The sequence below is a fragment of the Helianthus annuus genome, chromosome 9 (genome assembly GCF_002127325.2).
Source record: "Helianthus annuus cultivar XRQ/B chromosome 9, HanXRQr2.0-SUNRISE, whole genome shotgun sequence".
NCBI classification, from domain to species: domain Eukaryota; kingdom Viridiplantae; phylum Streptophyta; class Magnoliopsida; order Asterales; family Asteraceae; genus Helianthus; species Helianthus annuus.
The window spans coordinates 3,023,875-3,168,053 of NC_035441.2; the positions used below are offsets into that span (position 1 = coordinate 3,023,875).

Below are 144,179 nucleotides of genomic sequence, written 5' to 3' on the forward strand. Positions count from 1 at the left end.
TCTGCTTACTGTTTCGCTTGAATGACCCCATTTATAAGGTTGGGGTTTCACTTCAATGTACATGACATACAAGCGAAACCTTCAAGTGACATTCAAGCGGAACCTTTCATGACCATACAAGCGAAACCTATGACTTACAAGCGAAACCTATATACTAAACACCTACAATCTCCTGTTTTCTCGTACAATGAGCCCTAATATAATATTCTAAGACTAAGACTTGATCCAAGACGAAATCAACAGATGAAGTGCACCAACAGAAAGGTCACTTATAGATACTGCTAGACTAGTGATACATGGAGAAGCCCCCACTACTCTTCGCACACATGCCTGTAATGGCCGCGATACTGATACTGATCTTCGCACATATGCCTGGCCGCGATACTGATACTAAACTTCGCACACATTCCTGGAGGGTCGCGATACAAATAAAACTAGTCTACAATACATGGGAAACCCCCACTAATCTTCGCAAACATGCCTGGAGGGCCGCGATGTAATTATAAACGATACATGGGTTACTAAACAAACAAACGTTTTACGAAATGAACACTATTACTAAACAACCCACTGTGAACTCGCTCAACTAGTTGTTGACTCTCTGTTACATGCCTTGTAGGTTGTTAGGTATACATGGAGCTTGCACTGGGAGGCGTGATCGTTGTGGACAAGGATCGTGAATTGTAACAACCGTTAATAAAATTCGTAATTAGAATAATAATTATCCAATAAGAAAACCCTAATTAAGACACCCAAGTAATTTGGCGTAAACCCTGAAATTTCCGGAACAATCGGAATCAGGATCAGGGCCCCTAAAACTCGAGGGGGCAAACCCTAATCAATAATTATCTTAATTTAAACGGTGCAATAATCTGATTGGTTGGAATTTTTGATTCAGCAAAGCTACAACCGAACTCAGCTAGGCTAGGAAATAGGTTGCGTCCTTTACGGACCGTAAAAGTTGGTCCTTACGGACCGTAAGCAGACCAGGTTCCCTTACGGACTGTAAGAGGTTAGGCATACGTTCCGTAAGCGAGTCGAAATTTCTATTATAAATAGCCGACCTTGGCACTTAAACTGTGAACTTAAAACGACGTAAAACTTCTGTGTGTACGTCGAGTTACATGCAATACAGTCCACAACACACACACGATCACGAGGTGCTGCCGCAATCAGGGTAATAACTCGATCGCTATTACGATTCAACGTCCGATCGATTATAACTATCCAACGATAGTCCGGGTGCTGCTCAATTGAGCTTGTACTTTAATTATTCGTCGTGATTTCAACTTGAATATTAGAGTGCTGTTCGAATTCGGACTATGCTCTGTTATTCGTTGTGAATCCGATTGAATTATCGAGTATTGCACTGATTAATCGTTGTGAGGGTTTAATCTCGTGAATTGACGTAACTGTTGTATTAGTTACTAACCTGCCTGTGTGTGCATTGTGTTAAACTAGGTTTAACCAAGGCTAATCAGTAGGCTTATATCTATTGCTCATTAATCTGCAATGTGAGTCATTCTTCTTTTTAACTGTTTTCTCACAGTTTGTGAGTAAGTATTACAAAACTTCAAGTTATTTTCAAAGGTTATAATTACAGGGATTAAGTCTTTGTAATCACCAAATTACAGCTGGTATGTGGGGTATTGTGCACATTACTATTTTTATCACTCTAGGTGAGTGAGTAACACTCTAGGTGAGTGAACCGTCACGATTGGGGCGACGGGACCCAATAGTGGTATGACCACAGTCACAGATCCGGTCGAGTGACAAATACCCATTCTTGATAATTGGTTGATAAAAACATTGTAATTCCCCTTAATACTGTAATTTATAACTAACGGGTCGTTTTAGAAAAACCGAATGATTCACTCAGTATTTCCCCGCTGACAAAACCTTTTTCAAACATGTTTCAGGTAATCTGTGTGATCCAGGAAAAGTGCAGTAAAGCACTACAAGCTCAAGGAAGTGGCTCAGTATGAATAAATCAATAAAATATGTTTTGAAAAATAAAGATTTCTGTGTGAAATCAACTTATTGTAAATTATGGGATTTATCCCTTAAACTTTGTGTAATATATTAAACGAGCTTTTTACGGTGAAAAGATCCTGTAATAAAAGACTTCCGCTGTCACATAAATTAAATACCACGGGTACCACGGGAACTGCCTCGCGGCCCCCGACTCCGTCCAGGGTGGGTCGGGGAGCCGTGACAGTGAAGGTGGTATCAGAGCTAAGAATTAATGAATATTGAGCCACTGATCGAGCCACTGATTTAAGCCTATTACGGAATTAAGTATTTGACAAAATACTTAATTTTACTAATTATCATTCTGAGATTATTTGTTGTATTAACTGATTATTTGTTAATTACAGTATGGGTAAACAAAAGTTGTCTGCTATCTATCACAAATTAGATATTGCATCTTCTTCTAAAAACCCAGTAAACCTAGAAGAAGGAATCTTTGTACGCAAGGCAAACTATGAGAATCCTCTTTCCCCAGAGAAAAGGGATTCGATACTTAAAAAGAGTCAGGAGAAAAAGAAACCCCGAACCAAGAGAGTTAGGTTTAACCCAGAAGTCCAAGAGTTGGGTAATAGTACACCTTGGGAAGATAAAATAGACAAGAAATGGGCAAATCTCTATATGCTAGCTACTGTAGCAGAAAATGCTAACCTCTAAATATCCGATAAGTTGGGTCTAGTAAGAGAAATCACAATCCAGTAAATAAATAAAATCCTAGTGTGTTTATTTCTGTTGTCCTTTGTATAAATTAGTATGCAATAAAACTTCAGTGTTTGTTTGTTAAACTTTGTCCCAAAGTTTTAACATTACATTCTTGTATTTTGCATATATACTATGCAGCATGAATGAGATGTCGGAAGCATTCCAGAATCTCAACTTATATCCAGTGCCTATCGAAGTCTCTCACGACTTTACTGGTTATATTGCTGACATAGAAGAACCTGTGGAATTCAAAGCTCCACTGCTGGAAAAAGCCAAACCTAAAAAGAAAAGAAGATACGTAGGATGGAGGAAAGTACGCCGTAGGAAACCAGCCACTAGGAGACTCCCTAAAATAGAAAATCCTGTGATCATGAGCAAGGGAAAGGAAATAGAAACTGGAGAAAATTCGAAACCACCAGAAAAAGAAATAGGAATAGATCTTAAGCAAAAGGGAATAGAGATTGGCGAAAGCTCTAAACAACCAGAAAAAATTACGTTTCAAGACAAAATAGACCGTCTCTTAGAAAACTGTGAGGTCATAAGCCCAATCCGCACTAATTTGTACCCTTACCCGGCTACAGTTCAATTTCCCTTAAACATAGCACCAGCTATTCCTGAACCTTTAATCCACACCCGACCACTAGGCGAACTGGAGGAATGGTGGACAAACGACTGGCAATTCCAAAATATAGTTAATAGTCCCTATAGTTTTCTCCCACAGTTTGACCCAGAACCTATCCCGAATCCTCCCATGAGTAATGAAAACCTAGCTGAACTTCGTCAGTTCGGTGAAGAACTGATAGGTACAGGTAATAGGATCAGGGAAATGGGAGAGCATTTAACTTGGAAGTACGATGAGAGGGAACATCGTTACTAGAACTGTCAGTTAAACCACAAGAAGCCGTACTGTATAATAATGTAAATAACATAATAAAACTAATTCTGTAAAATGGGCAATAAAACTTTGTAAGATACGGTGTGTACGGAGGCATATACAATATACAATAACAAAATGAAAGTCGAGAAATCGACAATTTTGGTTATGTTTGTATGTTGTAGTAATTTATGTGTTTATCTGTGCTAAATTTGTTAGTAATAAATTAGACACTAATAAACTACTAATTAGCAGATGGAAAACGCTAACAATGAACCAATCAATGAAGTAAATCAATCTGAGAAAGAACCGGAAGATCAATATATAACTCGACAAGATATCGAGCACTTTATCGCCCAAGGGATAGCCCATGCTATTCCAGAAATTGTGGCTGCTGTTCAGAAACCTGCCGAACCACAATTAATTCCTAGTAAACGTATTCCAGAAGATAACGGCAGTAACAGCATAAATGGAGGCGGCAATCATGACGATCATGATCCGCAACAGGCCCCACTCCCTAAGAGGATAAAAGCTGCAACGCCTGGTTGCACTTATTAAGGAATTTCTTGCTTGCAAACCTATTGAATTTGCAGGTAACGAAGGGGCAACTGCAACACTGCGTTGGTTAGAGAAAACCGAAGCAGTGATTGCAATAAGCAAATGTGCCGAAGAGGATCAAGTGATGTATGCATCAAATCTGTTCAAAGAAGGAGCACTAGAATGGTGGAACACGATCCTCCAGGCAAAAGGAAGAAGGATAGCCTATGCCATGAATTGGGAAGAATTTAAGAATCTGGTAGAAAGAAAATTATGTCCCGAATATGAAAAAGATCAAATGGCAAACAAATTCCTAAGTCACCGCATGACAGGGGTAGATTGTCGGGGCTATACTTCTACATTCTTTGAATACGCAAGGGTGGTGCCAACACTGGCTTCGCCAGAACCGGTACTTATTTCCCGTTACATCTGGGGGTTAATTAGTGAAATCCGAAACATCGTTAAGGCTGCGAGACCTCGTACCATTGACGATGCGGTAGAATTAGCTAACACCCTAACAGATGATTTTGTGCGCACAAGAGAAGAAGACCGGAAGAAGGAAATAGCTCAAAAGATTACCCAAGGATTTCGTATGGGTAATATCAAGAAAAGAGGAACAGGGCAATCCTCATCATCTCCTTTCTGCAAAACTTGCAAAAAGAAGCATTATGGACAATGCAACATGGTTTGCAATTTTTGCAAGACAAAAGGACATCGGGAAGAAGACTGCAGGAAGAAAACAAGAATTTGTTATAATTGCAGAGAAAGGGGTCATTTCCAATTTGAATGTCCTAAATTAGCTAAACCTGTAGCCAACCAAGTCAAACCAGCTGAAGGAGCAAAAAAGAGAAATGCGCGGGCATTCCAGCTAACCAATCAAGAAGCCGAACTCATCCCAGATGTGATAGCTGGTACGTTCCTAGTACATGATGTGTTCGCAAAAGTATTATTTGACTCTGGTGCAAACCAAAGTTTTATCAATACTTCATTTTGCCAAGCTCTTAAGTTACCTTTAACCACTCTTAGGCAAATTTTCACAGTTGAAACCGCAGAAGGAAAATCTGTGAAAGTAGATAAAATCTGGCAAGAAGGAAAAATAGAACTATTAGGCCATAAATTTTCTGCAAACCTGTTACCAATGAATTTAGCCGGATTCGATGTAGTGTTAGGAATGGATTGGTTAATAGCCAACCATGCACGAATCCTATGTGATAAAAATGCTGTAGAAATTCAAACCCCTTCCGGAAAGGTAATTGTAATTACTGGAGATAAACCCCGAAAGCCACTGAAATTCATTTCAGTAATGAAATTGGCTAGTTATTCGAGAAAGCAGGAAATGGTGTATATGATTTCAGTAATCGTTAACACTAAGGATAAAGAACTTCAGGATATCCTGGTAGTGTCAGAATACCCAGACGTTTTTCCAGAAGAATTACCTGGGTTACCACCTGATAGAGAAGTAGAGTTTAGAATTCATTTAATTCCAGGTACTGCACCAATAGCTAAAGCACCTTATAGATTAGCACCTACCGAAATGCTAGAATTGAAAAAGCAATTAGATGAATTATTAAGCAAAGGATTCATACAACCTAGTTCATCCCCTTGGGGTGCACCAGTGTTGTTTGTGAAAAAGAAAGATGGATCGATGAGAATGTGTATCGATTATAGGGAGTTGAATAAAGTTACTATTAAGAATCGATACCCATTACCTAGGATTGATGATCTTTTTGATCAATTACAAGGAGCTAGGTACTTCCCAAAGATAGATTTAAGATCCGGATACCATCAGTTGAAAGTACAAGAAGAAGACATACCTAAAACTGCTTTCAGAACTAGGTATGGTCACTATGAGTTTACAGTCATACCCTTTGGGTTAACGAATGCCCCAGCAGCATTCATGGACATGATGAATTGCATCTGTAAACCATACTTGGATAAATTTGTAATCGTTTTCATCGACGATATACTTATTTACTCCAAAAGCCAAAAAGAACATTGTGAGCACTTACATGTTCTCTTAACTTTGTTAAGAAAAAGAAAGGCTTTATGCCAAATTCTCGAAATGTGAATTTTGGCTGCAAGAAGTACAATTCTTAGGACATGTGGTAAATCACGAAGGTATCCATGTAGATCCTGCTAAGATAGAAGCAATTACAAAATGGAAAGTTCCACAAACAGCAATGGAGATAAGAAGTTTTCTAGGCTTAGCTGGATACTATAGACGATTTATCCAAGATTTTTCTAAGATAGCCGTACCTTTAACCAAGTTAACCTGTAAAGCTGCTAAGTTTGAATGGGGACCGAGACAAGAAGAAGCTTTTAAGATTTTAAAGCATAGATTGACGAATGCACCAATCTTAGCTTTACCTGAAGGAACAGAAGACTTTGAAGTATATTGTGATGCTTCAAAATTAGGATACGGATGTGTGTTAATGCAACGCAATAAGGTAATTGTGTATGCTTCTAGACAATTAAAAAAGCACGAAGAAAGTTATACGACTCATGATCTAGAATTAGAAGCCATAATTTTTGCCCTTAAGATATGGAGACATTATCTGTATGGAAGTAAGTTTACTGTTTATACAGATCATAAGAGTTTAAGATATATATTTGGACAAAAAGAGTTAAACATGAGGCAAAGAAGATGGATGGAGATGCTGAGCGATTACGACTGTGATATTCAATATCACGAAGGAAAGGCAAATGTAGTTGTCGATGCCTTAAGTCGTAAGTACCATGAGAAACATAAACGATTCCGTGCTCTGAGGTTAAATCTACAAGTAGATTTAATGGCACAAATCAAAGAAGTTCAGAAAACAGCAATCAAAGATGATGCTGAAGGAATGAAAGGTTACCTAAAAGAACTAGAACAAGGAAACGATGGAATTTGGAGATTCCATAAGAAACGAATTTGGGTACCTAAGCAAGGAGAGTTAAGAGATAAGATCTTAGAAGAAGCTCATAAATCTAGGTATACCATGCACCCAGGAAACAATAAGATGTACCAAGATTTAAGAAATAATTTCTGGTGGATAGGAATGAAAAAGGATATAGCCGAATATGTATCCAAGTGTTTAACTTGTTCACAAGTTAAAGCCGAACACCAGAAACCTTCAGGACTACTCCAACAGTTAGAAATGCCTGTATGGAAATGGGAACTCATAACAATGGATTTTGTTACTAAGTTACCCAAAACCAAAAGAGGTAATGATGCAATTTGGGTAATTGTAGACCAATTAACCAAGTCAGCTCACTTCCTACCAATGAAAGAAACCTTTAGCATGGAAAGGTTAGCACAACTGTACGTGGACGAAGTAGTATCCCTACATGGAGTCCCACTCTCCGTTGTATCGGATAGAGATAGTCGATTTACTTCTCATTTCTAGAAAAGTTTTCAGAAAGCAATGGGAACTCGACTAAATCTAAGTACTGCTTATCATCCACAAACAGACGGACAGAGTGAAAGGACAATACAAACGTTAGAAGACATGCTCCGAGCATGTGTAATTGACTTTGGTAGTAATTGGGATAGCCATTTGCCATTAATAGAATTCTCCTATAATAATAGTTATCATTCAAGCATCGAAGCTGCACCATTCGAAGCACTGTATGGACGCAAATGCAGAACTCCAGTATGTTAGGCAGAAATCGGAGAAAGTCAATTATCAGGTCCTGAAATTGTACAAGAAACTACCGACAAGATAACCCAGATCAAAGAAAGACTGAAAACAGCTCGAGATCGTCAAAAGAGCTATGCAGATAATCGTCGCAAACCTTTAGAATTTCAAGTCGGAGACAAAGTACTTTTAAAAGTTTCTCCTTGGAAAGGAGTAGTACGATTCGGTAAGAAAGGAAAGCTAAGTCCAAGATACGTTGGACCATTCCCTGTGATTCAACGAATAGGACCAGTAGCTTATCGTTTACAACTACCAGAAGAATTGGCTGGAGTACATGATGTATTTCATGCATCCAATCTCAAGAAATGTTTATCAGATGAATCCCTGGTAGTCCCTCTTCAGGAAATAGAGGTAAACGAAAAATTAAAATTCGCAGAGAAACCATTAAAAATTGAAGATCGAAAAGTCAAATTCCTCAAGCATAAAAGACTGGTATTGGTCAAAGTCAAGTGGAATTCAAAGAGAGGACCAGAATACACTTGGGAGCTGGAATCAGAAATGAAGCAAAAATATCCTCATCTCTTCCAGTAAATCTCGAGGACGAGATTTTTCTTAAGATGGGGAGGATGTAACAACCGTCAATAAAATTCGTAATTAGAATAATAATTATCCAATAAGAAAACCCTAATTAAGACATCCAAGTAATTTGGCGTAAACCCTGAAATTTCCGGAACAATCGGAATCAGGATCAGGGCCCCTAAAACTCGAGGGGGCAAACCCTAATCGATAATTATCTTAATTTAAACGGTGCAATAATCTGATTGGTTGGAATTTTTGATTCAGCAAAGCTACAACCGAACTCAGCTAGGCTAGGAAATAGGTTGCGTCCTTTACGGACCGTAAAGGTTGGTCCTTACGGACCGTAAGCAGACCAGGTTCCCTTACGGACCGTAAGAGGTTAGGCATACGGTCCGTAAGCGAGTCGAAATTTCTGCTATAAATAGCCGACCTTGGCACTTAAACTGTGAACTTAAAACGACATAAAACTTCTGTGTGTACGTCGAGTTACATGCAATACAGTCCACAACACACACACGATCACGAGGTGCTGCCGCAATCAGGGTAATAACTCGATCGCTATTACGATTCAACGTCCGATCGATTATAACTATCCAACGATAGTCCGGGTGTTGCTCAATTGAGCTTGTACTTTGATTATTCGTCGTGATTTCAACTTGAATATTAGAGTGCTGTTCGAATTCGGACTATGCTCTGTTATTCGTTGTGAATCCGATTGAATTATCGAGTATTGGACTGATTAATCGTTGTGAGGGTTTAATCTCGTGAATTGACGTAACTGTTGTATTAGTTACTAACCTGCCTGTGTGTGCATTGTGTTAAACTAGGTTTAATCAAGGCTAATCAATAGGCTTATATCTATTGCTCGTTAATCTGCAATGTGAGTCATTCTTCTTTTTAACTGTTTTCTCACAGTTTGTGAGTAAGTATTACAAAACTTCAAGTTATTTTCAAAGGTTATAATTACAGGGATTAAGTCTTTGTAATCACCAAATTACAGCTGGTATGTGGGGTATTGTGCACATTACTATTTTTATCACTCTAGGTGAGTGAGTAACACTCTAGGTGAGTGAACCGTCACGATTGAGGCGACGGGGCCCAATAGTGGTATGACCACAGTCACAGATCCGGTCGAGTGACAAATACCCATTCTTGATAATTGGTTGATAAAAACATTGTAATTCCCCTTAATACTGTAATTTATAACTAACGGGTCGTTTTAGAAAAAACCGAATGATTCACTCAGTATTTCCCCGCTGACAAAACCTTTTTCAAACATGTTTCAGGTGATCTGTGTGATCCAGGAAAAGTGCAGAAAAGCACTACAAGCTCAAGGAAGTGGCTCAGTATGAATAAATCAATAAAATATGTTTTGAAAAATAAAGATTTCTGTGTGAAATCAACTTATTGTAAATTATGGGATTTATCCCTTAAACTTTGTGTAATATATTAAACGAGCTTTTTACGGTGAAAAGATCTTGTAATAAAAGACTTCCGTTGTCACATAAATTAAATACCACGGGTACCACGGGAACTGGCTCGCGGCCCCCGACTCCGTCCAGGGTGGGTCGGGGAGCCGTGACATGAATGCTTTGATTAAACAGTTTGACATTACATATTCATACTTATGATGGGATTATTTTTATGCTTCCGCTAAACATTGATATTGCACTTATGTTTTGAACACCTTTCATATTGGTTTGGTTGAATTACATTTACTTTTACTTATTACTTACATGTTCAATATGATTGGTGGCTTGATCCTGGTCAGTCACGCTCCCAAGCGGTGATACTCCGCGGGTGGAGTTTGGGGGTGTGACATTCCAGGTTGGTAAGTGCGAAGCAGGAATCGGCATCTTCAAGATTGGTAAAATGGTTAATGTAGATGTTTATTCCTACATGTGACTAAATGTTTTGGATATACTTACAAGTGGTACAGAGATTGCTTAATTGCAAATGGTAAATCAGGGACATTAAGTTGTACTTGATTTACTACATATGGGTAAAAGATGAACAAGATGATGAACCCAAACCTACAAGTGGTAAAAACAAATTCATTTTCCGGAAAAATCATTTTGATTAAAACAAACTTAAGTGTTTTGAAATCTAAATGAGAAAATGGTTTGTTGAAAGGGGGAGTTCCGATTGTTTATGCCAAGTGAATGGCGAATTGATGCGATTCGATGTCAGTTGTCAAGTTTTTGTATAGTTCTAGAATAGAGCTTAGTTTGTTTTTAATTTTCTTTAATGTGTTTGCATTTTAGGGGGAGTAGAAAATTTTCAGAAAATCCAAAAACATTAGAAAATTTTGATTTTCAGAAAATTCAAAAACATTAGAAAATTTGAAAAAGCCAAAAAACATGATAAAATCAAAAATGAGTTTTGTTGTGAAAAAGAGGAAATGATAGTACATCAGTGGACTGTCACAACAAGCTAAAGAATTGGAATGTAAAAATGTGATAAACAATCTCACTGTGGATGTGTCGGTAGGTTTTTGCACATTTCGTAGATTGTGACGAGATATAAATCTAAAAATTCAAACTAGCTTAGTTTGTGGGGAACAACTTCTTGAATATATAGGTAACCCCTGAAATCTTGTTTGAAAGGTCTCTTATTCTGAGATACTAGGTCTTTATGCTCAGTGATATCTGGGGTATTATCCCGGGACTTCTGTTGTATGGAAATACTGACCTAGTCCCCGGATAATACTTTCTGCAAATGCTTTGAAATATAAGCTCGCCCTCAGCAAAATGATGAAATAATAAAATTGATAGTCATTGCTGTTGTAATCAAAAGATCCTCTAAAGGGGAGACACCGAAAAGTCGAAGCCGTCATCTCTCTGCATATACGGAAGTATCGACCTGAGCTCTCACGGCCCTCGCAGTATAACCCCTATACAGATATCATCTGTGGTATACTCACCTGTAAGACTGAATATTGGGATCTGGATACGGGAGTATATTCAAGTAGTGGGAAACACGGATAAGTTCAAGTGCTTAAAACATTAATATCATATCTCGGATCAGTTGAAATTTGTGTGAAAATTTAAGTGGACAAATATACTAACAATCTAGGTGAATTGTTTAAAACTTAAAATGAAATCAAAGCTTAACGGTGTTGGTGACATGTCTCATAAACTGATATGATCCTGTTACACAAACTCACAAAAATATTGTCTGTAAATATTTCTTTACTGCTTTTTATTACTTTCTTTCAGAAAATCCAAAAAGATTTTGTGTGTTTTTAGCATAATTTTTTGAAAAAGTTAAAACAATTTTCGCCAACTGATATTGGAAAGCTGATTTTTAAAATTCCGAGTGTTAAACATGATGACTATGTGGTGAGGGGGAGTTTGTGTTTGAAACCAAATTGTTTAAATTCTATTTTTACAAGTGGTTCATCATGTAGGTTTTGATCTGGGGGAGAGTGAGTGTTGGTGCATGCCTCATATTTGAAATGTTGAAATATGTGAAATTTACTTTGAGGTAGAGGTTTTGCAGATAACCTGAGCTAGACGAAAGCCAGGTGACGATCTTGAAATCAAGGTTGTATGCGAGTCTGAGCCAGGTCAATCTATCCTGATGCCGGAAGAGAGCCAGATTACGATTTTGGAACAATCTCCTAAAGAGACAGGTTTTGATTCTGTAGACAAAGCTCAAGTCAGGCTGATTGATCCTGAGAAGCTTATGTGTTAGAGAGCCAGGTTACGATACCTGAGGACTCTGATTAAAGAAAGCCTGAACAAAGATCATGGTCTTATGAAAGCCAGACAACGATCCTGGAGCAGATGATGCTAAAGAACTATAGGAATGCCAGCTTATCGCAAGGGGAAGTCTGAAGTCAATCTGAAGATGAGAAGAGAAAGTGAAGCCCAGAGACTGATCAAGACTAAGGTTTGAAAAGACTCGACACTTACGACTCGTCAACATCTGAGGGGGGGTCTGTTGGTGCATACATCTGTCGACTTCGTCTTGTATCGAGTCTTAGAATAGATTGTATAGATCAGGGCACGTAGATCGAGAAAACCGAAAGTTTATGTGTTTTAGTAAATTGATTTCGCTCCTAGAGCTGATTCCGCCCCAAAGTGTCAGTGTGTGTTTTCGGGCGAAATCACAAGATTTAGATTTCGCTCCTGTTGACACCTGTATGTTTCGGGCGAAATCAGGTGACTATATATAGGTCACCTGGAGTGAAATCACATAACTGTACACGAATTTCCATGCCGAAGTGTTGCCGGTGTGAAGACTGAGTCTATTTGCATTTAAATCAATACAATCAGTAGTTAAAGTGAAGAATTAGCTGTTTCTAGATTTGTTTCTTGTTTTCCGCACCTGAAACAGAGTAAAACTCCTCTGAACGACTCATTCGGATCAGTCGAAAGATCCTACATGAACTACTTGATCAGGGAGATTCACGAAGGAATCTGCGGCATCCATGCAGGCCCACGCATGGTTGTCGCGAAGATTATGAATGTTGGATACTACTGGCCAGGGATGCATGTCGACGCTCTAAAGGAGTTACGCAAGTGTGACTCATGTCAAAGACACTCCCCAAAACCCTACGCCCGAAGAACGATCTCATCCCTGTGTCCACTGCTTGGCCTCCTTAACAGTGGGGAATTGATATGGTGAGACCTTTCCCTGATGCTCCGGGAGCTGTGAAGTTCATAATCGCTGTCGTAGATTATTTCACCAAGTGGGTGGAGGCCAAAGCACTCGCATCAACAACTACAATAATGGTGCGCAAGCTCATCTGGGAACACATTATTTGCAGGTTTGGCCTCCCACTCAAAATTGTAACTAACAACGACACCAACTTTGCTTCTGAAGACCTCCAAGAGTGGATGAAAGAAATGAACATCGAACACACTTTCTCATCCGTTGCGCACCCTCAGGGCAACGGACAAGTCAAAAGTGTGAACAAAAGCATTGTTGAATGGATAAAAACCCGTCTGGGCACTAAGAGAAGAGGCTGGGTAGATGAGCTCCCAAGCATCCCGTGGGCTCATCGAACCATGCCGAAAACAAGCACTGGTGAAACCCCCTTCAGCCTAGTCTATGGCTCGGAGGCGGTTACCCTAGCTGAAATCGGCCTGCCCTCGCTCATGATTGGCTATGCGCCTTTTTATTTTCCTATGTTGGCTAAACACCCTACTTGTACGCAATGTATGTCGGCCTAAGCGCCTGTTTTCTTAATCAATGAAAGCATATGCTTATGTTTTCTTTTATCATGATGACTTCTACGTTACAAATGCATGTTAAACTTTTGATTAGCATGAAAACACTTCAGTAAATTACGAGCTCTTGAGTTACGCCTCCAAGGTCCTCCGCGAACACAGCACGAGACCGGGCAGTTACACTCGCTCAAGAGCCATACTTACATTTATTCGCGCTAACTTAACCAAAGTTTCTAACAACAGTGCAATAATTGTAACTAGACAAAGGGAAAGCAAACATAAAGATTATATTAAACAAGCGCAACCGCGCAATGATTACATAAAAACAGAACCATCATCGATTCAATCCAAAATAAGCGCGATCGTGCGATAAGTTACATCTTGACACCTAAAAACAAATTACAAGGCACAAGGCATGTCAATACTACCTACTCGTAACCACCACCACCATCATCGTTGTCACCATCATGTTTATCATCATCACCATCGTTTCCACCATCGTTATCACCTGCTGGCTCTTCTTCATCGGATAGCTCGACAGTTTTTGGTGGGTCAAGGAGGGACTTTAGCCGGTGATACCAATCATCATGCTTCAGCGCATCTGCGACCAGATCCATCACAGGAAGTGATAGATGGTCATAAGCCTTTTCAGCCTGGGCTAACTCAACATCAGCCTGATCAGTCACTGAGCAGTGGCTAGTGTTAAACCCTTGTCTAAACACCTCTTCAGCATGTTGCACACACTCAAGATAGCCTCCACGATGACCTACCGCACGTGAAGCATCTATGAGAGTAGCAACAGCGCCATCCAGTTCTCCAGCATTTAAGATCGAGTTGGGGATTTGTAACAAAGGCAAGGGATCAGAAACAAGCTTTAGCAAACAAAAGTTTAAGAAAAGGGCGAACATACCAGAACTACGCCCCGGCCACGCATCCACTCAGTTTCTGCGGCAAGAGTATCAACGATGCCCTGAACCTCGGAGTAGTTATTCTGCGGTACGTTGCGGGCGCTGTGCTAACGTTGCGCGCTTCTTCAGTTTTTTGCCTGGCTTCCTCAGCAGAAGCAACTTTTCCCTTCTTGGCTTCAAGATCAATCTCCAAGGACTCACTTTTGTCAACCTGCTCTTGCAAGCGACGTTTTAACTCTCCAATTTCAACATCCTTGGCAGCCAGATCTTTATCCTTACCGGATATTTGCGCCTAAAACTCAGCTTGCAAAAGATAAAAGACTTAGATAGTTCTACAAGCAAAAAACACGGGAACAAGAAAGGATAACGCTCTACGCACCTCAGCTTGCTCCTTAGCAGCTTGTGCATCTTCAACCTTCCCTTTCAACTCCGTAACTTGACCTTCAAGATCGGTAATTTTAGCTCAAGCCGCGTACATGCGATCGTTGTCTTTCGCACAGATCTTCTTCCAATCAGCACGCTCCTTCGCTAAAAGGTCTTCAGCAGCGCGAAGCTTGCTCCTAAGGCCCTCGCGGCCCCATTCCTCTGACTTCCTATCAGCTTCGAACTTGGTTTTCTCCTCATCAAATTTAGTATTAGCTTTCTCAAACTCCTTCACCTGCCTCACAAGACGCTCACGATAATTCTCCCAGTCAGCCCGCTCCTTAATCATGGTGCGCTACTCACGAACAATTTGGTGATTGGCGGCGCGAGTATTTGCCTCTCCAACCACATACGCTTGATACAGCCCATCGTGAGTACGCGCCCTCTGCCGGTTAACCTCACCGGGAGGAAAAGAGTTTAAAAACCAATCACGACACGGGCCGAACTCCTTAAACGTATCCTTCTGCTTCAGACCCAAAGGAGCTTGGCGTGGAGCGTTGCCGCGCGACTCCTCGGTATAAGTGATGTGTGTAAAATGCAACATATAAAACACATCAATTAAGGCATAAAACTAACCCTTTTTAAGTACTAATGTTGGAAAAAGAGTGTTTTTGTCTTCCTTTTGTATTTTCAGGATGAAATGAGCTCAAAATAGCAAAAGAAGCAAAAAGACCACTAATTCTACCATAAATACAAGAAAAGGAACAAAAGTGAACTGCCCGGACCCTCAACGGCACCTCCCAAGACAAAGAGAAGAGAACAGAGTCTGAACACGCCCCGTGTCCAGCGAACACGGGGGCGTGCCCAGGAAGCAGCAGAAAAGACAAACCAGTAGAAGCTTCCATTGCTCACCACGGGGCCGTGCCCAGCGGGCACGGGGGCGTGTTGAAAGTACAGCAGGCGCATTAATTGTAATTCGCAATTACAATTAATGAAGAGAGAGAATGTCAGACGGGCACGGGGCCGTGTCTAGCGAACACGGGGCCGTGTCCAGCGTTCTGTTCAGCCTATAAATAGAGGAGCTTGGTTTCATTCTCTCTCATCCCTTGGCACACCACCTCTCTCACACTTCATCCACCACCCACCACCACCATAACACCATCATCCACCACCATCATCCATTGTCCATCATAGAGTGTGTGAGTCGTCTCGGGATCCAAGATTGATCGTAAGAGTTCTTGACAATCAAGGCCATGTTTGCCTAAGTCTCTTACATCACTTGGTGAAGACAAGTGTTTAGTATAATACTTTTTATTTTTAATCTTTTGCACTTTTTATTTGGTTTTGTATTAATGACTTTAATAACTAGTTACTTATGTTGAAGGTGATCCTTCCTTATCGTTTGTCCGTGGTGTCTTGGCATTATTTTACTGTCTATATAAAATAAAAGATTTTCACCATTCATATCTCCACGGTCTATATGGAGGTATGTTGGCTACCTGGTCGGGGGTTAAGGGAACGGTTTGGTAAGGGTCTTGCTCTTGTTCAGCGTTTAGAGGTCCTGCTTGGGACCTGGGTCAAATTTAGTAGGATCTCCTTCAATGCCCATAGGTATTGGATGGCGGGGATCCAAACTCTTTGACCCCCTCATAAGCTAACTACTATTAATACTATAACCCGGCTATTTAGGACTGTATCCCTGCTGACTCAGACTACTTAGCCGAGGGTAACGTCACCGCCAAAAGCGGGGCCTACCATAATTTGCATTAATAACTTAATTCATTATCTTTCAATAATCCGACCCTTTAGGATTGTATCCTTGCTGACTCAAACTACTGGGTTGAGGGTAACGTCACCTTCAAAAGAGGGGCCTACTACAATAACTAAGATAATCTCTTAAACAAGTGCAAAAGTGCGAAAATAATCAAAGGTTATACTAATACACGTGTCGGATCCAAGTGATTCATCTTGTCTATCTGTTTTATTTTATTTTATTTTTCAGCATTTAGTTAGTTTTTATTTTTCTTAGTTTAAAACATTTTTTCTAACTTTTTGATTTGATTAGACGTTGAGGATAAACCGGTATTAAAAGCTCTTGTGTCCTTGGACGACCTCGGTATCTTACCAACACTATACTACGTCCACGATGGGTGCACTTGCCCATATGTGTGTTTAGTGTTAGTGAATATCGTGTTTTATAAATTTAAAACTTGGCTAAAAGTGTAAAAAGGGCTTAATTATATATTAAAAATATATTACACCTAACACGCATCAAGTTTTTGGCGCCGCTGCCGGGGACACAAGGATTTTAAGAAAGTTAGGAATCAACGGCCTAATCATTTTTTTTATTTTTCTTTAATTTTTAGGATTTTTTTTTTTTTTGATTTTTCAGCTTCTGCAGAGCTCAGCACGGGGCCGTGCCCGCTGAACACGCCCCGTGCCCAATCATTGGAACTGGCAATCCTGTTTAATATCAGACAGTAGGCTGAACACGGGGCCGTGTCCACTCAACACGCCCCCGTGCCCAAGATTCAGTTGCTGAAAACAGAACCGTTTGATCCCGGCGGTTGGTAATTTCTGATACAAACATGAGTAATAGTGATTCTTTTTACTTTCGGCACTCTTATGGTTTGTGGTGTCAAATATGTGGAGGCGAACACGAGGAATTAAAATGTTTCTTCCTCACTTATAGGCCACACTATATAGACCCACCAATTCCTTGTAACCTTAAGAGGGGCGAAAGTAAAAATAAACACTATTTCTCCCTCGAATGCGCCCAACCGGATATTCTAGGAGATATGCTCCTTGACGAGCTATTTCAACTAGAAGAACTACTTCTAAATTGGTCAAAAGAACTTAGGAAGGATTTCTTAGATCCATCCCAAGATGATGACCATGAGGAAATGTTGGAACCGCATTCTGACAACCTCGTTGCTCCCAAAAATACCTTTCTTCCTAAACAAGACGTGGACGATAGTCGTCCCTGTGCCGATTGTGCCGTGAAGGACTCCCCATCGACCTCGTTCGGTGCATACATAGACCTGAGCGATTCGGCATACACCTTCTTTAACGAGAGCCCGGAAAAGGGTTGGACTTGTCCACCTAGAATGAAAATAGGAATTACCCTCACCGACAACCTCTTGCGTTCCCGCCTTAGTATAGGACAATTAAGGTATCTTAGGCATTTTGGGGTTGTTCCAACAAGTCAGGAGCCACCCGATAAAAATTAGCTCCTTAATAAAGACAAAACTCCATAAAACAGCCCTCCGACACGGGGCCGTGTCCAGTCACCACGACCCCGTGTTCGCTCAGAAGATTTTCTGCTGATTCTGTCAGAATACGGACAAAATGTGTCAGGATTTTCTCTGCACACGGGGCCGTGTCCAGCGGACACGGGGCCGTGTTCAGTGTGCTGTCGTTTTCTTTAAATGCAGCTTGAATCCTGCTCATTTTTGACCACTCCACCAAGCAGAGATCCCTGGAATCTTCACATATACCATCCTAGGTAAGTACCAAAAGAAGGTTCCTAAGGACCATCTTGTCTTTTCCACTTTTGTTCATTTCCTCTTCTTCCAAAGATTTTTCAAACCCTACCTCCATGGAAGCTTGGAAACCCATGATTCCATCCTTCTATGCAAAGTTTGTAGGAGTTTTAGCTATGGGTTCTTGTCTAAAGTTAGTCCTATAACTTTGTTTTTAAATTATCTGAGCTTATAACACAACATAAGTATATGGAAATAATTTAAAAACTAGAACCATTAGACAAAAATTCCTGCAGACAGTTGAACACGGGGCCGTGCTCACTGAACACGGGGCCGTGTTCAAGGTACTGTTTAGCAAAAATTTAGTTCCTCGGTTTATTTCGCAGAAAATGGCCAGCCGAAACAGCGGAGCGTCTTCAAGGAATAACCGAAATGGAAGGAGATCATCCACCGCAGAGGATTCCCTGGTAAACTACGTTTACGCTTTAAGGGAAGCCGTAGATGAAATGACAAGTGTAGAAGAAGCTTTGGTGGACCGCGTTAATCATCTGACGATAAGCTTGGAGGGCTGCTTGCAAGAAGTGAACCTTCTGCACCAAAGGTTAAACCTTCTTGCTTCCCCGCCTTTGGTTCCAGTGATAACACACAGGGCGTGGAATGTAGTACCCGAGGTTATCATCCCAGCAGAATGGCACGCCTTGCACCAAGTGCCTCAACCAAGAGTAGTGCAAGGAGTCCCGGTTAGCGCTCCTCCTCAAGAAACCGAAGAAAATGAGGCTACCTTCTACCTCCCAAGGGAAATAGAAGAATGGCTTTGAGTGAAAACCGAGGAGCCATGGGCTGAAAAATGTTTCTACATCGGGAAACTATTCCCGAAATTTTCCTAAATAAGTAGAACCTTTATGATAACCTTATGTTTCCCTTAGTTTAAAGTAGCTATGTAATTCCTCTATGGTTAGCAATGTTATGATGGTTTTTATGATTTATGGACTCATGGTGGTAATGGATGAAAAAGGGAACGAGAAAAAATGGAACCATGCAGAAGAACAGAACAAACCGACAAAAATCTCCATATCAGAAGGCTCCACACGGGCCGTGCCCAACCAACACGGCCCCGTGCTGAGCCCCCTGCAGGAAATCACCCAGTTCAGGTAACTGGACACGGGCCGTGTTCAGTGGACACGCCCCCGTGTCCAGGCTTCTGTTTCAATTCTATAATTTTTGTTACTGGCACTTGACCACGGGGCCGTGCCCGGTCAACACGGGGCCGTGTCCAGAGTGCCAGTAACACAAAACTTTGTTTTCAAACACACTTTTACATATTCTAATCAACCAAAAACTTTATTTTTGGACACATTGAGGACAATGTGTAATTTAAGTGTGGGGGGGATGCTAAGACCTTGGAATTTTGCAAAATCCTAAAACAAGCCTTACACAAAACTCTATTGGAACCGCTAAACACCCCAAATTTTTTTCAAAAACTTTTTCATTTTTTTTTATTTATTTACTTGTCTTAGTTTAAGTTGGGAATAACAAGTTATAAAAGGGTTATATTTTTACAAACTTACAACCGATAGCGTCATGATAAAAAGAACTAACATAAGAAAATTATGTAACGGTATAACAAGTCTAGCTAAAATTCGATTATATATGCTTGGTCACATTAAAAACCCATTCCCACAAAAAGTGAGTTTTGAGCCTTTATTGAGCATAAAAATACACATATTTAGATTAAATGCTCATTTTTCGTTTCTTGTGTGATTAGCCGCTCGGTCTTTACAAATCTAGAACTTGCCACGACGATACATTCCCGGTCCTTACCAACTTAAACCCAAGTAAGTAAATGATGGAGGCATTAGGACTAACTATTTTTCTTTCAAAACCATTATTTTTCAATTTTTTTTACCTACCCAAAATCCCCCTAGAAAACCCCTTTGAGCCTAAACCTTTCATTTCATTACCCCCAAAACAATTTTTTTTACCCACCAAAAAACCTTTTTCATTTTTTCACCTTTGTTTTAGTAACATACTCGGTTTTTCATAAACATACCCTTTACGTGACGTTAAAAAAAAAATAAAAAAAAAATAAAAAAAAAATAATTTGAAGTCAAAAACAAACATAAGCTACAAAAAGCTTGTTTGGAGAAATACTTCAAAAATAAATGTCACCAAAAATAAGGTATTTTACGAAAACCGACACTTGTTACAATTTTCGCCCTTTTTACTAACCACTAACCAACCACCCACCTTTAAACCCAAGCCTTCACCCCAAAAGACCTCTTGATATTTACAAAGGTAGAAAGTTAAAAAGGAGGAGGATTGATCGCTTAGCAAGCATATGGAGAATGTAAATCCGTGCCGCTCTCGAGCGATTCACTTAAATATACACCTTCGGCCGAGTGATTGAGTGATCTCCCGTGAGGTATGTGAACTTGTATATAAATGGAATTTTAGTAAGGCATGTTATGCCCAAATAAGTAGTTTATCTTATGAAAAGTTCAAAATAAATCGTGACGAATAAGATTGTAAATAAAATAAAAATAGAACCTATACAAACCTTGGATTCCCGACACTCTAGGACAAGTTAAAAAACTTCTCTTCTACCTATTCCATTTGGGAGTGTAAGCCACATTAAAAGAGTTTTGCTTGAGGACAAGCAAAAGTTCAAGTGTGGGGGTATTTGATGTGTGTAAAATGCAACATATAAAACACATCAATTAAGGCATAAAACTAACCCTTTTTAAGTACTAATGTTGGAAAAAGAGTGTTTTTGTCTTCCTTTTGTATTTTCAGGATGAAATGAGCTCAAAATAGCAAAAGAAGCAAAAAGAACACTAATTCTACCATAAATACAAGAAAAGGAACAAAAGTGAACTGCCCGGACCCTCAACGGCACCTCCCAAGACAAAGAGAAGAGAACAGAGTCTGAACACGCCCCGTGTCCAGCGAACACGGGGGCGTGCCCAGGAAGCAGCAGAAAAGACAAACCAGTAGAAGCTTCCATTGCTCACCACGGGGCCGTGCCCAGCGGGCACGGGGGCGTGTTGAAAGTACAGCAGGCGCATTAATTGTAATTCGCAATTACAATTAATGAAGAGAGAGAATGTCAGACGGGCACGGGGCCGTGTCTAGCGAACACGGGGCCGTGTCCAGCGTTCTGTTCAGCCTATAAATAGAGGAGCTTGGTTTCATTCTCTCTCATCCCTTGGCACACCACCTCTCTCACACTTCATCCACCACCCACCACCACCATAACACCATCATCCACCACCATCATCCATTGTCCATCATAGAGTGTGTGAGTCGTCTCGGGATCCAAGATTGATCGTAAGAGTTCTTGACAATCAAGGCCATGTTTGCCTAAGTCTCTTACATCACTTGGTGAAGACAAGTGTTTAGTATAATACTTTTTATTTTTAATCTTTTGCACTTTTTATTTGGTTTTGTATTAATGACTTTAATAACTAGTTACTTATGTTGAAGGTGATCCTTCCTTATCGTTTGTCCGTGGTGTCTTGGCATTATTTTACTGTCTATATAAAATAAAAGATTTTCACCATTCATATCTCCACGGTCTATATGGAGGTATGTTGGCTACCTGGTCGGGGGTTAAGGGAACGGTTTGGTAAGGGTCTTGCTCTTGTTCAGCGTTTAGAGGTCCTGCTTGGGACCTGGGTCAAATTTAGTAGGATCTCCTTCAATGCCCATAGGTATTGGATGGCGGGGATCCAAACTCTTTGACCCCCTCATAAGCTAACTACTATTAATACTATAACCCGGCTATTTAGGACTGTATCCCTGCTGACTCAGACTACTTAGCCGAGGGTAACGTCACCGCCAAAAGCGGGGCCTACCATAATTTGCATTAATAACTTAATTCATTATCTTTCAATAATCCGACCCTTTAGGATTGTATCCTTGCTGACTCAAACTACTGGGTTGAGGGTAACGTCACCTTCAAAAGAGGGGCCTACTACAATAACTAAGATAATCTCTTAAACAAGTGCAAAAGTGCGAAAATAATCAAAGGTTATACTAATACACGTGTCGGATCCAAGTGATTCATCTTGTCTATCTGTTTTATTTTATTTTATTTTTCAGCATTTAGTTAGTTTTTATTTTTCTTAGTTTAAAACATTTTTTCTAACTTTTTGATTTGATTAGACGTTGAGGATAAACCGGTATTAAAAGCTCTTGTGTCCTTGGACGACCTCGGTATCTTACCAACACTATACTACGTCCACGATGGGTGCACTTGCCCATATGTGTGTTTAGTGTTAGTGAATATCGTGTTTTATAAATTTAAAACTTGGCTAAAAGTGTAAAAAGGGCTTAATTATATATTAAAAATATATTACACCTAACACGCATCAAGTTTTTGGCGCCGCTGCCGGGGACACAAGGATTTTAAGAAAGTTAGGAATCAACGGCCTAATCATTTTTTTTATTTTTCTTTAATTTTTAGGATTTTTTTTTTTTTTTGATTTTTCAGCTTCTGCAGAGCTCAGCACGGGGCCGTGCCCGCTGAACACGCCCCGTGCCCAATCATTGGAACTGGCAATCCTGTTTAATATCAGACAGTAGGCTGAACACGGGGCCGTGTCCACTCAACACGCCCCCGTGCCCAAGATTCAGTTGCTGAAAACAGAACCGTTTGATCCCGGCGGTTGGTAATTTCTGATACAAACATGAGTAATAGTGATTCTTTTTACTTTCGGCACTCTTATGGTTTGTGGTGTCAAATATGTGGAGGCGAACACGAGGAATTAAAATGTTTCTTCCTCACTTATAGGCCACACTATATAGACCCACCAATTCCTTGTAACCTTAAGAGGGGCGAAAGTAAAAATAAACACTATTTCTCCCTCGAATGCGCCCAACCGGATATTCTAGGAGATATGCTCCTTGACGAGCTATTTCAACTAGAAGAACTACTTCTAAATTGGTCAAAAGAACTTAGGAAGGATTTCTTAGATCCATCCCAAGATGATGACCATGAGGAAATGTTGGAACCGCATTCTGACAACCTCGTTGCTCCCAAAAATACCTTTCTTCCTAAACAAGACGTGGACGATAGTCGTCCCTGTGCCGATTGTGCCGTGAAGGACTCCCCATCGACCTCGTTCGGTGCATACATAGACCTGAGCGATTCGGCATACACCTTCTTTAACGAGAGCCCGGAAAAGGGTTGGACTTGTCCACCTAGAATGAAAATAGGAATTACCCTCACCGACAACCTCTTGCGTTCCCGCCTTAGTATAGGACAATTAAGGTATCTTAGGCATTTTGGGGTTGTTCCAACAAGTCAGGAGCCACCCGATAAAAATTAGCTCCTTAATAAAGACAAAACTCCATAAAACAGCCCTCCGACACGGGGCCGTGTCCAGTCACCACGACCCCGTGTTCGCTCAGAAGATTTTCTGCTGATTCTGTCAGAATACGGACAAAATGTGTCAGGATTTTCTCTGCACACGGGGCCGTGTCCAGCGGACACGGGGCCGTGTTCAGTGTGCTGTCGTTTTCTTTAAATGCAGCCTGAATCCTGCTCATTTTTGACCACTCCACCAAGCAGAGATCCCTGGAATCTTCACATATACCATCCTAGGTAAGTACCAAAAGAAGGTTCCTAAGGACCATCTTGTCTTTTCCACTTTTGTTCATTTCCTCTTCTTCCAAAGATTTTTCAAACCCTACCTCCATGGAAGCTTGGAAACCCATGATTCCATCCTTCTATGCAAAGTTTGTAGGAGTTTTAGCTATGGGTTCTTGTCTAAAGTTAGTCCTATAACTTTGTTTTTAAATTATCTGAGCTTATAACACAACATAAGTATATGGAAATAATTTAAAAACTAGAACCATTAGACAAAAATTCCTGCAGACAGTTGAACACGGGGCCGTGCTCACTGAACACGGGGCCGTGTTCAAGGTACTGTTTAGCAAAAATTTAGTTCCTCGGTTTATTTCGCAGAAAATGGCCAGCCGAAACAGCGGAGCGTCTTCAAGGAATAACCGAAATGGAAGGAGATCATCCACCGCAGAGGATTCCCTGGTAAACTACGTTTACGCTTTAAGGGAAGCCGTAGATGAAATGACAAGTGTAGAAGAAGCTTTGGTGGACCGCGTTAATCATCTGACGATAAGCTTGGAGGGCTGCTTGCAAGAAGTGAACCTTCTGCACCAAAGGTTAAACCTTCTTGCTTCCCCGCCTTTGGTTCCAGTGATAACACACAGGGCGTGGAATGTAGTACCCGAGGTTATCATCCCAGCAGAATGGCACGCCTTGCACCAAGTGCCTCAACCAAGAGTAGTGCAAGGAGTCCCGGTTAGCGCTCCTCCTCAAGAAACCGAAGAAAATGAGGCTACCTTCTACCTCCCAAGGGAAATAGAAGAATGGCTTTGAGTGAAAACCGAGGAGCCATGGGCTGAAAAATGTTTCTACATCGGGAAACTATTCCCGAAATTTTCCTAAATAAGTAGAACCTTTATGATAACCTTATGTTTCCCTTAGTTTAAAGTAGCTATGTAATTCCTCTATGGTTAGCAATGTTATGATGGTTTTTATGATTTATGGACTCATGGTGGTAATGGATGAAAAAGGGAACGAGAAAAAATGGAACCATGCAGAAGAACAGAACAAACCGACAAAAATCTCCATATCAGAAGGCTCCACACGGGCCGTGCCCAACCAACACGGCCCCGTGCTGAGCCCCCTGCAGGAAATCACCCAGTTCAGGTAACTGGACACGGGCCGTGTTCAGTGGACACGCCCCCGTGTCCAGGCTTCTGTTTCAATTCTATAATTTTTGTTACTGGCACTTGACCACGGGGCCGTGCCCGGTCAACACGGGGCCGTGTCCAGAGTGCCAGTAACACAAAACTTTGTTTTCAAACACACTTTTACATATTCTAATCAACCAAAAACTTTATTTTTGGACACATTGAGGACAATGTGTAATTTAAGTGTGGGGGGGATGCTAAAACCTTGGAATTTTGCAAAATCCTAAAACAAGCCTTACACAAAACTCTATTGGAACCGCTAAACACCCCAAATTTTTTTCAAAAACTTTTTCATTTTTTTTATTTATTTACTTGTCTTAGTTTAAGTTGGGAATAACAAGTTATAAAAGGGTTATATTTTTACAAACTTACAACCGATAGCGTCATGATAAAAAGAACTAACATAAGAAAATTATGTAACGGTATAACAAGTCTAGCTAAAATTCGATTATATATGCTTGGTCACATTAAAAACCCATTCCCACAAAAAGTGAGTTTTGAGCCTTTATTGAGCATAAAAATACACATATTTAGATTAAATGCTCATTTTTCGTTTCTTGTGTGATTAGCCGCTCGGTCTTTACAAATCTAGAACTTGCCACGACGATACATTCCCGGTCCTTACCAACTTAAACCCAAGTAAGTAAATGATGGAGGCATTAGGACTAACTATTTTTCTTTCAAAACCATTATTTTTCAATTTTTTTTACCTACCCAAAATCCCCCTAGAAAACCCCTTTGAGCCTAAACCTTTCATTTCATTACCCCCAAAACAATTTTTTTTACCCACCAAAAAACCTTTTTCATTTTTTCACCTTTGTTTTAGTAACATACTCGGTTTTTCATAAACATACCCTTTACGTGACGTTAAAAAAAAATAAAAAAAAAAATAAAAAAAAAAATAATTTGAAGTCAAAAACAAACATAAGCTACAAAAAGCTTGTTTGGAGAAATACTTCAAAAATAAATGTCACCAAAAATAAGGTATTTTACGAAAACCGACACTTGTTACAATTTTCGCCCTTTTTACTAACCACTAACCAACCACCCACCTTTAAACCCAAGCCTTCACCCCAAAAGACCTCTTGATATTTACAAAGGTAGAAAGTTAAAAAGGAGGAGGATTGATCGCTTAGCAAGCATATGGAGAATGTAAATCCGTGCCGCTCTCGAGCGATTCACTTAAATATACACCTTCGGCCGAGTGATTGAGTGATCTCCCGTGAGGTATGTGAACTTGTATATAAATGGAATTTTAGTAAGGCATGTTATGCCCAAATAAGTAGTTTATCTTATGAAAAGTTCAAAATAAATCGTGACGAATAAGATTGTAAATAAAATAAAAATAGAACCTATACAAACCTTGGATTCCCGACACTCTAGGACAAGTTAAAAAACTTCTCTTCTACCTATTCCATTTGGGAGTGTAAGCCACATTAAAAGAGTTTTGCTTGAGGACAAGCAAAAGTTCAAGTGTGGGGGTATTTGATGTGTGTAAAATGCAACATATAAAACACATCAATTAAGGCATAAAACTAACCCTTTTTAAGTACTAATGTTGGAAAAAGAGTGTTTTTGTCTTCCTTTTGTATTTTCAGGATGAAATGAGCTCAAAATAGCAAAAGAAGCAAAAAGACCACTAATTCTACCATAAATACAAGAAAAGGAACAAAAGTGAACTGCCCGGACCCTCAACGGCACCTCCCAAGACAAAGAGAAGAGAACAGAGTCTGAACACGCCCCGTGTCCAGCGAACACGGGGGCGTGCCCAGGAAGCAGCAGAAAAGACAAACCAGTAGAAGCTTCCATTGCTCACCACGGGGCCGTGCCCAGCGGGCACGGGGGCGTGTTGAAAGTACAGCAGGCGCATTAATTGTAATTCGCAATTACAATTAATGAAGAGAGAGAATGTCAGACGGGCACGGGGCCGTGTCTAGCGAACACGGGGCCGTGTCCAGCGTTCTGTTCAGCCTATAAATAGAGGATCTTGGTTTCATTCTCTCTCATCCCTTGGCACACCACCTCTCTCACACTTCATCCACCACCCACCACCACCATAACACCATCATCCACCACCATCATCCATTGTCCATCATAGAGTGTGTGAGTCGTCTCGGGATCCAAGATTGATCGTAAGAGTTCTTGACAATCAAGGCCATGTTTGCCTAAGTCTCTTACATCACTTGGTGAAGACAAGTGTTTAGTATAATACTTTTTATTTTTAATCTTTTGCACTTTTTATTTGGTTTTGTATTAATGACTTTAATAACTAGTTACTTATGTTGAAGGTGATCCTTCCTTATCGTTTGTCCGTGGTGTCTTGGCATTATTTTACTGTCTATATAAAATAAAAGATTTTCACCATTCATATCTCCACGGTCTATATGGAGGTATGTTGGCTACCTGGTCGGGGGTTAAGGGAACGGTTTGGTAAGGGTCTTGCCCTTGTTCAGCGTTTAGAGGTCCTGCTTGGGACCTGGGTCAAATTTAGTAGGATCTCCTTCAATGCCCATAGGTATTGGATGGCGGGGATCCAAACTCTTTGACCCCCTCATAAGCTAACTACTATTAATACTATAACCCGGCTATTTAGGACTGTATCCCTGCTGACTCAGACTACTTAGCCGAGGGTAACGTCACCGCCAAAAGCGGGGCCTACCATAATTTGCATTAATAACTTAATTCATTATCTTTCAATAATCCGACCCTTTAGGATTGTATCCTTGCTGACTCAAACTACTGGGTTGAGGGTAACGTCACCTTCAAAAGAGGGGCCTACTACAATAACTAAGATAATCTCTTAAACAAGTGCAAAAGTGCGAAAATAATCAAAGGTTATACTAATACACGTGTCGGATCCAAGTGATTCATCTTGTCTATCTGTTTTATTTTATTTTATTTTTCAGCATTTAGTTAGTTTTTATTTTTCTTAGTTTAAAACATTTTTTCTAACTTTTTGATTTGATTAGACGTTGAGGATAAACCGGTATTAAAAGCTCTTGTGTCCTTGGACGACCTCGGTATCTTACCAACACTATACTACGTCCACGATGGGTGCACTTGCCCATATGTGTGTTTAGTGTTAGTGAATATCGTGTTTTATAAATTTAAAACTTGGCTAAAAGTGTAAAAAGGGCTTAATTATATATTAAAAATATATTACACCTAACACGCATCAATAAGTTTTGTAATAAATATCACCAAGGGTATCCTTTAGCCCAATGTTTTGTGGTATAAACCCTCCAGCACTGTGACAACTCGAATTTCCAAGATTTCTATTTCGTATTTATTGCACGTTCTTGTATTGTTTAGTTGATTATTTGCACAATTAATTGCTATGGAATTATATACGTTTTGATGCAATGAATTGTATTGTGTGATTGTGCATGGTTGTTTGTTAATTGTGAAAGACTTGGTAAATATATGAACTTGGTGGTGAAACTATGAAATGGTTATGAGATGGTGTACATGTGTAAAATATGATACTTAGGGAGGTAGAGGGTAATTAGTGAAATTCTAGAGATACTTAACCCTAATCCCTTTTCACTAATCATTTTACACACAAAACAAAGCACGTACTTTCACTTCTTGGGTTCTCTCTAGCAATCATCACCATCATCATTGGCAAGCTATTCATCACTTTCGATTTCACAATTTCTCTAGAATCAACACAAGGTAAATGATTACTGTTTATTGATTGTTTGATTGTATCAATTCTTGATTATTGGAATACTTGTAAACCCTAGCTTTCATGTGATGTTCTATGATTGTTGTTTTTGGATTCTGAGTATTATAATAATGATGTTGATTAGTGAATGATCATTTGCAGGATGTTAGGATTCAAGGCATGTTAGAATGATTGACTGGTGATTGATAATTGAATTAAAATGGTTGCCAGTGTATGAAACTAGGGTTATTAGATCGATGAATGAAACTGTTGAACATAAAACGTAACTGCTGCAATCGCAATGAACGCATGATTATTTGTTAGTCAGAGTTTTATTGAATGATTAGTTGTCTGAGTTTTATTATATCATGCTAGTCCGACTTTTAACATCATACAAAGGTCCGAGTTTCTGCCTTGTTAACCTTGTCCGAGTTCTTAAACATTTGTGAGGGCCCGAGTTTTAAACATTTGTGATGGCCCGACTTTTATTTGGACTTGGGGAGTCCGAGTTTGGTGTTTGTGATTGCTGTCCGACCTTTGTAACAAGACTCTTAGGTCCGACTTTTTGGCCTAAAACCCTTTGTCCGATCTTGTGAAATGAAACCCCCATGTCCGAGTTTCAGGGCAGCCCCCCCCCTCATACACATGGTCCGAGTTATAACTAGGGAGACCCTATCCGAATTTTAAACCCCCACTGTTGTCCGAGTTTCTTGATAAACTAACATGTCCGACCTTTGAGTGAAATGTATGGGTCCGACTTATTGAATTGGTGTGGTCCGAACTTCAATCATATACCATTGTCTGAGTTTTTGATCCCCACTATCCTTGGTCCGAGCTTTAACCCCAAGCCCATGTATCCGAGTTTTAACCCCACCCCTCTAGTCCGAGAATTTCATGTTTGTTTAGTCCGAGTTTAACTTCCAACTTGTTGACCGACCTTCATTAGCACCCACATGATCCGAGTATTTGGAAGACTTCCATAGTCCGAGTTGTTGTGACTTGTTTCTCATGATCCGACCTTTAAACAGGGGAAACCCCCCCCCCACACTTGTCTGAGTTAAGTTGTATGACAAATGTTGTTGAATCTGTTAAGGCTTGAATGATGTATATGTGCTCAAATTTCATACGCATGATGTGTTGTCCGAACTTTAAATATATGCTCTCATAATTCACTATGGTTAATGGTTGAAAAGACTGAGTTATGTTGATGCCAAGTTCAGAACTTCGTGTGAAGAACAACCTGCTACTGCATGCTACTGTTTACTACTGTATACGACTATGTGATACTGTCTGATTATGATGATACGTGTTACTGATTGATACTGCATGTTACTGTGCGATACGTTACCGTATGATACTGTTTGAACACCAAAGAGTTGTAAACGTAATTGAACGTAAAATACTTACATCGTATCATGTGCAATGTATCCTAGGTCGTGTGTAACGGACTTAGATATTTAATAAGCCTTAGAAGCAATAACATACCGAGCAAACCAAGGTGAGTTCACACAGCCAAGGCATGGGGTTCCCAGGGTGGGAATGGGATTGGATTACTTTATTGTACATACTTAGTTGATAGAACCTAACGATAAGAATAAGCCTTAGAAGCAATAACATACCGAGCAAACCAAGGTGAGTTCACACAGCCAAGGCATGGGGTTCCCATGGTGGGAATGGGATTGGATTACTTTATTGTACATACTTAGTTGATAGAACCTAACGATAAGAATACGACTAGACTAGTAACACTTATTGAACTGATCTTCGCACACCTGCCAAGGGTTGGCCGCGATATTATGACTGACTTCGCACACCTGCCTTTGGAAGGCCGCGAACTGAAATTTTCTAATCTTCGCACACCTGCCTGGTAGGCCGCGATACAGATAAACCTAGTCTAGAATACTCGGGATGAACATCCCCTAATATCTTTGCACACCTGCCTGGGAGGCCGCGATGGAAACTAATACGATACATGACATAACGAACGAACATACTACTACTCACACTATACTATTACTGAACTGTTAACTGTGAACTCGCTCAACTAGTTGTTGACTCGTTGCTGCATGCCTTGCAGGACCTTAGGTACTTATGGAGCTTGCACTGGAGGCGCGGTCGTTGTGGACAAGGATCGCGATTACTATGTTGAACTGATATATCAATTTAAACTATTAACTATGTTGGGTTACTTACATGCTTCCGCTACTTAAACTATGTTTTGTTGGAACATCAATTGTATTGAATGGGGTTTATGAATTTCTTTAATTATTTATATTGTTCAATATGATTGGTGGCTTGATTCTGGTCAGTCACGCTCCCAAGCGGTGATACTCCGCAGGTGGATTTTGGGGGTGTGACAAGCACCACCGGAACTCGCGCCACCAGCAACAACAGTTTTCTCCTTGCGAGGAGCATAACCGGACCCCCCAGTAGTAGAAGTCACTTGAGCAGTCTGAACGGGGGTATAAGCTAGCGAGGGTTCAGTTGGTTTCTCAACCTCAGTTTCCTTTCTCTTCTCATGATGGGGCTGGTCAAGCCCCGTGATTCGAGTAATTTTCGGACCCTGCGCCTTCTCGCTCGCAGTTGTAGCAGCGACCCCGGTATCCTTCGGATCAGCTCCGACAGGCTTTTCAACAAATTTTTCCTTGGTCTTCTCCTTCTCTTTCCCTTCCTCAGCAGTTTTCTTCTCCTTGAAGGGTGATGGTAACCTTGGGCCTTTTCTACGCCGGCTCCGAGGGTTCTGTGATGACGACACCCTTCTTTTCAGGGGTCTTCGTTTTGGTCTCTGCAAAAACGGAGTGTTAAATGGACGGAACAGCGAAGAAAGCAAGGTAACAAAGAAACTAACCAGGAGAAAATTTGTACACAGAGAGCGCAGGTTGCTCTGCTTCCCAATCAAGGGAACACCTCCAACCTTCGAAGCAATAGACACACCAGCTGTGGTCTCAGTTCTACTTCTTTTCCTGCTTACCAACTTGGCAGCAGGTTCCTCTTCATCTTCTTCCTCCTCTTCACCAGGCACGATGGAGGATGGAGTAGCGCCAGCATCTGGGTTGCGAGAACCCAAGCTGCCTGAGCTCTTGGAACCAGCATCTGGGTCACATCAGCATCGATGGTGATAACCTTCTTCTTTTTGGTCTTCTTTTTCTTCTCTCCGGGGTCAATACCCAAGTCGCGTAGCACACCTGCAAAGATGGTATACCAGGAACTTAACTCTCCATTGGAAGATCCGATAGACTCCTCGCTGGAAAGATAGACAATCTCTTTCCCAGCAGAAGTCAAAGCGCGCAGAGGTCGAGGGTTAGGTATATGCGCACCTTCGGTTGCAGTAGGTGGACGACGAAAGCATCAGCAACTGGATACATAAAATGACCTTTAATCTGGTCATACTAGTATTCTTCCCCTGCTCTAAGCGGGCGCACGCCCATGGACCCACCGAAAGTGGGGAAGGCAGCTTGCCACAGATGCGCCTCTACACGCGAAATTACATAGTTAAGCACAGGCTACAAAACAAGAAATCAAAGAAATTAAGGAAGTAACTAACCTCTATCTTCAAACTTCAAAATTGGAACGTCCTTGCTATCTGTCGGCCACTGGTCACTCATCCGCGCCGCTACCAGGACGTTCTCACCAAACACTCGGTTTGGGGTTGCAGTAAGCTTCAGATACCAACCTTCCGTCTTGGGAATCGCCAGATCCTCCTTCAAAATCGGCTCGGACCATGCGCGGAAGGTCATGGCGATCGGTATCACCTCCTCGCGAATAAAAAAGAACTTCGGTTTCCAGTCATGAAAACTCTTAGGAGGATTTAGAAGTATCTTCTTTCCAGCCCCCGAGTGGCAAATGAGTAGAAGCCTATGTTTCTGATCAGTTGATAGAAGACCCTGAACCTTTCCACAGTCGGCTCAACATCATGGGATCGGCATAGAAATTCGAAGTGTCAAACCCTAACCATTCCAGGTGGACTCATTTGCGAAATATAGAACCCATAGAACTGCATAATGTGGGCCATGAAGTCCGTCGCCGGCAACCGGAAGTTACCCTGATGAAAGAAGTCTTCAAAGAGGGTGATGTAAAACGGCAGTGCATCAGCGGTCGTCTGGTTTTGGTCGGGGTATCGAGCATCCCAATCCGGTGGAAACCGGAAACTCCGTGTGATCTGCTCAAATAACCCTAAGTCCCACTTAAGGACAGGAACGGGATCTTCCTCACCGGGATTCTCTTCCTGATGTTCTTCAGCCATAGTCACGAGTATAAACGTTGAATGTTTGGAAAAAACTTGAAGATGTGATGAAGAATCTTCAACAAACTGCTACAGACCACTTGAAGATTTGAAGATGAAAGAAGAAAAGAGAGAAGACAGCGGCAGTAGGAGAAGGGAACGTGACCTACCTTCACCCCTCATCAGATATATATACCCATCGCATTTAATGCGATGGGTAAACGTGCCGAGATCACCGTGTGCGTGCCCAATCACAGAACGCCATGTAAGGCGGGATTATCGGAGCGACAGTTACCACGCGCGCGTGGGCCTCACTCTCTTGACGGAAAGCTGAACCGTCAGGGACAACTTGATGACAGCCGTGTCAGCAGTCAACTCAAACGTCGCCATCAACGACATTTGCACCAACTCGTCAGAATTCAAATTTCGAGATTTTTCTCGCCCGAAGTTACTACAAACTTCATGCAAAAGCTACTAAGGCCGCGCATCAGCAACAATTAATCAATAACCCGGCGCGCTTCAACCTTACAGACAGTGAATCACCAAGAGCCAAACCTGGTAGCCACGCCGTAGTAACTGACAAGCAATTACACGCGCGCCGTCAACCAGGATCAAGCAAGCATTTCCAAGCATTAACACTTCTTTTTTCTAAGCCCAGAGCTCCAACCACTTACGTTGCGCATGGTGCAGCACTGGACTGGGGGACTTGAAGCGATATGGCTCTAAAAAGCCGCGCAGACCTTCTTCCAGGTCGCGCTCGCGCGCAGGACTATACTTCTCAATCAATAAGATGTTCAATCCAAACATCGCGCGGGTTACCTCAGTAAGGACTGACATCGCGCAAGGTCTAAACATGAAAGAGCATTGATTTCGACACTTAGCATTCTGAATAAGAGCCTCCAATCACCGGTATCATGCGCGGGCTAGTTCTGTGTTCAGCAAGGATCGCGCATAGATATAGCACAAGGCTACTTCAGAAGGCTCTCAAGGTACAAGTGGCAGAAGAAAAAGGCCAATCCGCGTCCTTCAGGCTTTGCTCAATCGTGTTCCAGGATCGTCTGGCATGCAGGAGACAGAAAGTACTAAAGGACGTTTACGTGGCACCAATTACAGGGCAGAGACACCTGCCCCACGATCTCCACTCACCTGCTGATGGCAGAGAAACAACAAGGCCGACAACAGTGACACGTGGCTCCAATCACGGTGCGCCAGCACCGAAGAACTTCTAGAAGCCATTACCGGTCGACACCAACGAGACAAGGAGCATATCCGCTATGTTATCGCCTTCCGGCCCAAGGCCTATCAGCCCACATCCTCTTACACCTCTCCGGCTATAAATAGGACCCTTCATTCACAGGTTAAACCATTGCATTCCCTCTACTCTCACTCTTTACACACTTAAATCTCCTCAAGGCAGATACTTATTCTCACGCCGGAGCCTGGTTAAGAGGGAAACCCCCATATTCCCCTCTTAACGAGCTAACGGTGTTCTGTTTTGCAGGATTAGCAAATCATCAAGGAGCTCAGAAAGTAATAAGAAGATTAACCTTTATGTAGAAACATAAACCAAACTAATCCACTCATAAATTAGTTCCGTGTTTCTTCACAGTCAGAACCTATAACATCAACTAATCTCCCTATTATTATGTTCTTCTTAGGGAGCATAAGATGCTTCGTGTACACTATTACGGGGGCGTCAAGGTCTTGGGCGTAAGTAGTATAACATACATGAAGTAGGGATGAGCAAATGGTTCCAAATACCGAAACCAACCAGGTACCAAATTTACATACTGAATTATTTTGTGGCACCAATTCAATACTTCACTTTTTGGCGTTTTCGGGATTGGTACTTTCGGTTCGGTACTTGTATTTTACCGATTTTAACATTCAAATACCCAGTGGCGTAACTTAGAGGAGGCCGGACCGGGCCTTGGCCCGTGCGGTTTTTTTGCCCAGTAGTGTTAAATTTCAGGTTTTCGAGATTTTTTTTAAATGTGTATTGGTTCGGCACAGACTGATTTTATCTCCAAAAAACATCGGCCCATGCTGAGTTTTAGGTCAAGATCCTCCACTGCAAATACCGTACCATATCGGTACCACCGTACCAAGTACTTTTGATACACATACCAGTACCCAATTTGGTGATTTTCGGGATCGATAATTTCAATAGGATGCTCATTCCTAACGTGAAGGGGTAAGCATGACATGTGTATTTAATTCTGGTTCCAGCCAATAAAAGTAATTTTCTTTTTATAAAGAAGAGTTTTAATTTAAATTAGTTAATGGTATAATTAAGTAGTCATATGGTAGGGTAAAGTGTTGTATTAATTAAAAAGATGTAACAAATTAGGTCCAAAGTCTCGAAAACTAGAAAAGGCATCATCAATTCATCAATCAAGAGAGAGAGAGTAGAGAGAGAGAGATGGTGTCGTACATGAACTTGGTGATCTACGGCATCGGCGGAATAGTGGTGGCCGGAATGGCGTTGCTGGTGGCGTTTCAGGAGAAGCTTGTTTACGTCCCCGTCTTACCCGGTCTCACCAAGTCCTATCCCATCACTCCCGCTCGTCTCCGCCTCCTTTTCGAGGACGTCTGGCTCACTTCCTCCGACGGCGTCCGCCTCCACTCCTGGCTCATCAAGTTCTCTCCCGATTGCAGAGGTACTTATATTCTAACTGTGTAAATGTAAATACCTAGGTATGTATGTGGTTCAATTAGGGTTTATTTGTATGGATGATACTGAATACACTTGATTAGTGGCTAGACCTAGATACTTATTGTGTTTTTGTTTCCCTAAATTGACGACTATGTAATACACAAATTCAAACCACTTCATCTCCAGAAGCTGAGAGCAATGTCCATAAATTATTAGTGTTTAACTGTTTATTTGCCATTTTAGAAAGGGTTTGCTAGCTTTTCACATCTGTGAGGACATATAGGAGCTCTTAGAGACGTGTCGGTTTTCGACTTTTAGCTTGCTATGAGAAGAATTTTACGCTACTATACATCTGTCATGACATTTGCTAGAGAGTATTGTTTGCTGATAATATTGTGTTTATCTGTTTGTTTACCTTGGTCTATTTTTGTAGCTGAATGGTAGAATGATTTGGTATGAGGGAGCTTCAAACTTAACAATTGGCTATAAGAGTTTATTTATGGATTTTATACAGTACTATACATTTATACATCAATGTCTATTATCTATTCATATGTGTGAATTTGCAAGTCGTTTTAGGTACCAGAAAATCTTAGTTGTGATTTGAGAATGTTTTATGTTATTTTCTTCTGGAATAATGGATTTTAATAATCCTAACTATTAGCCGTTGGCCGGCAACGGTCCCAACTTAAAAAATAACCAGTGGTGGTCCCACCTCTTCATATATTGTAAACCAATGGACCTTTACTAAACCGAAAAAGGATAAGGGGATTAAAAGAAATTAAGGTTCTTTAGTAAAAGTTCATTCGTTTACAATATGTGACAAGGTGGGACCATCACTGGTTATTTTTGAAGTTGGGACTGTTGCCGGCCAACGGCTAATAGTTTGGATTACTAAAATGCATTATTCCATTTCAATTTAGACTGAGTTCTATTGAAAGGTGGTTGGGTGATGGGGGATGAGTTTATAATCTCAGATTCAAATTTCAAATTAAAATCTACTTTATTTGGATAAAATTTAATAACTCATCTTACTCTTGTGAGCCGGAACTGTAGGTCCCAATGATTCAATAAGAGCTAGTGCTTACTTGACTAGTCTTCCTGCTTTCATAAGCCTTCATTGGAAGAATCTTTAATGTTTTGAGGTTGTGTTATTTTGGTATTATATATATTGAGAATCTAGCTGTACTGCTGTACAAGTTGCGTTATTATTTATGTATTTCACTAGCAACAGGTTTGTTGACCGAATGGATTGAAGCACATTATGATCGTGGTATAGAAGTGTAGCCTGTAGGGGTGCAAACGAGCTCGACCAGGCTCGAGGTCGAGCTTGCTAAACTTATGAAAGCTCGCACTCGAGTTTGGCTCAGTTCGAGCTCGGCTCGTTGGTAATTTCTCAAGCTCGAGCTCGGCTCGTTTAGTGTCTATTAAATAAAAAAAATATAAATAATAGACTCTTTTAGGCTCGCAAGCTCGATAAGTGAAGCTCGGGCTCGGGCTCATTTACTAAACAAGCTTATTTTTAGGTTTGGGCTCGGCTTGTCAACAAGCTTAAATAAGCTCAGCTCGGCTCGAGCTCAGGCTTGATAAATAAACAAGCTTTATTTTAGGCTCATGCTTGGCTCGGGCTCGATTAGGCTCGGCTTGTTTCGAGCTTTTTCTCGAGCTGCTCGCAAGCTGCTCGGCTCGTTTGCACTCCTACGTAGAAGCATGTCAGAGTCAGAGACAATTTTCTTTTGTAGTTAATCAGAAAAAATTAAGCAAAGTCAAGTAGTTTCATTTGCACAGACCCTGTGATCCATTTACCCATATCATGTTTTCAACTAAAATGAATTTTAATCATTTAATTAAGCTTTTTTCCAGTCTCAAATCTGTGATTGAAAGTATTAATTTTTTTTTTGCAGGCCCAACTATTCTGTTTTTCCAAGAAAATGCTGGAAGTATCCTTCTTGATGTTCATTGCAAATAATATGTTTCCCATTTTTATTTACATAATCTTTCAACTTTCTTTTCTTGTTATCACAAGGCTGATTAAATTGATTATTGGAGGCCTTGACTTACGATTTATAGATATTGCACATCGTCTTGAGATGGTGCGCATTATGTTACAAAAGTTGCATTGCAATGTTTTCATGCTTTCTTACAGAGGGTATGTTCTTGTTGCATACAATAATGAAACATACTTCATTCTATTTGTTTCTGTTTTTCTAATTAATATGTGTGTTTTGATAATGAATAGCTATGGTGCTAGTGATGGTTATCCTTCTCAACAAGGAATCACTATGGACGCGCAGGTTATCTTTTAGACAATTAATATCACATAATTTTCTTTTTTTTTTTAATTTTTTATTTATTTGAAATCTTTGGGGATGCATCTACATAGGCTGCACTAGACCATCTCAGTCAGAGAACGGATATAGACACTTCTCAGATAGTAGTATTTGGAAGGTCTCTTGGTGGGGCCGTTGGTGCTGTTGTTTCTAAAAATAATCCAGATAAGGTTAGTCTATTATCATTGAAGAACATTCTGTTTTATCGAGTAAAATGCCATTTCGTGCTTGAGGTTTGGTCAGTTTTGCGACTTGCGTCAAAAGGTTTGTTTTTCCGTATCTAGATCCAATAGGTTTGAAATCTTGCCATTTTTATCCGACTCGTTATCCCCATCTGTTTTTGTCGGTTAAGTCAGTGGTATTTTCATCTTTTTTATTTAGTAAGGGTATTTTGAATACTTGTACATAAAGTGAAAAAGACTGAATTGCCCTTTAAGTTAACAAAAAAGACGAAAATACCCCTGACTTAATGGAGAAGAATGGATGGAGTGGATGAACCGGATGAAAATGGAAAGATTTTAAACCTTTTGGATCCAGATGTGAAAATAAACCTTTGGACGAAAGTCGCAAAACAGGCCAAACCTCAAGGACGAAATTGGCATTTTACTAATTATACCCTTTTTTATTGGATATGTATATATATTTTCGTGGATGTGTTTTAATATTTTGTATCATGTGTCGACCATTGCAGGTGGCTGCATTAATATTGGAGAACACTTTTACTTCAATTCTAGACATGGCTGGAGTTTTATTACCGTTTTTAAAGTGGTTTATTGGAGGAAGCACTTCTAAAGGCCTTAAAGTTCTTAATTTTGTTGTTCGTTCTCCTTGGAGCACGATTGATGAGATCGGACAGGTAAACCTACTAGTAATTTGGGCCCACTATGTGATTGCACATGATACTTAATTATGCTTAATGCATTTCTTTATTAACTAGCCTATCAACAGCCTAGCGTAATAGTAATACTGTAATACAATAAGGATAATAGATATAATAATTGTTTCTATACCTATAGATAATATTTGTTAATAGGTGTAAATGATAATTAGTTGAAAATACAAGGGGTGTGTGTTAAGATTTATTTTAACAATAGATTTAAAAAGTGTTTAAACAAATATTTCATTTTTTGTTATGTGTTCTTAAAGAGTGAAGTACACGGATGGTCCCCCTGTGGTTTACTAAAATTTTGGATTTGGTCCCTAGCTTTTCAAAAGTACACATATGGTCCTTATGGTTTGCACTTTGTAATGCATTTAGTCCTCAACTTTTTCCAAAAGTACATGGATGGTCCTTATGGTTTGCGCTTTCTAACGCATTTAGTCCCTAACTGGTAGGGCTGCAAACGAACCGAACGTACACGAACAAGATTTTGTTCGTGTTCGTTTGTTAAGAAATATATGTGTTCGCGAACCGTTCGCGAACACTTATCGAACGAGATTTCATGTTTGTGTTCGTTTGTTAAGGAAATGAACTTGTTCGTGTTCGTTTGTGTTTGTTTGTTAAATTTTGGCAATGAACGTTGACGAACATAAATGAGTACAAACTAATATTCATTAACACAAATGGAAACAAACGAACACAAACAATCATTCATGAACAGAATATATAATACATTGACACTTATTAGATATTTAATTTGTCGGAATTTGGAAGTATTTAAATAAATATATAAACTAAAAACACTATTGAAGTATCGAACACAAACGAACACGTTACCGAACGTTCACGAACATAAACGAACGAACACGATCTCTGTTCATGTTTGTTCATTTAACTAACGAATGAAATTTCTTGTTCGTGTTCGTTTGTTTAATAAACGAACGAACACAAACGAACTTCCCGCCGAACGGTTCACGAACTGTTCGCCGAACGTTTGGTTCGTTTGCAGCCCTACTAACTGGACATGCTAAAACCTTTAGATTTGTTGGTTGGGGACTAAATGCGTTACAAAGTGCAAACCATAGGGACCATCCATGTACTTTTGAAAAGCAAGGGACCAAATCCAAAATTTGGGTAAACCACAGGGGCCACCCGTGTACTTTACTTATTCTTAAACATACAATTATTTATATAACTGATAGACCTGTCACGAGTTTGATCAAAGGATGTCATTATTTATATAATTTCCCTTCATACACAGGTTAAACAGCCAATTCTTTTCCTTTCTGGATTAAGAGACGAAATGGTTCCTCCATTTCACATGGAGATGTTATATGCAAAAGCAGCTGCACATAACAAAAAATGTGTTTTTGTTGATTTCCCAACTGGCATGCATATGGACACGTGGCTGGCTGGCGGTGAACATTATTGGAACACCGTTAGGACATTTATACAGCAAAATGTCTTGGAAAAAGGTGACGAATCGCAGAACAAAGAAAACGGTATGTCTTTGATCAATCTCCATACGTTTTGCTAGAAAACGTTGTAATAACTGTTAATATCATAGGCATAGTTGTCAATAGCAGCCGCTATAGTGAATACGTAGCGTATAGGTCAAAGGTCGCTATAGGGTATGTAGCCATAACTAGCGGAATTTCAGTTATTATTATTATTTTTTTTTATTTTTTGAATAAAAATAGTGTTTAAATATAGCTATAAAATAGCTGGATTTTAGGTTTTTGTTAAATATACATGTCAAATAGCGTATATACCAAAGGTATTTGGATATAATATACATATAAATTTTTTTCTAGTGTATCGTTATTTGTAAAATAGCGCCCGCTATTTATCGCTATTTGCCATGTATCATATAGGTACCTTATTACTGTTTGTCACTATTTGCAATTAACAACTATGATTATTACAAATTATGATAATCTTTTTTAAACTCTTCAGATTCTGAATCCAGTGATTGTGTGAGATAAAGACGACTGTATTTGTCTTCTTTCTTGACAAACGTTGTAATAACTGTTAATATCATAGGCATAGTTGTCAATAGCAGCCGCTATAGTGAATACGTAGCGTATAGGTCAAAGGTCGCTATAGGGTATGTAGCCATAACTAGCGGAATTTCAGTTATTATTATTATTTTTTTTTATTTTTTGAATAAAAATAGTGTTTAAATATAGCTATAAAATAGCTGGATTTTAGGTTTTTGTTAAATATACATGTCAAATAGCGTATATACCAAAGGTATTTGGATATAATATACATATAAATTTTTTTCTAGTGTATCGTTATTTGTAAAATAGCGCCCGCTATTTATCGCTATTTGCCATGTATCATATAGGTACCTTATTACTGTTTGTCACTATTTGCAATTAACAACTATGATTATTACAAATTATGATAATCTTTTTTAAACTCTTCAGATTCTGAATCCAGTGATTGTGTGAGATAAAGACGACTGTATTTGTCTTCTTTCTTGACATTTGCAGAGATGAAAAGCTCGTTGTGATGGTCACAAAGTGTCTTTGCTTTACGAACCCGGATGCTGCACAAATCAGAATATACATCAGATTTTTGTGCTCCTTTTTACATTACCAAACTGGGTCCTAATTTGTTTACATTTAAATTAAATAGTTTCTTTTTGTTTGTAGAATTACATTACAAATGTTATGATTTCTAAGTAGAAATCCAGTCACATATTAGTTTTTACATCCTTCTAAAACAGAAAGCAGCCTTTGAAAAGGCAGTAGTTTCTTATCGACGTTTATTGAATATTTTGTGAAGTGGGTCATGTTTGGGCTAATCATTTGATATTTGTTTATTCCCAACCAAAATTGTTTGTGACCTTCAAGTTTGAATATTTTAGTAACAATTGTTTTTTTTTTAATAAATCTATAAATAGTGTCATAATTGCCAAAGTAATAGTTGTTTTTGGGATCAAATTTGAATCAATGTTTTGTTAAAATCAAAACCTCATTCTTTTCTGTTTAAGGTATATCAATTATTGTTAATTTTAAGAACGTGGGGTATGGTGTGGCTTGTGTTGGGGGCATGAGTTGACACGTGGAGTTCGAGCCCCTCCACCAGTGAGTGACGTGTCCGTGGGGTATGGTGGGGCTTGGGTTGGGGCGTGGCTTGGCAGTTTATTAAAAAAAAGAGTAAACTTCCGTTTTGCTCCCTGTGGTTTAGTCCCTTTAACGGTTTTGCCCTAAACCTTTCAAAATAGTCATTTTACTCCCTGATCTTTGAAGGCGTTCATGATTTTGCTCCCCGCCCCTTAACGTCAACCATTTAAGCAGTTAAAGCATGTCGCATGCAAAACACCTGAGGGGCAATTATGTCTTTTCCCAACCCTAATAAATGAGTCACATTTAAAACCCAAACAACCCATTATCTGCTTCCCCATTTCATCTTCTTCCCCATCACATTCAAAACCCTAACTTCCATGAAATTAACACTGCAACATGAAATTAACAATCGCAGATATTATCCAGCTTAGTTCTCTTCTTCGTTTTTCGAAGTTCACAGCCAGATCAGAATGTGTTCAAGAACAATTTTGAATCAATTTCTAAAGATCTGAAACAACAAATTAGAAAATATATAATCACTCAAAACAAGCAATCTTCGATACAGATCTACAACTCATAATGTATGAAGAACACGAACAGTGATGCGTATGAGTGATTGATATGTGCGTATTAGAAGAACTGATGATGCATTTTTTATTCCAATTTTTCTGTTTCTGATGTTATTCAGTTGTAATTTTTTAACAGTTTTGAATGTATATGATGTTTATGAATAAAAAACTTTGTTTACATCTAACTTGATCTTGTTCAACCAAATCGAAATCAATGTAAATCTGTTCCAAGTTATCATCTTGATCCGAAATAAATCGATTCAGTTGGAAACTTGATCTTGCTCAAAAAAGTAGCTAATGGAAATTAGGGTTTTGAATGTGATGGGGAAGAAGATGAAATGGGGAAGCAGATAATGGGTTGTTAGGGTTTTAAATGTGACTCATTAATCAGGGTTGGGAAAAGACATAATTGCCTCTCAGGTGTTTTGCACGTGACATGCTTTAACTGCTTAAATGGATGAAGTTAAGGGGCGGGGAGCAAAATCATGAAGGCCTTCAAAGATCAGGGAGTAAAATGACTATTTTGAAAGGTTTGGGGCAAAACCGTTAAAGTGACCAAACCACAAGGAGCAAAACAGAAGTTTACTCTTAAAAAAAGCGAATAGGACATGGCCAATAAAGCGAATAGGTGTCGCGGCCCCCGACCCACCCTGGACGGAGTCGGGGCCCGCGATGCAGATTTCAGTGTGGTACCCGTGGTATTTAATTTATGCGACAGCGGAAGTCTTTTTACAACAGGATCTTTTCACCGGAAAATATGCTCGTTTAATATATTACACAAAGTTTAAGGGATAAGTCCCATAATTTACAATAAGTTAATTTCACACAGAAATCTTTATTTTCCAAAACATGTTTTATTCATTTATTTACATTGAGCCACTTCTCTGAGCTTGATAGTGCTTTACTGCACTTTTCCTGGATCACACAGATCACCTGAAACATGTTTGAAAAAGGTTTTGTCAGCGGGGAAATACTGAGTGAATCATTCCATTTTCTAAAACGACCCGTTAGTTATAAATTACAGTATTAAGAGCGATTACAATGTTTCTATCAACCAATTATCAAGAATAGGTATTTGTCACTCGACCGGATCTGTGACTGTGGTCATACCACTATTGGGTCCCGTTGCCCCAAATAGTGACGGTTAACTCACACAGAGTAATAATCACCCACATAGAGTAATATTCACTCACATAGAGTGATAATAATAGTAATGTGCACAATACCCCACATACCAGCTGTAATTTGGTGATTACAAAGACTTAATCCCTGTAATTATAACCTTGAAAATAATTTGAGGTATTGTAATACTTACTCACAAACTGTGAGAAAACAATTTAAAAAGAAGAATGACTCACAAACTGTGAGAAAAGAGTTGTAAAAGGGGAATGACTCACATTGCAGATTAACGAGCAATAGATATAAGCCTACTGATTATCCTTGATTACACCTAGTTTAACACAATGCACACACACAGGTTAGTAACTAATACAGCAATTACGTCAATTCACGAGATTAAACCTTCACAACGATTAATCAGTGCAATACTCGATAATTCAATCGGATTCACAACGAATAACAGAGCATAGTCCGAATTCGAACAGCACTCTAATATTCAAGTCGAAATCACGACGAATAATCAAAGTACAAGCTCAATTGAGCAGCACCTGGACTATCGTTGGATAGTTATAATCGATCGGACGTTGAATCGTAATAGCGATCGAGTTATTACCCTGATTGCGGCAGCGATTCGTGAATTGTGTGTGTTGTGAACGATTTCTGCTATAACTCAGCGTATACAGTGAGTTTTTTCGTCGTTTCAACTCTCAAATTCAAGTCCCAGACTCCTCTATTTATACCCGAATTTTGACACCGTCGCGTAGCGCGAGGGGTACCCCCATGGGCGTCGCGCTACGCGAGGGGTCACCCTACTTCATAGGGTAGCCCTTTGTGCATGTAGGCTGGATGAGTCGACCGTTTCCTAAAATTCAATTTTGACAGATAGTTATGAGGATAATCGTAACTAGGGTGTCACGGCCCCCGACCCGGTTTGACCCGTTTCCGGAGCCGCGGGACAGAAACCCCGTGATATTTGTTTAATTGAGTTATTGCAGCGGAAAATTTTGAACATCAGGATCGTTGTAAAGCTAAATTTTTCCCGATTATTTTTATTTCACAATTCGGGATAAAACCCCGATAATTTACAATACATAAGTTTAGTGCTAAATTCTTATTTTAAAACATCTTTATTCATTTTATATTGAGCCACTATTCTAAGCTTGAAATGCTCCTCAGCACTTTTCCTGATTTACAGCAGATCACCTGAAACATGTTTGAAAAAGATTTTGTCAGCGGGGAAATACTGAGTGAATCATTCATTTTACTGAAAATGACACATTTGTTATAATTCACAGTATTAAGAGTTTTTACATATGTTTATTATCAACCAACATTTCAAGAATAGGTATTTGTCACAGACCAGCTCTGTGACTGTGGTCATATCACCATTGGCTGGCCCAATGAGTGACGTATATCACTTTCTTTTAGGCTCGCCCGCCTAATGTGATTAAAACAATAATAATACTGTGCACAATACCCCACATACCGGCTGTAATTTGGTGATTACATAAACTTAATCACTGTAATTATAACTTTAAAAAAATTAGTTTGGAGTATTGTAAAACAATTGATAAAAAGAGAATGACTCACATTGCAGATTTAGTACTGACAGAATATGATTTTATCCCTGTTAACCTAATTTCACAATAATGCACACAAAACAGAGTTAGTGATCAATACAGCAGTTACGATAATTTCCCGAGATCAAATACTTGCAATGAATGACCAAGTGCAATACTTCAACTCATTTATCAAAATGACAAACGACAAAGTATAGTACTTCAACTCATTATCGAATTATCGACAACGACAAAGTACAATGCTTCAACTCATTTATCGGATTACCGACAAACGACAAAGCATAGCCCAATGTGGGCGGCACTTAGACATTCTTTGAAGTATTGATTCCGGAAACTGAATCGTAATAGCGATCGAGTAATTACCCTGTTCTGCGGCAGCGATTCGATATTAGTGTGTGTGTGTTGGACTGTTTCTGTGATAACTTGATCTACGTAACTCGGATTTACGTCGTTCCAAAGACAGAATTCAAGTCCCAACCCCCTCTATTTATACCCGAAATTTGACACCGTCGCGTAGCGCGAGGGGTACCCCCTATAGGTGTCGCGCTACGCGAGTGGTAACCTATGTTCATAGGGTAGCTACGTGTGTAACTAGGCTTGCTGTGTTGACAGTTTCGTTAATTTCGAATTTTACACAGAGTTATGAGGATAATCGTTGGCTAGGGTTTATCCCCCCCCCTGAGTTTTAGGGGCCCTGATCCTGATTCTGATTGTTCTGGAAATTTTAGGGTTAGTGCAGAATTACTTGGGTATCTCAATTAGGGTTTTCTTAATAGCTAATTACCATTCTAATTATTAATTTTAATGAGAGTTGTTACATCCTCCCCACCTTAGGAAAAATCTCGTCCTCGAGATTCACTGGAATAGATGAGGATACTTGCGCTTCATTTCTGATTCCAGCTCCCAAGTGTATTCTGGTCCTCTTTTTGAATTCCATTTGACTTTGACCAATACCAGTCGTTTGTGTTTGAGAAACTTGACTTTTCTATCTTCGATCTGTAGTGGTTTCTCTATAAACTTTGATTTTTCGTTCACCTCTATATCTTGAAGAGGTACTACCAGGGATTCGTCTGATAAACATTTCTTGAGATTGGATACATGAAATACATCATGTACTCCAGCTAGTTCTTCTGTTAGTTGTAAACGATAAGCAACTGGTCCGATTCGTTGAATCACTGGAAATGGTCCAACATATCGGGGACTCAGTTTCCCTTTCTTACCGAATCTTACAACACCTTTCCAAGGAGATACTTTTAAAAGTACCTTGTCTCCTATTTGGAATTCAAGCGGTTTGCGACGATTGTCTGCATAACTCTTCTGGCGATCTCTGGCTGTTTTCAATCTTTCCTTGATTTGTGTTATCTTGTCTGTGGTTTCTTGTACGATTTCTGGACCTGATAATTGACTTTCTCCTATTTCTGCCCAACATACGGGTGTTCTGCACTTACGTCCATATAGTGCCTCGAATGGGGCGGCTTCAATACTTGAATGATAACTATTGTTATAGGAGAATTCAATTAATGGTAAATGGTTATCCCAATTACCTCCAAAGTCAATTACACATGCTCGGAGCATGTCTTCCAGAGTTTGGATTGTCCTTTCACTTTGTCCGTCAGTCTGTGGATGATATGCGGTACTTAGATTAAGTCGGGTTCCCATTGATTCTTGGAAACTTGTCCAAAATCGGGAGGTAAAACGACTATCTCTATCCGATACAATGGAGAGCGGGACTCCATGTAAGGATACTATCTCATCCACATACAGCTTGGCTAATCTTTCCATGCTAAAGGTTTCTTTTATTGGTAGAAAATGAGCGGATTTGGTTAATCGGTCCACGATTACCCAAATAGCATCATTACTTTTTCTGGTTTTAGGCAACTTAGTAACAAAATCCATTGTTATGAGTTCCCATTTCCATACCGGCATTTCTAATTGTTGCAGTAAGCCTGAGGGTTTCTGGTGTTCTGCTTTAACTTGTGAACAAGTTAAACACTTAGATACATATTCAGCTATGTCCTTTTTCATTCCTATCCACCAGAAATTTTTCCTTAAATCTTGGTACATCTTATTGTTTCCTGGGTGTACAGTATACCTAGATTTATGAGCTTCTTCTAAGATTTTCGATCTTAAATTTCCTTGTTTAGGTACCCAAATTCTGCTTTGGTGAAATTTCCAAATTCCATCATTTCCTTGTTCTAATTCTTTTAGGTAACCTTTCATGGCATCGTCCTTAATTGCCGTTTTCTGGATTTCTTTCACTTGTTCCCGTAAATCTACTTGTAGATTTATTCTAAGAGCACGAACTCGCCTTTGTTTTTCATGATACTTACGACTTAAAGCATCTGCTACTACGTTGGCTTTTCCTTCGTGATATTGAATATCACAGTCGTAATCACTCAGGACTTCCATCCATCTTCTTTGTCTCATGTTTAACTCTTTTTGCCCGAATATATACCTTAAACTCTTATGATCCGTATAAACAGTAAACTTACTTCCATACAGATAATGTCTCCAAATCTTAAGGGCAAAAACTATGGCTCCTAGTTCTAAATCATGAGTCGTATAGTTTTCTTCGTGCTTTTTCAATTGTCTGGAGGCATACGCAATTACCTTCTTGCGTTGCATCAACACGCATCCATATCCTAATTTTGAAGCATCACAATATACTTCAAAATCTTCTGTTCCTTCTGGTAAGGCTAAGATTGGCGCATTGGTTAATTTCTGCTTTAAGATTCTAAAAGCTTCTTCTTGTTTTGGTCCCCATTCAAACTTAGTGGCTTTACAGGTCAGCTTAGTTAATGGTACGGCTATCTTGGAAAAATCCTTAATAAACCGTCTATAATAACCGGCTAAACCTATAAAACTTCTAATTTCCATTGCAGTTTGTGGAACCTTCCAGTTGGTAATTGCTTCGATCTTAGCAGGATCTACGTGAATACCTTCATGGTTCACCATATGGCCTAAGAATTGCACTTCTTGTAGCCAAAATTCACATTTTGAAAATTTAGCGTACAATTTTTCTTTTCTTAACAAAGTTAAGATTGCATGTAAGTGTTGACAATGCTCGTCTTGACTTTTGGAATAAATGAGTATATCGTCAATGAACACGATCACAAATTTATCCAAATATGGTTTACAGATTCTGTTCATCATGTCCATGAATGCAGCTGGGGCATTGGTTAAGCCGAAGGGCATGACTGTAAACTCATAATGACCATACCTAGTTCTGAAAGCAGTTTTAGGTATGTCTTCTTCTTGAACTTTCAACTGATGATATCCGGATCTTAAATCTATCTTAGAGAAATACCTAGCTCCTTGTAATTGATCGAAAAGATCATCAATCCTAGGTAATGGGTATCGATTCTTAATTGTAACTTTATTTAATTCTCTATAATCAATACACATTCTCATTGATCCATCTTTCTTTTTCACAAACAACACTGGTGCACCCCAAGGGGATGAACTAGGTTGTATAAATCCTTTGCTTAGTAATTCATCTAATTGTTTCTTTAATTCTAGCATTTCGGTAGGAGCTAATCGATATGGTGCCTTGGCTATCGGTGTAGTTCCTGGAATTAGATGAATCCTAAATTCTACCTCTCTGTCTGGTGGTAACCCAGGTAAATCTTCTGGAAATACATCTGGGTATTCTGAGACTACAGGAATTTCCTTGAGTTCTTTGCCTTTAGTACAAATGATTACTGAAATCATATATACTATTCCTTGGTTCCGTTCATAATTAGCAATTTTCATTACTGATATGAACTTTAATGGTTTCCGAGGTTTATCTCCTGAAATCTTAATTACCTCTCCAGTAGGTGCTTGAATTTCTATAGAATTTCTATCACATATGATTTGAGCATGGTTGGCTATTAACCAATCCATTCCTAACACAACATCAAACTCAGCTAATTTCATAGGCAATAGGTTTGCAACAAGCTTATGACCTGAAAGTTCTATTTCTACTTTTTGCAAAACCTGATTAATTTCTATGGAATTCCCATCTGCAGTTTCGACTGTAAAGATCTGCCTAACTGTAGTTAATGGTAACTTAAGAGCTTGACAAAATGAAGTATTTATAAAACTTTGGTTCGCACCAGAGTCAAATAATACTTTTGCATAGACGTTGTGGACTAAAAACGTACCGGCGATCACATCCGGAATGAGTTCTGCTTCTTGAGTAGTCAGCTGAAATGCTCTAACATTCTTCTTAGTAGTTCCTTCAGCTGCCTTGGGTTTGTTGTCTGTTGGGTTGATTAACTTAGGACACTCTGGTTTGATATGTCCAGCTTCTCCACAATTGTAACAAATTATGGATTTCTTTCTGCAGTTTTCTTCCCGATGTCCGGTTGTTTTGCAAAAATTGCAAATTCTATTACACTTTCCAAAATGTCTCTTTTTGCAAAATTTGCATAATGGCACATTTGAAGATTGCCCTGTTCCTCTTTTCTTGAAATTACTACTATTACCTACCCTAAATCCTTGGGAAATTTTCTGAGCCAATTCTTTCTTCCTATCTTCATCTCTGGTACGGATTAGTTCATCGGTTAAGGTATTAGCTAATTCTACTGCATCGTCAATAGTGCGAGGTTTCGCAGCTTTAACGATATTGCGAATTTCACTAATTAATCCCCAAATATATCGAGAAATGAGTACTGGTTCTAGCGAAGCCAGGTTAGGTACCACTCTCGCATATTCGAAGAATGTCGAAGTATAACCACGACAATCTACTCCGGTCATTCGATGATTTAGGAACTTATTTGCCATTTGTTCCTTCTCATACTCAGGACAGAATTTTCTTTCAACAAGATTCTTAAATTCTTTCCAGGACATAGCATAAGCCACTCGTCTTCCTTTTGCCTGCAGCACTGTGTTCCACCATTCTAGTGCTCCTTCCTTAAACAGATTTGAGGCATACATGACTTGATCTTCGTCAGCACATTTACTTATTGCAATTACTGCTTCGGTTTTCTCTAACCATCGCAGTGTTGCAGTTGCTCCTTCGTTGCCTGCAAATTCAGCGGGTTTACAAGCAAGAAATTCTTTGAAAGTGCAACCAGGTGTTGCAGCCTTTCGTTTCTTAGGGCGCTGCGTGTGCTGAGATTCATTGTCATGATTTATATGATCATTGCCCCCGTTTATACTATTACTGAAATTATCTTCGATAGTATGTTTGCTAGGTATGATATGTTGCGGATCGTTTGGATTTTTCATAGCAGCAACGAACATTGGAATTGCGTTGGCTATTCCTTGGGCAACCATATTTTCAATATCTTGTTTGGTCATATATTGATCTTCTGGGTGTTGCTCCGATTGATTAACTTCATTTACTGGTTCGTTATCGTTATTTGCCATCTGATGATAAGTTATTATGAATAATTAGCAATTAACAATTTATACAAATCATTAAACAAGTTATAACACATAAATCCAAAATTATCGATTTCTCGATTTCATATCAGTATAGTATGCATCAATACACACCGATATTTTACAACGTTTTATTCGTTATGTTACAACTGGTTTCACTATTTACTTTTACTATTATACAAAGATAACTTTCCCATCCTCCTAGTTGTTATTCTAGAAACGTAATTCCCTCTCGTCATATTTCCAGGCAATCTGTCCCCCTATTTCCCTAATTCTATTCCCTGCATCCATCAACTCTTCACCGAAATGGCGAAGTTCAGCCAGATTTTCATTGCTCATTGGTGGGTTAGGTAGGGGTTCTGGGTCGAACTGTGGAAGAAATGAGTAAGCGTTATTGACAATATTTTGAAATTGTCAATCGTTGGTCCACCATTCTTCCATTTCTATAGGTTGGTTATGGACTATTGGTTCAGTGATAGTTGGTGCAAAATTCATAGGAATTGGGTTTTCGATAGGATAAGTAAAAATACCCGAACTGGCAGGTTGCATAGTCTCACATTTTTCTAGTAAAATATCTATCTGATCCTGAAAAGTAACTCTTTTAGTTTGATTAGAACTTTCTCCAACTTCTACCTGGGTTGGGTTAGAACCTTGCCCTATTTCTATTTCTATTTCCTGAGAATACTGATCGAACTGCTCCTCCATTTGCCTAACCTCATTATTAGCTTCAGTTTCTTGTTCTTGCGGATTAGGGTTTTCCTGGATTACAATCGCTTTTCCTTTGTCTAAAGGTTTACTAGTTTTAGGGGTTTTTGTAACTGACTTTTTCTTACGTATACGGCTTCCCCATACATAATTTTTCTTTGGCCTCCTTTTTGGTTTGGTCACTGGTGGAGTAGGGAGTTTTACAGGTTGGTCTACATCAGCAAGATATCCTGTGAATTCATGAGAAACTTCTATGTTCACTGGGTACAGATTGAGGTTCTGAAAAGCTTCAGATATCTCGTTCATGCTGTGTAGCATATATGCAAAATGCATAAAATATTAAGTTAAAACTTTGGAACAAAGTTTAACAAATAACATGGAAGTTTTATTGCACACTATTTGTACAAAATACAGGAAAACACACTCAAATTTATTTCACTTTTATTTATTTACTTATTGGGAAGTACTGCTTGCAAATTTTAGGGCATCTTTAAAGATTTGCATGTTCTGCCACAGTGGCTAGCATATATAAATTTGCCCATTTTTCATCGAGTTTATCTTCCCAAGGGGATTTCTTAAGTAACTCCAAGGTTTCCTTTTTAATTTTCTTTTCTCTGATTTGCTCCTTACTTTTCTTAATAATCATATTCCTTTTTCTAGGAGAAAGCGGATTTTCATAATTCGCTTTTTGCACAAATATTCCTTCCTCAGGAATCGTAGGGAGCCTTGAAATTTTAGTTTTAGACGAACTTCCTTTCTCGTAAATTGATCTATCTAATTTAAGATAGATATCTTGCAACTTTTGTTTACCCATACTGTAACTAACAAATAATCAGTTAAAAGCACATAATCACATAATCATATAATAGTAATCAGGAAAAATTAAGTATCGGTTAAATACTTAATTAGCTTAACTCAGTGGCTCTGATACCACCTTGTTTCTGTCACGGCCCCCGACCCGGTTTGACCCGTTTCCGGAGCCGCGGGACAGAAACCCCGTGATATTTGTTTAATTGAGTTATTGCAGCGGAAAATTTTGAACATCAGGATCGTTGTAAAGCTAAATTTTTCCCGATTATTTTTATTTCACAATTCGGGATAAAACCCCGATAATTTACAATACATAAGTTTAGTGCTAAATTCTTATTTTAAAACATCTTTATTCATTTTATATTGAGCCACTATTCTAAGCTTGAAATGCTCCTCAGCACTTTTCCTGATTTACAGCAGATCACCTGAAACATGTTTGAAAAAGATTTTGTCAGCGGAGAAATACTGAGTGAATCATTCATTTTACTGAAAATAACACATTTGTTATAATTCACAGTATTAAGAGTTTTTACATATGTTTATTATCAACCAACATTTCAAGAATAGGTATTTGTCACAGACCAGCTCTGTGACTGTGGTCATATCACCATTGGCTGGCCCAATGAGTGACGTATATCACTTTCTTTTAGGCTCGCCCACCTAATGTGATTAAAACAATAATAATACTGTGCACAATACCCCACATACCGGCTGTAATTTGGTGATTACATAAACTTAATCACTGTAATTATAACTTTAAAAAAATTAGTTTGGAGTATTGTAAAACAATTGATAAAAAGAGAATGACTCACATTGCAGATTTAGTACTGACAGAATATGATTTTATCCCTGTTAACCTAATTTCACAATAATGCACATAAAACAGAGTTAGTGATCAATACAGCAGTTACGATAATTTCCCGAGATCAAATACTTGCAATGAATGACCAAGTGCAATACTTCAACTCATTTATCAAAATGACAAACGACAAAGTATAGTACTTCAACTCATTATCGAATTATCGACAACGACAAAGTACAATGCTTCAACTCATTTATCGGATTACCGACAAACGACAAAGCATAGCCCAATGTGGGCGGCACTTAGACATTCTTTGAATGTATTGATTCCGGAAACTGAATCGTAATAGCGATCGAGTAATTACCCTGTTCTGCGGCAGCGATTCGATATTAGTGTGTGTGTGTTGGACTGTTTCTGTGATAACTTGATCTACGTAACTCGGATTTACGTCGTTCCAAAGACAGAATTCAAGTTCCAACCCCCTCTATTTATACCCGAAATTTGACACCGTCGCGTAGCGCGAGGGGTACCCCCTATAGGTGTCGCGCTACGCGAGTGGTAACCTATGTTCATAGGGTAGCTACGTGTGTAACTAGGCTTGCTGTGTTGACAGTTTCGTTAATTTCGAATTTTACACAGAGTTATGAGGATAATCGTTGGCTAGGGTTTATCCCCCCCCCCCTTGAGTTTTAGGGGCCCTGATCCTGATTCTGATTGTTCTGGAAATTTTAGGGTTAGTGCAGAATTACTTGGGTATCTCAATTAGGGTTTTCTTAATAGCTAATTACCATTCTAATTATTAATTTTAATGAGAGTTGTTACATAGGGTTTTGCCCCCCCCCCCCTGAGTTTTAGGGGCCCTGATCCTGATTCTGATTGTTCTGGAAATTTTAGGGTTAGTGCAGAATTACTTGGGTTTCTCAATTAGGGTTTTCTTAATAGCTAATTACCATCCTAATTATGGATTTTAGTGACAGTTGTTACATCCTCCCCACCTTAAGAAAAATCTCGTCCTCGAGATTTATTGAAATAAATGAGGATATTTGCGTTTCATTTCTGATTCCAGCTCCCAAGTGTATTCTGGTCCTCGCCTTGAATTCCATTTGACTTTGACCAACACCAGTCGTTTGTGTTTGAGAAACTTGACTTTTCTATCTTCGATCTGTAGTGGTTTCTCTATAAACTTCAACTTTTCGTTTACCTCTACATCTTGAAGAGGTACTATCAGGGACTCATCTGATAGGCATTTCTTGAGATTGGATACATGAAATACATCATGTACTCCAGATAATTCTTCTGGTAGCTGTAAACGATAAGCAACTGGTCCTATTCGTTGGCTTATTGGAAATGGTCCTACATATCTGGGACTCAACTTTCCTTTCTTACCGAATCGTACTACTCCTTTCCAAGGAGAAACTTTTAAAAGTACTTTATCTCCTACTTGGAATTCAAGCGGCTTGCGACGATTGTCTGCATAGCTTTTCTGACGATCTCTGGCTGTTTTCAGTCTTTCCTTGATCTGAGTTATCTTGTCAGTAGTTTCTTGTACAATCTCAGGACCTGATAATTGACTTTCTCCGATTTCTGCCCAACATACTGGAGTTCTGCACTTACGTCCATACAGTGCTTCGAATGGTGCAGCTTCGATACTTGAATGATAACTATTGTTATAGGAGAATTCAATTAATGGCAAATGGCTATCCCAATTACCACCAAAGTCAATTACACATGCTCGGAGCATGTCTTCTAGCGTTTGTATTGTCCTTTCACTCTGTCCGTCTGTTTGTGGATGATAAGCAGTACTTAGATTTAGTCGAGTTCCCATTGCTTTCTGAAAACTTGTCCAGAAATGAGATGTAAAACGACTATCTCTATCCGATACAATGGAGAGTGGGACTCCATGTAGGGATACTACCTCGTCCACGTACAGTTGTGCTAACCTTTCCATGCTAAAGGTTTCTTTCATTGGTAGGAAATGAGCTGACTTGGTTAATCGGTCCACGATTACCCAAATCGCATCATTACCTCTTTTGGTTTTGGGTAACTTTGTAACAAAGTCCATTGTTATGAGTTCCCATTTCCATACAGGCATTTCTAACTGTTGTAGTAGTCCTGAAGGTTTCTGGTGTTCAGCTTTAACTTGTGAACAAGTTAAGCACTTGGATACGTATTCGGCTATATCCTTTTTCATTCCTATCCACCAGAAATTATTCCTTAAATCTTGGTACATCTTATTGTTTCCTGGGTGCATGGTATACCTAGATTTATGAGCTTCTTCTAAAATCTTATTTCTTAACTCTCCTTGCTTAGGTACCCAAATTCGTTTCTTTTGGAATTTCCAAATTCCATCATTTCCTTGTTCTAATTCTTTTAGGTAACCTTTCATTCCTTCAGCATCGTCTTGGATTGCTGTTTTCTGAACTTCTTTAATTTGTGCCATTAAATCTACTTGTAGATTTATCCTCAGGGCACGGACTCGTTTCTGTTTCTCATGGTATTTACGACTTAAGGCATCTGCAACTACATTTGCCTTTCCTTCGTGATATTGGATATCACAGTCGTAATCACTTAGCATCTCCATCCATCTTCTTTGTCTCATATTTAACTCTTTTTGCCCAAATATATATCTTAAACTTTTATGATCTGTATAAACAGTAAACTTACTTCCATACAGATAATGTCTCCATATCTTAAGGGCAAAGATTATGGCTCCTAATTCTAGATCATGAGTCGTATAATTTTCTTCGTGCTTTTTCAATTGTCTAGAAGCATACGCAATTACCTTCTTGCGTTGCATTAACACACATCCATAGCCTAATTTTGAAGCATCACAATATACTTCAAAATCTTCTGTTCCCTCAGGTAAAGCTAAGATTGGTGCATTCGTCAACCTATGCTTTAAAATCTTAAAGGCTTCTTCTTGTCTAGGTCCCCATTCAAACTTAGCAGCTTTACAGGTTAACTTAGTTAATGGTACGGCTATCTTAGAAAAATCTTTGATAAATCGTCTATAGTATCCAGCTAAGCCTAGAAAACTTCTTATCTCCATTGCTGTTTGTGGGACTTTCCATTTCATAATTGCTTCTATTTTAGCAGGATCTACATGGATACCTTCATGATTTACCACATGACCTAAGAATTGTACTTCTTGTAGCCAAAATTCACATTTTGAGAATTTGGCATAAAGCCTTTCTTTTCTTAACAAAGTTAAGAGTGCATGTAAGTGTTCACAATGTTCTTTTTGGCTTTTGGAATAAATAAGTATATCGTCGATGAAAACGATCACAAATTTATCCAAGTATGGTTTACAGATTCGATTCATCATGTCCATGAATGCTGCTGGGGCATTCGTTAATCCAAAGGGCATGACTGTAAACTCATAATGACCATACCTAGTTCTGAAAGCAGTTTTAGGTATGTCTTCTTCTTGTACTTTCAACTGATGGTATCCGGATCTTAAATCTATCTTTGAGAAATACCTAGCTCCTTGCAATTGATCAAAAAGATCATCAATCCTAGGTAGTGGGTATCGATTCTTAATTGTAACCTTATTTAATTCTCTATAATCGATACACATTCTCATCGATCCATCTTTCTTTTTCACAAACAGTACCGGTGCACCCCAAGGGGATGAACTCGGTTGTATGAATCCTTTGCTTAATAATTCATCTAATTGCTTTTTCAATTCTAGCATTTCGGTAGGTGCTAATCTATATGGTGCTTTGGCTATTGGTGCAGTACTTGGAATTAAATGAATTCTAAATTCTACTTCTCTATCAGGTGGTAATCCAGGTAATTCTTCTGGAAAAACGTCTGGGTATTCTGAGACTACGGGGATGTCCTGGAGTTCCTTATCTTTAGTGTTAATGATTGCGGAAATCATATACACCATTTCCTGTTTTCTCGAATAACTAGCCAATTTCATTACTGATATGAATTTCAATGGCTTTCGAGGTTTATCCCCAGTAATTAAAATTACTTCTCCTGTAGGGGTTTGGATTTCTACTGCATTTTTGTCACATAAGATTCGTGCATGGTTGGCTATTAACCAATCCATTCCTAACACTACATCGAATCCAGCTAAATTCATTGGTAACAAATTTGCAGAAAACTTATGGCCTAATAGTTCTACTTTTCCTCCTTGCCAGATTTTATCTATGTTCACAGAATTTCCTTCTGCGGTTTCAACTGTGAAAATTTGCCTAAGAGTGGTTAAAGGTAACTTAAGAGCTTGACAAAATGAAGTATTAATAAAACTTTGGTTCGCACCAGAGTCAAATAATACTTTTGCAAATACGTCATGTACCAGGAACGTACCAGCTATCACATCTGGAATGAGTTCGGCCTCTTGAGTGGTTAGCTGGAATGCACGTGCATTTTTCTTGGTTGTTCCTTCCGTGGGTTTGGCTTGTTAACTACAGGTTTAGCTAACTTAGGACATTCAGATTGAAAGTGTCCCCTTTCTCTGCAATTATAACAAACTCTGGTTTTCTTTCTGCAGTCTTCTTCCCGATGCCCTTTCATTTTACAAAAATTGCAAACCATGTTGCATTGTCCATAATGCTTCTTTTTGCAATTTCTGCAGAAAGGAGGTGATGAGGATTGCCCTGTTCCTCTTTTCTTGGTATTACCCGCACGAAATCCTTGGGTAATCTTCTGAGCTAATTCCTTCTTCCGGTCTTCTTCTCTTGTGCGCACCAACTCATCTGTTAGGGTATTAGCTAATTCTACAGCATCGTCAATAGTACGAGGTCTCGCAGCTTTAACGATGTTTCGGATTTCACTAATTAACCCCCAGATGTAACGAGAAATAAGTACCGGTTCTGGCGAAGCCAGTGATGGCACTACCCTTGCATATTCAAAGAATGTCGAAGTATAGCCCCGACAATCTACTCCTGTCATACGGTGACTAAGGAATTTGTTTGCCATCTGTTCCTTCTCGTATTCGGGACAGAATTTTCTTTGTACCAAACTTTTAAATTCTTCCCAACCTATGGCGTAGGCTATCCTTCTTCCTTTTGCCTGGAGGACCGTGTTCCACCATTCGAGTGCTCCTTCTTTGAACAGATTTGATGCATACATCACCTGGTCTCCTTCGGCACATTTGCTTATTGCAATTACTGCTTCGGTTTTCTCTAACCAACGCAGTGTTGCAGTTGCCCCTTCGTTACCTGCAAATTCAGCGGGTTTGCAAGCAAGAAATTCTTTGTAAGTGCAACCAGACGTTGCAGCTTTCATTCTTTTAGGGAGTGGGGCCTGCTGCGGATCATGATCGTCATGATTGCCGCCTCCATTTATGCTGTTACTGCCGTTATCTTCTGGAATACGTTTACTAGGGATTAATTGTGGTTCGGCAGGTTTCTGAACAGCAGCTACAATTTCTGGAATAGCATGAGCTATCCCTTGGGCGATAAAGTGCTCGATATCTTGTCGAGTTATATATTGATCTTCCTGTTCTTGCTCAGATTGATTTACTTCATTAATTGGTTCATTATTAGCGTTTTCCATCTGCTTATTGGTAAAAATTATTAGTGTCTAACTTATCAATGACAAAATTCACATAGATAAACACATAGATTATCACAACATACAAGCATAACCAAAATTGTCGATTTCTCGACTTTTACTTTGTTATGGTATATTGTATATGCATCCATACACACCGTATTTTACAGAGTTTTATTGCCCATTTTACAGAATTTTAAGTTACTATCATACAATATGGCTTTCTGTGGTTTAACTGACTGTTCTAGTAACGATGCTCCCTCTCATCGTACTTCCAAGTTAGATGCTCCCCCATTTCCCTGATCCTATTACCTGTACCTATCAGTTCTTCACCGAACTGACGGAGTTCAGCTAGGTTTTCATTACTCATGGGAGGATTTGGGAGTGGTTCTGGGTCAAATTGTGGAAGAAAACTATAAGGACTGTTGACTATGTTTTGGAATTGCCAGTCATTGGTCCACCATTCCTCCATTTGGCCTAATGGTCTGGTATGAACTAGTGGGTCTGGAATAGCTGGTCCTAGGTTTAGTGGGAATTGAACTGTAGCCGGGTAAGAGAAGAGATTATCGTTGATAGGCTCTAAAACATCACAATTTTCCAGTAGGCGATCTATTTCGTCCTGGAATGTGATTTCCTCAGATTGTTTAGAGCTTTCGCCAATCTCTATTCCCTTTTGTTTCAGATCTATTCCTATTTCCTTTTCAGGTGGTTTTGAACTTTCTCCAGTTTCTATTTCCTTTCCCTTGCTCACACTCACAGGATTTTCTATTTTAGGGAGTTTCCTAGTGGCAGGTTTCCTACGACGTACTTTCCTCCACCCTACGTATCTTCTCTTCTTTTTAGGTTTGGCTTTTTCCAGCGGTGGAGCTTGGAATTCCACAGGTTCTTCTATGTCAGCAATGTAACCAGTAAAGTCGTGAGAGACTTCGATAGGCACTGGATATAAGTTGAGATTCTGGAATGCTTCCGACATCTCATTCATGCTGCATAGCATATATGCAAAATGCAATGTTAAAACTTTGGAACAAAGTTTAACAAACAAACACTGAAGTTTTATTGCATATTACTTTTTGTACAGAAATAACTGAAATAAACACACTGGGATTTTATTTATTTACGGGATTGTGATTTCTCTTACTAGACCCAACTTATCGGATATTTAGAGATTAGCATTTTCTGCTACAGTAGCTAGCATATAGAGATTTGCCCATTTCCCGTCTATTTTATCTTCCCAAGGTGCACTAGTACCCAACTCTTGGACTTCTGGGTTAAACCTAACTTTCTTGGTTCGGGGTTTCTTTTTCTCCTGACTCTTTTTAAGTATCGAATCCCTTTTCTCTGGGGAAAGAGGATTTTCATAATTTGCCTTGCGGACAAAGATTCCTTCTTCTAAATTTACTGGATTTCTAGAAGAAGATGCCACATCTAGTTTGTGGTAGATAGCAGACAGCTTTTGTTTACCCATACTGTATCTTAACAAATAATCAGTTAATACAACATATAATCACCGAATAACAACTAGTAAAATTAAGCATTTGAACAAAATACTTAATTTAGGCTTAATCAGTGGCTCGATCAGTGGCTCAATTTAATTATTAGCTCTGATACCACCTTTCTGTCGCGGCCCCCGACCCACCCTGGACGGAGTCGGGGCCCGCGATGCAGATTTCAGTGTGGTACCCGTGGTATTTAATTTATGCGACAGCGGAAGTCTTTTTACAACAGGATCTTTTCACCGGAAAATATGCTCGTTTAATATATTACACAAAGTTTAAGGGATAAGTCCCATAATTTACAATAAGTTAATTTCACACAGAAATCTTTATTTTCCAAAACATGTTTTATTCATTTATTTACATTGAGCCACTTCTCTGAGCTTGATAGTGCTTTACTGCACTTTTCCTGGATCACACAGATCACCTGAAACATGTTTGAAAAAGGTTTTGTCAGCGGGGAAATACTGAGTGAATCATTCCATTTTCTAAAACGACCTGTTAGTTATAAATTACAGTATTAAGAGCGATTACAATGTTTCTATCAACCAATTATCAAGAATAGGTATTTGTCACTCGACCGGATCTGTGACTGTGGTCATACCACTATTGGGTCCCGTTGCCCCAAATAGTGACGGTTAACTCACACAGAGTAATAATCACCCACATAGAGTAATATTCACTCACATAGAGTGATAATAATCGTAATGTGCACAATACCTCACATACCAGCTGTAATTTGGTGATTACAAAGACTTAATCCCTGTAATTATAACCTTGAAAATAATTTGAGGTATTGTAATACTTACTCACAAACTGTGAGAAAACAATTTAAAAAGAAGAATGACTCACAAACTGTGAGAAAAGAGTTGTAAAAGGGGAATGACGCACATTGCAGATTAACGAGCAATAGATATAAGCCTACTGATTATCCTGATTACACCTAGTTTAACACAATGCACACACACAGGTTAGTAACTAATACAGCAATTACGTCAATTCACGAGATTAAACCTTCACAACGATTAATCAGTGCAATACTCGATAATTCAATCGGATTCACAACGAATAACAGAGCATAGTCCGAATTCGAACAGCACTCTAATATTCAAGTCGAAATCACGACGAATAATCAAAGTACAAGCTCAATTGAGCAGCACCTGGACTATCGTTGGATAGTTATAATCGATCGGACGTTGAATCGTAATAGCGATCGAGTTATTACCCTGATTGCGGCAGCGATTCGTGAATTGTGTGTGTTGTGAACGATTTCTGCTATAACTCAGCGTATACAGTGAGTTTTTTCGTCGTTTCAACTCTCAAATTCAAGTCCCAGACTCCTCTATTTATACCCGAATTTTGACACCGTCGCGTAGCGCGAGGGGTACCCCCATGGGCGTCGCGCTACGCGAGGGGTCACCCTACTTCATAGGGTAGCCCTTCGTGCATGTAGGCTGGATGAGTCGACCGTTTCCTAAAATTCAATTTTGACAGATAGTTATGAGGATAATCGTAACTAGGGTTTTGCCCCCCCTGAGTTTTAGGGGCCCTGATCCTGATTCTGATTGTTCTGGAAATTTTAGGGTTAGTGCAGAATTACTTGGGTTTCTCAATTAGGGTTTTCTTAATAGCTAATTACCATCCTAATTATGGATTTTAGTGACAGTTGTTACAATAGGAGCCCGCCACATAGGATCGCTAGCCCGCCCTACGCCCGGCTTCAAACCCCCGCCGCCCCTTGGGCCACGCCCCAACCCAAGCCCCCGGGGTGATGACTTGGGCGTTTTCAGCCAACCCAAGCCCCATACCCATAGTCTAAGTAGGATAACGGAAATAACCGTTTATACATAGTTCTAACTAGACATGGTGTGAGCTACTTAAAATTGTTACGCAAGGAGGGTGAATAACTCGAACAGAAGACTGTTTGTGAATCGGTGGAATGGGGTGAAAAAATATCCATAACTCAACAAAATAATCATATTCTAAAAAGTTTTAATAGTTTATTTATCCTTTATATTGGTGTTTAATATTTATGTTAACAGAATTTAATATTTCTTCAATTATGTCTCTAGTTAATATATTGGTTAATTTGACTTAAGTTAATGTGTAGGCTAGTAGACTAGCGTATAAATAAAGACTTATTTGTAAAGTTTAGAATAACTTTTGATGTTATAAGAACCTTTTTCTTATATTCATTTTATCTAAATGTTTGCTAAATAATATCTACTAGCATTTTTATCGCTTTTGTTCCGTGTCACCGGTCTATTGAAACTTAACTGTCATTATCATCGTAGCGATACAAATTTGTATCTTAGGTTCATTGATTTATGTTTTTGGATAAAGTTTTATTAAATTACTTGTTTTACATTATTTATTATTTAACAAATTAAAAATGTAAATTTGTTACGTATACAACAACAACAACAACAATAATAGTAATATTATAAATAACACAAAAGTTTTCGTGTTTTAAGTTGTGTTCAAGCTATTGAAGTATCAAAGTCTCTCGTTCAATATAGAATCAAAGTTTCTCGTTCAATAAGTATCAAGTTTCTTGTTTACCCAAGTATCAAAGTTTCTCGTTTAATAAGTATCGAGCATAACAAGTGTCAAGTTTCAAAATATCACAAGAGTCTAGTATCGCAAGAGTCAAGATTCATACTGTTCATGTATAAAGTATCACAAAGCATCTCATCGGATAAAAGTTTCACATAGAGAAAGTTTCACATAGTCTAACATGATTCAAATTAAGCATCACAAGGACGAGACTTGGCAAAAGATAAAATTTTCGAAACGCAGGGCGTTACATTTAAGCTGTTAGTCTGTTAATTGTTGTTAACATCAGAACCATGTTGCCCGTATCTGTGTATGGCGTATCGTATTGAATTGACTTTTGAGTATTGTCCTATATTGGTAGATCGTGGTAATCTGCAAATAACGATGGAAATTGTATATTAATCATACTAGACAGTTGCTATGAAGAGTTTATCCAGCAATTTGCTATGAAGAATGCAAGGAGGACTGCACAAATCATTGGTTAACTATTAACTTATTAGTTATTACGGTATGTAACTCATTAGAATACTATGATTTTATAATTATCATAATTGTATTCTTTATCGAATACTACAATTTTTGTCATTTTTGTAATTATATTGTTGAGGGGGCAGGTTGTAATATACGAAATGCTGAGGGGGCACCGAATAACAATGGCGTGCGTTTCAGACATCAATCCATCCATCATGTTAAAGAGATCTCTGTTTCATCATCATCATCAAGGAAGGAAGGAAGGAAGGATTTAATCTAATCTAGGGTTTACGTTCTCCACCTCTTCTTCTTCATCATCATCATCATCATCAAGGCAAGTCTTTCAACTTTCACTTTCCTACTCTCCAAACTCTATTTCTTAATCCATTCCATTCAACCACAATCAATCTACTTTTCTTCTTCAATTACCACTTTTATCCTCTCTAATTTCAACTTTTAATTACGTTTCTTGAATCCAACTCTCTGTTATTTCCGTTTTGAGATTCCAATTTCTGTTTAGGGTTGTCAGGATGTCCAGAAACGTGCTCAACAAGAAAACTGGTGACACTTCTACAAATAGCAATGACTTATTATTAAACGATATTAACATCCTCAGTAAAGCCTTGTATCATCATCATCATGATCATAAACCAAACCCTAGAACCAGATCAAAACTGCCTCAAACAAACTCAAACTCCAAAGATGACCGACGATTTCTCAAAGACAACAAGTCATCACTTTGGGGCTGGAACACATTCAAATCCTTTAACCATATCCGTAACAAGCGATTCAACTGCTGTTTTTCACTTCAAGTTCATTCAATCGAACAACTTCCTCCGAGTTTCGAGAATCTCGCACTCTGCGTCAAGTGGAAGAGGCGAGACGGTGAGTTCACCACTCGACCCGCCAAGGTTTCGCAAGGTGTAGCTCAGTTTGAGGAGCTGCTTTTGACCAACACTTGCTCCGTTTACGGTAGCAGGAGTGGGCCCCATCACTCTGCTAAGTATGAAGCCAAACACTTTTTACTCTACGCCTCGTTGGTTGTTGACCCGGAGCTTGACTTAGGGAAACACAGGGTTGACCTTACTAGATTGCTCCCGCTTACGTTGGAGGAGTTAGAGAGCGAAAAAAGCTCCGGAAAGTGGACTACTAGTTATAGGTTGTCGGGAAAGGCGAAAGGTGCGAGTATGAATGTTAGTTTTGGGTATTCGGTAGTCGGGAGTGGTGACGGTGTGGTCAAATCTCCTGTAAAGACGTCTGGTCAAAGTCAAAGTCAAATTAAGCGAGGTGAAAGTCTTCCTGCTAATTCTCGGTCTGTAGAAAATGTAAGGGATCTTCATGAGATTTTGCCAGTGTCGAAGTCGGGACTTTCTGAATCAGTTAGTGTGTTGTATAAGAAACTCGAAGAAGAAGAGGAAAAGTCAATCATCTCTGTTGACTATGAAACACAACAACCCAAACCCTCAAATCAAGATTTAAACTCTACCGATCATGATGATAGTAATATAATCAGAACGTTTTCTGTCATGGAGCAGGGAATCGAGTATCCCACAAACGAAAATGTAAAACAAGAAAAAAAAGCGTTTGATGGTTCAGAAAGTTCAACCTTTGAGCGGGATCTGGACGTTGATTCTTTGCCGGTCAAAGAATTCGAAAGTCAAAACGAAGAATTTGGTGACAAAGAATTACTGTTGCAAGAATTGGAGTTGGCGTTGAATAATGCGGTGGACTTGAAAGAAGAATCGGATTCACAAGAAGAAAACGAAAATATAAACAAATCAGGTTTCCGATATGAAGAAAAGGTTAAAGTCGGTTATAACGAGAAAGGGAAATCACTCGAGTTGGATTACGCTACCGAGGCTGTTGCAGAAGATTTCTTAGACATTCTTGGGATAGACCACAGTCCCGTTAGTTTGACTTCTGAAAGCGAGCCAAACTCTCCACGTGAGCGGTTGCTACGACAATTCGAGAAGGATTCCATGGCTAACGGTTCTTCTTTATTCAACTTCGATATCGATGATGATGATGGTGATGTTGACGTTGATATATTGACACCAACACCTGAAGAACCACTGAACAAAACAAAAGCATCGGTCTTGGAGGACATGGAGACCGAGGCTTTGATGCGTGAGTGGGGTCTTAACAAGAATGTTTTTCAGGGTTCACCATCAAGTACTACGCCAAGCGGGTCGAGTGGTCCAGTTGACCCGTCTCTTCCTCCACTTGGAGAAGGGCTAGGCTCGTTTGTCCAGACTGGTAATGGAGGGTTCTTACGGTCCATGAACCCCGAGATTTTCAAGAACGCTAAAAGTGGCGGGAACTTGATTATGCAGGTTTCTAGTCCGGTTGTTGTGCCTGCAGAAATGGGTTCTGGAATAATGGATGTATTACAGTGTTTGGCTTCGGTTGGTATCGAAAAGCTTTCGATGCAAGCGAATAAACTCATGCCGTTAGAAGATATATCCGGAAAAACCATGCAACAAATCGTTTGGGAATCCACTCCGTCTTTGGAGGCACCACACGGGTATGTAATTATGTATATTTCCAATGTTTTGAAAACTGGGCCGGCTGGTCGGACTGGGAATCGGGGACCTGAACGGTCCGGTTCACCCTATCGGGCCGCTTTTGAGTCAAACCGGCGGTCGGACATCTTTTAGGGGTTGAATTGGATTTTTGTTAAAAAGTTTCAGTTTTAGCGTATTCATTATTTTTATAATATTTATGGCATCATCCTGTTCGATTGGCCCCGACCAGTGAACTAGTAAGAAGACTGGTTTGACGTCCGGTCGGGTCCTTAAAACATTATATATTTCTTGCACCAGTTAACTGTGTTTATGATTTACACATGCTTGTCATAAACCGTTTGTTTTGCATGTTTTGCAGGCAACATTCATTGCATGAGGAGCCAGTGGTTGAACACGTTTCAACGAGTCACGGGTCGAAACGATATGAAGCGGATGGGGCAGATCAAGAGTATGTTTCACTTGAGGATCTTGCTCCGTTGGCGATGAACAAGATCGAAGCTTTATCAATCGAGGGTTTAAGAATACAGTCTGGCATGTCGGATAAGGAGGCACCGTCTAATATAAGCCCACAATCTATTGGTGAAATCTCGGCTCTTGAGGGCAAAAGAGTAAATTTTGATGGGTCTTTGGGTTTGGAAGGAACTGGAGGCTTGCAGTTGTTGGATGTTAAAAACAACCGTGACGGTAACAGTAACGGTAACAGTGATGATATTGATGGAATAATGGGTTTATCTGTTACGCTTGATGAATGGATGAGATTGGATTCTGGCGAAATTGACGATGGGGATGAAATCAGTGAAAGAACTTCGAGAATTCTCGCTGCTCATCATGCTAGCGATTTAATGCGCGCAAGAAGAGGTAAAGGTTCACGGAAAGGCGGTCTTTTAGGGAATAATTTTACTGTGGCGTTAATGGTTCAGCTTCGTGACCCGTTAAGAAACTTCGAGCCTGTTGGTACTCCAATGCTCGCTCTTGTTCAAGTCGAACGCGTTTTCATTCCACCAAAACCAAAAATCTACACCTCTGTTTATTCGTTATATAACAAACCCGAAGAAGATGAGGTCGATGAAGTAAAAGTCGAAGAAAAAAAAGTTTCCGTTGAAGAAAAGAAAGCTCGTGTTGAAGTTGAAGAAAGTGAGTTGGTTCCCAAGTTCAAGATCACGGAGGTACATGTTGCGGGTGTGAAAACCGAACCCGAACGCGCGCCAAATAAGAAGGGGATATGGGGTTCAAACGCGAAGCAGCAACAGTCGGGGTCGCGATGGTTGGTTGCAAATGGAATGGGGAAGAAGAACACAAAACATCCGCTAATGAAATCGAAAGTTGACGGTAAATCTAGTGGTAGTTTGTGGAGTATATCATCAAAGGGGAAGGGGAAGGGGAAAGGGAAGGTGGAGCCACCTGTAAGGAACCCGAATGTTATTATCCCGAATGAAACGGTTAAGTTACTTAGCGGTACAGGTTTTATATGAAATGGCGATAAAGATTGAAAACTCTAGATAGCATTGTTCAATACTTCAATGGGTTGTGTTAGTTGGACATTAATAGGATGGTCTTTTAAAAAATGTTTGTTCGTTAACGAGTGGTTTGTTACTTCCAACCAATGTTTAAAACCAAATCCGACCCGACCCAGCTGGTTGAAACTGTAAAGAGTGGAAAACTGGGAATAAGTGGTTGAATGGTTGGTATACAAATAAGTGATTTGGAGTCTAATTATAGGGAGTGGTGTGATTATGTGATTTTTCTTTTGTAAATTATTTACTTTTTGTTTGGTAATTTATAGATGATTTTCGTATGTTTGTGGTTTAAACTTAAATTGTGATTTTTATTTTCTTTAATAATTGGTTGACATATTTTTTTGTTGTAATTTCTTCCTTGGTAGTAGTTTGTGTATGCATTCACCCTCTTACATAACGATATAGGTGTCGATGCAACCGCCTCAGGTATTACTACGCATCGCCTTCCCTTATGCGTTTGAGGAGGCGTCATTTTGAAACCAAGTCAGGTGGTGGTAATTTTGAAACCAAGTCAGGTGGTGGTAATGGCAGCAGAGGTCGCAGTGGTAATGTGGCAACCAGGGGAGGAGCTTAGAGGAGGCCGGACCGGGCCTCGGCCCGTGCTGTTTTTTCGCCCAGTAGTGTTAAATTTCAGGTTTTCGAGAATTTTTTTAAATGTGTATTGGTTCGGTCCAGGCTGATTTTATCTTCAAAAAACATCGGCCCATGCTGAGTTTTAGGTCAAGATCCGCCACTGGTGGCAACGGGGATGTGGAGACCGTGAAGCAATCGTTGTAGCAGCAGCGACTGGGGGAGTAGCGGCGACGACGACCAGTAGCTGGTGGCGACAGCAATGATGATGGGTGGTTCTCGCTCACTTGAACACAATTTAAGTTAGCAAGTTTTATAATAGTGATTCAAGACGACCCATTTGGACCCGTTGATACACCCAAATAGTTTTACCCAAATCCCAAACCGATATAATCTCGAAGGTACATTAAAGAGAAGAGTTAATTACTGTTTTCGTCCCTGTGGTTTGTCAAAAATCACTATTTCAGTCCATTAGTTTAAAAATTGCGATTTCAGTCCCTGTGGTTTCACTTTCGTAACTATTTCGGTCCACCTTGTAACCATTTCAGTCCCTGTACTTAACAGAATAATGGAACCTTGTAACCATTTCAGTCCATGTACTTAACAGAATAATGGACTGAAATGGTTACAAAAGTGAAACCACAAGGACTGAAATCACAATTTACATAAGGAGTTTGATTAAAGCGAAAAGAGCAAGTCTTTCTTTCTTTCTGCAAGGGAAAACTCTACATCAAGGTCCAAACAAACGAAAACTCGAAGAATCTTTCTAGTAAAAACATGATACCAAAAAAAGTAACCAAGATTCAAGGTCGTGGCCTTTTGGCGGTACAAGCAGGACATTTATAGTGTTTGATATGTTGGGCTTTCGCAGGCGTAATCTTTACACATGCTCCATGAAACCATCTTTCGCACATGTCACAGCATATCCAAAATTCATCGGAAGCATAGTTTTCCCCACACAACGTATCGCCATGCTCTTCATCGTCATGAATTTCACCATGGGTTGATTTGGATTTGTTGTTGCTATGGTTTGTTACAGATGACCTTTCCTTGGTCTGTCTCCTGGCGTTTCCACTCACAACCTCGAAGATTGTCGGGAGTTCATTTATCATATTAAAAAGACGTTTCCTGCATCATAACATAATAATCTAGCGATACGAATGAATTGCCTAAAACCAAGAAAAGAAGAATGGAAGCTAAAATAAAATAACCTACCTGTCTGCTTTATCGAAACGGAATCTGGCACCGAAATAAAAAGCGACAGAAAGTAGCCATGCGTCACTGTGGACGGCAACGAGAGACAACCAATCGTTTTCTTGCATTCCGTCATCAACCTAAGTAACCACCTCCCAAACAATTCCCCTTTACTTCTTCTTCTTCTATCAACTTTTTTTTTAATTTAATAAAACCACACAACCCCAGAAACATACGCTCATTGTCCAATGAAATCAAGTGCCCCCACCCCAATGTGAGGGATTCGACCAACGGTTGCATAAATTGAAACTCGTCGTTAAAAAGTTTTTGGAGTTACTTTAAGTATTTATCAACTAATTATAATTTATAAATCAGGTACTAGTTATAAAATATTTATTAACCAATTTATCCTTTTTTCTGTTAAAAAAAAAAAAATATTTATTAACCAAAGGTTTTTTTAAATAAATAAATATCTTTACAGAAAGGATGAATCTTTGGAACACATCTTTATTACATGTTACACTTCCATCATTGTGTGGCAAATGTTATCAAACCGAAGTTTCATCCTAAGTATCTTAGCGTGTCGTGTGGATGATTTTTTCCGGTATTCATCACTCTACTCAATGTTCTATTATTAAGAAAAAAAGGTGATTCATTCCATCATTATCCTGGCTTGCTCGATTATATGGAAAAAAACGCAATGAAGTCATCGTCTCAAATGTTGTCATGGATCCGGCTAAAATTATGCAAGAGATCAAGACGATTGGGTTTTACAGGTGAAGAATAGATCAAGATCCCACTCCTAGATTGGGACAACCAGTGCATATTTCCTATTTCATAATTGTGTGTTTTTTTCTAGCTTGCTAGTGTTATAATAAAATCGGTTGTTAAAGAAACTAATACCATTTAAACATTAGTAAGTAAAAGGATTTATTCATACAAACAAAACAAAACAAAACAACCATTGGATTTGGTGGTCTAATAGAAAGAGAAATAATTCAAAATAAAACTAACTACCTTCTAACAACTCACTACAGCGGCTAGTTAATTATTCGAATTAGTCTTCATCTATCTTCATTTGCGTCATCAGTAAATCATCCTGCAACTTTGCGGTGTCTTGAGCTTTTGCCTCTTCTAAGTCGATCTAAATATTGGTTGCAAATTTTTAGCCCTGAGCTAACTGAGTTTCTATACAAATCTAAAATTGGTTCTCTAATAATAAAAAGAAAAATAAAAAAATCTATGTAAAATGACCATTTTACCCCTGAGCTAACTGAGTTTCTATAACGGGGTTAGTTATGTGGACTAAAATGATACGTTTTGAGAATGTCAGGAAGGCCTTGATACAATTTTGAAATTTGATCTGAAATAACATAAATGAACAAATCACATGGACTAAATGGTAGTAACTCTAAATTTAACTCTACAAGAGAAGGTGTCATACACAACATACAAAATAAGGCGATAAAGCTTTGTAGGGTAATTTTGTAAAATGTTATCGGTTATGGTTAAGCCTCCATAACCGCCTTTGCACACCCCTAGTTTTAATAGTCCATATGTGTTTTTGAACCCTCAAGAACCAGAAGTTCCCTTTAATATACAAACACACATTTTTAGCCAAAAAAAAAATAGAATGAACTTTTTCTAATCTAAAGTTTGTCACCAACATGCATCAAAAAGTGTAATTTACAGAATAAAAAAAGAGTCATATCCTTATGAAAATTAAATTCAACACAAGTTGATCTACAAGAGGGTATCATATACAGTATACAAAATGAAGCTATACAGTTTTTGAGACTAATGCAAATTGTAACCTAACAATTTGCAACTATAAATAATTTCAAAACCAATAACAACAACATCAGTACATCACACACTTTTGGCAATATTATGAATTGCCTGCCATATCTAATGAATAAATAATCACCCCTTTCCAACCCAACCCAAAGGCTAAAAACGGATACAAAATAAATCGAACCCCAGACACTAATAAAAACCCCAACCGCCTGGGAAAACAAAAAAAACGTATTGCACACCGAAATAAATACAATAAAAAAGAAACGGTATTCACAGGCATGCAGCCATAAAGACATCAAAAAAGGGACGTCTCATCTTTTCATTCGGTCCGTTGATGTAGAAACACAAAACCCGAGTTTTCACGAATCAACGGTGGTGGTTCAACGTCCCCTATTTCAACTTGCGGCATAGATTTGGATATATCGTCCACAGAGAACGGTATGCTGCAATAATAACAACCCCCCATAAATTAGTAATTATTAAGTGTTAATTGCCCGGATGGTCCCTGTGATTTCACGTTTTTTCACGTTTAGTCCCCACATTTTGGAAATAGCTATGGTTTGTCATTTTGTTACTCGGATAGTCCCCTGACATTTACTCAGGGGACTATCCGAGTAACAAAATGTCAAACCATAAGGAGCATACCTGCTATTTCCAAACTAACTGACATCTACTCAGGGGACTATCCAAGTAACAAAATAACAAACCATAGGGAGCATACCTGCTATTTTCAAAAGGTGGGGATTAAACGTGAAAAAACGTGAAACCACAGGGACCATCCGGGCAATTAACTCAATTATTAATTTTTGGTGTATACAAGTTTTGAGATTTTACCTGGAGTCATCATCTAACAAAAACGAACTGCTAACAGCATTGTTCGAGTCCTCTGTCATCATAACTCTCATACTTGAAATGACCTGATTACAAAGATCCCGTTAGAAGAATGTTGGAAATGTATAAAATTTACCAAAAAAAAAAAATAAAAATAGATTTTTTTTTTTTGTTTTTTTTTTTTTTTGCAAGGAAACTAAAAAGCAACTTACTTCTGAAGAAACACTATGTGTACCATATTTGTCATCCCAATACATGGTGCTAATTCTGTATAGTTGTTGTATGCTAAGCACCTGCACACAAACAGAGGGTATTACTATTGAACATAAAATATTTCATCGGTTATTAATATTATATCTCGTATCGTTTAAGAGGATAATCTTACAGGACAAAGTTCATTGGTTATTTCATTCAAAGTTTTCTTGGGCTTTTGATGAATAACCAAAAATCCAACAGCTTGTCTAATATGCTTCAACTCGTCCCACGCAGTGCCTGCATACTGAAAATAAAAATATATATACATATCGGTTAAAAAAACTAATAATAGTTTATATGAATTTAATTTTAAAGTTTAAACCACTGAAGCCAATGCTTACTTCCTCAGTTGCATAACAACACCATTGTTCAAGTTCAGCCAACCCTGATTTTACGTATTCACCGTTACTGAACGAGCAGCACTCTCGTCTCAATAGAAGACTTCAATATATAAAGTAAGAAAAAAATGTCAGAAATCATATCGCATTTAGTTATTGAATAAAAAACCTTATCTATCTATCTACTATAATAAAAGAAAACAATTTTTGGACACTTGTCATTCATTGAAGGCATCCTCAAATATATACTTATCTTATATTAACTAAATAAATAAATAATAAATTAATATTAAATCTTATCATACATTAATAAAATATTATCCTCAAATCTAAATTGTTAATTTAATATATTTTTAAAACAAATACATCTCTTTTCTACTTATCTTATATTAAATATATAAATAATAAATTAACATTAAATATTATCCTAATTTATTAAAAATATAACTTTTTTTTATTATTTGGTATACAAAATTATATTTATTCAACTCGTATAAAACGCGGGGTTTTTAAAAATTTAACTTTTAATATTTACTATACAAAGTTACATTTATATAACCCGTGTAATACACGAAGCTTTTAAAGATAGAGTAAATTACGTTTTTGGCCCCTGTGGTTATATCACTTTTACTATATTAGCCCAAAATAAGAATTTTTAACATATCTACCCCCATGATCTCTATAACTAACCATTTTGGCCCCTAAGTCTAGAGATCATGGGGGCCAAAATGGTTAGTTATAGAGACCATGAGGGCCAAAATGGTTAGACTTAGGGGCCAAAATGGTTAGTTATAGAGACCATGAGGGCAAATATGTTAAAAATTCTTATTTTGGGCTAATATAGTAAAAGATATAACTTTTAAAGATATAACTTTTTTTTATCATTTGCCATGTAAAATTAGATTTATTTAACACGTGTAATACACGGTGTTTTTAAGGATATAAATTTTTTTATTATTTGGTAGATTTTTCAACCCGACTATACACGGGTTTTTTAAAGATTCGATGTTTTTAGTATTTATTACATTTATTTAATCTGTGTAATACACATGGTTTTTAAAGATATAACTCTTTTTTAGATCTGTTCAACACGTGTAATATACGGGGTTTTTAAGGATGTAATTTTTTTTCATTTGGTAGATTTATTCAACCCGATTATACACCGGTTTTTAAAGATACGACGCTTTTAGTATTTGGTATACAAAATTACATTTATTTAATCTGTGTAATACACATGGGTTTTAAAGATATAACTTTTTTTTACTATTTGATATATAAAATTAAATTTATTTAACCCGTAAAATATGCGAGTTTCATAAAGATATAACTTTTTATTATTTAATATATAAAATTACATTTATTCAACCCGTGTAATACACGGGGTTCTAACCTAGTACATATATATATGCTTCATTTACCTGTTAAATAGCTGAACGTTGATAAACGAGAATATCTGTGTGAATACTTTGCGCACCAAAAATGGAGGCACCTGCAAAATCCAGAAAACACAAAATAGAAATATTTTTTAAGCATAAAAAATCCAGAATAAATTTGATAGGAATGTTTTATTGTCTAGTAACATATAATCTAACACGTTTTTTTGTTCGTGTTCGTTCATTAAGAAAATGAACATATTCGTGTTCGTTTATGTTCCTTCGTCTAAACAAACAAACTATAGACACAATGAACACAAATGAACATAATTGACCAAATATAAAGTAGTTTTTTATATAAATTAGTGATTAATTACGATAAGTTCAATTCCAAAGCCCATTATGACTAGGAAGCTCCGTTACTAATTAGTTATTTTTATATAAGTGGTTAGAAATCCCTTTTAATGTTTTTATTTATATAAATACGACTTATGTATTTATAAAAAATTTAAAAGAACATAAATGAATGAACATAAACGAACCTTCACGAACATAAATGAACGAACAAAACATGTATTCGTGTTCGTTCGCGTAATTAAATGAACAAAAAAGTTCACGCTCGTTAGTTTGTTTAAATAAACCAACATAAACAAACTTCCCGCCGAACAGTTCATGAATGTTCGGTTCATTTGCAGGCGTCCCGTCTAGGGTATAATAAAACTTACAAAATTTGCTTTCATTGTCTTCAAGTAATTATCAAGGCTTTTGACGATACTCTGCCAATGAGCAATTAACGCTTGTTGAGCAACTGCATTAGCTTGTGAACGCCCTTTAACTAAACTTGCACGAGATGTCCTTGGAGCCTGCATCCAATAATATCAATCAATTTCATTCTTGTAAATAAATACTTCTTTTAAAATACAATTACAACCAGGGGCGGTTCTTAGAAGGCCTGTGCCAGGGCCACGGCCCTGGCAAGTTTTTCGGCCGTAGTGCTAATTTTCCGCATTTCAACCGAAATTTTTTATATATACTATGTTCGGCCCGGGCATTTTTTAGCGACCGTGTCTTTCGGCCCTGGGACGTTCAACGGGCAAGATCCGCCACTGATTACAACCCACACAAAAAACGAAGAGTTTACCTGGATACATAATCCAAGCAATGGAGATATTTCTTTCTTCAAATTATCACGTATCATTCCGTACATCTTCTCGAGGAATGCAGTAAGCTGTTGTTTAAACAACAAAGCTGGATATTTGGCTTCCACCTGGCGTAGATCGTCAAGTCTACCAAGCACTCGACCGTTAAGAAACGAAAGGCCTGCGGTCTGAGGAGATGCCCGTAACCCCTGAAATTTATTGAAGTTTGCACTTTATACGAAAAGAAACATTATTAACCGTATTGAAAGCGGAACTATATATTTATGACGGTCATACTTGTGACATCCTTCCAAAGAGTGAGGCGGATGATGATCGCCGCCTTTGTGGGGTCATATGAGCGGCCCCACTTGCTTTAAGTGTGTGTTGAAGTAGCGTAAGTAACGTCGATGTGTTACATAACCAATAGCCTAGCACATCGTTACTATCCTGGACCTCTATAGCTGAAGCAATGGTTTGGATTATACGGTCAAACACCGTAGTTCTTTCAACTTCAAATGACCTCCAATGGAGAAGACTTTTGTATATCAAAAGAGCAGCAACCGGTTTGCCACTTGAAAAACCGAGATCTTGTGTGATACACTTGATAAGTAGATCTTGATTCTCCTAAAGACAGACATTGAGTAATCAAAAAAAAAATCAGAAAATATCATTATATTTGAAATATTTTAAATAGGCTTTTAAGAGTACAAATTAGCATACTTAATGATCATAGACATAGACATAGACACTTACTTGTTGTTTTTCATTAAGAGACTTTTGTGGTTTCTCCTCTGACTCCGGCTCTCTTGAATTTGCCAGAACATGTGTTGTCTCCTGAAAAACATGACAAATATGTCTAAATTTTGTAATTTAATATGGAGTTTATTTCATGAATGTTAAGTATTTATTAAACCAAGATTATAGGCAGAGATTGAGGCTAATTATATGGCAATAATTATGATTTACGTTTCTATATTTACAATTGTAATAGTCTATATATTTCTCTCAATTATTGTAATCATATTCATTTTAGAATTACAATTTCCTATTTCAATAGTATTCTTACAGGTGTAGCCACCCTTGTTTCTCCATTTTGAACGTTTCCATTCTCTGGCGTTCTCTGTAGATTCATAAAAAGAAAATTAATAATGCCGAGAAATATAACACAATGTCAAGCAAAATATAACACAATGCATAGAAATATAACACAATGTCGAGGTAAAAAGACACTATGACGCAAATATAGAAAAGACACAATGACGCAAATATAGATTAGACACAATGCTAAATAAAAAGACACAATAATAATAAAAAAAAATCTAAAATCTACAAGCGTAGAGTTCGATGAGACGGTTCCAATGCCGCTTGAATGAGGTCAGCTGGAGTCCGTTTGATACCCTTCTTACGACTTCTTATTTTTAGGAGACTTTGTATTTGATCCTAACCCTATAAACTAATCAACAAGAATAACTGAACTTCGAGTTCGCTTCGTATGGTACCTGAATAATCAACGTTCTTGGTCTTGCAGATATGGATTTTCCGGTTGGTGACATGGTCAGTGCTTGCTGGCGAAGTACTTGATTCTCGGATTCCATATTCGATAGCTTTTCTTCAAGCCTATAAAATAATAATAACGATAAAATAAAGAGTAAATTGCCATTTTAGTCCCTGAGTTTTGTCCAAATTTGCCATTTTAGTCCAAATAGTTTTTTTTTTTTTGCCTCTGGGTCCTGACTTTTCTCTTTTGTTGCCATTTTGATCACATACACTAACTCCATCCAAAAACTCCATCTTTAACCAGGGGTATTTTGAGGATTTTCATTTTAAATGTTTTCAATTGCCATTTTGATCCAATTCCAAAAAATCAAAAAAATTCCAAAAACTAAAAAAAATTCTAAAAAGATCATAAAAATTCTAAAAAAATACAAAAAATCCGTTTCGGCGCGAACCGTTTCAAGCTGAACCTTTCGACGCAAACCGTTTCGACCCGAACCGTTTCGAGCTGAGCCGTTTCGGGTCGAAACGGTACGGGTCGAAACGGTTCGCGTCGAAACGGTTCAGCTCGAAACGGTTCGGGTTCGAAACGGTTCGCGCCGAAACGGATTTTTTGTATTTTTTTAGAATTTTTATGGAATTTTTTAGAATTTTTTTATTTTTTGGAATTGGATCAAAATGGCAATTGAAAACATTTAAAATGAAAATCCCCAAAATACCCCTGGTTAAAGATGGAGTTTTTGGATGGAGTTAGTGTATGTGATCAAAATGGCAACAAAAGGGAAAAGTCAGGGACCCAGAGGCAAAAAAAAAACTATTTGGACTAAAATGGCAAATTTGGACAAAACTCAGGGACTAAAATGGCAATTTACTCTAAAATAAACTTTATCAATTTTTTTAAATATTGTGACTACAAACCTTTGATTAGATTCTTGAAGTTGTTCCGCTCGTTTCTCAGCATCTTCAAACTTTTTCATTAAATCAGCATTCCTTGCATCAGCTTCTATCAAAGACTTTCTAGCCTCGTCTACTTCTTGTTTTTGATTCAACAGCAACGCCTTTAAACTTCCAACCTCAGCGGTTAAGGCGTCGATCTTTTCAGTGTCTTGAATTATGACAGGTGTCTCCTTAACAACTGGCGGTGCTTCTTCGATAGCTTTACGTGCTGCCTCACGCTCTTTAATTACTTTAGCATTTGCTTCCTCTATTTGAACTTGCATCAGACGTAACGCATCCTGCAACTTTGCGGTTTCTTGACCTTTTGTCTCTTCTAATTCAGTCTGTAAAGAGTAATATCACAATTTTAAACTAGAGTTAAATGCCATTTTAGTCCCTGTGGTTTGGGTCATTTTGCCAGTTTAGTCCAAAGGTTTCATTTTTAACCTGTGGGTCCAAAAAGGTTTCACCGTTGCCATTTTAGTCCACGGGGTTAACTTCATCCATTAATTCTGTTAACGAGAAGGGCAATTCGGTCATTTTATATGTAATTCTGTTAACTAGAAGGGCAATTCGGCCATATAAAATGACCGAATTGCCCTTCTCGTTAACAGAAAAAATAAATGAACTTAACCCAGTGGACTAAAATGGCAACAGTGAAACCTTTTTGGACCCACAGGTTAAAAATGAAACCTTTGGACTAAACTGGCAAAATGACCCAAACCACAGGGACTAAAATGGCATTTAACTCTTTAAATTATTAACTCATAATTCTAAAGTTAAGGGGCGAGAATGGCCAAGTAAAATTACTAAATTTACCCTTAGCCGTTTCTCTAACTGCAAACGCCACGTAAGTTCTTCCACGCGCTTTTCTAATTTGTCTTTCGCCTCTTTGAGGGCCCCGGTCTCCCTTGCAGCCTAAAATTTACAGTTAATTAATCACCAACTCTAAACATATTTTAATTACCGGAAATAATAAGTTTTTCAAATTTTTAATTAACAATATAAATACCATCTTAAGCGCCCGAAGCTCTTTTCTTGCAACTCTACGTCTCCAACAGCACTGAGTATATAACGTAGCCTTTTGAAGACTCTTGTAGTAAGAACAATCTTTGTGACAACGGTAGTGAGCCTGCATTCCATCAAAAAAATGATAAAATCAACTTATAATACATGCATTTATTAAAATTAATTTATAACTTATGTTCTTTATTATATTACCTGTATAAAAATTGCTGCTTTAGTTTGCTTTCGGTGTCTGAACTCATCTCTAGCAGTCATTGCTCGTAATCCCGTTTGTAAATTAATTGTAGATGCCCTAAGTGTTTGATACGATTTGCTAGCAACAAAACAACGGAAATCTTTTTGAATCTTCACTGCTGCTGCTTCTCTTCTTAATAATTCAAATTGCTTGCAAGCAGATAAAGCTGTTACCAAATTAAAAAAAAAAAAAAAAAAAAAAAAAAAAAAAAACATGAATCACAGCTCCAATACAACTTGAGGATAATATTATAATAATATTAAATAAGGGCCAATTGCGTATGCATCCTCCTTACAGTACACAATTTCATGCACACACGAATATGTGTGTGTATAACCGGGTAAGTTCGACTGAGTTTCAGAACCGGACTGGGCGTCAAACTAGTCTCCTTACTGGTCCACTAGTCGGGTCGGACCGGGTGAACCGGACGTAATGTTTGTTAGGGTCCAACCGGCCGGTTCAACTCAAAACGGTCTGGTAGGGTAAATCGGACCGGTCCGACCGGCCGGTCCAGTCCAGTAAACATTGCCGAGAACAATTAAGTAAGAGTTGTGAATATAGAGATACCTCGCCAGCAAGCCTGCAACTGAATAGCAGCTTTGCGTATGGAAATATACTCCTTGCGTGCAATATAAGTACGCATTTGCCTTTGAATGATTCTAGCTGCATTTCCAAGAACCTCAGCCCTTCTCGCATCCAGCTCAGCCATTTGACCAGCACGTAAAAACACCTTTGTTTTCCCGATCTGCAAACGTACTTAAAATCAGAAATCTTCGTTCCTAGAAGCTTCATCTCAAATATACCATGTTCGTAACTTCAAAAACGAGATTTTTGTTACCTGGTAGCCTTTTAACCCCATTTTATCCAATAGCATCTGGCATGCAACCTTCTCATCATATCTACATAATAAAACCGTTACCAGAACATTAAAAACGAAAAAAAAAAAAAAACAAATAATCAGAAGAGTAAACTGCCATTTTGGTCCCTGTGGTTTGGTCAATTTTGCCACTTTAGTCCAAAGCTCAAACTTTTTGCATCTGGGTCCCTGTGGTTTCAGTTTTATTGCCATTTTGGTCCAAAAATGAAATCAGGTCATATTTGTCTTATAAAATCCTGTTATTTTGTCATTTTCCACACGGGCAAAATGATCGTTTCTTTTTTATAAATAAATACCATATTTTATAAGACAAATATGACCTGATTTGCCCCTGAGGAAAATGACAAAATTGCAGGATTTTATAAGACAAGTATGACCTGATTTCATTTTTGGACCAAAATGGCAATAAAACTGAAACCACAGGGACCCAAATGCAAAAGGTTTGAGTTTTGGACTAAAGTAGCAAAAGTAACCAAACCTCAGGGACCAAAATGGCAGCTTACTCTAATCAGAAACATTAAGGTTATAAAACCGTACTTTCCGTCAAGAACATCAGGATAAAGAACACCAAAACGAAGAAGAAACTCATCAAACGTTCGCCTGGTGGGATAACCAGCACAACTGATCCTGATTGCCTCAAGAACACCCTACCATCAAAACGTCGATTTAAAAACCAGTACCGAAGATTGAACACAAAGAAACGTAAAAATTACTTACACCACATCGTAATTGTTGGATAATATTTAGGTTTTCAAAAATAGCAGGCTTGAGAACATTGTTCGGTTTCACACATCGAATGTAATGAGGTTCGGTTGTGCTCAACGTTTCCATTAGAGACTGAAGTTGCAACTGCATTTAGTAGACAAGTTCATTTTTCATAAGATGTTTTTACGCAAGTGTTAAATACTCGAAAATATACATAAAGAACAGAGAGATAAATAGTAATTATATTATAAATACTATAAATATGCTATTTTGTCACATCAACCAACTTTGGCCCCTCAACTTTGGCATGAACCAACTTTAGTCCCTCAACTTTAATAATGACATGTTTAACCCCTCAACTTTGGTAATGACATGTTTAGCCCCTTAACTAAAACAGCTTTAGCCCCTCAACTTTAATAATGACATGTTTAACCCTTCAACTTTGGTAATGACATGTTTCGCCCCTTAACTAAAACAACTTTACCCCTCAACTTTAACAATGACATGTTTAACCCCTAAACTTTAATAATGACACGTTTAGCCCCTCAAGTTCAATAATAAACAACTTTAGCCCCTCAATGTTAATAATGATATGTTTAGCCCCTCAACTTTGATAATGACATGTTTAGCCCCTTAACTACATCAAACAACTTTAATAGTGACACGTTTAACCCCTCAACTTAATAATAAACAACTTTAGCCCCTAAAGTAAAACATCAAGCAACTTTAACTCTCGCGATTTACTTATTTTTATCTACGTTTCGAACCCGTTGCGGATTGCGGGTGGTAACCCACTAGTTAATACCTTAAATCGCGAACCAATGGAGGAAAATTTGGAAGATTTGGATGATTCTACAGGAAGCGGAGGAAATAAACCAACAACGAAGGGGCATTTCGAGGCGGTTAATAAATCTTGATGCTCAGCCACCACATAATCCTTGTTTTTGTCAAGAAACTGATCAGCTAAATATATCACCTGCATATTAGGTGGTGTTTAGTTTGTAGTCAGAAATCACTATTTAAATACGTTTAGTTTGCGTACCAGAAGTCAATGCAAAAACACCAACATACCTCCCCTGCATAATGAGCTATCGTAAAACTAGTGCGAGAAAGCTTCGGTTTGATGAACCGTTTGTTTTTCGGAAATGTCTGGTACAGCTTCTGAGCAAAGGTTTCATGAGTAGACTTTGGGAACATGCTGCATTAAATATTTTAAAAACATAAACTATTTATGTATATAACAAAAGAAAATTTAATATAGGAATATTGTGTTATACCAGGCTTCATCGAGAAGTGAGATGATTCCTCCAGGTTTCTGTAACAAATTTTATTAGTTTCCATTACAATAATTGATGTACTGATAGAAGGTACATGTAGGACTGTAAACGAATCAAACGGTCAGCGAACAGTTCGTGAACCTTTCGGTGGGAAGTTCGCTTATGTGCGTTCGTTTAATAAATGAACAAACATGAACAAGAAATTTTGTTCGGTAAGTTAAACAAACGAACATGAACAGAGGTTGCGTTTGTTTGTTTATGTTCGTGAACGTTCGGTAATGTGTTCATTTATGTTCTTGCTCATTTATGCTCATTCATCTAAAGGTTTTTTATGTTATATTTTTATTTTATTGGCTTTAGTTTTTAAAATTTGAAACCATAGTTGTGCTATACGCTTCCGCCAACATCCCTCACTTGATCATTTCAATTTCAGTTTGTGTAAAGTCTGACAAACTTCTCAAGTTTTGTGTTGATTATGTTAAGTATCTATTTATTTTTGGTGGATTCTTCCTAATCTTTCTGATGAAAAATGCAGATTGTATCTTTAAATGAATATATAACGTTCGTTTGTGTTCATTTATGTTAATGAACATCTGTTTGGGTTCGTCTACGTTCGGTAAGTGTTCATGAATAGTTCATGACATAGTTGTTAATGGCAAATAGCGACAAATAGCGATAAGCGATGAATAGCGGGGACTATTTTATAAATAGTGATGCACTAGAAAAAAAAAATTATATGTATATTAAATCAAAATACCCTGGTAAATGTGCTATTTTACATGTATATTTAACAAATTCCTAAAATCCAGCTATTTTATAGCTATATTTAATCGCTATATATATTTAAAGAAATAAAAAATAAAAACTGAAATCCCGCTATTTATGGCTACATACCCAGTAGCGACCTTTGACCAATACGCTATTCACTATAGCGAGCATAGCGACCGCTATTGACAACTATGGTTCATGAACATGTTCATTTCCTTAATGAATGAACACGAACAAGAAATCTCATTCGGTAAGCATCCGTGAATTGTTCATGAACATGCTCATTCCTTAATGAACGAACACGGTCGTTTACGGTACATGCAAACAAAGAGGAAGTACAAAACCTTCTCGATAAGATCCAAAACATCTTGATTATCAACAAACTCTATATAGCTCCAATTTATCGCTTCCTTGGTATACTCTTCTTGCTCCATTTTAAACACGTGCTGCATTAAAAAAAATTAAAAAAAAAAAAAAAAACTTCATATATTTATTTAATTCACTGGTGTAATCGATAAAACCTAACCTGGTTGAAATGTTGTTGCAGTTTTTCATTTGTGAAGTTTATACAAAACTGCTCAAAACTGTTATGCTTAAAACTTTCAAACCCGTATATATCAAGAACACCAATTAGTGATTTTGAGTTCGGATCCTGCCCGATCGAATTGTTTATTTTCTCCACAATCCTACAAGATTTAGATCACAAAAGCTAAATATAATATATTCTTTCGAAGAAACATTAAAAAAAAAAATTGATCCGTTTTTACCAATCAAACAAACGAGAGTAGATTGTTTTAGCTAAAGCATCCCTACTACCGAGTGCGGCTTCAGGATCAAGAGTTCTTGTAATAACTTCTTCGGGTGTCACCATTACACGTTTAATCAATGCATCCTCTAAACTCTTAGCATCACACCTGTTAATTATAATTAGATGGTGGTTAACCGAAAATTAAAACCGACCAAGAGTATATTAATTATAAAATTAAACCTACATAAGCAATTCAGCTGTCACATTCAAATGAAACCGAGATTTCCCGTCTTTAAGCACCGAAGAGTCGATCTCCTCTCCTTTTGCAAACTCAATATTACCAAGATGAAGAATCGCAGCTACAACCCTAAATATTGCATCCTGAAAAGATCTCGAAATGTAAGAAACCGAAAATACAATAACAATACGATATATTATAGAGAAAGTGTTCTGTACAAATGCCCTTATCGTACATTACGTACGCTACAATCTCAGCCGTCAGATCATCTTCCCGCATTGAAAATCGCATGTTTTTTTTTTTGTTACAATTTCGCATGTGATAAATTTTGATGAAATCGCATGTTGGTTTTTTGTAACAATTTCGCATGTGATAATTTTGATGAAATAGCATGTTTTTTTGTAACAATTTCGCATGTGGTAATTTTGATGAAATCGCATGTTAAAAAAAACATGCGAAATTGTTACAAAAAAACAACATGCGATTTCAATGCCGGAAGATGATCTGACGGCTGAGATTGTAGCGTACGTAATGTAGGATAAGGGCATTTGTACGTTAGTTAACCTAACCCATATATTATATATATAATTTAAAAAAAGAGAGAGAGATTTAACCTGTTCTTCCTCACTGATTCCAACAATGTCCATTGCTCTTCTTGTAGCAAGATATTCATGTGCATCACTTACACCCTCGAGCTCAAATGATTTTGACTGATTTAAGTAATGGTATGACTGTGGACTTTCCAATTTAAACTTTTCTCTATCCTGCAGTTTGATTTAAAAAAAAAAAAAAAAAAAAAACTACATTAACATATGTATCTGGACCGTATTTGTAGTTTCTGCCAAATCATAAGGACCATTTTTGTAATTTACTCGTTTTTTTACCCGCCGCGCGTTGCGGCGACACCATACGCGACGTGATAACTTGTAGACTACAATCAACCCGACCCGTTTCCGAACTAAATTTAGGTTGAAACGTAGAGTAATCCGGATTCAATACCGTTGAATGAAAATGTATTATATTTGACCCGACTTGTTTCCAAACAAAACATAAGTTTAAATGTAGGCAACTCAAGACGTACATAAAACAAACACTTGTGTTGGCGTCGTACGCAGCATGATAAAGTATAGACTACAACTGACCCGACTCGTTTCCAAACTAAATTTACGTCAAAACGTATAGTAACTCAAATTTATGTCGTCGAATGAAAAAGTATTATATTTGACCTGATTTATTTCCAAACAAAATTTACGTCAAAAGTACATAAAAATAAAACATTATATAGTTGACCCAACTCGCTTCCAAACAAAAATTACGTTAAAGCATATACGAACTCGAATTTATGCTGGCACGTACATAAAAATTAAAACGTAAGAAATTGGCTTTGGGGTAAACTCGAAACTTTATAAACTTGAGGGGGTCAAGGTGACATTTACAAAGTTAGTAGGTTAATTTTGACATTAGTGCAAAGTTGGGGGTAGAATGGGTCGGTATTAAATTTACAACAGCTTCTACGACGATAGATAGGGGTCAGGTTTGTTTGGCATCTATGCCCCCTGCCCCAAAAAGAGGAAAGCAAGCCCTCATGCCTGAAAGCCGGCTAAAGAGGAAAAGTCACAGAGAAAGCCTAGCCTCGAGTCCGCAATTCGTTTACGAAAGGCATGCCTTAAGGTAGCGACTGACTTTCAGGTGAGATGGTTCAATAGTAGATTAGATAAAGGCTCTTGCTACTTCCCACGTCAAAACGTATAGCATAGTAACTTAAATTTATACAATCCAATGAAAACGTATTATATTTGACCTGACTTATTTTCAAATAAAATTTACGTCAAAACGTAGTCCAACTCAAAACGTACATAAAACTAACTCGTTTCCAAACAAAAATTACGTTAAAACGTAGACGAACTCGAATTTATACCGACACGTACATAAAAATTAAAACGTAAGAAAATAAATACCTCAGGTGGTGCAGCACAAAGAAGATAAAAACAATGGTAGTTTCTTTCGGGATCAGATATCTGACAAACACGCGATCTCTCAAGCAGATAAGTTCTAATAGCCGCCCCCGATATCCTCCCACTTTTATCAAACTGTATCTCAACGAATTTACCAAACCGACTATTTTGACCATGCCAAAACCAACATAGTAAAAACGAATGTTAGTTTCTTAGAAAAAAAAAAAAAACTCCAAAGTATTAAACATTAATACATTACTGAAAAAAATAATAGAAATTTACCTTGAGTTGTTGTTCCTGACAGTTTTTGCGTTCCCAAATGCTTCGAGTACAGGATTTGACTGCAAATGAATACACATTCGTTCATAACATTTCAAAAACTAGACTCGAGATGCTAAGTAGTTAATGCGGTAAAATATCGGATATCTGTCAAGGACCGATATTTGAGATATAGGTTATCGCGGTGGGACATCGAGAATTTTAATATCATGCAGAATATATATATATATATATATATATATATATATAGAGAGAGAGAGAGAGAGAGAGAAAGTGTAAAATACAATTGACCTTAACGTACAAGCGTACGCGATGAGTATTCCGCATGTTATATGTTTCCGAGTTTGTTAAGCCGCACGCTACAGGGTGTCCGGGGTTGTGAAGTAGTGTCCGGGTTTGTGAAGTAGTGCCGGGGGTTGTGATCCGCATGTTATATTTTCCCATTTTTGTGAATGCGCATGTTATAGGTGCCCGGGTTTAGTGAATCCGCATGCTATAGGTTGTCCGGGTTTAGTGAATCCGCATGTTATAGGATGTCCGGGTTTATGAAGCCGCATGATATAGGTTGTCTGGGTTTGTGAAGCCGCATGTTATATTTTCACAGCGTACGCATCGTACATTAAGGCCAATTGTACAATAACCGGCCTCTATATATATATCAATTTAACACTAACAATTCAGTATACTCTCCTACCCTTAACAAATTAACCTTTTGCAACTTGCAAAAAACTAACAATCGTAGCAAGTAGGAACTGACTAAGACTTAAAACACCAACATTTAACACTAACATTAACGATTAAGACTTAAATAACTAATAGCAGCAATAAGAAGAAAGACGAATGCTAGAACTAAGAAGAAAGGTATGATATCGGAAAACAGGTGATATATCGGTCAATATTTTACAAACCGATAACCAATATTTGACACCAATATTTTACATGGGGACCGATAATCGATATATCGGTGAGATATCACGATATTAACTGCATAGTCAAGATGTAGGGGCAATAAAGTAAATTCAATCTTACTTCGAGAACTTGTTGTTCAACTGTGCGTCCTTCCACACCAGATCGCCCCCCTAAATACGCAAGATATCTCATGAGCATCTTTGTTGTTTCGGTTTTACCGGCACCACTTTCTCCACTGACCAAGATTGAATTACTTTTTCCTTCGTTAATCATCGCCCTGATTAAAAAATAGAAATAAAAATAATTAGCTTAGCCTAAAGTTAAAGGAACGTTAAGTAAACTAACTAAATTAAAATACGATATTTATAGTTTAACAATTAGTATACCGGTATGCGACATCTGCTACGGCAAAAACATGGGGACTAAGTTCTCCGAATCCGGCTCCTTTATATTGTTCCATCATGTGTGTATCGTACAAATGAGGCAATCTTTGAAATGGATTTATAGCAATTAAAATATTTCCGGTATATGTCTACAAAAACCGTAAAAACAATCAATTAATTAACCATGTCGTTCAATACAACTTTTTTTATATTAACAAAAACGAAAGCATGAAATCTCACGTAAATCTCATTAAGTTCATATCTGGTTGCCAAATTTTGTAACACTCCCGGTTCATGTAGATATGAAAGACGTGTCATGTCGTCTACACCTCCAGGAGGAGCTTCGGTATCTTTTGGGAACACTTTCGAGACATTCGTAACAATCTGCAGTCAAATTAAGTCAAACCAAAGTCCAAAAAGTGTAAAGTTTGTTTCGATTTCAAACAGTTTACCCAAATAATGTAACATTAAAAGACACTCACAGTCTTTCCCTTTGTGGTATGTACATGAAGCTCTTGCCCGTTAACTCGGGTCACTTCCCCGTCAATCCATGCTAAAGCGCGATCTTCAACCCAAACGTGTGAACCCACAATAATATTAACCGGTGCCGCCTGCAAATGTTCGATATTGTCAACACATATAAAAGGACTAAAATGTAAATTCTAGTAATGTTACAAGATACTATCTCTATTTTTATGTATATCCTATATCCTATATCTATTACTTCCAAACACCTTAACCGCCACCACATGCTACTTCTCACAAGTCACAACACACATAGTATCACACGAGCCTAAACGTAATCGAACCTTTAAAAACTCATTGTAGCATCGCCGCCCACAAGCCACCATTGGGTCTTGTCCATAATTGTTAATAGCGAATAGCTAAACATTGCGACAAGCTACCTATACTCTACGTAGTAATAGTGGATTAGCGGGCGCTATTTTATGTTTAGCGACGCACTAGATAAAAATTTTAGAAATATTTTATATGTATATTATATCCCAATACGCCATTTTATATGTATATTTAACAAAAAAGGATTTTTACATATTTCCCCCTCCTAAGCAGCTTTATTACATATTCCCCAACCCATAAATTTAATTACATATTTCCCCTTCCTAAAGAAGCCTTATTACATATTTCCACAATCTCTAAATTTCATTACATATTTCACCTTCCTAAACCCCATATATTACATATTTATCCATTTCAAATGATACTTTATGAATTTGATAAAATTTTTCTTTATTTTGTTTATAAAAACTAGAAAACAATCTATACAATAAAAATGTTATTAAAATATTCAAATGAAAATCAACCTCTTATTAAAAAATAATGAACCTATAAATAAATAACAAAAGGATAATATTCAAATGAAAAACAACCTCTTATTACAAAATAATGAACCGATAAAATAAATAACAAAGGGATAAACACGCCAATTAAATATTAAATAAAATAAAACGAAAAAAGCTACTTTTTACAGTTAAATAAATAAATAGTTACTATTAATATGAGCTGGTGGAAAATATCCGTGTTCAAATGTGAAGCTAGGAAATATATTTTAGTTATTGATTTAATAAACGCATTAGGGGTAAAATAGTAATTCTATAAGAGTATTTTTAATGAAATGGATAAATATGTAATATATGGAGTTAGGAAGGTGAAATATGTAATTAAATTTAGAGATTGGAAAAATATGTAATAAAAATTTAGAGATTGGGGAAATATGTAATAAGGCTTCTTTAGGAAGGGGAAATATGTAATTAAATTTATGGGTTGGGGAAATATGTAATAAAGCTGCTTAGGAGGGGGAAATATGTAAAAATCCCTAACAAAAAAAACCCTAAAATCTTGCTATTCACCTGCTATGGAGGCGCCAAGATCAGATAGCGACACATGAGCGTTTCGCTACGCTATACACTATAGCGCCCGCTATGAGCGCTACTAACAACAACTATGGTCTTGTCACAAAATAAAAAGAACGGCCATAATCCTTTTTTACCATACAGCATCACTCATCGCCGACCGATTTCCAACCCCGAAAAACGCATCGAAACACGCAAAAAACCAGAAAAATCTCTTCACCTTCCAAGCTACAGGATGTTCCCCCTCCTTAGCCTAGTTATATAATAATTAACTAATTATCATATCTAGAAGGTATCCAAGTGTAATATTATTCTCTACATACTTACATAGAGCCTATTATACACAATCTTATACAAGTTTAAGTTGTCAAGAATGAAGGTCTCCAATGGTATTTATTTATATACTCGGCAATTTCCACTTGTCATGACTACAAGATTTTTCTTCTCATCTCTAATAAGATAACTAAGGGGAGTGGGGGTGGTCCGTCCGTTATGGACTGCCCATCACTCGTGAAACTATCACGAACACCGCCGCCACCATAGTTTATAACGAGTGATAGTTATAACGCGTGGATTTTATCACGCGTTGAAGAATTGTTGAATGTATGTGTATGACTTGTACATTGTGTATTAATACTTGTACATTGGAATCCCATCACTAGTGATGACCACCGCCACTAAAGAATGCTTGTGAGTGATAGAATAGTGGTTGCTGACGTGGTGGAACATGATTGGATGTTTGTGAGTGATGGAATTTCATCACTAGTGACCACCCCCACTCCCCTAAGTTGTTATCCAAGCATGCTCCATAACAAAAACCCATCAATAAATCTAAGGTAATGTTTGGGTAAACCGAATTTAGGGTTCGAATTGGAAGTTGTCTTAGTTCCAGTCATAATAATCAACAAATCATAAGACATAACATTTCATGAGTTACAAAACCCTCCATAACATATTTAACAACTTTTAAAAACTACCTAAATAACATTAAACACCAAAAATTTCAACATAAGTCTAGAATCAATTAATCAAAGCAATAAACTTGGACTAATTGACCCACCCCCAAAATCCTACCTAAATAACATTATTAAATTGACTAACAACCCCCCCCCCCCCCCCCCCACAATTAATCACAAAAAAGCATCATATTCCAACTTAAATTTAGCAGATTTGAGTTGAAGAACAAACAAACAAACAAACAATCAAGCAAAGAGATAATTAAAGAAAATATAATTAGAAGAATAAACATACCATCAAAGATGATTAGAAAGCCCTATGGATCTTCTTCTCATCAATGAAATACAGAACCCACAAAGCAGTCGTCGCTGACCCAGATCGATATTAACAATAATAAGATGAAGAACAAGAACCCCAAAGATTAAATCACAAAGATTTTGGTGATGATCAACTTTTTGGAATGTTTCTTTCTACCTCTGGAATGACGTAAGAATTTGTATCTATATGTGTATGTATGTATTTGTATATTGTACAAACAGCAAAGCAATATGTGCTGTGGGGTTTCTCGCTCTAAAACTTTCTCTCTCTAGAAGGAAGTCCACACATATGAAGAAGCGGCTCAAGACACGAAATCAGACATTAAGCAGTCATTTGAGGTTTGCTTTTAAGCTTAGGGTCTGTTTTTCCCTTTATTTACGAAATTGCCATCTTCATGTTTTTTTTTTACCTTAGTGTGTGTAAATTTCAAATTTTCAAAATTTAAATTTAAATTTGTTAAATGTTAACGTTGTGAATGTGAATGTGAATAACCGCAATTGCAAATGTAGTTTTTCCATGATTAGTATTTATTGGGTTATTAGATTTTATCACCCTAAACTATCGGCTATTGGCTGTTGTCACCCCTAATTATAACTTTGACGTCCGTCACCCTCAACTTGACACTTAGTGTGTTCTGTCACCACGTTGTTAACTGATCACTCACTTTTAATCTTGTTAGTCTATTACTATAATTTTGGGGGTGTCATAGGGATCTTAGGAAGGTTTTAGGGATCTTAGGACACTCCCAAAAGCATAGTGACAGGATCAAAAGTTAGTAATCGGTTAATGGCGTTGTGACAAAACACATTAAGTGTTAAGTTAGGGGTTCGTCAAAGTGATAGTTGGGGATAGCAGCGGCCAATAGACAATAGTTAGGGATGATAAAATCCAATAACCCGTATTTATTTAGTATAATATATCAGTTGTCATAAGAATTTGGTTTCGCGATTAATTAGTTTGTCCTCCCTAGTGGAGACGCATATTTGATTCCTCTTGGGACATTTTTTTATGGACATATGGGTAAATGGACGAATCAGGACTTTAATCTTGGGTTTGAATCTGACAGAGGGCAAGGGTTTAAAATCTCATATTGATTTTAAAAATCTCTTGCTGCTCTGGAATATCATGATTATCAGTACCGTGTTGTTCATCATGTTAAATATCATCTTCATTATGTGGCTCAGAGTGTTGTGGAGGAACTGGATCCAAATCAGTAAGATCATCAGTATGTTGAGGAACTATCTTTGTCTTCTCAATATCTTTCAAACTTTGATCTTCAATAAAATCAGCATCGAAACTTCTTATGAGTTTCTTCGAGATTGGATCATAAAACCTGTGTCCAAACTCATCTCCCCCATAACCAACGAATATACATGGCTTGGTCTTTACATCAAGCTTTGTTCTTTCATCTTTGGGAATATGCACAAAAGCCTTGCATCCAAAGACCCGCAAATCATCGTATGAAACATCTTTGCCGCTCCAAACCCTGTCAGGAACATCAAAAGACAAAGGAACACAAGGAGTACGATTAATAACATTTACTACGGTGTTCAAAGCTTCACCCCAAAAGGAATTAGGCAACCCTGCATGTGACAACAGACATCTAACCCTTTCAGCCAATGTTCTATTCATCCGCTCTGCTAGGCCATTCAATTGTGGTGTCTTTGGAGGAGTCTTTTGGTGCCGAATACCTTTCTCTCTACAGTAAGCATCAAAAGGACCAATGTACTCGCCTCCATTATCTGTTCGAATACACTTGAGCTTCTTCTCAGTTTGTCTCTCAACTAAGGCATGAAACTGCTTGAACACATCTAATACTTGATCTTTAGACTTCAAAGTATAGGCCCAAACTTTTCTCGAATGATCATCGATAAAAGTGACAAAGTATAAGCAGCCCCCAAGTGTTCTAGTCTTCATAGGACCACAAACATCTGAATGCACCAAATCCAGTATATTGTTTCTTCTATGAGGAGGGTGACTTTTGAAAGAAACCCTTCTTTGCTTACCTGCTAGACAATGAGAACACTTCTTCAAATGAACATTATGCAAATCGGGCAAGGCATTTTTCTTCAACAAGATGGACATCCCTTTTTCACTCATGTGAGCAAGTCTTCTATGCCACAAGTCGGTCATATCGGCATTCACTAACAAATTGACCGAGTCTTTGGAGATCTTCGGATGCGTTCTGTATAACTTTGAACTTCTTTTACCTCTTGCCACAATCAAAGAACCATGAGTGAGTTTCCAAATACCATCACCAAAGGTACTATGGTAACCATCATTATCAAGTAAACCAGCGGAGATCAAACTGAGTCTAATATCTGGAACATGTTTTACATTGTGTAAAACCAACTCCATCCCAGTGTCAAACTTCAAGCAAACATCCCCAACGCCTACAACCTTTGATAGCCCGTTATTACCCATCTTAACAACCCCAAAGTCACCAGGTGTGTAAGATGAATAAAACTCCCTTTGTGATGTCACATGACACGTAGCACCACTGTCAACAACCCAACTCGGATCATCACGTGCAATGTTCACCATATCATAATCACAACAAACGAAGAACTCTTCGGTAGCAGTATTAACTTCAGCTGTGTCATTGCCACCATCATCTTTCTTATGATTGTTCTTTTGATTGTTGTAATTAGCCTTCTTTTTCTCCCTTTTTAATTGTCTGCAGAATTTAATTGTGTGCCCTTTCTTACCACAATGATGACACTCATAATCAGCAAACTTACCTCTAGACTTACTACGATGCTTCTCTTTGTTACTCGGACCTCTACTTTGACCTCTCCCCCTGCTCTCTGTGGCCAAAACATCTGATTGTGAAGAGGAACCCTATGATTTTCTTCTCATCTCTTCATTTAAAATACTACTTTTAGCCATTTCCATAGTAATAATACGATTTGCTGCCGAGTTGGACAATGATGTCCTAAAAGTCTCCCAAGAATCCGGTAAAGTACCAAGAAGCCATAAGCCTTGTACCTTGTCTTCAAACTTGATACCCATTCCTGCAAGCTGATTAATAAGACCCTGAAAAACATTCAAGTGATCAGTAACAGGAGTTCCATCATTGTACTTCAAATTTATCAACTGTTTAATCAAGAACAGTTTATTGTTTCCGGTCTTTCGAGCATACAACTCCTCAAGCTTGTTCCACAAAGTACGAGCGTGAGTCTCACCGCTAATATGGTTCAAAACATTATCATCAACCCATTGGCGAATATAACCACAAACCTTTCTGTGCAATATATTCCACTCTTCATCTGTTTTATCACCCGGTTTGTCGGTATTAAAAACAGGCATATAATAATCCTTAACATAAAGGAGATCTTCCATCTTGCCTTTCCAAACATGATAATTAGAACCATTCAAATTCACAATCCTACTTGTATTAGCTTCCATCGTTCAATCAAGTTTCAACCCAATAACAAGAGCCAATGGCTCTGTGTAACGCTCCGCATTTTCGAACCTTTCTTATTTTAGCAAGTCGTGTTGTACCTTCCATGTTTAGACACTTGTACTCTCTTTGTAATCTACTTTCGTTTCATTTGTAATTCGAGACTATTGATCATAATGAAAACGAAGGTATTTTATTCATGTTTGTGTTACACTTATGTGCGATTTTCACGTTTGAACGATATATTATCATAGACTCTCGATTCGTTATTACGCTCAATGCTCGTTAAACTAGTTGAAACTCGTAAAATAGTGAAACTCGAAAGCTTTGTGAAACGAATAAACGTTTAAAGATTTTATTTCGTTATAAATATGGTCATTATTCAAGCTTAAACTAATTAAATTAATTAAAATAATTAATTTTGTTATTTAAAAGTTCATTTTTTTAATAATCTAGTTAGTCCCGTTAGATTTTGAAGCTAGAAAATAACCTAGTTAGTAAACCAAGTTAAATTACTTAAGCAATTACTTAGATAAACTAATTGGTTAAAAAAAATTATATAACTTAGTTAGTTTAAAAGTTAGTTTCCTTTTAAAAAAACCATATAACTTGGTTAGTAGTTAAACCACAGGGACCGTTAGTGCAAATTCACCAAACTAAACTTCAGGGACTGATTCTGCAATTATTGAAACTGTTTAAAAATCAAAACAATAAAAAGCGGGTGCCAGGACTCGAACCCGGGTCACCCAGCTTAAACACACACGCACACACCACTCCACCAGTGCCTTCACATGGTTTCTATTCAGCACATTTAATTCTTAACCACTCCCTCACTGAAGCCTGATCAGCGCGAACAGACCCTCCAGCAGGTCTGTTTGAGCGCGATTTTGACCTTTTTTTGAGTTTTAAACTCGATTTTGGCATTAAATACTCACCTAAACTTAACCTAACTTTTTCCCTATAAATACCAATCCTAATCCAAGCTATTTTCACTTTTCTAAACACTCTCAAATCTCCAAATCAGTCCCAAATTCGTGTTAATTCAGAAGGTTCGAGTAGATTCATACTCTTGCACAAAAGTGAGCATATCTCACTCGTTTCTTGTCCGTTTTTGCTCATTCTTTTTCCTACTTGCTTGGTTAATCATGTAGTTTGATTCCTTGACTTCTCCTTGGAGAAATCAGACCTGGAATTGCTCCGAAATTGACCAAAAACTTTCTGTTTTGTTTCAAACTTATGCAAACTTCATCCAACTTGTGTGAAACACATCTCAAACCAATGTCCTAATGCTTACAACCTCTCTTATGGTTGGTTAGGCTTAAAAACATGGTTGAGACATCTAAATCAGAGGTTAAAACCTCATAAACTTTCTGTTTTAATTAGGGTTTTACCCACAAGTAATGTTCAAGTGTGAAACTTGTTGAATGTGTGATGGTTGGATTAGCTTGGGCTATCCTTCATAAGAATCCACTCATTATTTGATGATTTCTAATAGATTAGTTATTTTATATACTCGTACAAACCTTAGTTCATGACCCTCCTTGGTTGTTTTTACATCAAGTGTAGTGGTGAACATCAAAGGGGTGCCTAAATGGAAGCTTAGTCTTCCTACCCCATTCATGACATCCTTGTAACTAGAGGTACCTAAATGGAGATTTAATCTTCTACCTCCTACTTGAATATTGGACCTAAATAATATGTAATATATATCCTAAGTATAAATATATACTCCTTCGAACCTTTGATGTTAAACCTATGTTTACATGTCAAAGGAGTAGAGCAACATCTAAGACCTAAACCTTAATATGATTCTAATGGGCTTACTACCCATGAAATACAACATAACCCTAGTGGTTACTTAGTGTCATATATCGGTTATAAAGTCTAAAAGATTATTATTTTTATTTTCGTATTAATAAGTTATTCCATATTCATAATCTTCCGTAAACGCCAAACTCACACACCTACGTTTCCTCGTGTAGAAGGACTAGGTGCTCCAAGCTAAATCACCCACCAAACTTACTCTCGGAACTTCAAGTCAAGACTTGTAAACCGTGAGTATACTCGATCCCTTTTTCCCTTTACACTTTGGGATGCAACATGTATGATTATACAAAACAAACTTTTATGCTTAAAACAAAACATACTCTATCTATGAACGAAACATGAAACTATTGTGATCAATTGCTATGCTTGTATGCTCTATGAACGATTTGTAACGTTATATGCTCATTAACTTTGCTAGCCCACCTTAACAATTATAGCGCTATAGGATTAACGCCCCGCCCGCTATTCTAATTGGGTATTGTTGAGTTAAACATTTCTATCCCGCTAAACTATTGGGATTAGGCTTTTGTGCGTTGTATTCTTGGGTTTGATCATATAGTACGCCAAAAATTGCATCGCTAGTAAATCTAATCACTATGTTACATGTTAGATATGAGTTTTTATTCTATTATGCTATGTAGTCAAACTTGTATACTCGCCTTTGCTTTTGCATTGAACTCTATTTTAATACATGTTGCAGGTTAATTGTTGAAGTATGGACTAAAGATGAAACGAGATTTAGGGTGGACTAGATACACACCTAGATTAATTTATCTTTGTTGTTATGTTACAATTTGAAACTATGTTGTTATTTCTATTTGAACCTTGTATGACAATTTAGTATTGCAATGAAATTTGAATTTAAATTAATTATTGTCACATAGTGTTATGACGTTTTGAGCAATCTACACACTTCGTCTCATCCCGATGTTTCCGCCATCGGTTGGGGTGTGACAGATTGGTATCAGAGCCATAACTATAGGGAATTAGGAAAATTGCCATGCTTTTGCCCTAATCTATAGTTCTAGGAATTTTGCCTCTTATTTGTTGTTTAAGACTTTTGTACTCTACCATGCATGCTTCCTAGCTATACTTTGATTAAAATTATGTGCCTTTCCTAAGGCTAACACGAATACACTTATGCTATTTTTATACTCTTGTAACACCAACGAGAAGAATTTACCAAAATAGGCGTGAAACCCACAATTTGGTAAACGACTCTCATTCTACCTTTAATCTATTTTTGCACGAAATTTCACCATTAAGCTAGGAGTGACATCCACAACTTAATGGTAATTTCCATTTCAACTCTAGTGGACCCTCGTCAAAGTGTCAAAATTTATTTTGGCCGACGAGTACCAACCACATTTAGGGTACGAAATCGTCAAGTTAGGGGTGAAACCCGCACCTTGTCGATTAAGTCCCATTCCTTGATTTTTATTCTCGCCAAAGTCCCGAATGTTCCAATCATTTAGAGATGTGTAGTAACTGGAAGGGTAAGATACCGTTAATCGCTTCTCGACGAGAGTATCTTGCCTATAGGCCAAAGCACAATATCTCTAATTCGAAAGGACTTTCGACCCACTTTGGAATAGTCGACGTTTCTCTACCCGAAACACTCCAATGTTTTATTGAGCCTCTCTTTTATGTATCTCAATTTATATGTGATTTCATACTCGAACGTTCATTCATTTCAAAATGTCGTTTTAATCATTTCGCACGTACCGCAATCACAAACAATAATAATCCCTCGTGAACAAACTAAATTTACAATGCTTTCGTTTATTCATGTTATGCTATGTGGAACTCATGACTATGCTATATGAAACGTTTAAACTTTCATGCTATGCGAATCAATTTGAACCCCTTCATGCTATGTGACTCTTTATGTTATGTGATCAATTTCATTTTTCTTAAACAAACATTGTGACCAAGTCTCACCTTTCCAATCTTTTGAATCTTAGATGTCTTCTCGTCTCTCCAAAGCGTCTAAGAAGTCAAAGTCTAGCTCCACGAAGAAGATGATGGCTTTCATGGCCGATCAATTTGCGCGCGTCGTTCCAAAGGTCATTTCCGAGATTCGAGCTTCTGAGACTCCTCACTCTTCCGTCGACTCTAAGGTCGAAATACGCAAGCCCGCTTCGTTCAACTTTAAGCACTTTTCTTCGTGCAATCCCAAGCCATTTACTGGCAATGATGGGGTGACTGCTATGCTTGAGTGGTTTGACAGCATAGAGGTCACATTCATCAATAGCGATTGCCCTGACGAGCTCAAGACGCGTAGCGCGACTGGGGTATTCCAAGCCCGAGCTCTCGAGTGGTGGTCGAATGAAAGAAACATACGTTCGAACGAGTTGGCTTATGCGTTGACCTGGGAGGAGACTAAGGCGCTAATGATGGACGAGTTTTGCCCTCCGCATGAGCAACAAAAGTTGGAAGAAGAATTTTGGGTCTTAAGGCAGATTGATGATAATAACCTAGCCTATACCACCCGTTTCAAGCAACTCAGTGTCATTGTCCCTCACCTTGTCTTGACTACCGCACGCAAGATAACCAAGTACATCAATGGTTTACCCCCTAGCATGCGCGATACGATTGAGGCAGCCAACCTCGATAACATCGAAGCTGTGTACCGTTTGGCCGCTTCCCTTAACAACAACCGCGTTCGTGATAAGCAAGCCGCAAAACCTGTTCCTTCCAAGCCAGCCAACCAGATTACCCAACAGTCGAATAACAATAGGGGAAGGAAGCGAAAGCAATCCAACCCCGTTTGTAACGCGGTTGTGCCGCCTGTTAACCCAAACCCTGTTGCTCCTGATAACGCCCAAAGGCCGTACACCGGGATTCACCCCAAGTGTGCCACCTGTAACTACCATCATCCCGCCACTGCTAGATGTCGTCGTTGTGGCAATTGTAACCGTTATGGACATGACACCGCCTTTTGCCGCTACCAACAACAGCAAGCGCCACAAGCTCAACAAGCGCAACAAGCTCCACCTGCCCCTCCAAACGCAAGACCCGCTAGGGCTTGTTTCAAATGTGGGGATGTTAATCATATTCGCCCCCAATGCCCATTATGGAATCAAGAGCAACAACAACCTCCTCGTGGACGCGCTTTCAACCTGAACGCGAATCAAGCACGCAACGACAATGATGTCGTTAATGGTACGTTTCTTGTTAACCATCTTTATGCTTCGATACTATTTGATACTGGTGCGGACAAAAGCTTTGTGTCTTTAGAATTCGAATCATTGTTAAATTGCGCACGCTCTAAGCTACCCAAGTCGTTTTCCGTCGAAGTCGCCAATGGCAAATCTATCTTAGTCGATTCCATTCTCCTCGATTGTCGTCTTACTCTTAACGAGCACGTTTTCCCTATCGATCTCATACCCATGCAACTGGGCAGTTTCGACGTTATCATAGGCATGGATTGGCTTCAAAAGAACCATGCTGAAATCGCTTGTCACGAGAAGTTCGTTCGCTTACCTCTTCCTTCTGGTGACGTTTTACACGTTTATGGAGACCGACCTTCAAAGGGACTGAAGTTAATGTCCTGCACCCAAGCGAACAAGTACTTACACAAACAGTACTTTGCCTTTTTAGCCCACGTCGTGGAAGAAAAGGGCAAGGGAAAATGTATAAGTGATGTTCCAGTGGTGTGCGACTTCCCTGACGTCTTTCCTGAAGATTTGCCTGGTCCTCCTCCACCTCGATCTGTTGATTTCCGTATTGATCTCGTACCTGGTGCAACTCCTGTTGCTAAGGCTCCTTATCGTCTTGCACCTTCTGAGATGCAAGAATTATCCTCGCAACTTCAAGAACTCCTCGAGAAGGGTTTCATCCGTCCAAGTACCTCTCCTTGGGGTGCTCCCGTACTCTTCGTTAAAAAGAAAGATGGTTCCTTTCGCATGTGTATCGATTATCGTGAGCTCAACAAACTCACCGTCAAGAATCGTTACCCCCTTCCGCGTATCGACGACCTCTTTGATCAACTCCATGGCGCTACCTGTTTTTCCAAAATCGATCTTCGTTCTGGTTATCATCAACTTCGAGTCCTCGAAGAGGACGTTCCCAAAACCGCTTTTCGTACTCGCTATGGACATTACGAGTTCGTGGTTATGCCTTTTGGCTTAACCAACGCACCCGCTGTGTTCATGGACCTCATGAATCGTGTTTGTAAACCTTACTTGGATCGCTTCGTGATCGTCTTTATTGACGATATCCTCATTTATTCTAAATCTCGAGCCGATCATGAGCGTCATCTTCGTCTTATACTCGAACTTTTGCGCAGTGAACGTTTATACGCCAAGTTTTCTAAATGCGAGTTTTGGATCAAAGAAGTTCAATTCCTTGGACACGTCGTTAGTGAAAAAGGAATCCATGTCGACCCTGCAAAAATCGAAGCTGTGAAGAATTGGACTGCGCCTAAATCCCCTTCTGAAATCCGTTCTTTCTTAGGATTGGCGGGTTACTACCGTCGATTCATCTCGAATTTTTCAAAAATCGCCGTTCCTCTCACTTCGTTGACTCAAAAAGAGAAACCTGTTGCTTGGGGTCCTGAGCAAGAGGAATCTTTTCAAACTCTCAAGGATTTGCTTTGCAACGCTCCTATCCTCGCTCTTCCTGATGGGAATGATGATTTCGTGGTGTACTGTGATGCCTCGAATCGTGGTCTTGGTTGTGTGCTCATGCAACGAGACAAAGTCATCGCTTACGCCTCTCGTCAACTCAAAATACATGAGAAGAATTATACTACCCACGACCTCGAGCTTGGCGCAGTTGTTTTTGCGTTAAAGATTTGGCGACACTACCTGTATGGTACTAAGTGTGTGGTTTTCACTGACCATAAGAGCCTACAACACATCTTTGACCAAAAGGAACTCAATATGCGACAGCGACGTTGGGTGGAATTACTTAACGACTACGATTGCGAGATTCGCTACCATCCTGGTAAGGCGAATGTCGTGGCCGATGCACTTAGTCGTAAAGCTCATGTAGATGTCATTCGTTGTTTTCATATCTCGAGCAACCTTCACAATTGCATTCGTGAAGCGCAATATTCGTCTATCAATGAAGGTTCCATGGCTGTAGAAATACGTGGAGCCTCTGAAAGTCAACTCGTTTCGAAACCTGATGGTCTTCTCTATCGTTGTGATCGCGTCTGGATCCCAGATCGCGACAATCTTCGTGACCTTATCATGAACGAAGCACACAAATCTAGGTACTCAATTCATCCTGGCGCCGACAAGATGTACCATAATCTACGTACATCCTATTGGTGGCCTGGTATGAAGAGAGACATTGCTGTGTACGTTTCCAAATGTCTTACCTGTTCGAAAGTCAAAGCCGAGCATCAACGACCTTCTGGTCTACTCGAACAACCTGAAATCCCTGTTTGGAAATGGGATAGCATTGCGATGGACTTCATAACTAAACTTCCTCGTACACCCTCTGGTCACGACAGCATTTGGGTGATCATCGATCGTTTGACCAAGTCCGCTCAATTCATTCCTATTCGTGAGGATTTCAAGGTTGAACGACTTGCTCGCATCTATACCGATGAAGTCATACGCTATCATGGCGTTCCCCTAGACATCATTTCTGATCGTGATGGTCGATTTACTTCGCGTCTTTGGCAAACTTTTCAGTCCGCTATGGGTACTCATTTGAATCTCAGTACGGCCTTTCATCCTCAAACGGATGGACAGACTGAACGTACTATCCAAACCCTAGAGGACATGCTCCGTTCTTGTGTCATCGACTTTGGTGGTAGTTGGGATGTGCATTTACCTTTGATCGAATTCTCGTACAACAATAGCTACCACTCTAGTATTCAAATGGCTCCTTTCGAGGCATTATATGGTCGCAAGTGCCGATCTCCTTTAAGTTGGCACGAGATTGGCGATAAACATTTTACTGGTCCTGAGTTCATACAAGAAGCAACGGATAAGATTCATCAAATCCGTGATAATCTACTCAAGGCTCGAAATCGTCAAAAGAGCTATGCTAACAAGGGACGCAGACCCATGGAATTCAACGTTGGAGATCTCGTCCTACTCAAGGTATCTCCTTGGAAAGGAGTGGTTCGTTTTGGTAAAAAGGGAAAGCTTGCCCCTCGCTATGTTGGTCCTTTCAAGATACTCGAAAGGATTGGCAAGGTGGCTTATCGACTCGATTTACCTCAGGAGCTCAACAATGTTCATCCCACGTTTCATGTTTCAAACTTAAAGAAGTGTCTCGCTGATGAAGGACTTCAAGTTCCTCTCGAAGATCTTCAAATCAACGACACTTTGCATTTTGTGGAGAAACCTATGGAAATCGTGGACCAAGAAGTCAAGTTATTGAGGCGCAGTAAAATTCCTATCGTCAAGGTTCGATGGGAAGGTAAACGTGGCGCTGAGTTTACTTGGGAACTCAAGAGCGATATGAAGAAGAAGTACCCTCATCTTTTCCCTACGTCTTCCTAAATTTCGGGACGAAATTCCCTAAAGGAGGGGAGACTGTAACGCTCCGCATTTTCGAACCTTTCTTATTTTAGCAAGTCGTGTTGTACCTTCCATGTTTAGACACTTGTACTCTCTTTGTAATCTACTTTCGTTTCATTTGTAATTCGAGACTATTGATCATAATGAAAACGAAGGTATTTTATTCATGTTTGTGTTACACTTATGTGCGATTTTCACGTTTGAACGATATATTATCATAGACTCTCGATTCGTTATTACGCTCAATGCTCGTTAAACTAGTTGAAACTCGTAAAATAGTGAAACTCGAAAGCTTTGTGAAACGAATAAACGTTTAAAGATTTTATTTCGTTATAAATATGGTCATTATTCAAGCTTAAACTAATTAAATTAATTAAAATAATTAATTTTGTTATTTAAAAGTTCATTTTTTTAATAATCTAGTTAGTCCCGTTAGATTTTGAAGCTAGAAAATAACCTAGTTAGTAAACCAAGTTAAATTACTTAAGCAATTACTTAGATAAACTAATTGGTTAAAAAAATTATATAACTTAGTTAGTTTAAAAGTTAGTTTCCTTTTAAAAAAACCATATAACTTGGTTAGTAGTTAAACCACAGGGACCGTTAGTGCAAATTCACCAAACTAAACTTCAGGGACTGATTCTGCAATTATTGAAACTGTTTAAAAATCAAAACAATAAAAAGCGGGTGCCAGGACTCGAACCCGGGTCACCCAGCTTAAACACACACGCACACACCACTCCACCAGTGCCTTCACATGGTTTCTATTCAGCACATTTAATTCTTAACCACTCCCTCACTGAAGCCTGATCAGCGCGAACAGACCCTCCAGCAGGTCTGTTTGAGCGCGATTTTGACCTTTTTTTGAGTTTTAAACTCGATTTTGGCATTAAATACTCACCTAAACTTAACCTAACTTTTTCCCTATAAATACCAATCCTAATCCAAGCTATTTTCACTTTTCTAAACACTCTCAAATCTCCAAATCAGTCCCAAATTCGTGTTAATTCAGAAGGTTCGAGTAGATTCATACTCTTGCACAAAAGTGAGCATATCTCACTCGTTTCTTGTCCGTTTTTGCTCATTCTTTTTCCTACTTGCTTGGTTAATCATGTAGTTTGATTCCTTGACTTCTCCTTGGAGAAATCAGACCTGGAATTGCTCCGAAATTGACCAAAAACTTTCTGTTTTGTTTCAAACTTATGCAAACTTCATCCAACTTGTGTGAAACACATCTCAAACCAATGTCCTAATGCTTACAACCTCTCTTATGGTTGGTTAGGCTTAAAAACATGGTTGAGACATCTAAATCAGAGGTTAAAACCTCATAAACTTTCTGTTTTAATTAGGGTTTTACCCACAAGTAATGTTCAAGTGTGAAACTTGTTGAATGTGTGATGGTTGGATTAGCTTGGGCTATCCTTCATAAGAATCCACTCATTATTTGATGATTTCTAATAGATTAGTTATTTTATATACTCGTACAAACCTTAGTTCATGACCCTCCTTGGTTGTTTTTACATCAAGTGTAGTGGTGAACATCAAAGGGGTGCCTAAATGGAAGCTTAGTCTTCCTACCCCATTCATGACATCCTTGTAACTAGAGGTACCTAAATGGAGATTTAATCTTCTACCTCCTACTTGAATATTGGACCTAAATAATATGTAATATATATCCTAAGTATAAATATATACTCCTTCGAACCTTTGATGTTAAACCTATGTTTACATGTCAAAGGAGTAGAGCAACATCTAAGACCTAAACCTTAATATGATTCTAATGGGCTTACTACCCATGAAATACAACATAACCCTAGTGGTTACTTAGTGTCATATATCGGTTATAAAGTCTAAAAGATTATTATTTTTATTTTCGTATTAATAAGTTATTCCATATTCATAATCTTCCGTAAACGCCAAACTCACACACCTACGTTTCCTCGTGTAGAAGGACTAGGTGCTCCAAGCTAAATCACCCACCAAACTTACTCTCGGAACTTCAAGTCAAGACTTGTAAACCGTGAGTATACTCGATCCCTTTTTCCCTTTACACTTTGGGATGCAACATGTATGATTATACAAAACAAACTTTTATGCTTAAAACAAAACATACTCTATCTATGAACGAAACATGAAACTATTGTGATCAATTGCTATGCTTGTATGCTCTATGAACGATTTGTAACGTTATATGCTCATTAACTTTGCTAGCCCACCTTAACAATTATAGCGCTATAGGATTAACGCCCCGCCCGCTATTCTAATTGGGTATTGTTGAGTTAAACATTTCTATCCCGCTAAACTATTGGGATTAGGCTTTTGTGCGTTGTATTCTTGGGTTTGATCATATAGTACGCCAAAAATTGCATCGCTAGTAAATCTAATCACTATGTTACATGTTAGATATGAGTTTTTATTCTATTATGCTATGTAGTCAAACTTGTATACTCGCCTTTGCTTTTGCATTGAACTCTATTTTAATACATGTTGCAGGTTAATTGTTGAAGTATGGACTAAAGATGAAACGAGATTTAGGGTGGACTAGATACACACCTAGATTAATTTATCTTTGTTGTTATGTTACAATTTGAAACTATGTTGTTATTTCTATTTGAACCTTGTATGACAATTTAGTATTGCAATGAAATTTGAATTTAAATTAATTATTGTCACATAGTGTTATGACGTTTTGAGCAATCTACACACTTCGTCTCATCCCGATGTTTCCGCCATCGGTTGGGGTGTGTAGGATCGTTTGCTGACCCGATGAGTCGATCAGAAGAGCACTCAGACTAGTTCAGAGGCGGAATTCATTGAATTAGTCTTCGTAAAGCTTGATTTCACTATTTAACTATCTCCTTTATTGATCCGCTAACAAGTTACAAGATTGTGGAGACAAACGGACAGAGCTATGCCTTTACACACACATCCGTACTCTACTTCTGACTCACTAACTGGAACCGCTCATTAGGACCTCTTATATAGAAGTTATGGGCCGCTCATATGGACAAGTCCATATGAGCGATCCAACTACTTACCAGATAAGCGATCCAACCTAATGACCACATAAGCGGCCCATTAACATGCACTTAAAAGCGGTCCTAATCTAATTGACACACAAGCGACCCTAACCTCTAATTGGACTAATGAGCGGTCCAATTACTTTAATTCTATACAAACTTTCTTACTCTCTTATTCCTATACAATTAGCTCTGCCGTAAGACTCGAACTAAGATGTAGTCGACAGACAACTGCACCAACAGACTCCCCCTTGAATGTTGACGGAATCTTCAGTGAGAGTCTTCAATCATTTCTAGCTCTTCACTCTTGTTCGGTCTTCTTCAGGAACTCTGCCTGGAATTAACTCTTTTCTTCAGGAATTTCCTCCTGGAATCATATGCCTGGATCATTCTCTGGCTCTAACTTTCATCAGACTCCCCCTATCATCGTGCTGGGATCTCTGTCTGGAAATCGTTATCACCATTGAAATCAACTCCTGGCTTTTTCTGTTTAAGCTCTTCTCTGGTTCTGATATGTCTCCTGGCTATCCGTAGCGACAGGATCAGAAACCTGCACAACTCAAACACACTATCACAAACCAATACAATTTGCAATTCAACTTAATGAATCAGCAAATCATATAATAAAAATTATGAAGATCAAACTGTTGATTAACATTAACTATAGTCATCAAGTTAATGAACCACTTTTGCATTTTAAATCTTCACAATCTAACACTTTTACTCAAACCAATTTGACTGTTCATCAAGTTTAACCTTTGAGATTTTGAAAATCAGCTCTTCACCATCAGTTGTCGAAAATCTTTTTGGATTTTAGAAAATATGAAACATAAATGCAAAAACAGAAATTAAATGCAAACAAACATATTTTTGTGAGTTTGTGCACGAGGATCATATCAGTTTTTGAAACATAACACAAGCACCGTTAAGCTTTTAATCGTTTTAAGTTCTAAACGATTCACGTTGATTGACGATATTGTTGTCCACTTAAGCTCAATCTAAAAACTTTCGAAATGCTTACCGATACGTTAAGATATATTAATTATGCACTAAATTCTTATGGACCCCACGATCTCAGCATATCCCCTCATCATGCAATACACTAACTCAAGTAATGCCTTTAAACTTTCATCAACTGTGATTTGTGCGAAAACAAAGCAGAATGTTTAAACATTAACAATCAGGTCGATACTTCCGTATACGCAGAGAAAGTCCAATGTTTAAACAAAATAAGAAAATAAAACAAGTTGAAGTTGTTTAGGCTTTAACCACCAGGTCGATACTTCCGTATACGCAGAGGAGGTCCAAAGCTTAAACGAAACACCAAAGAAAATAAAACAGAACGTTTAGGCAACAACATCCAGGTCGATACTTCCGTATACGCAGAGGATGTCCGATGCTTAAACAAAATAAAGAAATCAAACAAGTTTAAATCTTTGCAAAATGAAATGCACAATCACAGCGACTTTTCAGCAAAGTTGTGAAAGTTCACAAACTCAACCAGTTTTATGCTTTTTGGCATTCAGCGATTACCGAGTAGGCACACAGTCAAGAAGGACAAAACTAAGTACTATGCTTTCAACCATGTTTCCCACTAGAACTAGGCTTTTACATTTTAAGTTTGTATCGTTATCGCAAATCTACTAGTCTAGCTGAGCCTATCATCACATCTTTAGTGAGATCGTTTATCACCTTTTGCATTACATTTCTTTAGCGTGCTGTGATAGTCCAACTGATTTACTATCATTTCCTCCTTTTTTGCAACAAAAACTCATTTTCATTTTTTAATGTTTTTGACATTTTCAAATTTTCTAATTTTTTTAAAATTTTACTCCCCCTAAAATCAAAATATGTCTCAATTTTGATTTTCTGGGAAAATTTGAAACAAACTGTACAAAAATGACAACATGATGAGAATCACATCAATTCTCCATCCACCTGGCATAAACAATCAGAACTCCCCCTCACAACAAACTATTTTCCCATAATGATTTCAAAACACTTAAGTTTGTTTTAATCAGAATGGTTTTTCCGGAAAAATTAGTTTGTGTAACAATCATTTGTAGATTCGGGGTTATCTCTTCATCTCGTTTTTCTTTTGTCCATATATAGTAAATCAAGTACAACTTAATGTCCCTGATTTACCATTTGCAATCAAGCCATAAAACTAATCACTTGTAGGAATGTTACATCTACATCACCGTTTTACCAATTCAGGATGCCGATTCCTGCTTCGCACTTACCAACTTGGAAGCTCCGGCGTTGACCTTCAACCTGTAAAATTTTTACAATTTTAAACACTTTCAAATCATCCTAATCAACCATGAAAGATGCCGACTCCTGATCCACGATATAAACTTGGGATCTCCGGCAAGTCAGATTTTTCATTTAAACAGTTTCACCCAAGCCTGACTGTTCTTGGGTGATTTTGAATTCTTGTTCAACAATGGTGGAAAATTTGCATCATCCATTGCTAAACCTGAATTCTCCTTTTTTACCTCAACCAACGGCTCCTCTGGTTTTACCATACCAGAATCATTGCCTGAATGTGGCTTGTCTGACTTTGACCTGTCAGATTCATCGCCGACACGTGGCTCCTTTGTTTCCGAAGAAACAGATTCATCGCCAGGAAGTAAAAACTTCACTTTCTTCTTTTTCTTCTCCTCTTTTGTCCCCAGATTTGTATCTGATGAATTCTTTTTGCTTGTCTTTGCAACTGAGGAAGTTGATTCATCAGAACTGTTATTCTGTTTGTCTCGTGAACCCGAGGACAAAATCTTCTCGAGATACTCTCTCGCCTTCTTCCTTTTCTTCCTCAGTCTGTCTTTCTGCCCCTGTGAAAGCTTGACTTTCTTTTCTTGCTTTGACTTATCTTGAACTTTAGGTCTCAGAACCTTCTGTTCCTGGGGCTTGACTTTGACTGGAATTTTTGCCAACTTCTGAGACTTAGCCCTCAATCTTTCACTTGATCTCCTCGGGCAATCTCTGGCAATGTGACCTTTGATATTGCAATTAAAGCACCTTCTGGTCTCATACCTCCAATACTGGCAGTTAACAGCAATATGCCCCTGATAGCCGCAGCTGTAGCATACCCTGTTATCGTACCTATCACCATCGTTGTACCAAACATTTAAGTCGTAACATTGTTTGGCCTGGTGATATTCTCTCCTCCAATTTCCTGGATTTGGCTTTGACGCACTGTGGTCCAACCTGCACCACTTATTACCAACAATTTTAGAATTTTCATTTTTTACTTTTTCTAATTTTTTCTTTTGATTGGACGATCGACCCGATGAACTTTTATTATCTTTTTGTTTCTGTTCCACTTTCTTCTTCAAAGGTTTCTGTTTAGAACATTCACCTTTTTCGGTCGATTGCAAAACAGTTTTCTGAAATTTTTCTTTCAAATTTAAAAACAATTTTTGTTTTTCTTTTTTAACATTTTCATCATCAGGTGTCTCATCACAATCTTCAACTTTGACAGTGTCAAAGTTTGTGACATTGTCACTTATTGGAACTGAGTTGATTGGTTTTGGACAAGGAATATTCAGCTTGTCAGATGAATTCACAAAACCGATCAACTTCTTTTCAAGTTCATCAATCTTGATCCTCGAATTCTTAGCTTCTTCCTCAAGCTTAGATATTCTCTCAAGATGAGACTTGATTGAATTTTCATTTTCATTTTTCAAAATTTCAAGAACAGACTTTTCATTCGTCAGAACTTTTATCTGTTCCTGAAGCTTTGATTCATTTGTTTTCAGATTTTTGTTTTCCAATTTTATCCAGAAATCTTCATTTTCTGATGATTTCTGTTTGTTTTCAAAACCATTTATGTTTTCTATCAAAACTTTGTTTTCTGAAGTCAAACTGCTCAAATCATCCAACAGTTTGTCATTATCATCTTTCAACTTCGCACTATTTTCCTTCAGAATACGAATCTGTTTATCATCAGTCTGTTTCTCATTTCTCAACTTCTCGATCTCCAGTGCCAAACTCTCCGCATCTTTGACAAGTTTGTCATTGTCGGTCTTCAAGTCGTTACATTCGAAACACACTGAGGCAGAACTTGAAGAGTCATTCTTCACAGATTCTTTTTCTGTTTTCTGTCCTTCAGCTTTCTTTAACTCAGCAAATCTTTTGTCTTTCTCATCACATTCTTTGCAAGATTCGGAGCACTTCTCGCAAGGCTTAGCAACTTCAATTACTTTTTCAACTTCAACTAGTTTCTCGACTTCAACAATTTTCTCCACTACTTTTTCTACAGCTTCAGTTTTCACCTTTTCATCAGCCAGTAACTTTGCTGCATCAAGCTCTCTCTGCAACCGAGCAATCTTCTTTTGATTCAGCATCTCAACTTTGTCTGCATAGAAAAAATTAAAACTGTCAGGATCAGTGCTTTTTCTGCATTTGTTGAGATACTCTTCCTCATCATCCGTATTAACATCACTTCCGAGATCTGGAAATATCGGAATTCTTTTCATGTTTTCAAAAATACTGTTCGGATAAACGGATGTCCAATAAGCAATCAAACAATCTGATCAACAAGCGAACCGGATGTTCAAATCAGCGAACCGAATGAGTAAACCAAAACTCAATCTACCAAAAGAACGATCCAGATTACTCAATCAAATAAGCGGTCCAGACAAGTTTGTCGAATAAGCGGTCCAAACAAACTGTCCAATAAGCGGTTCAAATCACTAATCCAAATAAGCGAATTCAACCGTTTGTATAAGCGGTCCAAGCTGTTCGTTCGAGCGATCTGAGCTTGTTCGTTCGAGCGGTATGAGTTTGTTCGTTCAAGCGGTTTGAACTTGTTCGGATGAGCGGTTTCAACTGTTCGTTCGAGCGGTTCCTGATGTACAGATTGACGATCCAAGTATATCCGAATGGGCGGTCCAAGAACAATTCGACCAAATAAGCGGTTCTAGATCCGTCCGGATTAGCGGTCCAAGGTCATTCAAACGAACGGTCCACAGTCAATTCCAATTTTAACCCACTTAGACTTCGAGTTTTGATTTGAAACTTTCCAGGGTTTGTCACGGTACTATTGCGCACAATCCCTGAGATTTTGAACAAATTTCAACCGTGAAATCTTAACGAACCAGAAAAGAAAGTGTAGAAGTGAGAATTTCAAGCGAAAATCGAGCTAAACGGCAAGAACTCTTCCTCCTGAGCTCTGATACCACATGTAGGATCGTTTGCTGACCCGATGAGTCGATCAGAAGAGCACTCAGACTAGTTCAGAGGCGGAATTCATTGAATTAGTCTTCGTAAAGCTTGATTTCACTATTTAACTATCTCCTTTATTGATCCGCTAACAAGTTACAAGATTGTGGAGACAAACGGACAGAGCTATGCCTTTACACACACATCCGTACTCTACTTCTGACTCACTAACTGGAACCGCTCATTAGGACCTCTTATATAGAAGTTATGGGCCGCTCATATGGACAAGTCCATATGAGCGATCCAACTACTTACCAGATAAGCGATCCAACCTAATGACCACATAAGCGGCCCATTAACATGCACTTAAAAGCGGTCCTAATCTAATTGACACACAAGCGACCCTAACCTCTAATTGGACTAATGAGCGGTCCAATTACTTTAATTCTATACAAACTTTCTTACTCTCTTATTCCTATACAATTAGCTCTGCCGTAAGACTCGAACTAAGATGTAGTCGACAGACAACTGCACCAACAGGGTGTGACACTCTGATACCACTTTGATGGGAAAAACGCGAAACCCGGTCACAAACGGTAAACACAAACGCGGAAGCAAACTTCGTTTGACCAAGAATTTTCCCAAACTTGAATGAACCTTTGAGGATGCAAACAAATAGGGTATACCAACTACAATCTAAACAACCCGAAAACAATAATAACAAGAACACCAAATTTTAGCGTGGAAAACCTCTCAAAAACGAGAGTAAAAACCACGGGACTACTAGAGCCGCTTCAAATCCACTATCACCAAATTAGAGCAATACAAAGTCTTCCCTAGGTATACTAGAGGCATACACTAAACATCATACACTTGGAATCAACAACTTCAAGCATATGGAATCAAGAATAAAGACAAAAGAAGGAAATATAACCAAAATCTGCAGCAGTGAACAGAGGTTGTGCAGACAGACTTCCGGACGTGATTAAGACAAACTGACCGTTGGATAAGGTCGCCCTGATGTCGTGATGACTGTGTCCAAAAATCAGAGTGATCCAACGGTTCAATCTCCGGGAAATCGACGATCTTTGCAGCTAGGTTTGAAAATGACGGAAATTACTTCTTCTTCTTTTGTGTGACTTTTGTGTGTGTTGTTAGGGTGTTAACCAAATGAACCCTTCTTCTTCTCTTTTATCCATCTTCAAAAAATAAGATTGGGCCATAGAAAGTATTGTTGGGCTTCCTCATTGGCCCAAAAACCCAACATAAACTACAAAACTAGACACCTTTAAAAAAAAACTTTTAAGTTTAAAAGCAAAACACTCTTATCAGATCAAGTTGTAACGTTTGACATAAAATAGTCTTCAAAAAGACAAAATTATATGAAACAAAAGGTCAACCTGTAATTGGTACTACCGGTCAGTTTGAACCGGTTTTTAGAACATTATTTAATCCCATTTTGACGATTTGGGATTTACTAATATTGTGTACAATATGTCAACTCCGTAACCCATGCTGGACCTGATCCAATATACATGCTAAAAAATAAGTTATATGTTCACTAAGCACATGTCAAATAAATATCCACATATGACTATAGAGAATGTAATAAGTACATGTACTAAGTTTATATATATGGAAATCTATAATATGATATTTTCGAGTATTATTCGGGTAAATGGCCGGGTATCAGACGGGTATCACTAAATCCCATACCCATACCCGTACCCGAATTCTTTTCTTTTTTTAAGCCCGTGCCCGACCCATACCCATTGGGCTTCGGGTATACCTAGCCCGTATCTTTCGGGTTTCGAGTATACCCGTCGGGTTTGGGCTTTTTTGCCATCCCTGTGTGTGTGTGTATGTATGTATGTATGTATGTATGTATGTATGTATGTATGTATGTATGTATGTATGTATGTATGTATGTATGTATGTATGTATGTATGTATGTATGTTGTAGAAATTGCTAGGTGCTTCCGGGTCGGTCAACTAGGAAGTTGCAAGTGCTCGGCCTAGGTGAAGAGTACTCGGGGAGTACTTGGACATGATAAATTATAAAAAAATTAATTTTTGATAAATTATATGTGTGTCAAATATTTATAACAAAATACATAAGCATTAATATAAATAAAAAGGATAAATGTTCAAATATTAAAGTATTTCAAAAACTGATATTCATTTATTTAATATTATAGATATAGAAATTATATTCAATCACGAAGAAGCTACATTTAGTTCTTTATATTTTGACCCGACCACTAAGAGTTTGTGTTGCAAAATTTCGCGTTGCAACATCCTAGCCCTCGGAGCGGAGATCTCAACTATGGGTGCGTATCGTTCCATCATAAAAGTTACATGAAAATGATGGAAAGCGAAGACTTGTGTATAACAACGAACTTCGCAAAATGTTCACCTACATTCTACTAATTTATGCAGAGTTTGGATGAAGGTGCACCATAACATCTGATCTAGTTATTTTTTAAGTCCATAGGGAAGAGGTCACTCACACCTTCGATCGCAAATAACGTCGGTTATCTAGTCTGTCACCAATTTCAATGGAAACACACTGTTGAAGACCCGCAATGATAAAATCACTGCTCGCGCACGACATTTCGTCGCAAACAAGACTCCAACTGAGGACCTCTTCTAGAGAAAGTTATCCGGATATCGTTAGAGCACTACACTTTTAGTCAAAATAAACATAATGAGAGCATATTTTTTAAAAATCCACAACAAATTTTCATTTAACTAAACCAAATTACATGTTGTAGCCTGACAAGTTGTTGACTAAAATTTGGCACCTGTGCCATTTAATCGGTTACATCCTTAAACAAAAATTAAGGCACTACAACCTTAGATACCAATTATATCATGACATGATTAGAGTATATATTAAGGTGAATGTTACATGTAAAACAAAAATGTGTTACATAGGTGTTAGTAGGGGTGTTCAGAATTCGTTTCGAATTCAAAAAAATCAAAATTTGTTTAAATTCGATTCGATTATCAAAAATTCGTTTCGATTAAAAGAATTCGAATTCAAATTCGATTCAATTCGAGTCAAGTAAATCGAATACGAATTTATAATTTCAAATTCGATTCGATTCGAAATTCGAATAAAAATTATACATTTTTATTTATTATTTTTATATATAATGCATATATAACTTTTATTAAGCTATACTAAAAATTATTTTCAAATTTTTTTTCCAAGTATTAAAATTACTCATTACCAAAACCACTACATGGCCCATAACTAAAACCTAAGTAACAAATCTATCAATAGATTTATAACCCTAAAAATATTAACTTGTAATCTGCGGTGGTTATTCCCGACTTCTCGTTTTAAATTTAGACTTATGGTACTTTATTTTGAACTTTTTAATGTAATATCGTGCTTTATGCTGCTTTAAAATTTATGTTTCATTTTGATAGGTTTTTACATGTTTTTAAAGAATCTGAATTAAATCGAATTTATTCGAATTCGAATTTTTAATCGAATAAGAATCGAATACGAATTGGGTTTTTTATTAGAATATGAATTTGAATCGAATTCGGTAAGTTTTAATCGAATTCGAATCGAATGCGAATTCAAGGGAAGATAAAAATTATTCGAATAATTTGAAAATTCGATATTCGATTCGATGAACACCCCTAGGTATTAGTCTTACACTATATCTCTCGATAACATTTTTCGCATAATGGTTTCTCATGAAATACATGTGTAGAAACCTAAAGGGGAAGGGGTGGAGGGATACGTTGTTTTAAAAATTAATTACCAACTTTTCAAATTGTTGTTTGCTAATAAATTATTTCATAAGGGATCAATGTTTTAGTTGAAATATGTTGGGGTAAGTATATGTAAAATGAGCTATGAAGTTAATAATACATATAATATAATGTATTATATAAAATGAGTTAAGTTCACGTACAAAGTGCCTTATCGTATAAAACGTACGAAAGACATGAAAAAACCAAAAAAATGCGGTAACATTCTTGTAATTATTAGCTCGTAGGGTAATTATCAAAATTACTCTACAAGTGTATCAAAATTACTCTGCAATTTTATGTAAATTCAAAATTGATACTCTACAAAAATACCTTACAAGATCAAAATTATAATACAAGGTCATTTGTACAGTAATTATGATACTCTACAAGATCAAAATTACCCTACAAAAACATTTTACAAAATTACCTTACAATATCATTTGTAGAGTAATTTTGATAATTACTTTACGAGTAAATAATTACAAAATGTCATTGCGTTTTCTTACATTTTCACCCTAGTAGTACGTTTTGTATAATAATGGTATTTTTATTTGATCTTTTGTCTATATAAAATAAGAAAGTTGTACTAAAAGAAATTACGCACAAAATCGATGCTCGACCATGCATTGTAAGTATGGGTGTTCAAAACCGTATATCCGAAATGTCAGATATCTGAATTTCGGATACCAGATGTCACTATCCGAATCTGTATCCGAAATTTCGGATATTTGGTCTGATAGTGAATCAGAGATATCCGAAGATCTATTTTTTTATTATTTTTTGATATTCGGAACCGGATATTCAGATATTCGAATATAAGTTTTCGGATATTTTGGTTATTTTTCGGATATTTCGGATATTCGAAAAAAAAATAAAGATTAAATTTTCGGATATTTCGGATATTTGAAAACTTTCAAAATCACTATCCGAATCCGAAAATTCGGATATCCGAATTTCGGATATTTCGGATCGAATTTTCAGATACGGATAAATTTAAACACCAGGTAAGGTTTTCATTGTGTTGTCGAAAACCGATAAAACATCAAATATATCTACAAACATTGTTGTTGTTGTTGTTGACTCAAAACATTTAAAAACTTACAACAACCCACAAATGACCCGTAAACTCCTCCACGTGTAGTTGATAGCCAAACCTTAATCGACCCGATAGTATCAAACAAAGAGACCCGCAACCCGACCCAACCCAGATGGAGCAACTTATTTCAGTGGCTTGTTGGAAGATTTAGCTACATGCATGATCACTCCATGTTACCATGTTTTGCTTAAAAAAGTATAGCACTTTATTTTAGTTTAGAGTAAACTGCAATTTTACCCCCTGAGGTTAGGAGTCATTGGCATGTCTACCCCCCTAAGGAAATAATTGCAATTTTACCCCCCACTGTTTGCTCTTATGTCGCAACCTTACCCCCCGGCGTCAAAGTCAATGTTATCTTTAAACGGTCAAAGGGCATAAAGGTAATTTCACCCTTTGGATCTTTATAAACCCACTGCATTTCTCTTACACCTTCACCCTAAGTTTCACTCCACTCCACTCCATCTCCCCCTCCGGCGACTGCACCTCCACCTCCGGCGACTGCACTTCCAGCTTCCAGCTCCGGCGACCACAACGTGTTTTGTTCCACCTTTCATTACACCTAAATCCTTCATGGGTCTTCCACCTTTCATTACACCTATTACCCCCTGTTAATTCTGAAAGTAATCTCCCTCAACCCACAAACCTCGGATTGTTTGTTCTTCACTGTCGTATGTTTCGCATAATGTCGTCTCCACTAACAGATTAAAAACCCAAGTAAGTGTTTCTGTCAAATCTTGATCAAAGATTCATGGGTTTTATGTTAATCTTAATGGGACAGTGCTAGATTTGCTAATTTTTGTTTTGATTTAATAGATTCAGCATTTTTTTAGCTCCGATGTTGATGTTGCAGTTAGTTACACAGATTTGAATCTTTATTTACATAGTGTTCAATGTTTGCTTAGAGATTTGGGTTTTTGTTGAATAATGATTTGGTTTTATAGCTTGTTTTGTTGTGTGTGTTTTATTATTATGATTGAGTTTTGTATTGTTTTTATCGATTGTGTTCATAATATGCATCAATTGTTCTTGATGTTCTTGTCAACAGCTAGCTATCGATTTGACCACCACACAACGGAATCTGATCTAGTTTGGTTTGTAAATTAACATCTTGCTGGACCATATTGTTTCACAGGGTTACAAATTCTCAAAGCAAATTGATGTGAATGAGATTAACACAAGTCAAAAACACAATGATGAAGTTTAAAGAATTTAAATTTCCTCACTTTGAAAAAAGATGGGTGCTTCCATTAGCAATGGCTTCAATCATATCCATTTTTCTCTTCACAATCTCTTTAAATTTAGGTACTGAAAACAAACTCAACTCGTTTCGAATCGGGTCAAATAAGACCGGATCTTTCGCTGAAGACAAGATCCAGTTTCCACCACCTCCGCCCCGTCTCTGAAATCAAATTAAATTGAAGATAAAATTGAATATCTTGTACAAATTTCCTTCCCGTCTCTGAAATCAAATCTGAAGATAAAATGCGTGTAAAAAAACCTCCTTATAACCAGGTGGGTGTTTAATCGGTGATTTACTTATAACCAGGTGGGTGGTGGAGGCTGATGGTGGTGGAGGTGGGGGTAATTGTGCGACATAACAAGAATGTTGGGGGGTAAAATTGAAGGGTAATATAGTCATTTCAAGTCATGGTTAACAGATCTGTTAACAACTTTGACGGCAGGGGGTAAGGTTGCGACATAAGAGCAAACAGTGGGGGGTAAAATTGTAATTATTTCCTTAGGGGGGGTAGAAATGCCAATGACCTCTAACCCCAGGGGGTAAAATTGCAGTTACTCTTTAGTTTATTTATTATGCTTTAGTTAGTTGTACGTTTAGCTTCAAAAGATAGCACTAGATATGTTCGTGAATAGTGATAGGTTATCATTAGTTTCTTTTCTTTTCTACATGTAATTCGCAAAGCATAATAATGAGGTCCGTGAGTTATGTTTTGAAAATGAGTTTTGTTAAATTTCTCATTGGATTGTGAGTTTATTAATATTCTTCCGGTTCAAGTTTGACAACTTGAATGGTGTTCTTGGAGTCTAAGTTTGAATTAGGTGGTGTATCTGTAACCCAATTCAAGTTTTAGTTGGCTCTAATTGTTTCTTGTGTTGTGTTTCTGTATCACAAGAGACCATTAGATCTATCCATTTCATTTTAATTTCAAATCTTCTATTTGATTCATAAGTTGATTTACATAAGTAGCACACCCCATATTTTCTTCCTGCATCTAAATCAGTTAGGTATACAATATGAACAAAACATAGAATCCCTCTTACGGTCTCTAAGAATCCTATGATGGTCTTCACAAAGGTATATGCACCCACCCTTTGTCATTCACTATAACTTCGGTCAATTTTTTAGAACGACTAGTGCAGCTGCTTCGAAGACACCCCCTAACTCGCTCAGGGCGAGAACAAGCTCTTAAACCCTATCTTAAGTTCGAATCCTTTCCAGCGGTGCTTACTCCCATTATGTACATATTGTACTTAGTAGGGATTGATTCAAGACCTCCCTAGGAGGAAACCCTCATAGGAAAACCTCTTGACCACCCCACCAAAGTAGTGGTGGCATAACTTCGATAAACTATGTTAGTTAATACGGTGAAAGCTCACCATCCCTTTGTTAAATATAATAGGTTTTATTTCCCTCCCTTCTTGCATTGTATCCTCGTTATAGTAGTTGACATCACAAACTTTGATTTGTCTCTTGTTCTCTTCTCAACATTTTTTTTGAGATTCAAACCACCTTTTTATCATTAAAATACCAAAACAACAAGTTACAAACAAGCGACAGGTAAACGAGCAACAAGCTACGCCGCAACCCCCTTTTGAATTGCAAGACCGATCATACTAAAGACAAAACGACTCTTAAGAGTCGATATATTACTAATCATTACCCGCTGGACCCTGTTGAGGAATTCGACGGTCTCCAAGACTAAAGAACCAAATGTATCAAAAGCAAATGAGATGATTCTCTTTCTCAAATTAATTAATTATTAGAGATCCCAAATTGTTCATTTGTAACTTTGTATTGTTCATTTGTAACTTTGTATTGTTATAAAAACAGGATACAAAGAAAGGCCGAGTTATGGGCTCAAGATGAACCAAGTCAAAAACAAGTCCAATTTAATTAACCCTCATAACATAATAACGTAATTAACGGGTAACCAACTCGACGTCGTTTTCATCTGGAAGCAAGCATTCACCGACCTTTCTATCTGGACGCGCCACGTCACCACCTTCTTCAACCGCCACGTTTCAAACTCCTAAATTCATATATACCAAACCACACTTTTCTTTCTACACTCATCCATCTCAACTGCTTGCTTGCTAATCAAATGCCGATGATGAACGATCAATTAAACACCGGTGATGAGTGTGTTGTTAACTCCGACGACGGTTGTGATCTAATTGTGGGTATCTATCCTCTCAGCAACTATTTCTTCAGTTCAAAACCTCCTCCTCCTCCTGCTGCTGCAGTTAAGGACGAAACGTTAGCCGATCGTGCGTTACGGTTGAAATCGAAGTAAGTGACCTTACCTAACATATTATGATCGATTGATTGAGAATTTTAATAACTTTGTATTGTATATGCGTTTGATTTGATTTGTAGGTATGAAGATGTTCATGGAATGAGGAATTCTGTAGAGGCGGTCATTTTGGTACGGATTTTAATGTTCTGTATTGTTTGAATTTTTACCTATTTTCTATCATCTGATTGTCTAGTCTAGTTCGAATATGAGATTTATGTAAACCACCTGAGCTACTTGTAGCTTGAGATCGGCTCAAAAAAAAACTCAAAATAAGTTGTACTTAAACGAGCTGAGTCGTCCTAAAAAAATAAGCTTGTTTAGTAAACGAGTTGTGCTGATCTCTCTTTACTTATAGATCTAGAGCTGGCTCGTGAATCTAAACGAGCCTATTATTTGTAAGAATAGTAAAACTGATTGATTATTATTGAATGAGTAGGTTACAAAAATAGGCAAAAGATCAAATACAAATAATCTTAACATACTAAACATACAAATTGAAGGAAAACCCAAAAAGACAAGGTGGCATTTTTGTAATTACCACCAACTATCAAAGTTACAACCAAAAATACCTAAAAAAACACAATTTTTTTTTAACATTTTTTATTAAAAAATCGCTACATTTCGTTAGAAAAAAAAAAAAAAATTTTTTTGGCTGCTACTAAAAGTAGCGATTTTTTAATAAAAAATGTTAAAAAAATAAAATAAAATAATTTGTGTGTTTTTTTTATTTTTTTAGATTTTTTTAGGTTTTTTGGGGTTTAGTTTTTAGCATTTTAGCTTGGGTGGGTGGGGGGTGGGGGGTGGGGGGTTTAGGTTTTTTTTTAGGTTTTTGGGGGTGGGGGGGGGGGTTAGGTTTTTTTTAGGTTTTTGGGGGTGGGGGTTAGGTTTTTTTAGGTTTTTGGGGGGTTGGGGGGGGGGGTAGTTTTTTTTTTAGGTTTTTGGGGGGTGGGGGGGGGGGGGTTTAGGTTTTTTTTGGGGGTGGGGGGAGTGGTTAGGTTTTTTTAGGTATATTTGTAGAGTAACTTTGATAGTTATTGATAATTACAAAAATGCCACCTTGTCTTTTTGAGTTTTCCTTCAATTTGTATGTTTAGTATGTTAAGATTATTTGTACAAGAACTTTACCCTACAAAAATAAGGACTACGAGTATGTTGGAAATACATACATATGTTAAACTTTAGTTATGTTATGTATATTTATTCGAATATTATGTATATGTATGATATGTAAACTGATAACTAGTATATTAGGAGAAGTATGATAAGCGGTTTAAGGATAAGCGGGTAACTGCCTTATAATGTAGTTTAAATATAATTACCCGCTTATCCTTAAACCGCTTATCATACTTCTCCTAATATACTAGTTATCAGTTTACATATCATACATATACATAATATTCGAATAAATATACATAACATAACTAAAGTTTAACATATGTATGTATTTCCAACACAACCCCCTTAAACTTTGGTTATGTTGGAACCCTTCTCCATTACACTTCGATTTGCATCTTCCATTGCCTTCTTCATGTACCCAAAGTTGAAACGCTTCCTTCTTTTGTGCAAATTCCAGTTATCCTCCCAACCATTGCTAGCAAAGAGTGCAAACTGTGTCGAAGTAGAATCAGCACCTACATAAACATTATCGGTATTTCCATTCTGATCCAGTCCTTCACTCCGAGTCTTCCGGTGTTTGTCTCCTGCTAATTTATCGACTTCATTTGCCATCTCTTTCACATGAATTTCCTCCTGTATCGACTTGAATTTGTAGTAGTATTCGAGTACATCGAGATACATAGCGTATACCATTCTTATGTAATCTCCATCTTCATATTCAAAACCTAAGTCCCGGGCTATGATTGGCCATGTGTTTTCAGTTGTTACTTCTCGGTATCCTCCATCCCTTGCTACCAGAATATAGAGACTTAACAGATCTATCTTCTTTTGATCCGTAGTGTAGGGAGGAATAGGCCTTGAGGTAATTCCCATATATCCATTCAGAAACCACTTGACCATTTCTTCGAATTTCTTTTGTAAAACAACTCTATACTTGAATACGTATTCACGATCATCAAGCATGTTTATCAGGGCCTTGCAATCGCTGAAATCACGAAATTCTAATGATTTTAAAATCATTAAATTCCAGTCATCTTCTTCTTTCTCCGATACATTCAGCGATTCAAAATAGGAATTCAGATAATCGTTTTTGAATTCATCATCAATACCACACATATTTTGTAGCCTCTCTTTCTCTTTTAATCCCAGTTCTTCCTCTTTCGATAGCCCAGTTATATCATTTATGGAATTCACCACCGGAGATGAAAACATAGGAAAAATTTTACATGAACCATCGGATTTTCTGACCGTGAAACCTTGGAGTGTTAATTGTTCAAGACTTAGAACATTTCGATCAATATCCGGTGAGTAAAATACACTGGGAATTCTCAGCGTTTCATTTCCTGTTTTCATCTCCACAATTCCTACTCCGCGTATGAATATAAAATTATTCATGCCGGATCTCGTTTCAACACCCATGATGTGTTTAACCCTTTTGAAAACATCGATATTACCCACATAATGATGATGAAAAGTTGAATTAACATACCAGATGTCCTTCCATTGTCCACCGTCTGTCCCCGTGACTATCATCTCATCATGACAGTGAACATCTTCATTCTGAGTTCTTATTCCGGCATTGATCGCTTGCCGAATTAGTTGTAACTCTTCATCGTTCTCCTTGGCTTTACATGTGTAAATTTGATGACCAGGCAAGTGATAGTAATAACATAAACGTTCTCGTCGGGATCGTCGTTTTCTTTCATTCTTCTCATCAAAACAATGTTGACATGGCATTGATGTGGCTGTTGGTTTAATTTCTGCACCGGTTACCAAGACATTTTCCCTCCAAAACTGAAAGTGTCCATTTAGTATTCGTTTTCGTTCAATCTTTCTTGTTCTGCACATTCGTTAATCATGTCTGCAAAATATGTTATCTCTTCCGCTGCAAATGGTAATACATATGCAGACGGTGATGATGTCTCGGATGGCCAACAGAGTAACCCTAGAACTAGAAATAGAAACCTGCCTTAGCCCGTGGGCCCATATTGTATGTTATAAATTTATAAAAGGATAATAATTATAACGAGTTAAGCTCGAGCATGAGAACCAAGCCTCGAATGGAGCCGAGCTCGAGCTCTCATAACTTAAATGAGCCAGGGATTGTGCCTAGTCGAGCTCGGGCTTGGTTTGGCTTGTTTGCACTTCAACAAATTCAAATGAAGTTAACATGTTGCTCTAGATTCGATCTGGAGTCTAATTCGATCATTGTTTACACTGTGTTCTTGTAGATCGAGATCCAAACATGAAGTTAGGTTAAGGTCATTGCTGTCAATTCAGTTCCTGTTTCTGAGCGTAAATGTTGCAAATATACAATTGGAGATTTATATGATCAAATAAACAAACTCTCAGACAATCGTCACTTGTAAGAAAAAGAATACTCGAAAACTTGCAAAAAACCACTTTTAAACAAGACTTTGTTTATTTCAATTTTCCATTCTTTTTATATGTTATTAACCTTTTTGGAAATTAAAAAAAAATAGAAAAATATATGTAGATCGACAAGCTACATATATGTATGTAGCTCATCAATCTGCATATTTTTTTTTATTTTTATTTACAATAGTAACTTCACAAGTAAAAGAAAGAAATAAAAATGATAGTAGTTTTCTCGGTTTTCAAGTTTTTAATGGTTTCCTCATGAATTTAACCCGATCATCATAATTGTGTACAACTAAGAACTATTTTTCTGAATTTCCATTCAATTAATGAAGGTATAAGGTTGAAAATTTGAAATCATCTTACATATTTTCGGTTTTATTTTTTAAACTGCTTAATCAGGTGGAACTATTCAAGCATCCTCATGTGTTGTTGCTACAATCCAAAAACTGCATATATAAGCTTCCTGGTGGCCGCTTAAGACCAGGTGAATCTGGTGAGAAACTAACAATTTTCTATGTTAATTTTAAAATCACTTGCTGTCAGGGGCGCAACACAGTGGGGGCGGGAGGGGGCGGCCGACCCCCTGAACTTTTCGCTCAGTAGTGGAGAGTGTAGTTTTCATATAGAAATTTTTGGGTATATACGTTTTCGACCCCCGGTCGGAAATCTCAAGCTTCACCACTGCTTGTTGTATCCAACCGTATGCAAATTAGTACATTAAATTTTATAATCACTTGCTGTATCCAACTGTATGCAAATTAGTGCATCAAGGGTTAACAAATTATGTACTTTCTAGATGTCAATGGCTTAAAACGTAAGCTCTTGAGCAAACTATCTGCCGATGATGATAGCCATCGAACCGATTGGGAGGTATGTGTAAACTTTTGATCATGAATTTAATTTTCATATTTGATATTGAAAGGATAAATTCATTGAATGCCATTTTTTTAGGTTGGTGAATGCATTGGAACATGGTGGAAATCCGACTTTGAAACACTACCTTACCCGTATATGCCTTCAAGTGGCAAAATCCCCAAGGTGAACTTCTTCACTACATTAATACACATGATGCAATGATCATGGCCAGCCCTGGGGGTGGGCGGGGAGGACCACCGGTCAGGGCCTGATATTTCGAAAAGCACTTTACTTTATGAAAAAAACCCGATATGTATATGTAAAATATTTTTTTTAATAGGGTAGACTCATACAAACACCAACATAGGCCCACTTACAAAATTATTCTTTTGGTTTAGATTAGTTATTAGCCCATTGGCATTAGTTTTAAACCTTTAGTGAGCCCAATACCCAATTTCCTTAAGGCGTAAGGGCACGTTTTTTCTAGCTCGAACAGGGTACACCGTACACGAATCCTCAGAGCCGACCCTGGCAATGATGATGATCAATGATAATATCTTGCATTTTTTTGTATGCAGGAGTGCACTAAACTCTACCTTGTGAAGTTGCCATCGAATCAGGACTTCATCGTGCCTAAAAATTTCAAGTTATTAGCTGTTCCAATATGCCAACTTCACGAAAATCGCAAGGTAAACATCTTTTTTCACACAAAAAAAGAAGTTCAATGGTTTGGCATGATGAATTTGTTGATGTTTTTTGCAGACCTATGGATCGATAATAGCGGGGATTCCACAGTTGCTTTCAAGGTTTTCTATCAACATGATACCATCTTAAAAATAATAATACATATTGTATCTTTTTATACAAGACAGTCGGGTTTGCTTTGATATACGGCGAAAGGTTAGATGTCATAGGAGAGTGTGTGGGTCGATTTCGGGTCAAGGGATAGTAGTTGACTGTATTGTATTGGCTATAGTCGAAGGTACTTCTTTATTTGTGTGCATATATATATATTTTTTTGTGAGATAGAAAAGTATACTTGTATTGATGTGATACATATGTAATGTTATGTAGTTATATTTGGAAAGAGAAGTAAGTCCTGAAAATATGTAGTCTGGTTAATTTGCAAACAGAGAATGTTGTTTGAAGGTGCAAACCATAAAAATGAGTAAACATCCATGTAACTCAATTCACTGACTCGTTAAATGTGGGGGGGGGGGGGTGTTGTTTATATATATGAAGGTATGGTGTTCGAGAAACAAATCCTAGTATTTTTCTCTTTGTTTTAAAACCATGGTTGATTGTGAACCATGATGCATCCACATGTGTAGACATAGAAATGTGGGGTTAGCAATGAACCATGATGCATCCACATGTGTAGACATAGAAATGTGGGGTTAGCAACCTTGGAAACCTTGTTAGGTCGTAGATAGAGCGCGCTGAGGGAAATTCGAGAGATAAGCGAACCAAACAAACACGAAAGAGGGCTTGTTTGTCTGTTAACTTTTAACGGATCAAACAAATGGGCACCAACATTTAAATGAACGGATTTTTTTGCTTGAGTTTGCTTGTTAAGAAAATGATTGTTCGTTAAGATGACTATGTTCATGTTCATGTTTTGCTTGTTAACTAATATGAAACATAGGAGGAATACAAAACGGTAATAGAATTTTAAACAACAATATCCAAATTAAAGTTCAGATATACAACCCAAGTATATTAACACTTGAACAGCAGTCATTTGAGAAGCTTAATGAGTTCAAAGTAGTGAGTTGTAACTACCAACCTTAATCGTCTGCATGTACATGTTATTAAAAAAGGCTTGTAGTTTAGCGGTACTAAAGTAAAAGCATCATTTGTCATAAGATTAAGGTCACTGGAGGGTATGGGGGCCGTCCCCATGCCCGTCCCTTGCTCGCCGCCCCGCCTTTCCCACCCCTCTGCTTCGGCGCTGGGCCAGGCCCGTCATGTCCGTCCTCCACAAGCCGGGTTCGACGCTCCTCTCTCCCACACAAACACCTATACATACATACATATATATATATAAAGGGGTTCATCCCCCACCCCCCTAGGTCCATCCCCTTTAGGCCCCGCTTACGTGGCGGTGAGGTGGCGGCCCATCCCCTTGGGGATGAGGCTCTCCGTACCCTCCAGTCCAAGATTAAGGTTCAAGGCTCGTAGTTTAGTGGTATCAAGGTAAAAGTGTCATTTTTCATAAGATTAAGGTTCAAGTCTCGTATTGTACAAAAGACGTATGGGTTGTCTGCCTATCCACGCACTTACAATTTTGTTTTCACTCGACGAGTTGCTCGGTCATGTGACTTGGTAGAGAAGGTTTTCACCTCCTTATAAGGAAGGTTCCGTTCTCCTTCTCAACTGATGTGGGACTTACATCTTAATTGTAAAACCTCAACCCGCTAGGGCTGACGTGTCACTCTTACAGATATCAAATCCAAAAACCAATCCATAACCTTAATTGAAAATAAACCTAATTACATTTTATTAGATTACATAAACATCTAAAGAATCTGATCTTCAACTTCTTTCAACGCTCCTCACCGATTCCCCAATTATTCCCAAATTACTTGTAAAAAAATATAACATACACAAAAAGAAAACTACGGTTGAGCCAAAATTGCCTAGTAACGAAGAAATCAACAATACAAGTAAAGTCAAATCAGCGGTAGGTAAAACGTAACATAAGAGAATTGAGAATAAACTTAAATGGTTACTGACAGTATCGAAAACAGATGCAAACACATGAGTCATGACTGATATTGAGATTGATAAAAGAACCGATCTGAAATTGTAACGAAAACTGATAAGCAAACAAAGGTTGACACCGAACACAACATAAACTTATGTATAGACAGATACATCGTTGACCGTGACAACTAAAACCATTTTTCTTGTATGAACTTACTCATTTTAAAACATCGTTTAATAATGCTAGCTAATAGATATGAGATACATGGCAAAAATATTTTTTTTTTGTATTGAACGTCAATATATAATAATTTATCATTTAGATAGAAAATTATTATTAGACAAAAATAACTAGTTTTCTAAGAAGTAAAGTAATTTGAATAACCTGGATTTGTAAACAAAATACTTATCATAAATTTTGTAAAACGACACGAGAAGCAGATACAAAAACAAAAACAATTAAGCTAAACCATTTTAAATTCCCATTATATATATATATATATAGAGCGGGGATCCTACGGAAAGTGTGTTTTTCCTAAAAAGTGTAAAAAGTCATAAAACACAATAATTTCAGGCGTAAAACACACCTAAAACTCACAAATAAAAGAATGAATATTACTAAAACACCATATTTAAACTCTAATAGTCCATAAAAACTTCAAACACACCATCGTAGAACTATGAATATAAAACACACAATGCTAAACAACATAAAACACAATAATATTTGTCATTCCACAATCAGAGCCTTAACATCTAAAACACAACACAAAACCCACATACATGATGTTTTAGTAATCTTCATCATATTATTTGTGGGTTTTTGGTGTGTTTTATGGTTGACATTATGGTGTTTTATGACTTTTTACACTTTTTAGGAAATTTGGACTTTCTGGCCAACTCCTATCCTATATATATATATATATATATATATATATATTGTTGTTGAGCAATGATAAATCATAACTTTAAATTTATAATAATATATATAGTTTTTTAATATTTTATTATTTTAATATTATCCTACTTTATTATTATATTTACTTTTAACATGTTTTCTAACGATATTTTCTTATATCATTTACTTTTTATTTTTCATAATTCTTTTTTCTGCTTTTCAAAAGATATTGCCTTAATCAATTAATTTAATAATTTTTTTAATAACTTTCATACGCTAATTTTTAGAAAAAAAACTTAAGTATGCTTATTTTTCCCCTGGGCATTCCGATACAAGTATTGTTAAAAATGAAGTTGTATTCAGAATAGAGTATTTATTTTGTATCGCTTTTTACTATACGATGATAAACTAAACTGATTATGTTGGTTTGGCTTTTGAAACAACATACTATATTTTCAAATAAACACCCAGAACCATCATGTAGTCCAATTCACGATTGTGCTTCGCTTTTTGAACAACTAGACCTTCAACTTCAGGTTTGAGGGGATTCTTCAACTACCCCACCATCACCACCGTCTCCCGCCTTCACCAAGCCTAGTTTAATAATGTTTTAGAGCTACAGTCCCAAAACCCTAGTATCGTACCTCAATGGTTATATCATCCACGTTCGTCACCCGAATATTATACATTCATATATGTATTTAGGCATTCAAATATCATACAACAATCCGGAATTGACTCATTTTCACACCAGTTCTATACGCAGCGGATATAAAATAAACACATAACATTTAACACACGTCGGCAGTTGACCAACACTGCAACTCGAAACAGATCTTTGTCAACGCAAGTCAACCCCTCAACCTGCAAAAATGCAACTGAACCGGACAGAAGAAGGCTTGACGACAAATACAACTGAACAAAGAAATCGCATCGAATATTCATGGTCTAATATGAATGAATTAATCTTATTATTAGAATCTTCATTTGCATGTACAAAAGGCATTGTGCCATTGTCAATATAGTAAGCAACAAACTGGCTATATATATATATATATATTAAGAAGCAAAAAAGATTTTTACAACCTAAGCAAACTATCTTAAACTTGCAGGCGGCAAACCCTAAAACAATCGTTAAATTCTCTCAATGAAAAAAGAATTATAAGCCTAATTACCAACCGTATGTCACCTGAACATGACACGTCCGTCATCTTCTTGTATCAATCGAACATGCCCTATACATACATCATCATAACAACAAACTTTAATTAAACCATCATGTTCAAGTCTGTTAAATCGTCCATTGGAATTTCCAGTCCCATAAAATCATCATCCTCATGTTGTAAAATATCGTCATCGATATTTAACCACGACCCTATATCTTCCCCTTGCCCACCGAAGTCCACCATTTCCGGAAGTTGCAGGTGCGACAGATCAAGCGGTTCCTCTAATAACATAGACTCGTCGTCTTCAATAGGCTTTGGAGCAAAAGACGATTTTGCCCTTTGTTGATCTGAAAAACTACCAAGAGTACCATTGTTATCAACCGGTGCAGATAACTGAGTTGTTTTCTGTTTTTGTTTTGCTTTAATCTTTGCGGGTCGGCCGACTTTCGGACCTCCGTTTCTGGGCTCCCGCTCGCTTCGTTTTCCTTTTACGCTATTTATAATTACCCTTCCTACCCCTGGCGATATTCCCGAAGAAGTACAAGGCGTCCCGGCAGCAACATCGTCAAGGTACAACTCTCTCTTTTTACCCTTGATTGACCACACATCGTCTTTGCCGGAAGTTAGCTCCGACGGATACGTGTCATGGTTGTTCAGCATAGGGCTTGCTTGGGTACCTAATTATTTTGCAAAACACAAAGAAATACAGGTCTTAGTTAGGGCTGTAAACGAACCGAACGTTCAGCGAATAGTTCATGAATCTCGTTCGGTGGGAAGTTCGTTTATTTTCGTTCATTTAATAAATGAACAAACACGCACAAGAAATTTCGTTCGATAAGTTAAACAAACGAACATGAACAGAGGCTGCTTTCTCTCGTTTATGTTTGTGAACGTCCGGTAATGTGTTCATTTATGTTCACTCGTTTATGTTATTTATTCGTCCTTAATGAACGAACACGAAGTCACGAACAAGGCCTTGTTCGTGTTCGTTCGGTTCGTTTACAGCCCTAGACTCTTAACGTAGTACAAAAAAAGGTTATATATAGAAACTGTAAGCAATTTAATGCAGTACCTGAAAAATCTTCCATATTAGTTCCATTGACTTTCCTGGGCTGATGATCATCAATGACATCATCTTCTTCTGTATGTGATAATCCGGAGTGGAATATTTCCTTAAACAAGGGCTCGGAAAAGCAGCTTTTGCCGGTTGTTTCAAATCCGTGGCATCGGTCTAGTGTCCGTTTCACAAAATCTAAAGTGGCTTGCTTAGCCATTTTGCTACTCGTACTCTTATTCCAGCAACTCTGCATGATATTGATTTAACACATAAATTAAAACTACAAGTTTTGGGCAATAAGCTATGCAGTTAAATCGGTGATATATCACTAGGGGTGTGCAAAATTCGTTTCGAATTCGAAATAAAATCGATTCGATTATCAAGAATTCGTTTCGATTATAAGAATTCGAATTCGATTCAATTCGAGTCAAATAAATCGAATACGAATCAAATAAATCGAATACGAATCGAATACGAATTTATAATTTCAAATTCGATTCGATTCGAAATTCGAATAAAAATTATACATTTTTTTTATTATTTTTATATATAATACATATATAACTTTTATTAGGCTATACTATAAATTATTTTCAAATTATTTTCCAAGTAATAAAATTACCCATTACCAAACCCACTACATGGCCCATAACTAAAACCTAAGTAACAAATCTATCAATAGATTTCTAAGCGTAAAAATATTAACTCGAATTAAAATTACCCATTACCCATTACCCATTATGTTTCATTTTGAAAGTTTTTTACATGTTTTTAAAGAATCTGAATTAACTCGAATTTATTCGAATTCGATTCAAATTCGAATTTTTAATCGAATACGAATTGGGTTTTTTATTCGAATACGAATTCGAATCGAATTCGGTAGGTTTTAATCGAATTCGAATCGAATACGAATTCAAGGAAAAATAAAAATTATTCGAACAGTTCGATTCGAATAATTCGAAAATTCGATTCGATGAACACCCCTATATATCACCTATGTATCGGTTATCGGCCCCATGTAAAATATCGGTCAGAATATCGGTACCGATATTATCGGTGATATTTGACCGATATATCACCGATTTTCCTGATATCAATATCTTTCTTCTTAGTTCTACCATTCGTCTTTCTTCTTATTGCTGCTATTAGTGTTTTAAGTCTTAATTGTTAATTCTTAGTGTTTTAAGTCTTAATGAGTTCCTACTTGCTACAATTGTTAATGTTTTGCAAGTTGCAAAAGGTTAATTTGTTAATGGTGGGAGAGTATACTGAATGGTTAGTGTTAAATTGCTATATATATATATATATATATATATATATATATATATATATATATATAAATTCTACATGATATTAAAATTACCCGTATCCCACCAACCTATATCTCAAATACCGGCCCTTGCCAGATAGCCGATTTTTTTACCGCATTAACTGCTTAGGCAATAAGTGTTCTATAATCATGCATATGATCACCAATAATAATACCATGTATTTTTGATAAGCCATTCCTGTGAGCTTCTCGAGAGAAAGCCGTTCAAATTCCCTACAAGAAAATGGTCGAATAAGAATCATAATGAATAGTCAAAAGGTCAAAGAACCAGAATTTATTTAAAAAACGTAAGAAATAAAAAGTGAACACAATTAAAAACAGCACTTACTTCTCTTGTAGAGCGATTTCTTCCTCGGTAGACTTTAAAAGTTTATCGAGTAGGCTTTTCTTCCTAAGAACCTGTTAGTCAACCATATTAGGACAGTGTATAATAAGTGTTTGTAGTACTATATTTAATATTAGTGATGATTATAAAATTCTAGTATATAACTTCAGTCAAAAACAGACTTGTACCTGTTGACGATGCTTTTCTTCGAGCCTAGTGATATCTTTGTTGATGTCTTCATCTCCGGTGTGTACCAAGTCCGGCTGTACAAAAATGAAGCAAAAACTTACCAGCATGAAATAGATTTGGAAGTTTAGAATGAATAAACCAACACACTCTCACAGACATATATATATAGAGAGAGAGAGTGGCCAGTTAACGTACAATAGCTCTTAACGTACGACCAGTACGACAGATAATTACACACGTTCATTTTAAAATCACGCACGTTATAAACTCAAAAACCCAAATCACGCATGTTGAAAACAATAATCAACGCATGTTGAAAACATTAATCACGCATGTTATAGAACATAATCACGCACGTTGTCGTACGTGATGTACGTTAAGCCTTATTGTATTTTACACTTTCTCTCTCTCTCTATATATATATATATAGAGAGAGAGAGGGGTTGGTTAACGTACAAATGGCCTTAACGTACGCTGCGTACTCGATGCCAATTCCGCACGTTATAAACCTCAAAAACAAAATCCCGCATGTTGAAACAGCCATAAAAATGCATGTTGTGTTTTCATAAAACCGCATGTTATAAAACATACATAGCCGTATGTTATAAAAGTCACACGTGAACCAAATCCGCATGTTGTATGCACAATCCGCATGTTATATTTTCATCTCGTACGTAATGTACGTCAAGGGATATTGTATTTTACACTCTCTCTCTCTCTCTCTCTCTCTCTCTCTCTCTCTCTCTATATATATATATATATATATATATATATATATATACACATATATATATAGGGGGCTGCTAGAATGAGAACCACCCCGAGTTGTAAGAACCGCGAGAACTACACCCCACGGAACGCCGTTCGCCATGATTTTTTTTTTACAAGTAGATGTGTGTATTATAAACACAGCCGTAAAAAATCATGGCGAACGGCGCTCCGTGGGGTGTAGTTTTTTACACCACAAGTTTGGTGTTTTTTAATTTTTTTTCTTTTTTCTTTTTTTTTCACCAAACTTGTGGTGTAAAAAACTACACCCCACGGAGCGCCGTTCGCCATGATTTTTTACGGCTGTGTTTATAATATACACATCTACTTGTAAAAAAAAAATCATGGCGAACGGCGCTCCGTGGGGTGTAGTTCTCGCGGTTCTTACAACTCGAGGTGGTTTTCATTCTAGTGGCTCCCTATATATATATATATATATAGTGGGAGGTTCAATGGGGAACACTACAAAAGTGGGGAACTGACTCAAACTAACTCCGATTGGACTCATTCCAGCGGCATTGGAACCGGCTCGTTGAACCCTATAATATATATGTTTAGGGTTTAGCTTTTAGGGTTTATAGTTTAAATTTTACGATTTAGCTTAGGTTTTAGTCTTATGATTTAGCTTTAGGGTTTCTAGTTAGGGTTCGATGAGCCTCCAATGTTACTGGAATGAGTCCAATCGGAGCTCGTTTGAGTCAGTTCCCCTCGGTTGCCCATTGAACCCAACCCTATATATATATATATATATATGAGAAAGTATGTATATATGAGAAATTTGAGAAGCACATACCACATGTTCTGGGTAGAGTCCAAGACTATGAATTTCTACGAGAAGTCTTTCATCCATCGACTTGTTACCATACTCGTATTGAGAACTGGTTACAGTGTGCATCTTTCCTGAATCAGAAAGTAGACCGTTGCAGCGATGATCAAAACCTGTAACAACTGATCTTAATCTAGAATCCATCCTGTAACTGCTTGAAAAACTTCCACCAATTTGATCGGTTTCAGGCTCAAACACAGATCCATACACATTATAGTTTAATTCATCCTTGTCATCTTCTTCTTCTGAAATTAATGCAGCAAGAAGCCTCTGACAAAGAGTAATTCCCCTCGGAGATGTTCCCGACGTTAAATTCTCCGAGTATTCACACCCGCTTTCGGTTCTATATCTCGCATCACAGTTATCTATTGGGTTTGTGACGTTAACAGCAGATCGTATGTTTGCCTGAGGAAGGGTAAAAAATGAAAGAAAGATGAAGTTGCGTCTAAAATAGGCGTGTTCAACGAATCGAATAACAAATTTTTGAATTAATCGAATTTTTATTTTTTTTAACCTGAATTCGTATTCGAATAAAATGCCCAATTCGAAATTCGATTCGTATTATAAACTCGAATTCGAATGGAACTCAAACAAATTCAATTTAATTCAAATTCACCCAAAATAATAAATTATTTTACTTTTATTTTTAAAACTACTACAAACTAATTATAAGGGCTTTTAGAATTTGGCCCAAATTTAGAAGGTTTTTTTTCATGTGTGTGTGTATTCATGTATATACAAATATAAAATATATATTTATAATATAATTCGTATTCGATCACTTGACTCGAATTCGAATCGAATTGAACTCTTCGAATTTCGAATTTTTCGAATCCGAATAGAATACTGAACACCCCTAAATTCTAAAATCATTTTTAACTTTTAGTTAGTTAGTTAGTTACACATATTCACATTTATTTGCAACTGAAATTCAATGAACAATCACCTCTTGCTTTAAGTAGGTCACACATGCATCCGATACAAAACCGAAATGTGGGTCCATCTGCCTCCAAAAAGGGCTAGACAATGCATAAACTGCATTTACCAACCCGTTAGAACTTAGAACCACATATAACGATATACTAACGGAAATTAAAAACAAAACGGCGGAGTGAACGGTACCGGGATTCATAACAGCGTTAGCGGCAGCTAAAAGCTCTCCATGCCCATCATCTGAAGTAACTAACAGAAATTAATAATGGTTGAAAAATAAAAGGATTGATAAGCGTAACGCTTGTAACTAAACGGTTAACAATCCCTATACCGAGAAAATCTGTAGCGGCGGTAAATGCAGACTGCTTTTGACGTGTATAAGCTTGGCGACCGGAGAGTTTCCTAGTGGGTGGGCGACCTATTTTACTGTGAATATTTCATGAAATATGAGTGTTAATTAATATTACAATTTATAAAAGGAAGGATTATTTTCATATATATGTGTATATATAGGGCTGTAAACGAACCGAACATTCAGCAAACTGTTCGTGAACCGTTCGGCGGGAAGTTTGTTTGTGTTCGTTTAATAAATGAACGAACACGAACAAGAAATTTCGTTCGTTTGGTTAAATGAACGACATGAACAGAGGTCGCAATCATTCGTTTATGTTCGTTTGTGTTCGATAGTTCATTAGTGTTTTTAGTTTTTAAAAACTTCAAAATTCCGACAAATAAAATATTTAATAACTATCAATGTATTATATATTCTATTCATGGACTCTTGTTTGTGTTCGTTTGTTTCCATTTGTGTTCATGAATGTCCGTTGCCTTAAACTAACAAACGAACACGAAGACGTTCATTTCTTTAACGAATGAACATGAACACAAAATCCCGTTCGGTAAACGTTCATGAACAGTACGTGAACACATATATTTCCTTAACAAACGAACACGAACAAGGTCCTGTTCTTGTTTGTTCGGTTCGTTTGCAGCCCCATATATATATATATATATATATAAGAAATTTAATAAATAACAAAAGACGTAAAACCTTTCAGGCTTATCAAAACCAACTCTGCCAGTTCTAAGTTGTTTTTCCGTCCCTACATTGCTAACAGATCGTGCGGAAGCAAAACCCCTTCCACTTCTATGATGCTTCTCGTTCATAAACTTATTTTTCTTGGTGGGAACGACTAAAGTTGACCTCCTTTGACCATTGACTGCATCTTTATCTCCAATTTCTTCCGACTTGAAGCTATCCCTAGCCCCTGAGTCCTCGCTTGATGAAGGAATATTATGATCACCTTTTGATTTAAATCGCTTAGGAGAATTAGCGGGAAATCTTTTTGCAAACCCGCGCCCTTTTTCGCTTACGTTACCGTTACTGTTACTCGAAGGTGGGACTTCATCGTTGGTGGATAAAACGGGGATAAGGTTGGTTCGCCTTGCGGTGCGTGATATTTTTTGGGGCCTACGGTCGGCCCACTGGGTTACAGGTGGAGATGAAGACCGTGTTGATAGACCACGTTTACGGTTGTTAGAGCTAATAAGACCAGGACTCGAACCGTTGGAAATCGTTGGGGATTGAACGTTGGTCATTTTAGGGACCGCACTTGGCCCTGATCTTGGACCGCGTGCAACTGCATGTGGTTTAGCGGTAGATGAGGGATTACCAGACATGAAGTCTTGTCGAACATTTGCCCTGATAACACGAAATGAAAGCATGGTTCAAGAACAAAACGGTAATCACATATCAATGCAAATAATAGGAATTACAACATACTTGTTAAAAGCTCCGACGTTTGACCGTTCTTGCCCCAACTTAGTAGTTTGATCTCGTTTATCATGCAGAATTGACGAGTTCTCTTGCTCGGGCCTTGGGATCGAAGAACGTATACCTCCGTTAGCAGCTCCTGACCTACATCAAAATACGCCTCGAAATCAGTTTAAAATAGAGTTCATAAAAATATAACGTTAATGGAGCCACAATACCATTTCCTTATTTAATCTCTTAACACCGCACGTTCATGAACTTTTCGTGAACTTGTTCGGCATGAAGTTTGTTTATGTTCGTTTATTTAAAAACGAACGAACATGAACACATTTTTTTGTTCATTTAATTAAACAAATGAACATGAACACACGTTTTATTCGTTCATTTATGTTCATGAACATCCATTTATGTTCGTTTATTTACATTTTTTTATGTTTGTTTCAATTTAAATACATCTATCTACTATAATAAACGAAACCAACTTTTGGACACGTGGCATTCATTAAAGGTATCCTCAAATCTATATACTTATCTTATATTAATTAAATAAATAATAAATTAATATTAAATCTTTTCATACTTTAATAAAATATTATCCTTAAATCTAAATTGTTAATTTAATATATTTTTAAAACAAATACCTCTCTTTCATACTTATCTTATATTAAATATATAAATAATAAATTAATATTAAATGTTATCCAAATTTATTAAAAATATAACTTTTTTTATTATTTGGTATACAAAATTATATTTATTCAACTCGTGTAAAACGTAGGGTTTTTAAAAATATATATTTTTTATTATTTACTATACAAAGTTACATTTATATAACCCGTGTAATACACGAAGTTTTTAGAGATATAAATTTTTATCATTTGCTATGTAAAATTAGATTTAGTCAACACGTGTAATACACGGGGTTTTAAGGATATTTTTTTATTATTTGGTAGATTTTTAACCTGACTATACATGGGTTTTTTTAAAGATACGACATTTTTAGTGTCTAATATACAAAATTACATTTATTTAATCTGTGTAATACAAATGGTTTTTAAAGATATAACTCTTTTTAGATCTATTTAACACGTGTAATATATGAGATTTTAAGGAAGCAATTTTTTTTATTATTTGGTAGAATTATTCAACCCGATTATACACGAGTTTTTTTAAAGACACGACGTTTTTAGTATTTAGTATATAAAATTGCATTTATTTAATTTGTGTAATACACATGGTTCTTAAAGATATAACTTTTTTAATTATTTGATATATAAAATTACATTTATTTAACCCGTACAATATACGGGGTTCATAAAGATCTAACTTTTTATTGTTTAATATATAAAATTCAATTTATTCAACCCGTGTAATACACGGGATTCTAACCTAGTAAGTAGTTAAATTTATACAAATATTATCATAAAAGGAACCTTCTAACTGCTTATATAAATATAACTAATTGGTGCTTTCTAGTAATAAAAATGGGTTTTCCAATAAATATATCGTAATTAATCACCAATTTATATAAAAAAAAATGTTTTATTTTCCTTTATGTTTAGTCAACCAGTAAATTTCCCCACGCGATGCGGCGGGTCCAAATGTAAAGTAACTCGGATTTGTACGGTAAAGACCTGAATCGTTTCTGAACAAAAGTTACGTCAAAACGTAGATAAACTGAAGATGTACATAAAAATAAGCACGCAAACGTATTACATATGGCCCGACGTATCTGCAAAAGAAATTTACGTCGAACACCAACCTGAACTTATACTAGCAACTACATAAAAATAATAAAAAAATTAAGTTTTTTAAGTTAGAAATGGTACCGCGCGTTGTGGTGGCGATGAAACGTAAAGTAATTCGAATTTATAAAGTCTAATGAACATAAAAATGTGTTCGATTATATGTTCGTGTTCGGTTAACGTTAAATGAGCGAACATGAACATGCCTCTGTTCGTGTTCGTGATCGGTTCATTTACAGGCCTAGGTGCAGATACATAATAGTTGGCATATAGATACACACTTCAACTACAAAGTCAACGTTAAGTATAATAACCAATAATCACAAAACATATTACCTGAACTCATGGGGATCATTTAACCTAGACCTTGAATCACCAAGACTCCTCGGATGCATACCCTGCTTGGGTTCCCTGCTTCCGTCAGCCGGTTTTGCCAACGTTGAGCTTGTACTTGGTGCCCAGTCAGCTTTTAGGGTCCGTTTTTTCTTCATTTTTGATTTTTCCCAACCATCCGCTACAATCGGCATTGTTCCATCCACACCGGGAAGAGTATTGCCATTTGCAAGTCTCGAAACTTCTCTATCCCTATCTACGGATCCCGATGATCTAGCAGGAGTGTTCGGTCGCACATCCGCCTACATTTCCCATAAACACATAAATCAGACTCGTATCAATATAATATTAAATAGGGATCATGTATATGCATAGGTCACCCAAGTATTCAAAAGTTTACACCAAGGCCACCCAAATTATATTATATATATATATATATATATATATAACAAAATAGGGTGTCTTAGGAATAGTACCTAAGACACACCCTCTATTTTTTTATTGTCTTTTTTTTGTCAAATTTACAACAATGCCATCTAAGCCATTTTTTTTTCTTTTTGTGCATTCAACCCTTCAACTTTTAGCATTGCCACTTACACCCCCCTCAACTTTCTGAAAACTTTGTAAAATGTCACTTTGACCCCCCTTGAGTTTTACGTGCTTATTTTTTTATGTACGTGGGTCAAATATAATACGTTTTCATTCTTATTTTTATGTATATTTTTTGTTGGCCTACGTTTTGTTCGGAAACAAGTCGGGTCAAATATAATACATTTTCACTAGACGGTATAAATTCAAGTTACTTTACATTTCGATTCCGCCGCAACGCGTGGTACCATTCTTTAACGTAAAAAAACACTATTTTTAACGTGCTTATTTTTAAGCATGTTTCGTTATAAATCCAAGTTGGTTTACGTTTCGACGTAAATTTACTCGGTAATGAGCCAGGCCAAATATAATACGCTTTCGTGCTTGTTTTCATGTGTGTTTTCAGTTGGTCTATGTTTTGACGCAAAATTTTGTTCAAAAACGAGTCGGGTCAAATATTTGATGGTATAACTATAAGTTCGAGTTACTTTATGTTTCGACGCCGCCGCAACGCGCGATGGGTCAAAATATTAGTTTAAAAATAATCTATGATCAAAAGCATATGATTGCATGCTGTCTAAATAATATAATTTTTAGCACAACTGAGCTGTAAATGTGAAATATACGATTAACAAGAGAGATACAAACCCTTTGATCGACCATAGAAGTTCTGGTTCGTTTGTTCGGAATGACATTTTTACCCCTGTCGTCAACCTTCTGCTGCTCAACGTCAAAGGCACTAGTAAGAGTATGGCTTTGTGTACCCATCTTACCGACACTGACACCGGAAAAAGCATCGGGTCGAGATCGTTTCCTCGAGGGTATACATGGGAAACATTTGTTGATCACCGACAGAACGTCACTAAAAATCTTAACCCTCTCCCTAACAAATAAAAGATTATTATTATCTCTGAATCATATTCCCGAAAACAAATAAAAATCCAAATAAAAAAAAATTACCTCGCTTTAATAGTCGATTCACGCAGACCGACCTTAAGTCGTTTAAGATCCTCGGGGGAATAAAACGGCAGCTTGCCTCTAATCAAACCAGATGGTGAATCATCCGGTGCACAAAGGGCGGCATTTGCGAGTCGTTTAAAATCCCCGTATCGATTACACTTGTATTCAGCAGCCATTGACTTTAGGTCAAACCGCAAGCATTGTAGAAAACTAGTTACATCCCCTTGACTTACATTTACAGTACTTCTCGACATGCTTGGAAGCGAAGATAAAATCGGATTTTCGATGTTGTCGCGAAAACTTGCTGATCTGTCCATTGACGCTGCTGTGTGGGACCCACGTTTCGTAGAAGTGTACAATTGCCTGTTTGGGCTACTAGATGAAAGATCGAATTTACCAGATGACGCCATTGCACCACTTTATATGCATTATTTGTGTTATAACCCCCGTCGACACAGTTGCAGCACATGAAAGCAAAGCTCGAACTTTGCCACCGTTAGAAAATGATCCTAATAAAAACATATAAAAAGGATATGCATCAGACCAATATCACAGGTTTAAACACATCACTCATACATACAAATATGTGTATATATACATACAATCTCTAAACCATTGGGTGTCAGCCCAATGGCCACCAGCCCGCATTCTAACCCGGAGGTGGCGGGTTCGAGTCTTGCTCGTTCCCAATGTCCCTACGGTAGCGGATTTACCCCCAGACTCAGGCTTGCTGGGTGGTGGTCTGCGAGGTGGGATCACCTCGGCGGTTGGGAGGACCGTGGAATATCCCCCCCCCCCCCCCCCCCTACATACAATCTCTATCTGGATCTTGATAAAAAACGAGCTAATTCAACAGCATTTCAACTAAATTTCACACTTATAATTCAAATAACGATCTGATCTCAATTAAACAAGACAAATACCAACCCAGTTCCTAATTCAAATCTTTATCAATCAAGTACACAGCTTTAATCAAGATAAACACCCTACAGATAATATCCTAAAAACCCGGAAGCTAATGATCCAAAATCAGAACAAAACAATACAAATTAAACAGAATCTTGAAAACCCCACAAGTTCGTGCTACTTGAAACCCTAAAAGTGGAATTAAAATCAAATTAAACAAAATCTTGAAAACCCCACAAGTAAATCGGTAAAACAAATTCAATTAAAGGGAAATTTAACATCAATTTAGACGTAAATACCTAGATTTTGAACTGGTGATTGCGTGTGAAATTGGTCGTTGAACGAAACTTTGATCGAATTGTTGGAGAATTAAACAACAATTTGGGATTTTGGGGGTTTGATTTTGTGAAAGATTCTGATAATAATAATATTTTTATTATTATTATTATTGTTAGATTTGTTGAGTTTGGAGCTTGAGATGAAAAGAATCGGAAGCTCGTTTCGAAGCCACGGCAGCGACCAACCGGTGTTATGATCGGAGATGTGTCTAATGATGTGAATTTACCACTTTGCCCATTGTTTTTGTAATGGAGAGAGCGGAGTATGGGTTTTGAAGAAAGGGTATTATGGGTATTCTTTTTATTTTCTATACTTGTAAGTTATAACATCCTAAAATGTAAAAAGATATTTATTAATTATATCTTGTGATGTTTTGTGGATATTTAAAGAGATGGGTGAGGTGTTTGGTATCATTAAATTGAGGAAATAGTACAAATCTATTCATCTTAATCTAGCAAACAAACATTTTTTAAAGTGATAGGGAAGAAATTATGTGTTTAAATCGTGGGTGTATCGTGACTCTTGGATGGTTGGTTTTATGTTATATTACAGTATTTATAGTGTTTAAATCGTGGGTGTATCCTGACTCTTGGATGATTGGTTTTGTGTCATATTTAAATTGAATATTGAATTTAATGTGCATTTGATCGCGGGGGACACCCCTGATTCTCTCGCGACGCGCGGGAGGGTACCATGACACGTGGCACCAGTGCGTAACAAGTGGCAGAGTTATACGCGTGACGGAGCTGACCTAGCCCTAGTCGGCAGCTCAGGCGCCACGCAGGGGAGACCCATGCCTCTCCCGCAACGCGCCTGGGAGTCCATACTGGGCTATATAAGGGGAGGGGGACGATTTCAATTGCACATGTTCGATATAAATTCGATAAAAATTGCTCTCTCGTTCTGTCGTTTTAATACATGAACCCCTGAAACTCGCAACCCTGCTCCGTAGGAAGTGTACTAAACCCTGATCACCGGTACGATACTCTATCCGATTGATCGTAAAACCAATCAACGGATGCTAAAGTGATGCCTGAATAAGACTATACTTTGTTAACTACATTGAGGTTTGATCCCATAATTATCGTTAAAGTTGAATTAGGTTTCTTACACCAATACGTGTTGCATTGTATGTTTAACTAGGAATCCAGGCTCATATACCAGGAAGCTATAAATTTAAAACCCTAATTCTGAAAAGTGAGTCATTCTCTTTTATCAAATGTTTTCAAAACCCTTAAATGTTTTCAAGTTATATTTACAATGATTAAGTTTTTGTATTCTCTGTTTTGTAACAATCACATGAAATCTGTCATATATTGGCTTGAGATGTTTCACTTACCGTTATGAAGGTTTATGAATCTAGTTTCACAATGTTATGATATCAATGGAAAATCCGATTCTAAATAAAATAAGTTATTAAACTAGGGAAAGGTCCAAAGGGTTAATTTTGAGATGTTGTTTTGATTTAAGAATGTTGTGTGGGTTAATTTTAGAGTTGTGAAACAATGTGGCTCATACCTAAAAAATTACTAAGTAATGTAAGTAATCATTATATGGTCTACCATATTTGAGTAAGGATGGATTATGCTTTGTGTTAATGGTTATGCAGAATTGTATATATGTTACATATATAACTAAGAGGAAGCAGTTGGGGTCCTCTTGTTTTGTGTTAATAGCTCTTTGTGGATTGTTAGTAGAACTCCATATGGTATACGTTTTTTCCAAACGTTTTATCAAGGTTTTTTAGAATGATGACATACACTCCTTAGTTCTACATCACCTAAAATTCACCAAAATATTCAAAAAGGCTTTGAACTCTCACCACTTAATTAAGAGGAATTCACCAATACCATTCAGCCAAAGCCCCCTTAGCTTATTAGTGTTTATTAAAGCACTAACTCAATATTGGTTTACATGTTGATTATTTTACTATTACTATGCACATGTTGCATATATACTAGTATAGAATTTTTAAGAATTATTAAGTGTTTATTCAAGCTCTACCGTTACGTGTTGCAACACTTCTTGTGGTGATTTTAGTATTAGTGTACATGTGTTCCAAGTAGGTTAGCATACCATGGGCGAAATGACAGATGACATCCCAATATAGGATACAATTAACACCTAGTTATTAAAGTGAGTGAGTGGCATCAGAGTCGGCTCAATATTTTAGAAGCCTAAAACGAACTCTATAACTTTTGATATGTATGAGCTTAAACAAGTCATAACATACTAATTTAAACAAAAAAAAATTAACCGAACAAAAACCTTTAGAATAGTTGTCTTCTCCACATAGAAGGAAGAATTGTTGATATCAATTGAAACCCCTAACTCTAGGCACAAACAAGAATAGACAGCTTAAGAACTTGTCAGTTGACAGTATAAAGTCGGCCCTAAATAGCATAGACTCATGATTAAATTGTTGTTGTAGTAACGAATGTAACCATGGCAAACGGTTGTGGTTAGGCTATGTATATGTATTCTAACTCTTGAAGTGTAAAAAATAATCATGTTTTAAGGGTTAAAGTCAAACAAATACCTAACAATAATACAACACTTACTTCACCTAATAATATTAAAATCGGGTAACTAATAATCTAATATATGAATCATGGGTGAACAAAACAAAAATAAAAATAAGAGTGAATTGCAAGTTTTGTCTTTTATCTTTATGGTTCTTTGCAGGCGGTGTCCTTTATGTTTAAAATTGACGAGTTTTGTCCTTTATGTTTAAAAATCCTGCATGTTATGTCCTTTGTCCCTAACCCATTTAGATTTCTCTGTTAAATCAAACAACACAAGGGCAATTTAGTCTTTTTACCTTTATCCTTAAAATGATTTTAATAAAAAAAATAAAAAATAAACTCTTTTATAATATTACCTACATATTACCTACATATACATTTCAAAGATAAAGGAATAGTGCCAGGCAGCTTGCCTGGCACTTCCCTATTGGCCAACCCATTTTTAATTTAATTTTATTCCCAGTTTAAAATTACGCTTTCGTCCTTCGTTTAAAATTACGATTTGCCCCAAGTTAAATAATAAAATTATAATTTTGCCCCTAGCTAAAATTACGTTTTCGCCCCCAGCTCAAAATAAAATTATAATTTTGCCCTTAGCTCAAAATTACGCTTTTGCCCTCGATTCAAAAACTTAGTTTAAAATTACGCTTTCGTCCTTCGTTTCAAATTACAGTTTTGCCCCCAGTTAAAAAATAAAATTATAATTTTGCCCCTAGCTAAAATTACGTTTTCGCCCCTAGCTCAAAATAAAATTATATTTTTGCCCTTAGCTCAAAACTACGCTTTTGCCCTCGATTCAAAAACTCATTTTTAATTTTGTTCCCAGTTTAAAATTATGGTTTCGCCCTCCGTTTAAAATTACGATTTTGCCCCCCGTTCAAAATAAAATGTTGTTTTTCCCTCTAGCTCAAAATTACGATTATGCCCTCAGCTCAAAATTACGTTTTTGCCTCCAGTTCAAAATAAAATTATGTTTTCCCCCTAGCTCAAAATTATTGGCTCCCTGTCACTTCCCTATTGGACCAACTCAATTTTTATTTAATTTTATTCCCAGTTTAAAATTACGCTTTCGTCCTTCGTTTAAAATTACTTTTTTGCCCCCAGCTCAAAATAAAATTATAATTTTGCCTTAGCTCAAAATACGCTTTTGCCATCGGTTCAAAAACTCTTTTTAAATTTTGTTCCCAGTTTAAAATTACGGTTTCGCCCTCCGTTTAAAATTACGTTTTTGCCCCAGTTAAAAATAAAATGTTGTTTTTTCCTCTAGCTCAAAAGTACGATTCTACCCTCAGCTCAAAATTACGTTTTTCCCACAGTTCAAAATAAAATTATGTTTTCCCCCTAGCTCAAAATTATGATTTTGCTCTCAGTTTAAAATTATGATTTCGCCTCCTGTTCAAAATATAATTCCGATTTTTCCCTCTGTACAGACATACATGTTATAAGAGAGAAATATTTGCCTTATTGCCCCGCAACGCGGGCGGGGCAAAAACTAGTTTATATTACATATTTATCTTTTCACCCTTCATCCTCTCTCCCTGCCCATCTCTCTCAATCTACACTAAACCACCAGCCAACACCGCGTCCATAGCCATGAGCCACCACCGGCTTCCATTACAATCATTAAAAAGATGACGATTCTCGAACCAAAATCCCTAATCCCTCGTCCACATACAGAACCCTAACTTCTCCATTCTTTTCACATGAAAAGACAGATCTTGAATCAAACAGATTTGGGGGTTTTAGATCTACAAGCGATGGTGGTCGTCGTGGTGAAGACCGTTTATGCGTTTGATCGAGCAGGGGAGTCGGGTTCTGGCCAATGATAAGATATATGATTCTTCAAACATAGGAGAAGTAGTTTGTATCTTTTTTGCAACTGTACTTGGAATACCTCACACCCTTGTCCCTATAAGCTGCTTTCAATGGAATCTTAATTTATCAATTCCAAATCTAGCCAAATTAGTATGATTTTTGTGAGATCTTGTACAATATGTAACTTGAATTTTGCTTATTATTATTTTTTTAGTTTGATTCTATTCGTTGCTTGGTTGGTATAGTTTAATTTTTGGGGTTATTTTTTAACTTTGTAAATTGGGTTATTTGGTGTTCAATATGGTGTGAGAAAGACATAAAGAAGAAACTAGAGGCTGGTGGGTTACGACCATGAGAGAAATGGGTGGGTCGGGCTGGGTTGGAGACTTAGAGGTGGTGGAAGCAGGTGGTGGTAAGTGGTGACGGTTTTCAACATTCACAGTTCTGAAGAGTTTAGAGAGAGGGGAGTTTGGAGAGAGAGAGAGAGTAAAGTTTTTTTGTGTGTATATATATATAATTTTTTTTTTCTAAACCTTTTTAAGTTATTTACACTGTTAGTCCCTGCTTCGTTAAAATGACAAAATTGCCCTCATGTGCAAGGCACATGACAAGATTTAACGAAAAAAACTAACAGGGTTAGGCCCAAAGGGTAAAACGTGCTTGATTTTTAAATATAAAGGACAAAACTCGTCAATTTTAAACATAAAGGACACCGCCTGCAAAGAGCCATAAAGATAATTTTTAATAAAAAAATCGCTACTAGCAAAAAAAAATTTTGGCTACTAAAAGTAGCGATTTTAACTTAAAAAATATTTAAAAAAATTGTGTGTTTTTTGATTTTTTTATGTTTTTAGGGGTTTAGTTTTTAGCATTTTAGCTTGGGGGTGGGGGAGGGGGGTTTAGTTTTTTTTTTTTTTTTTTTTGGGGGGGGGTGGGGGTTCGGTTTCTTTAGCTATTTTTGGTTG

The 144,179-nt window shown here is 37.5% G+C and overlaps 6 protein-coding genes across 11 annotated transcripts; 3 read left to right on the forward strand and 3 right to left on the reverse strand.

The window, feature by feature from the left end:
- The first annotated feature begins 35,278 nt into the window (after window positions 1-35,278).
- Window positions 35,279-41,614, forward strand: LOC110877030 (alpha/beta hydrolase domain-containing protein WAV2). 4 transcript variants are annotated; one of them, XM_022125187.2, is made up of 8 exons: window positions 35,279-35,593; window positions 37,494-37,529; window positions 37,660-37,738; window positions 37,829-37,883; window positions 37,973-38,089; window positions 38,611-38,775; window positions 40,061-40,301; window positions 41,232-41,614. In XM_022125187.2, the coding sequence occupies exons 1-8, from the start codon at window positions 35,356-35,358 to the stop codon at window positions 41,258-41,260; spliced, it is 960 nt and encodes a 319-aa protein (XP_021980879.1). In that variant the 5' UTR covers window positions 35,279-35,355; the 3' UTR covers window positions 41,261-41,614. The 4 variants fall into 4 exon arrangements, with proteins under 4 accessions (XP_021980879.1, XP_021980881.1, XP_021980880.1 ...); XM_022125189.2 differs by having other exon boundaries at window positions 41,298-41,614; XM_022125188.2 differs by lacking the exon at window positions 41,232-41,614 and adding an exon at window positions 40,756-40,833.
- A 21,443-nt stretch (window positions 41,615-63,057) lies between these two features.
- Window positions 63,058-67,176, forward strand: LOC110877029 (protein PLASTID MOVEMENT IMPAIRED 1-RELATED 1). Of its 3 annotated transcripts, none has more exons than XM_022125186.2 (3): window positions 63,058-63,190; window positions 63,386-65,380; window positions 65,740-67,176. In XM_022125186.2, the coding sequence occupies exons 2-3, from the start codon at window positions 63,387-63,389 to the stop codon at window positions 66,851-66,853; spliced, it is 3,108 nt and encodes a 1,035-aa protein (XP_021980878.1). In that variant the 5' UTR covers window positions 63,058-63,190; window position 63,386; the 3' UTR covers window positions 66,854-67,176. The 3 variants fall into 3 exon arrangements, with proteins under 3 accessions (XP_021980878.1, XP_021980876.1, XP_021980877.1); XM_022125185.2 differs by having other exon boundaries at window positions 63,082-63,190; window positions 63,377-65,380; XM_022125184.2 differs by having other exon boundaries at window positions 63,080-65,380.
- A 965-nt stretch (window positions 67,177-68,141) lies between these two features.
- LOC110874039 (PHD finger protein ALFIN-LIKE 5) lies at window positions 68,142-68,920 on the reverse strand. The gene is made up of 2 exons (XM_022122987.2): window positions 68,684-68,920; window positions 68,142-68,596 (listed from the first exon to the last, which is right to left on the reverse strand). Exons 1-2 carry the CDS (start codon window positions 68,788-68,790, stop codon window positions 68,272-68,274), a joined length of 432 nt encoding a protein of 143 aa, XP_021978679.1. The 5' UTR covers window positions 68,791-68,920; the 3' UTR covers window positions 68,142-68,271.
- A 1,427-nt stretch (window positions 68,921-70,347) lies between these two features.
- LOC110877028 (myosin-17) lies at window positions 70,348-89,669 on the reverse strand. Its single transcript, XM_022125182.2, has 35 exons — window positions 89,348-89,669; window positions 86,708-86,836; window positions 86,466-86,609; window positions 86,229-86,374; window positions 85,963-86,119; window positions 84,937-84,995; window positions 84,658-84,817; window positions 83,314-83,463; window positions 82,706-82,842; window positions 82,481-82,627; window positions 82,240-82,399; window positions 82,058-82,159; window positions 80,946-80,983; window positions 80,740-80,866; window positions 80,474-80,644; window positions 79,681-79,812; window positions 79,501-79,610; window positions 78,925-78,985; window positions 78,654-78,831; window positions 78,047-78,252; window positions 77,838-77,957; window positions 77,645-77,743; window positions 76,808-77,169; window positions 75,895-76,012; window positions 75,462-75,515; window positions 75,149-75,229; window positions 74,693-75,019; window positions 74,398-74,604; window positions 73,982-74,119; window positions 73,302-73,372; window positions 71,887-71,986; window positions 71,676-71,789; window positions 71,503-71,583; window positions 71,294-71,376; window positions 70,348-70,902 (listed from the first exon to the last, which is right to left on the reverse strand). Exons 1-35 carry the CDS (start codon window positions 89,348-89,350, stop codon window positions 70,779-70,781), a joined length of 4,596 nt encoding a protein of 1,531 aa, XP_021980874.1. The 5' UTR covers window positions 89,351-89,669; the 3' UTR covers window positions 70,348-70,778.
- A 24,922-nt stretch (window positions 89,670-114,591) lies between these two features.
- Window positions 114,592-123,118, forward strand: LOC110877027 (pre-mRNA cleavage factor Im 25 kDa subunit 1). The gene is made up of 8 exons (XM_022125181.2): window positions 114,592-114,856; window positions 117,213-117,671; window positions 117,759-117,807; window positions 121,576-121,669; window positions 121,973-122,046; window positions 122,128-122,214; window positions 122,610-122,720; window positions 122,794-123,118. The coding sequence occupies exons 2-8, from the start codon at window positions 117,484-117,486 to the stop codon at window positions 122,863-122,865; spliced, it is 675 nt and encodes a 224-aa protein (XP_021980873.1). The 5' UTR covers window positions 114,592-114,856; window positions 117,213-117,483; the 3' UTR covers window positions 122,866-123,118.
- A 3,471-nt stretch (window positions 123,119-126,589) lies between these two features.
- Window positions 126,590-139,163, reverse strand: LOC110877026. Its single transcript, XM_035977237.1, has 15 exons — window positions 138,835-139,163; window positions 137,630-138,138; window positions 137,318-137,552; window positions 136,085-136,383; window positions 134,013-134,147; window positions 133,281-133,931; window positions 132,561-132,655; window positions 132,419-132,469; window positions 132,243-132,331; window positions 131,264-131,701; window positions 129,702-129,776; window positions 129,517-129,587; window positions 129,344-129,401; window positions 127,874-128,105; window positions 126,590-127,478 (listed from the first exon to the last, which is right to left on the reverse strand). Exons 2-15 carry the CDS (start codon window positions 138,037-138,039, stop codon window positions 126,904-126,906), a joined length of 3,414 nt encoding a protein of 1,137 aa, XP_035833130.1. The 5' UTR covers window positions 138,040-138,138; window positions 138,835-139,163; the 3' UTR covers window positions 126,590-126,903.
- Between the last annotated feature and the right edge of the window lie 5,016 nt (window positions 139,164-144,179).

Bases quoted from the DNA above. Each gene is read 5' to 3' on its own strand.
- LOC110877030 (XM_022125187.2), top strand. From the start codon at position 35,356: ATGGTGTCGTACATGAACTTGGTGATCTACGGCATCGGCGGAATAGTG. The intron at 35,594-37,493 runs GTACTTATATTC...TTTTTTTTGCAG, and splicing joins GTTCTCTCCCGATTGCAGAG to GCCCAACTATTCTGTTTTTC. The intron at 37,530-37,659 runs GTATCCTTCTTG...TACGATTTATAG, and splicing joins TTTCCAAGAAAATGCTGGAA to ATATTGCACATCGTCTTGAG.
- LOC110877029 (XM_022125186.2), top strand. From the start codon at position 63,387: ATGTCCAGAAACGTGCTCAACAAGAAAACTGGTGACACTTCTACAAAT. The intron at 65,381-65,739 runs GTATGTAATTAT...CATGTTTTGCAG, and splicing joins TCTTTGGAGGCACCACACGG to GCAACATTCATTGCATGAGG.
- LOC110874039 (XM_022122987.2), bottom strand. From the start codon at position 68,790: ATGCAAGAAAACGATTGGTTGTCTCTCGTTGCCGTCCACAGTGACGCA. The intron at 68,597-68,683 runs GTAGGTTATTTT...GTTATGATGCAG, and splicing joins CGTTTCGATAAAGCAGACAG to GAAACGTCTTTTTAATATGA.
- LOC110877028 (XM_022125182.2), bottom strand. The intron at 82,400-82,480 runs GTAAAAACGGAT...TAAATCTTGTAG, and splicing joins TACTCTCGTTTGTTTGATTG to GATTGTGGAGAAAATAAACA. The intron at 71,987-73,301 runs GTAAATGAAGCA...TATATATTGAAG, and splicing joins AACGTTCAGCTATTTAACAG to TCTTCTATTGAGACGAGAGT.
- LOC110877027 (XM_022125181.2), top strand. From the start codon at position 117,484: ATGCCGATGATGAACGATCAATTAAACACCGGTGATGAGTGTGTTGTT. The intron at 117,808-121,575 runs GTACGGATTTTA...CTGCTTAATCAG, and splicing joins CTGTAGAGGCGGTCATTTTG to GTGGAACTATTCAAGCATCC. The intron at 121,670-121,972 runs GTGAGAAACTAA...TGTACTTTCTAG, and splicing joins CTTAAGACCAGGTGAATCTG to ATGTCAATGGCTTAAAACGT.
- LOC110877026 (XM_035977237.1), bottom strand. From the start codon at position 138,039: ATGGCGTCATCTGGTAAATTCGATCTTTCATCTAGTAGCCCAAACAGG. The intron at 137,553-137,629 runs GTAATTTTTTTT...TTTATTTGTTAG, and splicing joins GAATCGACTATTAAAGCGAG to GGAGAGGGTTAAGATTTTTA. The intron at 136,384-137,317 runs GTTTGTATCTCT...TGGGAAATGTAG, and splicing joins CTTCTATGGTCGATCAAAGG to GCGGATGTGCGACCGAACAC.